General features: G+C 35.4%; 1 protein-coding gene across 1 annotated transcript; it reads left to right on the top strand.

Annotated features, from left to right (window-relative positions):
- Nucleotides 1-78,683: 78,683 nt before the first annotated feature.
- Nucleotides 78,684-143,206, top strand: COL3A1 (collagen type III alpha 1 chain). The gene is made up of 51 exons (XM_020993557.2): nucleotides 78,684-78,899; nucleotides 99,014-99,216; nucleotides 100,954-101,004; nucleotides 101,747-101,860; nucleotides 103,141-103,221; nucleotides 107,348-107,401; nucleotides 107,856-107,909; nucleotides 108,691-108,744; nucleotides 109,291-109,344; nucleotides 109,966-110,019; nucleotides 110,898-110,951; nucleotides 111,344-111,388; nucleotides 111,567-111,620; nucleotides 112,082-112,126; nucleotides 113,423-113,476; nucleotides 114,189-114,287; nucleotides 115,548-115,592; nucleotides 115,720-115,818; nucleotides 117,351-117,404; nucleotides 117,517-117,624; nucleotides 118,436-118,489; nucleotides 119,737-119,835; nucleotides 121,383-121,436; nucleotides 121,724-121,822; nucleotides 121,906-121,959; nucleotides 122,072-122,125; nucleotides 123,972-124,025; nucleotides 124,524-124,577; nucleotides 125,066-125,110; nucleotides 125,617-125,715; nucleotides 125,802-125,909; nucleotides 126,246-126,299; nucleotides 127,243-127,296; nucleotides 127,382-127,435; nucleotides 128,577-128,630; nucleotides 129,369-129,476; nucleotides 129,640-129,693; nucleotides 130,375-130,428; nucleotides 130,677-130,838; nucleotides 131,535-131,642; nucleotides 132,315-132,422; nucleotides 132,856-132,909; nucleotides 134,733-134,840; nucleotides 135,865-135,918; nucleotides 136,501-136,608; nucleotides 137,554-137,607; nucleotides 137,818-137,925; nucleotides 138,572-138,848; nucleotides 139,615-139,802; nucleotides 141,329-141,571; nucleotides 142,044-143,206. The coding sequence occupies exons 1-51, from the start codon at nucleotides 78,815-78,817 to the stop codon at nucleotides 142,188-142,190; spliced, it is 4,386 nt and encodes a 1,461-aa protein (XP_020849216.1). The 5' UTR covers nucleotides 78,684-78,814; the 3' UTR covers nucleotides 142,191-143,206.
- Nucleotides 143,207-144,179: the final 973 nt, after the last annotated feature.

Here is a 144,179-nt window from a genome sequence, read left to right as displayed (position 1 = left end):
TCCTCCTCATTAAGTTTAATAAATGACTCATAGTCTTCTTTTCTTACCCCTACTTTGTTTTGTAATCCCCTTCAAATATCCTGTCTTTCTTGTCTCTGAAGCTCTTCTACTCCCATAAGATCAACTATGCACAGAAAAGATCTTGCCTTCACAAGTACACCACACACACACACACACACACACACACACACACACACACACTGGAATTCTCCCCAGGTTCCAGAATTCTTAGATATCACTCCATTCTGTAGAATACTATTAAAACCTCATTTTTGGTTATAATCTGTCCTATTTACCCATCTACTTATCTTTGGGCCAATAGAACACAGACTGACTTGGGAGACCAATGGAAGGAACTGACAAACCAAAGGAGACAATCTTTCCTTCCTGGCTTTGCTTGTGGCCAGACCTGTAGTCAGTATTTTCCTTAGGAGGCATTCAGCACAATGGAAAGGGTGAGTTCAATTGTCATGGTCCTTTTTCTGTTCTTAGTGAGCCTTTCATTCTCAAATTAAATTTGCTACAATCTTTTGTCCTTATTATGTCCTAAGCATGTGGTATATAAAACAGTCTGACTCTTTGGAAAATTACTCAGCTAGGGAGGATGTCTTCCCAACTTTCAAAACCAAATGTGCTGAAAAAGAACTAATGTAAGAACATTCTTCGTATTAGTATCATTTGAATTGAAGAGACCATGTGTGGATCTGATTTCAGTAACAATATTATATTTTGTATAACATCCTGATCTCTTGTATTATTGGTATCATTCATTTTTTTGTTGTGATTGTGCCAGAAATGTTGACAGTAACATTTTCCTAATTTTTTTGCCCCTTCCTATATTGGATTGGTCATTTTCTGTGAGGTCCTTCTTTTCCCCTTCTCTGTATCGCCTTCATAAAATAGCTAACATTTGTAGAGCATTTTAAGCTTTTCAGAGTATTATATTGTGTGTGTATGTGTGTGTATACACATATATGTGTGTGTATATGTATGTATAATTTCATTTGATCCTGTGTACCTGTGTACCCAATGAAATAGGTACTATTATTATAACCATCTTACATATAAGTAAACTAAATCTCAGAGAAGTTAAGTGACTTGCAAAAGGTCACACTGCCATTAAGTGTCCAAGACAGGATTTGAACTCAGGTCTTACTCACAAATTCTAGTGTGCTATCCATTATGCAACTTAGCTATTCATCTCCCATTCTTTCCTCCTTTATTTCAATCTCTGATGATGAGATGGCCCCTTTCCTCATCAAGGTTAACTCTTATCCATGTGCCTTCGATCCCATCCCTTCCTATCTTATACATCAAATTATTCCCCACAAACTTTCAGTCTCTCCGTAGCTACCAATTCCTTTCCTGCTACCAACAAACAGGTCCAAATATCTTCCATCTTCAAAATACCTTCAATAACCTTGCTGTCCCTTCTAGTTATTATCCTGTCTATCTCCTCTACTTCTTAGCTAAGGAGAGGGAAAGGGACTAGACCTATTATTTTACTAGTACTGTGTGAAGAAGCTCCCTCTACCATTTCAGGTTGGCAGCTTCTTTGTAATTGACAATCTTAAAGCACAGAGCTTAAGTAACTTACCTAGGGTCATACAACCAATATGTAATAGAAGAAGGACTTGAGCTCATGTCTCTACGGTTTGATGCCAGCTCTCTATTATTTAGACTATATGGCTTCTTTTCTCAACTAAACCCCTGCTTAAAAGTTGTTATTTTCATTACCTCAACTTCTTCTTCTTTAATTCTTATCTTCTCCACATACGGTCCATAAAGATTTCAAAAAAGTTGTCTATACTCATGTCCCAATAAGGCAAGTAGTCTAGGTCTGCTTAAAAGAAAGAAAAGAAAAGAACTCACATAGTGGGCACTAGGAGAATTACTAGTGATCAGTATTCTAGGAATATACAATTCATATTTCTTATGATAGCTTCCATACTCATTACAGACATAGAAGAATATAATAGTTATCAGTACATAAGCATTCAATCTTCCATAAATTATCTCTATTAAACTGATATAACTCGTAAAGGAAAAATATCAGAAAAATGGCAGTCCAGTTACTGTCTAAAATTGTAATTTTTTAAATACAAATTTTCTTTCAGAAGGAGACTCCCTGATAGAAATTCTCTCCTGTGGTCCATGAAAATTCTTAGGAAAACCAAATATATCTAAGACGAGCCCACCAGGCTGACTCCCCATTTGAGCTATGTTTTCAACTCAATTCTCACAAGTTTGCTAGTTAGGTACCCAGAGCAGTAACTACTAATCTGAGATTGAAGGAGTGCATCTGTGTAGCACTGCCCTTCTAAAGCTACAGCTCAATAATCAGCCAGTAGATACAATAAAATTTTACCAAAGGTATTTTTAAAAATGTAATAGTAAAAATAGTGGCTATAAGACATCCTCCCTTCCCCTTGAAACCTGGGGTGTCCTCTTTCACCAAAACAAAGCACCTATGGGAACAGTGGGCGCAAACTTAAAGCACAACAAGGTGTAATGAGGCAATGTGAAACATATGTGGTCAAGACAGAGACCTTTCTTTCCTATGGAATCTTCATAAAGCTCTCCCTTGGGCATAATATGTCTTCTGGGCTGGTTGCTCATTTTGGCTTCCAGGGTCTTTTCTCTCATCTTTGACATTCAGTTATTAAAAAGAAAATAAAAGGAATTGTTAGGGTTGGATATCCCTTGATCTCAAACCTGACTTTCTTTTTTGCTGACATTTGAAACTCCTGACTTCAAATTACTACTTCTCTGTATCCTTGTATAGCTGAGGCATGTGTCTCTGCTCCCTCAACTATTTCTCACACTATTTGGGACTTATTCTCCACCTAGTGGATTTTGGAAGCTGGAGAATGAGCAAGGGGAATGGCAGAGATAAGTATTATCAGAATAGATTACATCTAGGAGCCTTTATGGTTCCTTTTATTTTCTCTCTCTTTTTTTCTTATTGGTTTATCTCAGTGAGTTTATCAATGTAGAAAGTTCCTCATGAAGAAAATTTCTCCACCAATACATATTTGCAACTGTTCTGCAAGTTATCATTTTAGAAGGATACTAGGGGGCACTGAGAACCTTGTGACTTGCTTTACACAGACAATATTTTCAGAAACAAGACTTGAGATGAGGTCTTCATGACTCAAAGTCTGGCTCTCTATCCACTAAACCGGAAGTGTCAAACACGTGACCCAAGGGCTGCATGCAGCCCACAACACTCCTAAATGTGGCCCAAACCAGATTAAAATGATTTTAATGCATTGATGCATTGATTAAAAAAAAGATATATATAAATAGGTGTCATTTTCTAGCTCAAGATGTGGCCTGCAAGAATCCTTATATATGGTTTTAGTGGCCTCCATTTCTAATTCTTTTGCCCTGCTTCATTACACTATCAATGTATTACAATATCCATTCAGTTTCATGGAAAAAATACTAGTTCTTTTATATAGTCCATTATGAGGTTTGTCTGTAATTGGTTAGCTCGGTCAGCTAGGTCATATTTTTTTTTTATGACGCCAGGGTCATAGGTTTGATTTCCCAATGTAGGCTAATTACTGAATTTTTATTCCATAGTACACAGACTGTACCTGCCAGATTGGCTGACAATAACACAAATGCTTAGTATTGGTCACAGGGGGAATGAGGCAAGAAAATATAAATGGGCCATTTCAAACTGATTGCCATGACTAGAAAAATAATTCTAAGACCATGCCCCATTAATGATGTGTCTGTCAACATTGCCATCACATTTTAAAAATCAGGACAGTATGAGGTTTAGAATTGCCAAATATTCAGATGAATGACCCTCAGAATGTAATATGCTACAATATGCTCAAATGACATCTTAATGTAACTGGATAATTCATTAAAATTTTTTGCATGTTATTTTGTAGGTAGACCTACATTTCACATAATAAAACAAAACCCTATCAACATACAAACATAGGTAATAGGCCAACTCTCAATACTCAACTCTGGTAGAGCCACAAAAGAAATGGTAAAGACATACAATTTCTAAAATCACATACTATACTATAAGTTCTTTGAGAACAGAGCCTGAATCTTATTCATCCTTGTATCTCCTCTAGTATTTAGCACAGATTTGAATATTAAGTGATTAAATACCTATTTAATAAATGAAGAAATGAATGAATTGCATTCATATATACTCTATAATTGTACTATATGATGCTACCAAATTGGATACCTTCAAGTAATTAGAGGTTTCCTAACCATCCAAGGGTTGTTCATCATATAGCCAAATAGCTTAACTCCCCTGGGCCCAAGCAATTGACAGGGTGGTACAACAGCTTTCTACTCCTTGAACTTACTTTGTATATAATTTTTATATACTTATCTCTGTCCTCGTATTCTTTTTCCCAATGGAATATGAGTTTATTGAAGGCAAAGGCTTGTTTCAGCTTTTGTCTCTGTGCCACCAGCATCCAGAAAAGAGCCTTAAATTTAGTAGATGCTTAATAAATGTGTATTGACTTAAACTGAATGGTAATTAAAACTCAAATTGTAGAGAGACTTGAATCCCAGGATCAGGATTTTATGCTTTATGTGGTTTTTATAAATTAAGAGCTGCAATTCTGTAGTGCATTAAGACTATGATGCAGGCAGCTGATGGCACAAGATGCAGTGGATGACCATGGCATCTTCAATGTCTGGCCAAGCTCTAAGCACTCCATAATGCCTACTTCAGCCATCTTCATGGCTGTTGTAATAAATTGTTCTTATTCACCCATTTCACTGGAGGAAGTCCTTACATGCTTGGGGTAGACATCCTCCTGGATTAGGGGATAGAGTGGAGGCAGAAAGACTAGTTTGGAGGGTATTATAGTAATTTTCAATAAGGGTCAGGACCTGATCAAAGATTGTTGTGATGGGAAAGATGCAGACAGATGCAAGATGTGTTGTGGGAGTGGAATTTGGCAAGCAATCAGATGTGGAGAAAGAGGAAAGAGTAAAACATTGAGTTTGTGAGTCTCAGTGACAAAGAAAAGAGGAGAGAGTAACAGACTGAGTTTGTCAGTCTTACTGACAAGGAGAAGGATGGTGGTGGAAGATATAGATAAATTAGGGAAAGTGGTAGGTTTGGGAGGAGAGATGGTCATTTTAGTTTTGGATATGTTGAGTTGGAAGGATACAGCTATTCAACAGGCAGTTGAAAACATAAGACTAATGATTTGAGAAGACATTTTGATGGGGAGAGATAATTTTGAAATTAACTACAGAAAGGTGATGTTTAAAGCCAAGAGAATAGTTAAGATTGCTTGGCGGTTGGGGGGAGAGAAAGGAAACATGCAGAGAGAAAAGAGAAAAAAAGATTTAGAATAAAACCTTGGTCAAATATCCACATTTAGAGAGTGGAAGAAAGAAGGGGAGCCAGCAAGGAATAGGGTGGGGTTTGGGGGGAAATTGAGACAGAATAGTCAGAGAAGTATGAGAATATAGTCTCAGAGAGGTCAAGGAAGAAGCATCGATCAACAGTGTTAATGCTGCAGAGTTTCAGCATTGAAGAACTAATGACTGTGGCCCAAGCCAAAGAAAAGCTGACAACAGCCCAGAGTATGAGAAATCACCCCTGAGGCCATAGAAGGACACATCACTGGCACTAGTCATGGGGAGCCAGTATGCCAGCTCCTGAGTGGTTATGGCTGAGCTGTGGAAAGTTAGAGAATGGAGAGTGAGAGAATGGAGCATTGCAGAATCTAGGTGCGCCTCTTGTGAATTTGGAAAGATGGCCTCTGAGTGTTGGGTCTTGGAACCACTTCTGAAAGAGTCTACTTGTCAGTTTGGGAGTATGAGTCAGTTTTTGTCAGTGACGCTGAGTGATTAATGGGAAGAGCAATAAGAAAAAAGTAAAAACATATGACAGCGAGTAAGAATTACTGCTGAGTTTGAGTGGGGGTGATTTCAGATGTCGAGCCCAGGAATTCATTTCACCCCATTGGGCACATGTGTAAAAAAAATGGATGGTGAGGCGGTGGAGGTCAAGCAGCACTCTCTGCTGAGACTTCAAACTCAGAGAGTATTTGTATATAGCAAGGATCTTGGCAGTCTTATGGAGTTTGATGACAATTAAGTTGTGAATAAATCTGATATTGGAGACATGAACTTCTTAGCCCCTGTAGTCTCTGGTCTCTGGAGGGAATGGAGATGACTCAAATAGGAGCCAAAAGAGTCACATCTACTATTTAAATTTTTTTGCACAAACAAAGTCAATGCAACCAAGATTAGAAGGGAAGCAGAAAGCTGGGAAACAATTTTTACAGCCAGTGTCTCTGATAAAGGCCTCATTTCTGAAATAAATAGAGACCTGAAACAAATTTATAAGAATACAAGTCATTCCCCAATTGACAAACAGCCAAAGGATACAAACAGGCAGTTTTCAGAGGAAGAAATGAAAACTATCTATAGTGATATGAAAAAATACTCTAAATCACCACTGATTAGAGAAATGCAAATTAAAAACAACTGTGAGGTACCACATCACACCTATCAGATTGGCTAACATGACAATACAGGAAAATGATAAATGTTGGAAAAGATATGGGAAAATCAGAACACTAATGCATTGTTGGCAGACTTGTGAATTGATACAACCATTCTGGAAAGCAATTTGGAACTATGCCTAAAGAGCAATCAAACTGTGCATACCGTTTGATCCATCAATATCACTACTAGGCCTGTATCCCAAAGAGATAATAAAAAAGGGAAAAGGACCCATATATACAAAAATATGTATAGCAACTCTCTTTTGTGGTGACCAAGAATTGGAAATTGAGGGTATGCCCATCAACTGGGGAATGGCTGAACAAGTCATATATAATAGTATATAAATGTAATGGAATGCTATTGTTCCATAAGAAATGATGACCAGGCAGGTTTAAGAAAAACCTGGAAAGACTTACATAAACTAATGCTGATTGAAATGAGCAGAACCAGGAGAACATTGTACACAGTAACAGCAACATTGTGTGATGACTAACTTTGATAGACTTAGCTCTTTTCAGCAATGCGAGATCTAAGACAATTCCAAAAGACCCAGGGTGGAAAATGCTTTCTACATCCAGAGAAAGACCTATGGAGTCTGAATGCAGATTGAAGCATACTATTTTCTCTTTTTTTAGTTGGTTTTTCTTTCTTTCTCATAGTTTTCCCCTTTTGTTCTGATTCTTCTTTCACAACATGACTAATGTAGAAATATATTTAATATGATTGTACATGCATAGCCCATATCAGATTGCATGTCATCTTGGAGTGTGGGGAAAGGAAGGAGGAGGAAAAATTAGAACTCAAAATCTTATAAAAAATAAACATTGAAAACTAAAAATAAATACATAAAATGCATTTTTAAAAAGAGTTCACATCTATTGTAGGAAGTATTTGTCATCCAATTATGGTGATGTCTTTGTCCCTAACAATGACAGCTTCTAAAAAGTCACTGAATTTGATGATCAGGAGGTAATTTTTGACTTCATAGAGACCAGTTTCAAAAGAATGGCAGGATCAGTAGCTGAATTACAAGAGGATGAGGAATGAGAATATGATGTGGAACTGGAGGCAGCATGAGTAGAGTGTAGACAATAGTTCAAACTATTTTTTTCCCTTAGCATCTAACTTCAATTTGCCCCACATAATCTTCAGGGTTTTTAAAAAAAATATCCATGACTGAAAAAAAATTCAAAATAGGAATGGGAAGTGATTAACCTAACACAAATGGAACATCCTTGAGAGTAGGTGCTTTCTTCTGCCTTTCTCCATATCCCCCATACTTAGCACAATACCTGGCACATGATAGATACTTGAATAAATGTTTATTGACTAACTGGGGACATGATAGTCATCCTTAAATACTTTAAGGGATATCACCTGGAAGAAAAGTTAGGCTTACTCTGTATAGCTTCAGAAGGCAAAATAAGGATCAGGGATAAAAGCTGCACTAGACAGACTTCAAATCAATACAAGGAAGAGTTTTCTAATGATTCAATAAGCCCAAATTGAATAGACATTTTTTTTTGTTGAGGTTTCAAAATGTCACTGTTCTTTAACAATCAGAATACATAGTACATCATAATTTTCAAATTGCTGTCACATATAACGCCTCATTTGATCAACACAACAACTTGGTGGGCTAAATGATGCAAATATAATTTTTCCCATTTTACAGAAGAGCAAACTGAGAGTGAGAGAGGCTAAGAGATTTCTTATGGTCCCACAGTATCATATAGTTTATAAGTGGCAAAGCCTGGCCTCAAAGTCAAGTCAGCTCTCTTTCCACTACATTACTATCTTCCCTTTAGAGGGGATCCTTAGGACCACAGTTCTTGAAGTTCCTAGTCTCAGCATCCCTTTTCATTCTTAAAAATTGTTGAGGATCCCAGAGATCTTTTTTTTTTAATGTGGGTTATTTATTTGATATTTACTATATCAGAAAGTAGAGCTGATAAATTTTAAAATGTTTATTAATTAATTTAAAATAATAACAAACCCATTACATATTAATGTAAATAATTTTTAATGAAAAAGAACTCCATTTTCCAAAGCAAAAAAAAATTAGAAGAGTGGTATTATTTTATACATTTTTGCAAATTGCTCAAATGTCTAACTTAATAGAAGATAGCTGGATTCTCATATATGCTTCTTCATTCAATCTATTGCAATATATTGGCTTGGTTGAAGTATATAAAGAAATCTAGCCTTGGAGATGTATAGTTGGAAAAAGGAGCGTTTTACTAGACATATAACATTTTAGTCTTATTTTGACCTTTTTATGACTTTAATGACTAATATTATTATAAACTTAGCATTATACTTTTGACCTTACTGACCTCCTGAAAAAGTCTTGAGTTCCTCAGGGGTCTGTGGACCACTCATTGAGAACCAATAGTGTAGAGGAATAAATGAATTCTAAGGTTTCTTCCAAACCAAAAAGTTTAAATAATTTTGTTTATTTGTGTCCAACTCTTCCTGGTCCCATTTGGGGTTTTTTTTGGCAAAGACACTCTTTGCCATTTCCTTCTCCAGCTCATTTTACAGTTGAGGAAACTGAGGTAAACAGAGTTAAATGACTTGCCCAGGGTCACACAGTTATAAATGTCTGAGGCCAGATTTGAACTTAGGAAGAGGAGTCTTCCTGACTCCAGGCCTGGCACTCTTAAATAATCTAAGAACTGCCCTTAAAGAATTCAAGAACTATTAAAGGAGGCTTCTACCCTGACAGGCATGTAGGTGTGGCTCAGTGTTGGGCTTGGAGTCAGGAAGATTCCTTTTCTGAGTTCAAATCTGGCCTCAGACACTTACTAACTGTGTGATCCTGGGCAAGTCACTTAATCCTGTGCTTTGGTTTCCTCATCTATTAAATGAGCTGGAGAAGGAAACAACAAACCACTCCAGTGTCTTTGCCAAGAAAACCCCAAATTTAGGGGCAGCTAGGTGGCACAGTGGATAGAGCACCGGCCCTGAAGTCAGGAGGACTTGAGTTTAAATCCGGCCTCAGACCAAACACTTGACACTTACTAGCTGTGTGACCCTGGGCAAGTCACTTAACCCCAATTGCCTAAAAACAAAACAAAACCCCAAATTTGGTTATTAAGTGTCTGAAATGACTAAAAAAAAACCCCAATTTTATTAAATATTAACAAAAACTTTACACGAAGGGCAAGCTGTTACACTAGTTATTAAAATGTTGTTTATACTAATGATAGCTACTGAAGGATGTTGTTTTTACAAATGCTTTTTGTAAGCTTTGTCATTCAAGCCATTAATCTTCATTGTTCTATTAAACATTTATTAGATGCCCATTGGGTGTCTTCAATTCATAAAATCCTTAGTTGAATATATACTGAAATATACTAAAGGCATTAAGTTGAGGAACCAATTTTCTGATAATATATTCAAATCAGAATCTGCTTAAGAAACTTTCCAATTTTCCTTTTTTATGCGTAATAGCACTAGTTTCACTAGAAGGAACAGTACTCAGATGCCTCAAAACATCTGTGATCTTATTGATATGGACATTGCCTTTAAAACTGCAGATCTTATAATCCATGTAAGTGTTTCCATATCAATAAGGAACGAGACACTTACTAGCTTTGTGACCTTGGGTAAATCATTTACTCTCCCAGCCTCAGTTATCTCATCTGTGAAATGAGAATGATAATGACCTATAAAGCACTTTGTAAACCTTACAATGCTGTATAAATATGAGCTGTTACTACTCTTCTCTTCTGTGACTCTTGTTCGTGTCCTCCCATGAGACTTCCAGAGGGATTCCTCTTAACTTGCCGATAGGCTGCCTTTAGATCTCTTGACATTTTGTGTGTATTGAAGCACTAATAGCCTGCGCATTTGATATCTCTCGTTCTCAATTATATGACCAGCCTACCTCCTTATTAAATTATATATCTCTTTGATGATATCTTCCCACACCCCATTTTTGTATGCAATTCTTCACTGGTAATATGTGCTGGAGCATGTTTATGCCTAGCATGCTCTTATCCATCATCCCTTGGATAAACCACAATTTTGCTTCTTCGAGGGTTGTGACATTCCTTGATTTGTAGACATAGCATCACTGGAAAATATATTGGTGCTAAAAAGATAAGCTTTTCTTTTAGAGAGATGTTTGGGGGTCATTAAGACTATTTAAGAATTTCCCAAACATGACTCTATTCACTCTCTTCTTTTACTCAACTATGGATCTAATTCATTGTTCCTGTGTTTGTCCCATCTGTCTGTCTATCTATCTATCTATCTATCTATCTATCTATCTATCTATCTATCTATCTATCTATCTACATATGTATGTATATGCAGATGTATCTATGTATATAAACAAAAGGAATTGTTTTTATCCACTTTTTATTCTGTATAGTTAAGCTGAACTCTTTTGAATGATATGATCATGAATCTCATATAAGAGACTACAGATTTTCAAAACTTGACGAAATGAGCTCAATGTAATCTATGAGGAGGAACATCTGAAGCACATCCACATCTATAGAAAATAACTCTTCCATTTGGACAAGGTGCTGGCTATCATCCTCGATCCTGGCGACAAATCCTTTGACAAGCATGTGATTCCCTATTTCGTGCCTTATTTGATATTAACCATCAGAACAAGTTGTATCCATCATTGCATTTTCCAAGGAAACATGAATTTTGCATATATATAGGAAATACCTCATTGGAGTAGTTTTTTTTTTAATAGTCAATAAATAGCAAGTCCAGTGGCATATTATATTCACTTAATCTTAGAATCATTTGTGTAAGGATGAGGTCTGCTTTAGAATATAATTTATTCTATAAATCTGTGTTCTTATGTCTTGATGAGTAAGTTATTTTCATAAAAGTTTTAGAGATGAGAAATGAGGCATATGCCCTAGCAGTTATTCATGTTTTTTTTAACTTGCCTTTTTTGTAAAATAAAGGTGCTTGTGATATTTTCCCCAAGGATTTGTTATCTTCCCTTCTTTCAAAATCTTGAAAATAATTAACTTCAAAATATTAATGCCTCTTGCACAGACTCATTTGGCTATCCTCAATCTTGCCCAGCTATTATTCCCGCCTATTTTCTTTAGAGACAGGTATTCTTAGTCATGAAGCTCATTAAGGACCAGAAAATTTGTATTCAAAAATGGTAGTTGCTATACCACTGATGGAGAAAATTATTTATTATTAAATTTTTGAGAAATCTTTTTTCATTTTATAGGTTCATCATTAAATGCTCTCAGGATGATATGGCTTAATAGTATCTTACTCCAAGCTTCCTGAAAATTCATGTTTCCTCTGCTCTGTTTATCTATTTTATGAGATGTCATGGCTTATAATATTCTACCTCTCTCCTCTGCAGAACAAGGATATAAATTATTCCTGAAAGAGGAAATTGTGTGGCAAATTTTTATATTCATTAAACTTCCTAAGGAATTGGTGATGGTCTGCGTTCATGTCTGTTTTTTTTTTCTACTTCCTATTTTTCCAGGATCATTTTTTTAAAGGATAGTTTATGTTGGAGTTGTTTTAATTTCATTTCATGTCTTGGACAGGTAGCATGGTATGATGGGAAAAAATTATCTGAAGCCATAAAACTCAGGTTCAAATTCAGCCTCTGACACTACCTGGGTGAACTTGAGTGAATCATTTCACCTCCTTGACCCTCAGGCTGCCTCTAGCTTTACAGTTACAGTGCAATGGCTGTCATTTTCATTCTTTCTTCTAACACTGTATTGATTTCTATCTCTGTTCTAACAAATTGATTGTCTGACTAGACAAAATTTGAAAATGTATCTTAAACTAGTAATTAGTAACCCCTTTTCTTTAACATGGAGTAAATTTGAAATTTTTTGCTGTAATTTGGTTCTCACCAGGTTCAACACTTCTTAATTCTCTTCATGAAGGAAGTGTTTATGATATACAAAGGCAAAGTTTCTGTGTAGTCATTGGACTCTTTTATTAATCCAGAACCATATTTTCCAAATGCCCCAAGCTCAATTTTACATTGAAGTCAGGTTCACCAATTATTGAAACATATTTTTATTTAATTTAGGTGTTATTAACTTTTTAAATAGAATTCCTCTACCTTTCCACCATCCTCTGTAACTGATATAGTCAAATCAACTGGAATTATCTTCACAGTTGTCTCTTGGCAAATGTTCATCATTAGTGCCATAATAGAAAGTGACCATATTCCCACGGAATGATATTGTGTATAGAAGAAAATCAAATCCTTATTTGCCACTCCAAGAATTTCTGAATCATCCTTCCATTTATCTTCAACCACCTTTGTCTCTGAGGTTCATTTATAGTGAAGATATTAAGATTGATATGAGTCCCTATATCTAATATAATGTCATTTTAGTAGGAAAATGTTTCTAACCCTTTACCCCCAGGCAAGTAGGCTAATTTTTCCAGAAAACATATTTGAGCCACCCTTAAGACCTGATTGGTTTGGGGGACTAATGGCTCAGGCTATTGATATCATTTCCTGGATACCCAAGCACAAAATATCCAGGAGGAGTCCAGGAACGTCCTGATGCTTGGCTGGTGGATCATGACAAGCAACTCAGGTGAGGGTGTTTGTTCAGTTAAATCAACTTGGGGTGCCCAAGTTATCTCATTTTTATTGAATATCCTGTAATTGCTAAGTAATTTTTTTTAAATTGTGGAATGACCTACTTCCAGGAGACTATCCCTAGGTCAGCGCCAACCCAAAATAATTGTCTTGTTCATCATTGAAATAGAATCTCATAGTTAGAGTACCAAAAGATAAGTGTATGTTTATAAACAGTCTAAAAACTGTGGGACTTAGTACTCTTTTCACCTTTTTTCCATTTTGCCATTATCACTGCAAAATGGAAGGGTGACACGTCGGACTGAGGGCCAATTTGTTATTGTTGTTGGTGTTGTTTTTGTTGTTGGTTTTTGATTCATCACCAAAGAATTTGCCACCTAATGGTCAATTTACTTATGATGAATCCCTCCCTATTTACATAATTTTATCCTTGGATAGCCGGCAATCTGTTACCCTGATCGTATCTTGAGCCTCACCCACATGGCTAGCATGAATTTTCTCTTTTGACATAGCATGTGAGAATGCAGGCTCAGCTTGCCACCAGGATTAGGTGGTGAAATGGGACTTTTGTGGAAGAGGAAGCAACAGTAAGACCCAAACACTTTTTAGGATTCACATTTTGTAGGGATGAAAAAATGTGATGATTCACATTGAGCACATATATCTTGGCTTAGTCTTATATAATTTTAATGTACATTTTGATGAATATCACCAGATACTATGTATTTTTAACCTGTTCTAATCACTGAACAGTTAGTACAATGTATTAAGGTGAATTGGTGATATGTAACATCATAAATCTGATCACTCAAATAGTCGTTCATTTTTTAGTAGTTTGTATAGCTACTTAATTTTTGCCTTAAAAATAGTTCTTATGTTCACAGAGGTACAAAACAAGACATTGTGTTCAGGAGAGTACTGGGTTGTTCCATTACTTTCACTGGCATAGACCTGAACTCATAGACCAAATTACTGTAGTCATTTATGAAAACAAATTTTCTCATCCGTTCCTCATCCTTATTTGTAGACATTCCAAATTTCAACACATATTTTGGCAGAAATATACATGATTGTCCTGCTTCTGCTTAAATGAATCCTAAGTGGAAGGATGTGCATTTATTTATTTATTTATTTATAACAAGTATTTATTTTTTAATTTTTTAAAATTTTATTAGTTTATTTTGATTTATCAATAATCACATCCATATGCTTTTGAGTTCAAAATTTTTCTCCCCCTTCCTCCCCACCACCCTCCCCAAGATGGTACACAATCTGATATAGGCTATACATTTACATTCCTATTAAACATATTTTCACATTAGTGGTGTTGTAAGTAAAATTCAAACCAATAGTAGGAACCATCAGAAAGAGGAAACAAAACTCAATAGAAGAGAAAAAAAAAGATAGCTATTCAACTTCCACAGTTCTTTCTTTGGATATGGATAGCATTTTTTGTCATGAGGCCTCTGGAGATGTCTTAGATCCTTGTATTGCTGGGAAGGGTTAAGTTTATCAATATTAGTCATCACACAATGTGGCTATTATTGTGTACAGCGTTCTCTTGGTTCTGCTCATTTCACTCAGCATCAGACCATGCAAGTCTTTCCAGGTTTTTCTGAGGTCAGCCTGTTCATCATTTCTTATAGCACAATAGTATTTCATTACATTCATATACCACAACTTGCTCAGCTATTTCCCAATTGATGGGCATCCTCTCAATTTCCAATTCTTTGCCACCACAAAAAGAGCTGCTATGAATATTTTTGTACATGTGGGTCCTTTTTCCATTTGCGTGATCTCTTTGGGATATGGCCCTAGAAGTACTATTGCTGGGTCAAAGGGTATGCACATTTTTACAGTCCTTTGGCCACAGTGGAAGGATGTGTATTTAGAAGACTTGCTGAGTAGACCACTGCTTTTCTTGAAATATATCTTACTTACTTACATATTTTTTGTTCAAAAGATATGTTATTTTACGAGTGTGATTCTTCTCTCCATTGGCATAGATTGTTGCTCCTTCATGGTCCCCACGAAGTATGGTCAAGCTTCTGGTGAAGAGCATTTTTCAGTTTAGTGAACCTTGTTTTCATATGTCAGAAAGAGAATCCATTACCAGACACAAAGAAAGTCTCAAACCCTTTCCATCTTGATAGGATGTTCCACAGCTTGTGTTTCACTGGGATGATGTCACAAATGCAGGGTTCTGTCTGTACCATGATAAAACGTAAGAGTTGAACTTCAGTAATTGAATAAAAAAGCATTTATTGAGTCTTTAGTATGTGATAAACAGTGAACTAAGCACTAGACCTATACTTAGAAAAGAAATTCCTTTTTCTCAAAGGAACCACATTCTAATGGGGGAAACCACATAGAAAGGAAGATGCAGTTTCAGGACAGGATGGAGATGGCAGATGGTCTCAGGAATCATTGGAAAAGGAGATGGAAATGTATCTTCTTTAGTCTCACTCCTATAGATAAAGCCACATCTATTTCTGACTGAAACATTTAATAGTGCCACAGACTTTAGTGGTGAGAAATTTCTTTTCTGGATCTTTAGTTTCTGTGGTCAGGAGCTGAAGCACTTGCAGAGGTAATAGGAATCCTCGGCAGTTAGGTGGCACAGAGAATAGATCCCTGGACTTGGAGTTGGGAACATTTGAGTTCAAATTCTACCTCAGACACTTATTAGCTATATTGACCTAGGCAAGTTAGTTTGCCTCTTAATCTCAGTTTCATTATGTTCAAAATGAGGATAATGATAACATTTACCTTACAAGGTTGTCGTGAGGAATGAAATAATATGTGTGAAGCATTTTGTAAATGTTAAAGCTCTATGTAGAAGATAACAATAATTATTACACATCCTTAAAACCAATGGGCTTGGTTGTCTTCTTGCAAGGCCTTGCACATGTTCTGGAAATGAAGAGAAGAGTTCTGTAGCTCCTTCACAGACTGTTTCCTTCGCTGAAATTTATTCTCGGCTAAGGAAGAGAATCATTCAATAACTTTACTTCCAGTTTATACCAGACTCACCAAAAAGCATCTTGTGCATATGTTCCTTTTGATTGTGCCATGGTATTGAAAATATTGCACACAGAGCTGTCAGCGTGGATGTCAGTTGCACAGATACATACATATAACTGAACTTATCTTAACATTTCTAGTCTAGTAAATGATTGAAAGAAACCACTGGGACTGAAGAACAATCGCAACCTGGGCTCATGACAGACAAGATCACAATGTTTCAACTCTGATGATGACTTTGTAGAAGAGTCTAAAATACCAATTTATATTATTTGACAATATTTTGTTTTTGAAACCTCAGTTGTGGAGGTTACCATCTACTTCAGGTAGAAGCTCCTTTATGGAGTGTCTCTGACTGTTATATACCTCACTTTATATTGATAATATTAGGAACAATGAACCATTATCTATGAGTCACCATCTATCAAGAAATCTATTATTTTAGCACGTTCATGGAAGACATCTGGATGGAGGAAAATCACTAAGGCTGCACTTTGTTTCAGCACTACCAAACCAAGTTTTTTAAAATATATTTTTAATATGTAAACAATTAACGGCAGTATCTTGTATTCTCTATACCTAGTAAGCTAGGTCCTGATTAGTGAGAATAAAAGTGACTTCAGTGGTTGAACGATAGTGAATTTAACTATTTGAAGTTATAATTATGTAAAATATAGTCATTGGTTCTAGCCAAATGAAAATAAGTAGTGTAAATTCAAAGTATAGGGAACTATAAGTGGGAACTTCTAGGGATTCATTATCTACACTAATAAGGACTTAGCTATGGAAGTAGAGTGGGACAAAAATTAACTTGATGACGGGAGATTTGGGTTCATATCCCAGCTTTGTCTCTTACTACTTGTGTAACCATGGGTAACTCATTAAACCTTTCTAGGCCTCAGTTTCTTCACTTGTAAAGTAAAGGGGTTGGGCTATATGTCATCAAATATCCCTTGCTGCCTTAAATCTACAGTTCTATGATCCTGGCACTGAAACAATGAGTTAATTATAAATATGTGGTCTGCTGCCGAATATTGTCTGCAGAACCTACCAGATCCCTTTTTACATATCCATTAAGAATACTCTCAATACTTCTATAAATCATTCTCATAAACTAACAAAAATTTATACAGATGAGAAAATAACTCTATGGATAGGTAGTTGTTTTATTCCCTGTTGGAGATAATAGTATATCCATTCTATTGTTATCTTCTTCTGTGTGTTATCCTGACATCCATCCTTTGAATGACTTCAAAATTATGTTACTACCAATATGGATTTTTTCTGTATTCATATGGTCAAGTCCAGCTCCTCTTCCTTATTACGTCTTCTTAGGGATTATTTCAACTTCTTCCCACCATACAACAAGTAACAGTCTAATACTAAAGAGTTAGACTCCAAAGTGTAATGACTTGATCATAATTGATGTTGAGAATAGGTCACCAATTACCACCAGTAAATCTGTTGAACTTTGGCTTAGTTTGTTGTTCTCTGTCCGGTTTCATCTCTAAATGCTCTTGAGATGATTTGCTTTAATTGGGTCACATAGGATACTTTCAGCAGGTCCTTTATCTCTTCCAATGCTTTCTACTGTTTTGTGAAGTAATACTCCTGGCATTTTTCTACTATCTTCCTCTGTGTTTTATAAACATTTACCTCTCAGCCTGGCAAGTAGACACAATTTGAAAACTGGGTTTTTTTTAATGACTTTTACATATTATCAGGAAATACATACATACATATATATGTGTATATATATATATATATATATACACATATATATATATACGTGTGTGTACATATGCATACTATATAGGTAGATATTAGACTTACTTATCTGTAAGAAATATATACTTTATTTGTTAAAAAGTTAAGTTTTTCTAATAAATCATGATGATCAGAGGCAATATCTTTACTTTTATTCATTTGACGTGTGTCAGCAACAATACATTTCTTGATGAAAAGCTGCAGCTACTGTAGCTGCACACCACATATTATCATCTTCTGGGCAGCTAGGTGGCACAATGGATAGAGCACCAGTCCTGAAGTCAGGAGTACCTGGGTTTGAATCTGATCTCAGACCAAGCTTGACACTTACTAGCTGTGTGACCCTGGGCAAGTCACTTAACCCCAATTGCCTTTTAAAAAAAAAGGAGAGACATATATTACCATCTTCTTCTTTCTAAATTGATGTTGATTTGACTTTTGTCTAACTGGTCCTTGGCCAAGCAGCACACTGACAGCTTATTGAAAAATGATTCCATTGTCAAAAGTCTATTTGTAGAAAATATACTGATTTCAAATTATCCAGTTTGGAATTTCTTTAAGGGAAAGATGATTATGAATTCAGTCTCCCTACCTGAAGATCTTCATTCATAAATTTTGAATATATTTCTGTGTCCTTAGTGCATTATGAAAAAAAGGGACCTTCTAGACCATGATAGGCAGCTTGGTAATCATGGGAAAAGCATTGAAATGGGAACACAGTTGGAAATAAGGCTGGGCAAAAGTAGTCTGTCATCTAGTACAGGTCATGCAAAGGAGCACAAAAAGGAGCATGTACACAAATACATTTTTCAAAGCCAGAAACTTACTTTCTTTATGGCATATAGGTATTTATTTTCTGATAACTCAAAATGGATATGTGGTAGTAAAAGTCCAAGACCTCCGGTGGCCACAAGGTATTCAATTTTTAAAAGGGGTCAATTTCAAACCCTACTAACATACATGAACACCATATTTTACTTCTACTTGAAAAGCAAGAAATCAAGTTTCCTGTAACAAGCCATGTGACCCTAAACAAATCATATATCAATTGTCAAACAAAGCATATATCAAATGCCTCAGCTCCTCCAACTATAAAATGAAGGTATGAGATAAAATCATTTCTAAGATCTTTCCCATTTTTAATAGCTTCTGACTGGGGAGACACTGGTATCCCCAAACTTTCCTAAAACTTAGACCTTCGCATGCAAAATAACATTCATTACAGATGCTGTTGAATGAGAAGACCATGCTGGCCATCACGATTCTTTGTCATAGACTTAAGGGCCCTATTAAACACGAAAAATAAATGAAGAGTCCTTTGGCTTTCCTGAAGGGTTTTCCCTGGCTAAAATCTTCTGAAGTTGAGTCCAGATACCAAAGTTCCTGGCCATTGCCCACATAAACATCTCCAACAGTGCTGGAAACTTCACTATGTAGAGTCAGAATCCATGGAACAAGGCTGACACTGACAGAAAAATGATTTCACAGATTGTAGTCAGCAGGAAGGATTCTCACAGCTGCCACTCCCACAGGGGAGGTGAGCACATACACCCTTAAAGGCATGTGAGCCTTATTTTTTACTCAAAATTAGTATATGGTATAATATTAAGTCTATTGATGAAAATCTAATTCTGACATTTATTTAATCTCATGAGGTTTCTTCCCTCCTTTCCCATAATTTTAGGTGTGTGTATGTATGTGTGTATGTATACACACATACATATACACATATACATATACACATACATGCATCATGTATGCCCCTCTTTCAATATTATGTATTGATAATAGTCTTTATCATTGTTTTTCTGATTGTATCTTTCATATGCAGTTGAATATTACTTGTGTCTTTTCTAAGGCATGGAGAGCACCCCTTGCAATGCTAATATAAGGAATAAAGAAGCCTAGTATAGCTAAAGAGCATTAGATGAGGTATTAGGTTCTATCTTGCTCTGTCACTTAATAGTTGATTCTCCTTGAGCTTTTCTTCTTTGGCCCTCTCCTCATTTTTATTTTTATCTTTTCAAATAGTATTTTTTCAATTACATGTAAAGACAATTCTTAATATTAATTTTTAAAATATTTTAAGTTCCTAATTTTCCTCTCTCCTTCCCTTCCCTTATTTCTCCCTAAAACAGTAACCAATTTGATTGCTTATGCACATGGAATCATGTGAAACATCTTTCCATATTAGTCATGTTTCCTCATTTTTAAAGTAAGGGATTGCATCACCTGATCCATAATTTCCCTTCCATGCCCAGCACCAATCTTCCGCATAGAGAATTTATGGAAAGTCATAGATAAAAACTGCAGAGGATTTGAGATTGCATAGGATATGATATCCTACTTACAATATGAGTTGCAATCTGCACTTGTGAAGAGAGTACACAAATAAAATCATTGATCTATTGAGGCTTTAATATATGAATTCTTGTAGACATATGTGCTCTGCAGACCAAGTCACAGTAACGTGCAGCAACTGATGAAAAAAAGATCTAGGATGTGCACCTTGTCACCAAAGTAACGGAAGGAAATAGTTCAAATATCATTACTCTCCATGCAATGAAAAGTGTTCTGAATTTGGAATCAAAGGATCTAGGTTCAAATCCTACCTCTGACACCTGTGTGACTTGGAACAAATTTTTAGCCTGGCTAGACCTTGGTTTCCACATCTTTAAAATGAGGAGATTTCACCACATGGGAATGTGGTTTCAGTAAAGATTGGAGCAGGAAAGGTAGATTTGAGAATCATCAGCATAAAGAAGGTAATTAAATACATGGGATCAAATGAAGTAGTATAAAGGGAGAAAAGAAGAGGCTCTCGGACATAGCCCTGAGCCTACAGTTAGAAGATGCAGTCTGGAGGAGGAGCCAGTGGAGGAGACAGAAAAGGAGAAGTCAGACAGGTAGAAGGAAAACCAAGGAGAAAGTGGTGCCCTAAAAACCTAGAGAGAACATCACAAATCCTCAAATCATTGAAACTGTGTGTTAGAAAACATTTAATAGCTGTGTAATCTTGGGCATCTCATCTAATTTCTCTGGACCTAAGTTTTATCATTAGTAAAGTAAGAATAATAACTCAGACTTGTAGTACCTCAGGGAATTATTAAGAGAAAAGTGGGTTACAAAGCAAGAAGTACTTTAAAATTTGTGTTATGATTACTTTCAACATATTTTAAGTGTTAGTGGTCCCATATCACTCCTAAATTACTTGTTAGGGCAGTCACAGGATTTTAAATTGGAAAGTGGAAGGCACCTAGATTACCTCACTCATTTTACAGATTGAAGCCCAGTGAAATTAAATAACTTACTCAAGATCACAGAGGATATATGTATTCAAATCACAGTTTGAACTCAGGTGAAATTTTATCTTTCTTGGTCTTTTGACTAAAATGTTTGAGATTAATACAATCTATATATCTTTCATTTTTTTTAATCTTTCAGTGGAATTATTCTTTATTCTCATGGGTAAGAGAAGGTAATATAATAAAACTGACAATTCTGTCTAAATTAATTTACTTATTCAGTGCTATGCCAATCAAACTACCAAAAATTATTTTAAAGGGCTAGACAAAAGAATAACAAAATTCATCTGGAAGAACAAAAGATCAAGAATATCAAGGGAATTGATGAAAAAAAAGTGCAAAAGAAGGTGGCCTACCTATACCAAATCTAAAACTCCATTACAAAGCAGCAATCACCAAAACAATTGGTACTGACTAAGAAATAGGGCGGTGGATCAGTGGAATAGATTAGGTACACAAGACACAGTAATAAATGACTACAATAATCTACTGTTTGATAAACTTGAAGATTCCAGCTTCTGGGATAAGAACTTACTACTTGACTAAAACTTCTGTTAAAACTGGAAAATAGTATGGCAGAAACTAGGCATAGACCAACATCTCACACATATGACAAGATATATATATGTGTGTGTGTGTGTGTGTGTGTGTGTGTGTGTGTGTGTGTATGTATGTGTGTGTGTGTGTGTGTGTGTGTATATATACATATATATATATATATATATATATATATATATATATATATATATATATATATATATATATATATCTCCTGTATAACAAGATAAGGGTACAATAAGGGTACAATAAATGGTGATACCATAAGCAAATTAGGAAAGCAAGGAATAGCTTGCCCGTAAAATCTATGGAGAAGGAAAAAGAAATGCAAAATTGATCATTTTGATTACATTAAATTAAAAAGTTTTGTACAAACAGAATGTTTGCACCCAAAATTAGAAGGAAAGCAAAAAGCTGGGAAACAATTTTTACAGTAAATGTTTCTGATAAAGGCCTCATTTCTCAAACATATAGAGAACTGAGTCAAATTTATAAGAATACAAGTCATTCCCCAAATGATAAAAGGACAAAGGATACAGACAAGCAGTTTTCAGATGAAATTAAAGCTATCTACAGTCATATGAAAAATGCTTTAAATCACTATTGATTAGAGAAATGCCCATTAAAACAACTCTGAGGTACCACCTCACACCTATATGATTGGCTAATATGACAGAAGAGATGTTGGAAAAGATGTGGGAAAATTGGGACACTAATGCATTGTTGGTAGAGTTGTGAATAGATCCAACCATTTTGGAGAGCAATTTGGAACTATGCCCAAAGGGCTATAAAACTATGCATACCCTTTGACCCAGCAATACAACTGATAGGTCTGTATCCAAAAGATATATTAAAAAAAGTGGAAAAGGACCTATTTGTACAAAAATATTTATGGCAGCTCTTTTTGTGTTGGCTAAGGACTGGAAATCAAAGAGATGTCCCTCAATTGGAGAATGGCTGAACAAGTTGTGGTATGTGAGTATGATGGAATACTATTGTACTATAAGAAATGATCATCAGGCAGATTTCAGAAAAAACCTGGAAAGATTTACATGAATGGATGCTGAGTGAAGTGAGCAGAACCAAGGGAACATTGTAGACACTAACAACAACATTGTGCAATGATCAATTACAACTGACTTAGCTCTACCCAGAACTACAATAAGCCAACACAATTCCAAAAGACTCATGATGAAAATGCTATCCACATGCAGAGAAAAAACTATGGAGTTTAAATGCAGATTGAAGAATACTGTTTCCACTCTTTTTGGTTTGGTTTTTATTGTGTGTGTGTGTGTGTCTTTTCCCTTTTGTTCTGTTTCTTCTTTCACAGTCTGACTAATGTGGAAATATTTTTACATGATTGCACATGTGTATCAGATGGCTTGCTGTCTTGGGAGGGGGGATGGGAGGGAAAGATAGAGAAAAGGTTTGGAACTCAAAATCTTATAAAAAATGAATTTTGAAAATTAAAAGTAACAAAAAAAACCACAAAAAGGATAATCAACAACGTATTGAGAAGATAGCATACACATTACTATGGTCAAAGAACTGTGAAATGCTTGATATAAAATATTTCATTTGAACCTCCTAATAACCCTGTGAAGAGGTAATGCTACAAATAATAACTAATATTTACATAGTGTTATTATGTGTTAAGCACTGTGGTACACATATCACCATTTTACAGAAGGTAACTAAGGCTTAGAGTGATTAAGTTAATTGACCATGTCTAAACAGCTAGTTAGTGAGAGGTGAAAACTGACCCCAAATCTACATGACTCCAAGTCCAGTTGCTGCCCCTCTATTTCATCTGTCACCTTTGTGCAACTGACTTTCAAATTTACTTCTCCACCTACCTCTCGGACATTTCCACTTGGATATCACTTCAGTGCTTCATATTTAGCTTGTCCCACATTGAACTTATGTTTCCTTATAAATCTGTCTTTCTTTCTTCAGTAAAAAAAGAAATTATTCTTGATTTCTACAAATTTTAGTGATAAAATTTCAATTAATGATTTGAGAAGATAGTACATTTGATTATCTTCTAATTAGGCCTTGTGAATTAAGTAATCACTTACATTATTTCAGTAGCTACACAAAAATATTCCAAGTGAATCAAGTGCTCAGTAGGTACTGAGTTCTTTGAGTCTCTTTTCTGAGGGTGCCAAAGACCCTTTTCATTTCAAATAGAACTGAGACCTCCAAGAATTATCTTCTTGAATTTTGAGGGCAACTCTAGTCCATTTCTCAAAGCTTAAGGAGTTCTGAATCTAATTTATGGAAAACAGATGAGGCTGTTTTATGTTAAAAGATCTCCAGAAACCATTCCAGAGCCCACGCTGATGACTTTTTCAAGTGCTGAATAAATCTCACTACTGGTGAATTCATCTTCCTTCTAAAGTCTTCAAAATATGGGACAGGTAGTTCTTAACTTACAAACACTCAGTTTTTATAAAATTAGCTGACATTGACTCTGACCTTTTCATATCCCCCATTCCACACCAGATTCCTCCTTGCTGTTGCCATAGAAAATACTTGTTATGAGAAGACTAGAAAAAGAGAATGATCTTAGGTATGAACAGTTCAGGAGAGCTGACTTGATAATCTTGGGCTAAGCTGGTCTGCTAGTGTGGTGGGCCTTCTGGCCCAACATACTTCTTGTATATTGCCTAATTTTTCTACCTTATTTTGTAATGATGCCTGAATTTCATGAATTAGAAATTAGTTTGGGGTAACAAGCATCTTCTTTTAAAAGTGCAAATACTTCTTGAAGGATAAAGAAAGTAGAGATGGCTTTCACAAAGGAAATGAAAGTATTAATGAATCAGACAGAGGATTGATTTTTGGTCATGGGGTACTTTTAGGGAGAGGCTTAGGTATTGGTGGTATGTTAATACTGTTTGTGAAGGGGTACGGGGTGTTAATGGCATTATGATGGCAGTTGGCAATGGAAGAGGGATGGTAGCTAGGTGATATAATAGATAGAGCTACGATTTAAAGTCAGGAAGAGGGGGTCAAATCCTGACTCAGCTACCAATTAGCTCTGTAAGTCCTAGACAAGTTACTTAATTGTTCTGTGCCTCAGTTTCCTCATCCATAAAATGGAGATAATAGAGCACCTACTTTGCATTGTTAGTGTGAGAATCAATTGATTTAACATATGGCAGCATAAGTTAAATGCTTTATGAACATTTAAAGCACTACATAAATGCTAGTTATTCTGAAAGAAATAGAAATGGGGCAAAGGTGCCAAAGGCAAATTGCTGACAAAATTTGACCTAGACTTGTCCTTAGACTCAGGAAAGAGGTAAGAAAAACTTGTGGTCTACCTCCACCTCCGTCTCTTCCTTCTCCTTCCTACTACACTGTAGGGCACTATTCTCCTCCAGCCTAGATTTTGGGTGAGTCCTATTAATACTGCAGCTCTACTCCATTATGATTAAATGGGCATTGGTATGGAAATCTAATCATGTATAGACTTATTGCCATTCAAAATGCACTTCAAGTTGCAAACAATCAAATACAAACCAGTTTCTCGAATACAACCCATTCATAAGTTGGGAGACTTCCTATTTTGTACTTCACTTTGTTTTTATTGACACATTGAGGTTTTAAAACCCAGAAGAGTTATAAGGTCAACTCTTTCAGTTTTTCATTCTACCAAATAAGTGGAAAAGGTGAGAAAGTACTTTGGGGAGTACTGGAATATATCGAGCTCAGGGAAATTTTTTTCATTTCCCCACCATAGTGGAAACCTCTTGGCTGTTCTCCAGAGAAAAACTTGGCAGCCTCTGGGAACTGTGATAAGTACATCCAGCTCACTTTCCTCATGTTGCCTTCTTAAAATTAGTTCTCTTTTGGCTATGTTTACCTTTTATATATGACTGCATTTGGAAGGGGCTCGGTGTTTTCCTGTATTTATTTGTACTGTTGGGATTCTTTACATATAGCCTTTTTAGTGGAAGCACTTAGTATAATTGCTTAATATTCCTAGAAAGGAAGTTTTAATAGAACCCACTTCTAAGAGCTGGTTTATGCTGTGATTAGAAAGAATAGATGGCAATGTGCCTTATGTTTTAATTTTAAAAAAACACAGGTTACAAGAAAAAAAGATTTATAAGCTTCTACTTTTCTGCTGTTTTTTGAAGAAAATGAATACATAATTGAGTATTAAAATATCTATAAATACATGGAAAGAAAATTTGGTTACAAAAAGATCAGACTCACAGTAGTTAGGACTGAGACTTGGTTTCATTTTTTGTTAAATGAAGAGATTGGGCTAAATAATTTCAATGGGCCCTTTTAGTTCTAACATTCCATGATTCTATGATGAACAAGTAGTATGGAAAGTGACCACACAATTTCAGAAAAGAACAGTTAGAGCATCATAGAATGATTGATTTGAAATGTCTCTTAGAGATCATCTAGTCTAGCCTCCATACTTTATAGATCTGCAAAGTGAAAACCAGAGAGGTTAAATAATTTGCCTAAGGTCACACAGGTGGCTCAAGGAGTGCCCAGAAATAGAACTCAGGCCTCTTGACTCAATTGTTCCAGACCACTGTGTCAGGGTAATCCACCTTGCATCAGGAAAAATAGATCACTCAGAGCTATAGGCTTTAAATAAACAATCCTTTTATTAAAATCACATTCCAATTAAGTGACTTGCCCAAATTCACACAAGTAGTAAATGAAAGTACCAGAACTTGAAATGAGGTTCTCTGATATCAAATATAGAGGGTCCCTCCCCTCCCCAATCAGACATATGTAGCTTTTCTGAATTTCTCTTATTCATTGTTTATATGGTTCAATACTATTCTATTACATACATATACCATTATTTGTTGAACAGCACTCCAATTGATGGGAACTATTTTTTGCATGGGCAGCCAGGAGGCACAGTGGATAGAGTGCAGGGTCTAGAGTCAAAAAGACCTGAGTTCAAACCCAGATACTTACAAGCTGTATGACCCTGAGCAAGTTACTTAACCATATTTGCCTCAGTTTCCTCATCTGCAAAATGATCTGGAGAAGGAAATGGCAACCATTGCAATATCTTTGCCAAGAAAACCCCCAAAGGGGTCACAAAGGATCAGACACATGTAAATAACAAATTTTTTTGATTATTTTTAGTACCATAAAAAGTGCTTCTATAGTCATTACTCTCAATAGATATAGAGGTACTGATAAATGGATTGATAAATAGATAGATGATGACATAGAGCTAAAGATAGAAATATATAGTCGATGGATATGAATATATAAATCAAAATATTCAGAGAATTACTGATTCCTGAAAAATCTCTATAGTGTAAGAATGACCTCTGATTGGTAGTCATCCCCATCCATTTATGCAAATATTTATGAAACATCTATGGGTATAAGAGTGGACGGAGGACCAGTTTCAGAGTCTGGAAGACTTGGATTCAAGTCCTACTTCGTGGCATGTATACTCTACTGGAGGTGCAACGATAGACAAGTTATTCAACCTCAAGGTGTCCTGGACAACTCTCTAAATTTCAGATGAGTAATAAAATATATGTCAGTGGAGGTAGAATGAGTTCCTAGAAACTCAATAGTTAAGTCAGACCAAAACAAGACAAACAAACAAAACAAATAAATCCCTAAATGTAAGGATGAGGAATGGCCTATTGCTAGGTCATGACCTATAGTTTGACCACTAATTGACATTCCTATTTACCGGTGGTTCCAATGGATCAAATACCGGTCTAGTCAACTTCATTTAGTCAAGGGAGGAAAGACTATCCTGAGCATAATCAGCTCAGCAAATTTCCACTAATCTGTGTATGCAACATTAGCCCATTTTCCTAGGACAATGTTTTTTTGATTGGTGGAAGAGGGAGAGACTTCAAAATCTGGGCCATCTGATGATTGAATCCTCTTAAATTCCCATTCCCATTCAGTCTCTGTGAATTTGCCCGACAGCAACAAATATAAAGGCAGAGACCCAGAGCTCTAGGCTCTCAGTAAGGATATGTGTCTCACCAGAGATCTAGTTCCCCTCCATCTGAAGGACTGGGGAGCCACACACTTATACTTATACATCTGTGAGTAACAGACTTGGGATTGTTTCAGCTCTTGTGTTCCTTCTCTGTACATCACTTGTGATGTCCTTACAGTAAAGCACTATGCTAGGCCCTCTACTTGGGGGATAAGATGAAATTCAAGACCTGCTCCTTGTCCTCCAGGACTTTACAATCTAGTCAAGGAGTTAAGATGTAAATACAAGGAAAGTAAACTAACAAAATGAACTAGTATGATAAGCAGTATATACATAACAAATCAGAGACATTGGGGGGGGAGATAAAATCTTAGAGTGGTCAGAAAGGCCCACCAAGTATTAAGTATTAAACATTTTAATATTTTTAGTACTTACCTTCTCACTCCCTCAATGCCTCTCCTGTCTAACTGGAGAGTTGCAGGATGGAGGCATCAAGTCCTCCCAAAGCTTTCCTTTAAAGAGGGCTCTGAATGTTTCAGAACTCTGTTTTCTATCACTACCTCTGCTTGGTTTGAGCTCCATGAACATCATACCCCTTTGCTGGGTACTCCTGTTTTGGCTTTCCCCCTATGTTTTCAGCTTCCTTTTGTGCAATCCTCCCACCCATTAAATTAGAAGCTCCTTGAAGGGAAGGACTGTCTTTCTTTTACTTACTTGTATCTTGGGCACTTAGCACATAGTAGGTACTTAATAAATGTTTGTTGAATGGGAAAAAAAGAGAAAGGACCACCAAGGAAGTGGGTCTGAGCTGGTTTGTCCTTAAAGGATAATAGAACGTGATTAGGAAGGACTATGTGGATGACGAGAGGGGCAGAGATGAGAGCCTACATGCTCAGGTGTCAAGGAAATGATTTTTTTTTGGATGGGAAAGTAGAAAGGTTATAAGTAAACTAGCCTTACTGTTCCTGCTGAGGAACAATATAAGATAGATTGGTAAGAGAAGGTAGGAGCCACACCATCTTAAGAAAAAACAATGTAAGTAAATCTAAAAGATACCAATTGGAAGACCTTATGAATATCAGGCAATAAGCCTAAAATAAAATTTTTTATATTCCTTTTATTTCCTCTTACATTTGAAGATTATAACTTTATATTTCTTTTCAGTAGAATCCTGTGTCTGTGAGAGAACTCTGAGTGACTTTGCTGAAAACAGATGTTCGTGCTCTCTTATTTTAAGAGACAGTTTGGAGAGGAGATGGTGCTATGGCAAAGGTGGGTGGACCCAATAAGAATTTTGTAAGTTAAATAGAATTTTTGAAGGACTAATGATTTGGGGAAAGCCATTTGCAAGGCAGATAGGACTACTTTTGAGAAATAAATTTGCTTTGCAAATAAGGTTTAATCCTGCCAAGTTTTGGACATCCAAAGTGATATTCAGTATGAAATTCATTTCAAAGAGTATGGTTTATAACTTTCAGTTGTCCCTTTCCCCTAGTTTCCACAGTTGATCATTCAGAAACCCACCACCAGCTGGAATTATTGGATACTGTAGTTGGCAGGGCATTTTTCTTTCTTTCTGGCATTCCTGTTTGATGTCTTATGGTAGTTCCATGTCAATTTATTCCTCTCCAAACCAACAATTTATGACAATTCTAACCAAAAGAGCTGATTGTTGCAAAAAAATGACTAGCAATTTTACAGTGATGTTTGACTTTGATTCTTGAATGTATTGCTGTGCTTATTAAACTTGTAGTAGACATGGAGGGGGAGAAAGGGAACTGCAATTTTCTCTTCTGAATTTGTGCTCAACTACAAATACTCTATTGAATTTAGCCTTCATTCCTTGATCAGGTTCATGTCCTCAGATGAAGATTTTTTTTTTAGCTAACCTGTATCATCATACCTGGATTCTCTGGCATTAGGCACCATCCTGACTTGGTTCCCGACAGACATTTTTATAATTTTGGTCCCAAATTAAAATGCATTAACTGATTACAAGTAAGACTTCTTTTAGGTCTGGAAGGGGAAATTGTTTCATGGAAACAGAAGTCAACAGATCTTATTTTATCACCAATTTGTTCCATAACTTTGGATAAGACATTTAAAGGGCCAGTATCTTTCTTTTCTCAATTATAAGATATAAATAGCAATGGCCACCTATCTGGCCATGGTGTTGCAAAGACAAACGAAAGCTTTAAAAAAAATTATATAATATCACCACCACCAAAAATGAAGATGAGTTTAAGTTTAAAATATAACTACCTGTCAGACCTTGGGAAGCCACTTAAACTCTCTAGGCCTCAGTTTCCTCATCTGTAAAATGAATAGGTTGGAAGAGATGACCTCTGAAGTCCTTCTCAATTCTAGGTCTATAATCCTAAAATGTAATTGCTGTTCCTCTAATGAAAAGGTCTCTAAATATTCGAAACTTTAAAATGTTATTAATGAGGTAAACTAGATCTACAGCTCAGTTAAAGTTGATAGCTTTCCATAAATTTACGAAAGCTGTCGTGTGGGTTCATTCTGCATGTTTTTCCTGCCCATAGTTTTGTGTTTGAGCTTTGAATGAACCAAAAAACTCAAAGTAAATCTAAAATGAAAACACTGGTTGTACATAGTTTCATTATGTGTCCTTCTGAAATCATTTTAGTTTCTTGTAGTTTCCACAAGGGTTCCTGTCTCTTTACATGTCTTACATGTTCTTCCTTTTGCCCACATGTCTCCTTGGAGGTCTGACCATCTTCTCACACTGACATCTAGACTAATTTCACTTTCAGCATAGCATAATGTTTGAATTTTGAGAAATGTGAGCTCCATAGTGGATTGAAAATAAGCAATGTGGTTTTGGAATTATACCCGCCTGAAGAATGATATCTGATTGGGTTTTCTAATGATACTATGGAATGTTTGGCATATATGCATGTTGCCTTTTGAATCTCACCTGAAATGTTCTTGTTTAGGATTTAAAACTAGAAGAGAGCTTAGAGATCATCTGATTCAATGTTCTCACTTTTCAGATTAGTCAGTGAGTCAATCATAAATATTATTTCTTGTGTGCTTACTATATGCCAAGCACTGTGTTAAGCAATGGGAATACAAATACCAAGTAGAAAGATGAGTCCCTGCAATCAAAGAGCTTACATTTTGATGTGGAAAGACAACAACACATAGAGAGGAAACTGAAAAGGTGTTGGGGTAGAGAATGGAGTAGTGGAGAGGAGATAGAATGCATCCATGCTTGGCCTGGAAATCTTTAAATGGAGGCTCTGGATGGAGTGTTCAATCAGAGGAAGAGGACTTCCGATGTGCAGATTCCAAGACTTCAGTGAGGCTTCAGGATGGAGACCTAGGACATGGTAGAAGAAGGTCTGAGTGAAGTCTGTAGAGGAAATCAGTGTAATAAGACCCAGAAATGTGAAAACTTTGTTGAAATTCACAAACATAGCAAGTAGCAGAGAAAGAATGAAAACCCATCTCCTGATTTTATGTCTCTCAACTTCAAATCCAGTTTTCTTTCTGTTTTAACATAGCTACTTCTTACTAAAACTTCATGCACCAACATAGGAAACTAGGCAAATGAGGGCATTAGGCTATTGCTCCTACAATGAAAAGTTTAAAAACCCAAGGAAAATTTGGCAGTTTTGCTCCCTTTACACATGCCAAATTCCAAATTGTGTGTGGGTCTGTATGTTTTTGTGCATTTGTGTATACACAATTGTACACGTATATGTTTATGCATATATACACGTGTGTACATTATGTATACTCACATAGATACAAATCCATATCAATATCCATCTTTATACATGTATGCACATGTGGGATAGTGGGTAGAGAAAAAGCCTCAAGAAATTAGGTACATCTGGATTCAAATCCCAGCTCTGACACATACTGGTTGTATGATCCTGGGCAAATCACTTAATCTCTCAGTGTCCTTTATAACTCTCTCAGATAGGAAGTTGCATAAAACTAAAAGCTATTATCTTCATCGATAGAGGGCATCACTGGGGATCTCTATTAGATGATTATCACATATCCAGGCACAAAATATGTATTTTTGCTATCACAGAGTATTTGGCCTGTGTATGTATGTATATATGTTTATTGTTGGTCCCTGACCAATCTTTTTTGAAATTCAAAGGTGAATCTGGTTGGGACTTTCAGTCAAAAGCCTAAGCAAAAATTAATGAACCAGTACAAACTGGTAGCAGAAATGGCATTTCTAAAAAGAACAAGAAAAACAACAACAAAACCTGGGGATACATTGTAAGGCCTCCTGGAAGAGGAACTAGGTTTTGAAGAAAGGGTAGAGACTAGATAGGTGGAACTGGGTGCAAAGGAATGTTTCTAAAAGGAGAGAAAGAAAATGGTATGAAGGAAAACACAGGAGGGATGAATCATAGGACATGTTTGGGGAATGATAAATAGGCCTATTTTTCTGAAGCATAGGGTATTCTAAGGGAACGATATGGGAGATAAAACTGAAATTTCTTATTGAAGCCCAATGATGAATGTCCTTGAAAAACAGTTCAAGGCGCTTCAACTCTCCTTGTGTAAAAGATGCCTGAGGCTCTGGTAGATTCTCTGTCCATTCAATCCCAGCATACATTCCCTAACTGTACAACATATATAGCATATATTCTGTTAACCGTGAGTTGAAGAAGAATCTCTGACTACCTGTCGAGTGGAAACTGGGGTGCATTTGAAGGATACCGCCCAGCAAAAGTGAGACACTGGCTTTGGTTTGACTCTTTTTCTGCCTGGCTGCTTTCTGGTGAGAAAGACAGTGCTGTAAGGGAAACACCCTAGGGCCTTGCCTATCCAAAGCTGACATGTGGCCTGTGGATATGGGCCCCTGTCCTTGGCCTCTTCTTTGTTTTTTCTGTCTGGCTCTTAGGTGAAGGAGTATTGGAAACAGCTATGACCTTGTAAGATTGGAAAGATCAGAAGGATGAACCACTGAACCACGAGAAGCTGGGAACGCAGAACCCATGGCAGGTTTTGCAGTTAGCCATAAAGGCTCTGAGGAATGACTGAAAAGACCTCCAAATAGCAATAAGGCCCTGACTAGGGACCCAAAGGAGGTAGACCACCAGTAATTGAGACACTGACTCCATTTCTCCAACACCTGTGACACATTTGGAAGTGAACTTGATGGGATCAATGTTATGCCTGTGTGTACTCTCCCTAAGGACCTAGTTGGTACAGGGGCGAAATAAATATTCCTTTATAAAATCCAAGCAATTTTAATTGGTTAACTGGATTTAGGCACTAATTGCTGGTGGTAAAAGTAGAGAGGACACACTGGAACGGGTGTTGAATCTGAAAGCATTAGAGAAAAATGCTCCCAACCCCTCAGATACCCCCTTGAAACTGGTAGGGGGAAGAGGAGAGATGTAGCTGGTATTTCTTTGGTAGAGTGAATCCAGAGTATTGCTACATTTGTAAGATACAATATTCTATTATGAGCTGTTCCAATGAATGCTTGTGTGTTTTAAAATTTTATTGTTTCCTTTTATTTCTTCTCTGCAGTGATTTTCTTTTAAACTACCCCTTACCCCTACTGAAACCTTATTTGTAAAAACAAAGGCAAAACCTTTAAACAAAACCATTCAATATAGCAACTGCATCTATCTGGGCATTTATCCCACATTCCACAGCTATAGTCTCCCACCTCTCTCCTGGGAGGAGGGAAGTGTGCTTCAGTTTTAATTTTCCAGGACCTGAGACCATTATAGTACATCGAAGTTCAACTGCCTTTTCATGTCAACAAAAGGAATTTTGTTGGGGGTACATGCAGAGAATTTGATAAGGACTCTGGATAAAATTTAATGGATGAATTAAGTAAAATAATAAAGTGACAAAAAATAAAATGAACACAGGGATGAAAAACTAGATGAGCACTGTGATTCTTTCAGGAGTATGTTCCCAGGATCAGGCAATTTGCTGATTGCTTTTTTCCATGACTCTGATGAGATTCAGATGGACACTTAATGTTCATCACCCTGGATTTGGTAAGTAAAAGGGGATTGCTGAGACGGGCTTCTCTCCTCCCCCATTGCCCTTGTTGAAACTGTCTGGGAAGACAAAAGTATACAGACAGAGAATTCAGCATCTTGGCTTTTCCACTCAAGCACACAACGGTGCCAGAAACCACTTTATTTAATGTAGGCAGTGAGGTTCCACCCACAGCTTCCATCCCGTCTAAATGTTCTGATCCAGTCGGTTCATGAATAATCTTTTCCTGTGGCCTGCTGCCAGTTGTTTGATTATTACATTTTCCTCTGTAACTTTGAACTTAAATTACTCTTCTCTACACTGTGTGAGTGTTTCAGAAGTTTTTCTGAAAAGTTAACTCCTTCTGCACATCTTTTTGCCTCCCACAAAGGGATGTAGAATGAGAGTCCACTACAACCACTACTACTACTACTACTACTACTACTACTACTACTACTACTACAACTATTACCATCACTACTACTAGTACTACTACTACTACTACCACTACTACTAACCACTACTACCACTACTACTATTACTACTACTACTAGAGAATAATTCATTAGAACTAGAGAAGTGGAATTGAATCTATACACCATCTTGGCACAAGAGAGGGAGAAGCAGGGAAGATGCCTGAGGTTATATTTTATTTCTTTCACCCCAGGCTTCAGCCTGGCCTACCATAACTATTTCCTGTAGAAAGAAAGGTTGACAGCAACTCACTCTGGCATTCATTAAGGTAGCCAGAGACTTGGCAGCTACATGAGGTAGTACCTCTAACCCAAGGCTGGTTTCTTCCTTGCTGACTTCTAGGATGCTCCTTCCACAATGATTCTCTATCTCCTTTCATCTTTAATAGTGCTTGCATGGAAGGCATCATTTTTCTTCCTACTCACCCTATCAGATAGGCTAGGATGAGAAAAAAAGTTGATATTTATAGCTATTAAAACCAAGTTGCTCAAGCAGACTTTCCAAGGAAGCAAATGTCTAATGAGGAATATTAGGACAGTCATCAGGGACTTTAGAAGTTAGGAAAAATCATCAAGTTAATTGAAAGCAGATGAACTTTTTTAAAATCTCCACAGAAAAGTGTATTATAAAATAAGCATAATCTTTTATACTACCTACATCAACAGATTTTTTTCTTGTAATGGGGAAATTCTAAGTTTTGAAACCCAACTATATTAGGAAAGTAGCTATTTAGACTTGGGATATATGCATATTATCCACTATTTTTGATGCACAGAGAAGCACTGATTACTTGGTCTGTGTCTCCTATTATGAAACTTCAGTTCACCAGATTAGAGATGTTTTCTAACTTGGAAGCTAAATTTTAAAGTAAGTATTCCAAGTCTGTCAAAAGATATTTATATTAAAAATAAACTTTTTTCATAGACTGTGAGCTCGTCGCCTTATTATATTAATTCCTAATGGCATACAACATTTCTAGCTCCTGGATAAATTCTTCCAGCTCATTGGAGCATAGGTGCCATGTGAGCTTACTATTAGGCTTAGTCAGAGCCTGTCATACCCTGTAGCAGGAGAGATTTGACTCAAGACCCTAGAGCTAGAGTGACCAAAGATGTGAATATTTCAATAAAAACTCACTTTTTGTAAACATATATATATATGTATATATATAATATACATATATACCATATTGCATATATAATATATGCATATATAGTTTTCTATGGCCTAGGTTCATATAATGTCTCAAAAACATATATAGTATGTAAAAAATAAATTAAGAAGATTTTACTACAAGGAAATTTTAACAGACATGAATAGCACATTTCCTTTCCTGTAGAAAGCGTGTGCTAACCAAGTTATGACTTTCAATTAATTATTCCATTTCTTCAAAAGTGCTCTGATCTCATCAATGTGGGCATTCCTTTCTGCAATGAAGCTCCAATCTCTCCATGTCTGCCATTGGAGTACAAACCTGGGCCATGTCCTCCCACGAATTACCTACAAGAAGGCCCTCATTTTTTTTTTTTTGCATTACATTGCATGAGTGTCAGTGCAGCACGTTAGGCTATCCACTGATTGGTTGTTTCCTGATTTTTTTATGTGGTCAGCAACTTTTTTTTTTTCATTCAGGCATTTCTCTAATAATCTCATGACAAGTAACTCCTCCTCTATAAAAACCGTAGATTTAAATTAGTGTTAGATTTCTAGTGCATAGTCCATCAAAGCAGGATAGAGAGCAGTAGTCTTTGGGAAATTCTAAAAAGGTCCATATTACCCGAACTTGTTATTCAGTCATTCACTTGTGTTCAACTCTTCATGACCCCAAGGACCATCACACACCAATACTGTCTGTGAATTTTTCTTGGCAAAGATCCTGGAGTGGTTTGCCATTTCCTTCTTCAATGGATTAAGACAAGCAGAGGTTGAATGACTTGCCAGCAGTCACGTGGCTAGTGAGTATCTGAGGCCAGATTTGATTTCAGGTCTTGACTCCAGGCCCAGCACTTTATCCACTGAGCCGTCTAGCTAAACAGCAGTGTTTTAATACCTGTTTGAGATGGCAATATCAATACTTCTCAGTGGCCAAAGTTCTTTAGTATCTTTATAGCTCTTAAGTCATTAGTCATATGCTTCCACAGCCAATGTTCTTTTGTCTTCCTTGATCTTAGACAACACCTCAACAATTAACGTGCTGAAAGACATCATGGTGTAGTATAGGATAATAGATAGAGTGCTATACTTATAGTCAGGAAGATCTGAATTCAAATCCAACTTCTGCTGCTTATTACTAGTGTGACTCTGTGCAAATGTGACAACCTCTCTAACCTTAGTTCTCTCACCTGTAAAGTGAGACAGTTGAATTAGATAACCTCTACAAACCCTTTTGGCTCATGAACCAGTCAACAGTACTTAGGGTGCAGCAACTAGATGCTCTTGACTTCGTCTGCCAGTACCACTCTTTCTGGATTATAACCATTATTAGTTAAGTCACTGCTAGGGCACAGATTATTATATCTCCCATCTGATTTTTTTTTTTTAGTTTAATGAGACGTGATACTACTACTACTAACACCACTACCACCACCACCACCACCACCACCACCACTACTTCTACTACAACCATCACCACTGCTGCTACTTTTACTACTACCACTACTACCATCACTACTGCTACTACCACTACTTCTACTACTTCTACTACTACCATCACTACCTTTACTACCACTTCTATTATCACCACTACCACTACCACTACTACTTCTACTACTATCACCACTACCACCACCCCTATTACTACTACTACTATCACTGCTGTCAGTACCACTGCAACTACAACTACTACTACTACATCATCACTAACCACTACCACCTCAAACTTGTAAGTTAAGCAATGTATTATTTTTGTGATAAGTATCCAAATGAGTCATCATCAGCACTGAGTCTCAAAATAGTAATCTCTCTGTATTTCGTGAAAATTACCTATTTACCTGTCTCTAGCAATGCCTAATTTAGATGTGTTTATTTTTCTGTTGTTGCTTTAAATAGTGCCAATTGTTTCCTTGCGTTTTCTTTTTCTTGGTTAATATATTTCTTGGGAGTTAGATGAAGTGTCTTTAATGTGACATCAGCAAACTGGGCCTTTTGATAAATTGCGATGGTATAAGATATTTCAAGTCAAATCAATATTTAGTAAGCACCCTTCAGATATTAGATATGCACTAAATATTGTACAAACGTGCTAGATATTATACTAGCTATTGTATGCACTAGTTATATTGCTAGATATGGTACGTGCTAGATATTACACTAATCTCTGGGGATATAAAGAAAAGCAAAAACAATCCCTGCCATAAAGGAGTACACTAATCTAAAAAAATAATTAATTTGTGTGTATACATACACATTAAACACACCCCCATGCTTTCCCCCATACACACACACACACACACACACACACACACACACACACATACACACACATGCATGTATACATAATCTTAGAGGTAAGGAATTAGCATTCAAGGTGATTGAGTAAGGCTTCTTACAAAAGTTAAGATTTTAGCTGGCACTTGAAGAAAACCAGGGAAGCCAGGACACAGATAAAGAGGGAGAGAATTCCATGCATGCAAGATAGCCAATAAAAATGTCTAGAGTTAGAAGATTAAATATCTGTGTGAAGGACCACAAGGAGGCCAATTCCACTTGATTGAAGAGAACCTAGAGGGAAGTAAGGTGTAAAAAGATTGGAAAGGTAAGAAAGGGAAAGGTTATGAAAGGCTTTAAAAGACAGAAGATTTTACATTTGAACACAGAGGAAATAAGGAGCCACCAGAGTTGATTGAATAGTAGGGTGGTCTGGTCAGACCTGAACTTTAGGAAGGTCATTTTGTCAGATAAGTGGAGATGGCCTGGAGTGAGGAGAAACTTGAGGCCAGGAGACCAACCAGAAGTTTATTGCAACAGGTGTCCAGGGATAAAGGCCTACATCAAGGTGGTAGTAGCTTCAGAAGAGAGAAGGGGGTGAATACAAGTGATGTTATTAAGGTAGAATCCATTGTTCTTGGCACCAAATTGGATATGGGGGTGGGGTGAGAGAGAGTTGAGGGTGACACCTGAGTTGTAAACTTGGGTGACTGGGAAAATAGTGGGGCCCTGGAAAGCTATAGGAAAATTAGGGAAATGACTTTGGGGAGAAAGATAATTAGTTCCATTTTGGATATTTTAGAACTCATATGCCACTGGTTATTTTCCATATTTTAATGAGGGACTTACAAGATGAAATAAGTAGATACTGATATAAATACAAACACACATTTACATATATACATATATTATGTATATGTGTATACATACCTATGCCTGCATGCATGCATGCATGTGCATGAATTGACTAAGAATTAAAACTATTACCATTCATTATACCCTTTTTGGATTGAAGTCAGATTTTTCCAATGTATAAAATTTTTTTTTACATTTCTAATTGTTTCAAGTTATCAATATCTAACATCCAAAGCTAACCTAAAAATATGAGTAATTTACTCTAGGAAAATGCTATGAAATCAGAATATATATTTTTCAAAACTATTATTAAGTTATGAAATGACCAGTAGAAATTTATTTATTATTTTTTGGGGTTGTTTCTCATTTGTTTTTTTGCTACACAATGGGGTTAAGTGACTTGCCCAGGGTCACACAGCTAGTGTTATATGTCTGGGGCCGGATTTGAACTCATGTCCTCCTGACTCCAGGGCTGGTGCCCTATGCACTGCACCACTTAGTTGTTCCCAAAATTTATTTTAATGAATTACGAATTTAATGAATTTTTCTTGCCATAGCTAGTGGTCCAAAATATGCAGATTTTCTAATAATTCAGAAGAGGAATTTTACCTGTTAAAAACTCCACAAAACACAACATCAGGGCTAGAAGAGACCTCAGAGATCAGCTATCTATTCCTTCATTTTACAGATGAAGAAATTGAGGCCCATACAATTGTAGTAACTCTTCCTAGGTCACAAAGGGTAAACTGTTCCAGGGTCAGAATTTGAGCTCAGGTCTTTAACTTCAAATCCAGTGCTCTTTCCATCTACACTACTTTTGGGGTATTAATTATATATATATATATAATAATATATATATATATATATATTTGCATTTTCTAGCATATTTCTCAATGTTATGGCCTAGACCTGGGGGAGAATTTCATATATTTTTAAATTAATTTCTTTAAAGGTATGAATTAGTCTATAGTCGCTTGGCCTATTATCCAGAAGTTTTCAGTGATATGTATAAAAATACCTTTGTTTTTACACTTATATGCTATGTGCACATAGTTTTATAATTAATGAATTCCTCTAGATTTATATCGAGATACAATTACTTGATACTATAGTTTTATTTTTTATTTATTATGACTATAGTTGTACTCAAATCTTTGGTATGATTCAGACTGTTTGCAATATAATGGGTTTAGCTAGCTTTGCTTAGATACCAGAAGGAAGATTTATAAAAGCCTGAGAAAGCTCAAAGTTCTAAAACATACCATAATTTTTAAAATCACATTTTAACATCAATAATATACAGTGATATGTGTGCTTGTATAAAATATCTAGATTGGGTGGCAGGGGGTAGTCAGGTAGTTAAAAATACTATTGAGGAAGCATGGGAGAATTATGTCTTAATTTTCTTTCTTTGTTTTTGTTTTTATTGACCCCATAGTGACAAATTCTACTTAAGCAGCCCTTATATTAATTGAATTACTCACTTATTCATTCAGTAGCTACTGTGTAGTGATCATTATGCTCAATGTTGGAAGGAATACAAAGGTAATTAAGTTGGAGTGCCCTTAGGTTTCAAGTCTAGCAAAAAAAAACTGTAACACAAGCATGCTCAACTAAAGATACTCTGAAGTGAAGTGAAGATACATTTGAGTGAAGATACCCTAACTCATTATTGCAGAAGGCCAAGAATTTGAGATGTGCAGTTGATAAAGTGCTAGACCTAGAGTCAATAGGAACTGAGTTCAAATCTGGCTTCAGACACTTACTAGCTGTGTGACCCCAAGCAAACCACTTAACTGTAGAATGAGTTGTAGAAGGAAATGGCAAACCACTCCAGTATTTTTGCCAAGAAAAGTGGGTCATAAAGAGTCAGATATGACTAAATAATAACACTTATTGCACAATTGCTAAAGGATAAGGGAACCCTTTCTTACAATTTTCCAAGATGGCACAACACAAACACACTACCAATTTGTTATATTTATGTGTATCAGCAAAAATAATTGTACAAATCAATATATTGAGAACACAGAAGAGCTAGTAAATATTCAAATGAATCTGTGATCTCACTGATAGAGACATTCCCTTCAAGGTCAAAACAAAGACCTCTCTTTCCTCCTTCTACCTCATGTATGTCTTCTTCAGAGGTGTGTGAGAAAGCTACATATTAATTTCTAGAAAGAAACCTTTCTCAACTAATGGTCATTTATAAATGATCTGTGGGCATGACCAAGTTTCCTTGATTTATTCAAACATGATTCTTGTGCATCAAAGTTATTCATATTTAGTCTTAAGGCTTCTTATAGAATTGATTGACTGGGTATCATATCACTTACTTTAATTGAATCACCCCTCCCTGAAACATGTTTAAGTTTTTTTACATAAAAATAACTTTTGATTGTACCTATGCTTCATTTCTCATTGAATTCCAATCCTGAAGTCTTTTACTTATCTCTAGCCAAGGCGATTCCATTTAAAAAAAAAGATTTATATTTTCTATATGTGTCTTTAACTATATTTTCTATTCTTATTTCATGTGGTTTGTACTTCCCTGCTTTCTAGCAATAAAATATGAATTTGATACCAATCTGAAAAGCCCATGTTCTTTTTGCTACAGTATTCCCAATATTCCTTTGCCCTTCAAACTTACTCCCACTCTTTGGCCTTTCTTGCCTTTCCCCCACCCTACACCCCAGTTTGGCTTCCAGCCTTTACATTCCTTAGAAAACATTCTTGCCAAGGTCACTGATGACCAACCCCTGGCCTCATCTAGTGGTTATGTCTGGTTTTTTCCTATAATATTCTTTCAAGACTTTGTAGTCAGTTGATTTCTTCTTCCTTATACCCCTGACTTTTTTAGATTCTCTAATTCTCTCACATTTGGTTTCATTCTCATTTTAAAAAATCCTATAACATCTTTCAGTAGTCTAAATTTCTTCCTTAAAACCTATTATAGAATCTATAGTTTATATTCTTTAGTAACTTTCTAAACATTTAAAATAACTGCTCATGAGCTAGAAACTTTTTTGTTCCATTGTATGTTGCTTCCTCATGTTTTCCTTCAATGGCCTTTTCCTTGTATTCCCCTCATTTTTTTTGTTTTCTTTACCATAATCTTTCTCTCCTTGAACCCAGGAACTAAACTTCTCTACTAATCAACATATAGAAACTTAATATGTGTCTGTGTCTCTCTGCCAGTGGCTAACTCAATTTAGTTTCGTTAGTTCACCCAAATGTGCAAATACAATAAGAACACATTCAAAACTAACTGAAATGACAATATATTTTGAAAGGTATCTATTAGTCATGCTAATGTTCTGTGACTGTGACTGCTGTGGGTATTATTCATTTTGTTTAGTCTTCTCTGTCAAAATCTTCATGAAAATTAGTTTTCTTCCATTCATTGGCTCTGTCTTCTGCAGTTGGGTTAACTCAGGTCTTGATGTAGGTCAAGAGCTATTTGTATGTTGCTTGGTAAAATTGCTAAACTCATTGGTGTGTCACCATTTAACTCCCAATCTTCAAGTTGCTGATCAAAAGCCTTTACCAAAATGATATTAGCTTAGTAAATGGTTTAACTGGTTTAGATAAAAGAGAAGCTAAAAAAAAAGTAAGAAATGGCAAAAGTCCTTTTCAACTCCGTTTTTGGTGGAGCCTCACTTTTAATGGCTTCTGGTCCTTATGTTGAAACAAATAAAGTTTAGGCACTTACTCAAACTTTATAAGTAGGTATAGAAATGAGGTGTATATAAGTCACTCACAATTCCTGTGTGACTGAGCACTGAAATTCTCATCTGAGTGCTAGAATTCTCATTCATTGATTTAACATCATCAGGAAACTCGTTCCCATCCATCACTATCTGCAGTTCTCTTCATCACCTGCTGGGCAGGAAGCTGCTTGCTCGCTTCAACATTAACATTTACTGGCATCTGTGCTAGGGGAATGGGAAATTATTTTTCACCAGGTGCAGAGGCAGTCTACTGCATGAAGAGAAAGAAGGCTTTGCACCCTTGTCTACTAACCTTCACTTTGAATATTTCTTGTCCAGAGACATCAGAACACTTGGCATGATCTACAAGGAAGCCTCTAAGAGTCACATACTATGTAGGTTTAATGCTTCCTACAAGATGTAGTATGGGGGGGGGGGGAACCATACAAGTCCTCCAGGCGATGTCCATTATATAAGTATCTCAAGAAATCATACAACAGAAAATTGGCTATAACTTCATGGTAAAATGCTGTTTAAGAGCTGATGACCTGATTTTTTTTCAAAATTATAAGATAAAGAATGGAGGCACCAACATATCTGCTATCTGGAGCTTTAGAGAGTTATTTTTGTCAACCTAAAGCGAGTATCTTAGGGGCATTTTAGTTCTTTGACCTGACCTTACTTACATCCACCATAGAACAAAAATGACATGACAAGTTTAAGACTTACTACTTAGGGTAACATTCTGTGATTTGAGATGTTTAATTTCTCACAAAGTTGGGGTGGGAAATCCAATGCTAAGGTGCTTAGCTTAATCACAGAGATATGATGGGAGTAAAAGCTAGAAGACGAGTGTCAGGAAGCAAGGATGAGAATTTCTTTATTCATTATGACAAAAACTTTAAAATTTATAATAACAATGAAAATAAAATAGTTCTCTGTAATAGGTATTTTAACATCTTTTGTGGGGGTAAGGTGGTAGAGAAAGATTTTTCTTTCAACAAAGAGTTGAAGATGACAAATCCTATCTAGAAATATTTAAAAAGGTTCCACGTCAGCATATTCTACTTGAGTTGGAAGATACTATTTAGTTCATTAATGATACCAGATGTCATGCTAGCTAGCTGCATTATCTCATCATCTGAGGAAACTTGTTGCATGTGGCAGAATCAAGGGATATTTGGACTCTGAAGCTTTAATAGAGCTCAAAGAAATAGCCATGATATTTTGGCAAGAGTGGGGAAAAAAGTCAGGATATCTGGGTGTTGCCTGGGGTGCCTCAAAGCCTATGCTGTTTCCACCCTTTTTCTTCACCTTTGTTTCCAAACGGGTGTTTTCCCCAAATCCTGAGTGGAATTCCAAACAAAAGCCTTTTGATAAATGAGGTCTGCTTCCCACCCTGCCTTATCTTCAACACCCTGTCTAGCAACTCCTAGACTGATATTTGGAAACTCTTGGGTCTTCAAAAGCCAATCAGTGACGTGGTTAAAGAGCTATTAAGAAATCTTGGAATTCCAGAACTATACCCCCTAAGATTTAAAGAGGTAGATTTAAAGCACATGAAAGAAACTGCTACTTTGTACCATGGATGTAAATCTATGGTTTTAGTTATCACGAGATAAGGTTGTATTTAAAAATGCAAAGGCTTCCAAAAGTGATTTGCTTAAGCATTACTAAAGAAGATTAGTGAGTGGTTAGTATCAAGAGGACTAGCAGTGAGTGTCCTAAAAGGTAAGTGGAGCACTGAATTAGGTAGTTTGGCAGTATGTAACATATAAATAAAGAAGGAGAGCTCCTGACAGAGAAAGTGAGGACTTTTGGCTCAGAAGTGGTGAGAACACCAAAGTGCCAAACAGTTTCCCAAAGGGACTTTTAAAGGAGCAAGGTAAAAAGTCAGAGCGGGACCAGCACCAAAAACTGACCATGATTTGAATCAGGCTACTGAGATTAATTCATGGCTTTTTAATGCCTTTTTTCTTTAAGCTAAGGACTTGTTTGATCCCAAGGCCTGGGACTCTACTAAACCAGGAATTAGGACTAAGTAATTCTAGTTATAGGAGATAAGGGTGGTAGGAACAGAGGCAAAAAAGCTAGGATTAAAAATTAGTTAAATCCTAAAGGATGAGTATGATATGAGGAGATATAAGTATATTATAGGGAGAAGAAATAGCATAAGATTTTTTATGGTTAGGAATGAGAAATGTTTGAGGAATTGTGAAGATATTATTCTGGAAGGAATAAAGGGTTAATCTTCAGGATTAGTAGAAGGCAATATTTTATTTGTTAGATGTATCATTTATTGAAAGATAGCTAGCATTTATATATAGCATTGTGCCAGAAATTGAGCTAAGTACTTAAGAAAAATCTTGTTTGATCCTCACTACAAATCTGGGAGGTAGGTACTATTATAATCCACATTTTACAGTGAAGAAAACTGAGGCAAACAGGATAGTTGACTTGCCAAAGCTCACATAACTTGTAAATGTCAGAGGAACTCAGGTTTTCCAGACTCCAGGCTAAGTATTCTATCCATTGCACCACCTAGCTTCCTTAGATTAGAACACCGGGCTAATGAGCTTAGGTTTGATCTTATTCAGGATAGAAGTTTTCCAGCAGTGCAAAATGGCAATTAAAGGAGTATTTTAAGATGATAAACCTGGGACAGATTAGAAATCTTGTAAGCAGATGGAGGAACAATGTCCAGGTATGGCCAGGCGTATTTACAAGGATAACATAAAGCAAAAAAAAAACCAAGCAGACAAACATTTATTAAACACTTACTAAGTGCCACAGGCTGAGTGCTGGAGATAAAAATACAAAAAAGAAAGAAATGTAGTCCCTGCCTTCAAAGTGCTTGCATTCTAATGAGAGAAAACAATAGGCAAAAGAGAGCTGGAAAGTGGGGTGGGATGGGTCAAAGTCCAGAAAAAAAATCAAAGCTGATCCAGGAGGGAAAAGGATTGGCTGGCCTGGGCTTCTCTCCAAAATGAAGGTTTCACCAAAAGAAAAAAACTCACAAAACAAAGATCAAGACCTATGTAGCAAAAAAATGATCTGGGTTGTGAAGACTGCAGAAGATGGATTTTCCAAAGCATTGAGGCCCAAGGTGCTGAGGGATGGTGGCAAACTTCAAAAAGTCAGAAGCAGAGCCAAGAGGGAATGAAATATTGTCAAATGTTTTGCTGAAATCAAAGTGTACTAAGTCTATGGCTCTCCTTTGATCTTATCATCCTGCTTACCCTATTTAGAAAGGAAAGGAAGTTAGTGACTGACCTGTATCAAAGAATCTCAGAGTTTGAAAAGACATTAAAGACCATCTAACCCAACCTAGATCTGTTATGGGTGGCCAGTGGAGGTCTTCTCCATTTCAGAGGTCTGTGATTCTTTAGTTCGATGAAATAAATGCCTTCCGGAGTACTAAGCTTTTGAACCCCACAATCTATAAAAATGATGGCAAATGCAAAGTTATAAAATAATTTTTTAAGAAGTCATGATTCAATTGGCAACTTTATAAGTGCATCTCTCATATGACAATCATTTCTATTGTTGATCTTCTCTGATCATTCTTTGTTATCTGAGCACCAAACCCTCACATAATGAAAAACAATTTTCTGAAACATTGTTTTTGACTTTGAAGAGGTTGAAGAATAAGTAAAATCACCTTTAAGAAAGAGAAAGAATCAGAGAAGAAAATATATGGCTATATACAAGGTAGCCTAGGGAAGAATTTTCAAATTTAAAACCTGGGATTTGGGGATATGAGTTACTTCAGTGTGTCATTTCAGGACAGTTCATTGCCACATATTTGAATCTTGTTGGAGACAATACTTCTGTCCTTCCAGAATGGAATCAGATTGTCCGGGTTTATATCATAGGCAAACCCTGAGGGAAGGGAGAGCTGATTTTGTATTCCCTATTTTCTGCTTGGATGATTTAGCACTGACCTCAGCAGAATTTGGGATTGGCTTAACAGATTCTGAAGAAGAAAAATTAGAATAAAAGAAAATATATCTTAATTCTTGAATAATTTGGCTTTACGTGTTTCTGAATGAGTATATATTTTCAAAGACTGAACTTAAAAATAAATGTAGAAGAATCTGTTTTCTCTTCTGCTTTTTAATTCTTGTAATTTTTAATATTCCTCATATGAAAGCCAGTGTGGTATGGTGGAAAGAATGATAGTTTTTAATTTAGGGGACTTAGGTTCAGGTTCTGGCTTTGTTACTTACTGCCAGTATGACCTTGGTCAATTCATTCACTATCTCTCAGCCTCAATTTGATCATCTATAAAATATTGGCATTGGTCAGATATCCTATAAGGTTTCTTCCAACTCCAAGTTTATAATCCTATGCTAAAAAAAAAAAAGGAACCTCAGAAAAGATGACATATGTAATTTATCACTATGAAGGAATACTACTACTTTTCTTTTAAAAACATATCAGAACAATCATCTTGGAGGAGGAAAGGAAAGGAACAAATATTTATTAAATGCCTGCAATGTGCCAAGCACTTTACAATGTTATCCCGTTTGATCTGCACAATATCATGAGGTAGGTGCTGTAATTATCCCCCATTTCACAGTGGCCATTACTCAAAATAGTTGTATGGCTCTTCTTTTGGAATTACTTTGAAATTGAGTTTCCAAACCACTCTCTCCATTACTGTAATCAGTCCTATTACTTTACCTACTTTGTGACCCCCAAATGGAATTACCCAGTTCAGTTACTCACCTTACTCATTAGACTTGGCTGCAAATGAATGCTGTTTTGAAAAAATCATATCCTATTTCCAAAAGATAAAAAATTAAAGAGTTTGGCCAAGATCCCTTCCAATTCTGGAATTCCATTACATTTATGATTTCTAAGCCCTCTTTACACTCTTTAAAAGAAAACCAGCAAATTTTTCCACTATTGAGATTAATAAAAAGCAATTGCTACAGGCTCTAAAGGCAGTTCCTAAAGAGAAAAGGCTCCAAGTTTTTCAGCACTAGAAGCATCACTGCATTAAATTTATTGTTCCCATGGTGACTACTTGGAAGTGGACAGTATTAATTTAATGTATAAGTTCTGGTATGTTAATGGAAAAAATATGAGTCCCATTTCTCTATAGTTATCTTAATCACATTTATTTTTCCTAAAAGCATGTTTGCTAAAACTTTCTTGAAAACAATCAGTTCTGAAATGTTGTCTTATTTAGCAGAAAGATGATTTTAGGAGCCGATGAAGATGGTGTATGTTCAGGCGGGAGAGGAGAGAAGAAGTAGTAGGTCATTTGACAACTCATAATGCTAAACTTCTCCATACAAGTCATTACTCCAATGCCTCATCATGATAGGAAGGTAACAGTGGATTCCCAGAGGCTATTTCAGAGGAGCATAAGGTATGGAAAGCTCAACTGTGATGGAAAGGCTTCCAGAACAACCTCAAGGCCAGACTGTGTCTGCTGTCTAAGGACTAGTTATGATAGTAGCTAAGTACATAAAGGCTCATCACCAAGCACTTGGCAACTAGATGATGGATTCTATATCCATGGCATATCATGCTAAAAAAATAAAGTATCTCAGAAAAGACTTAATATGTATAACTGTATCACTGTAAAGTTACGTGACTATTTTCTTTTTAAACAAACATCAGTATGGAAATATCCACATGAATACTATTTTCTAAATAGTCACCTTGGAGGGAGAAAAGAAAGACAATAAATATCTATTAAATGTCTCCTATATGCCAAGTACATTACAAAGATTATCTAATTTGATCTTCACAACAGCATCATGAAGTAGGTGCTATCATTATCCATATTTTATAGTTAAAGAAACTGAGGCAAACACCTCAATATTCAATGCCTTACCAAGGGTCACACAGTTCTAAGTGTCTGAAGATGGGGACAGACTTTCTGCTGTCCAAGAACTAGCTATGGTAGTAGCCAAGCACAGAAAGGCTCATCACCAGCCACTCTACACTAGATGATGAATTCTATAGTCACATCACATCACACAAAAAAGGAAAATACAAAATTACCCTCAGTCCAATGTGGCCTCTTTACACTTCAGCAGTGCTGGGGCAAAATGGCAGGAAAGGGAGAAGGAATGAATAGAAATCTCAAAGTTTTTAGACTGTCCGTAAGATTTAAGTTTGCTTCTGGGACTCTACCTATGAGATTCTTGCCCAATCACCAAGCTGCTCTAACTCTACCCAAAGAAATGAATTATATTAATATTGACATTTAGGTTATAAATGAAATCAGAGACAAACATAAATTACAGCTAAGAGGAAGGAAAGTTGAAGGTTTCTCCTTGATGAAGCAAATAAGCGAGTGTGTTTTTCTTTCTTTTCTTTCTTTCTTTCTTTCTTTTCTTTCTTTCTTTCTTTTTTTTTCTTTCTTTCTTTTTTCTTTCTTTCTTTTTCTTTCTTTCTTTCTTTTTCTTTCTCTTTCTTTCTTTTTTTCTTTCTTTCTTTTTCTTTCTTTCTTTCTTTCTTTCTTTCTTTCTTTCTTTCTTTCTTTCTTTCTTTCTTTTTCTTTCTTTCTTTTCTTTCTTTTTCCTTCCTTCCTTCCTTCCTTTTCCTTCCTTCCTTCTTCCTTCCTTCCTTCTTTTTTCTTCTTTCTTTCTTTCTTTCTTTCTTTCTTCTTTCTTTTTTCTTTCTTTCTTTCTTTTTTCTTTCTTCTCTTCCTCTTTCTTTTTCCTTTCCTTCCTCCTTCTTCTTCTTTCTTTTCTTTTTTTTTTTTTGGTGAGGCAATTGGGGTTAAGTGATTTGCCCAGAGTCACATAGCTGGTGTTAGGTGTCTGAGACCAGATTTGAACTCAGGTCCTCCTAACTCCAAGGCCAGTGCTCTATCCACGGGAGAGAGAGAGAGAGAGAGAGAGAGAGAGAGAAGAGAGAGAGAGAGAGAGAGTGTGTGTGTGTGTGTGTGTGTGTGTGTGTGTGTGTGTGTGTATGTGTGTTTTAGGAGTCTAAAGGCACCAAGCTGTACAATCTTGTAGGATACTTGTTCATCTCACCTTACAATATTCATGACCATTCGCAAAATTTTATGGGTTTTTATGGATATGACAGAAGATTATGAGCTGTATTGCCCCATAAAACAATGAAATGTGGTAGAGGGACAAATGGATCTAGAAAACATATTTGGTGTTTGCTCACTAAGAAAGGTCATCTGATAAGAATTTAAGGATAAAAATAAAAGTACAATGAACAGATGAAAAATGGAAATACCTGTCATTTCCATGAAGCTTTTTTTTTTGCTGTCAATGATAATAGATATGAGAGTCTTCTATGTGTTGCACAACGAAGTAGAAATCCCATTAAAGAAAACAAAAACAGGAAGAACAGATGGACACAACTAAGATTAAATGGAAATAGAGACAACACAGTTTTGAAAACACTGAGGGACTGATGCTCAAAATATCTAAAAGAGGGAAAAATAGTGAATGTTTGGTGGGAGTTCAGAAGGTGTTATTACTGAAATAAGAAAACTGAAAGAACATTTAATGACTTCCAAACTTTATGTTTATTTTTCCACTTAAAAAAAATCTTTGTTAATCAATAATCAATCAACAAATACCTATGAAAATAATCTGCACAGCTATCCAGGGCAACCCTGATGAAAATATGATGAGACAATCAGGCTATTAAAGATGATTGTCAATTGCAAACACTATCTTTAGAGCTACACAACTCACTGGCAAGGCAAGGATTGCTATAGTTATTGTTTGTTGGATATTTTCTTAAATCGTTTGATTTTAAGAGAGTGAGAATGCTTGTAACAGGGAGATCAGGAAAGGCCCCAGAAAGGAATTGACCTGAGTCATACTTTAGAGAAAGCAAGGGATTCTAAGCAGCTTGGGTAAGGAAGGGAGTTCATTTCCAACAATGGAGGGCCATTTAAGTGAGGGAACAGGGGCTAGATATGGAATGTCAAGACTTTTTATTCCATATTTTTCAAATGACTAATGAAACCAATCTATGCAATATCATGTATGTCAAATTCTAGAATAAGTTTGAAATTGAATTAAGGAATCTCTTCCTCTAGAGACTTTTAGGAGGACATGTGATAAATGTGAAATGTTTTACTGAGTAACTCTCCTCCCTCAAGCCATATGCGAGTGCTTATCTATGCACACTAGCTGTTAGAAGCCAAGTTTGTTTTTTCCCCATTAGCTTTTATCTTTTGGATAATGATCCAGAAGAAATAGTTCAAATAAAATTTGCTTTGGGAAAATATTCATAAACTTGCCCCAGGCAAATTATTTGAATTTCCTTCAACTTCTTGGCAATATTTTTGTTGTTTGGACTAAAGGGAAAAAAAAAAACAAACAAGCAAACTCCAAATCCTTTCACAGATATGTTTTATTGCAAAGTGACTTATGCTAACAAAACCGTCATAGAATATAGACATGTGAAATTAGATTAATGTTAGGAGCTGTTATCTGTAGTAAACATGAGTTACCTCCAAATGTTAATACTCACATGCAGAAATACATTAAACTAGATTCTTATAGCATTGAAACTATTCCCTAGAAGTAAGTTAAGTACTTTTGGAAACTACACAGTCAATCTATTTCCTAATATGGTTTCTCTGCTGTTGAGAAGGCAGCCATAATAATATTTTGTCTTTCAATTTCAAAAAGGTTATTAAAGTGATGACAAGATAATACAGTGGTATCTCTAAAAAAAGGTGATCAGTTTAGTCTGTCTCTGCTACTCTACTTTTCTTTGTTTTTCTTCCCACCCTTCGATGTAAACAATTTGGGGGAATTTGGCTAACAAGTACAATTATAATCATGATTTTGGAGAGTCTCCAGTCTCCATGACCTATAGGGACTTTTTTAGAACCTCTGCTTGGACAAACACCGTAAGTTACTTACTGATGAGTAGGCTAAAGACATTTTTGTGTGATTTGTTTTAACTTTTGGTGAGAATCAAGAAGAAGCCTCATGAGACTCAGTTGTGATTTTGAGAATAGTATGCAAACTTTTTTCAGAAAAAGAAATTATTTTGGTGTCCTTGGATATTTTTATTGTAGATTCTATTTTTCCAATGATGTGTCATGCCACACCATTTCAATGACTAACCACATTTTCCTTCTGCTGTTTGCACAGCACACAACTTGTGATGGTCCTCCATTAATTGCTATACCAACTGGGGTGAATGTCAGTTGGTACTCCCAAGGTGCACCTCTTCTTTTGCTCATCTGCACGAAAATAAGGCAAGAAATAACACTTTGGTGCTTCTATTATTTGTGGGAATGGGAATAAGCTAAATTTTTTAAATGGTTTAAGAGACTAATTTTATTTGAATTTTAAATTTCAGTTTCCATTCTAACAAAGCTTCTTGTAAGATCTACTTATAAGTAGCACCTTTGGATTTTTTTTTCCCCTCTTTTTCTTTCCATTGTCTACCACATGATGTGAATTCAGAGATTAATGAAGGAGAAAAGGAATTAGGGCAATTCCTTTTCTACCTGGTAACTTCCTTCTTCCCTTTGTTCATCACTTCAAGTTTTGGGGATTTTTCCAAGCCTAATCCTAACCTGTTCAGCTATATGATTGGCATTTACCTCATTCTAACCAGTTCACGAAAACACAGGCTATTTGTCCCATCTTAGTCCTCCATGCTAGATGTGAATGACTTAGCTGATCACTGGACAACTGTTCATTCCCCTCTGAATTCTTGAGCTCCAACCTAGGATCGAGGCTCTAATGAACTGAGCAACTAGGTAATCAGCCCCTGAATAACTCTTTTAGAATGTCAACATATAGAATATAAGACCAGCATACATATTATGTTATAAATTGTTTATTTTTGAATTAACATAATTGACTTATTGAATCAATATAATAATGAGCTATGTCATAACTGGATTTTAGTGATTTTTAAAAATAATATTGTGTTTCCCCAATTACATTTAAAAACAGCTTTTAATATTGATTTTTTTTAAAGTTTTGAGTTCCTAATTCTATTGCTTCCCCCATTCCAAGACAGAAAGCCATCTGATACACACACACACACACACACACACACACACACACATGCAATTTTGTAAAACATTTCTATATTAGTGATTTTGTGGAAAAAACTCAAACAAAAAAGGAAGTGAAAAATGTTAAGCTTTTGTCTGTATTCAGACAGCATCAATTCTTTCTCTGGAGGCAGATAGCATTTTTTCATTACAAATCCTTGAGGACTGTAAATCATTCACAGTTGTTCATTGTACAGTATTGCTATTACTGTGTACAATGTTGTCCTGGTTCTGCTCACTTTATTCTTTTTTTTAAATATCATTGCTTTAAATTTTTTTTAAAATTTATTTGTATTAGTTTTCGACATTCATTTCCACAAGATTTTGAGTTCCAATTTACTCTCCATCTCATCCTTCCCCCACCCCAAGATGGTACGTATTCTGAATACCAAATCTACCCTCCCTTCTATCTCTCTCCCCCCCTTCTATTATCCCCTTCTCCTTCACTTTTTCTGTAGAACAGGATAGATTTCCATACTCCATTGCCTAGATATCTTATTTCCCAGTTGCATGTGAAAACATTTTTTTAACATTTGTTTTTAAAACTTTGGGTTCCAAATTTTCTCCCTTCTTCCCTCCCCACCCACCATCATTGAGAAGGCAAGCAACTTGATATAGGTTATACGTGTGTAGTCATGCAAAACACTTCCATAATAGTCATGTTGTAAAAAACTAAGTATATTTCCCTTAATCCTATCCTGTCTCCCCCATTTATTCTATTCTTTCTTTTGACCCTGTCCCTCCTCAGAAATGTTGGCTTCTGATTACCCCCTTTCCCAATCTGCCCTCCTCTCTATCATTCCCCTGTTCTCTTGTCTCCTTCTCCCCCTATTTTCCCATAGGATAAGATGTATTTCCATACCCAATTGAGTGTGTATGTTATTCCCTCCTTAAGCCAAATCTGATGAGAATAAGATTCACTCATTCCCTCTCATCTTCCCCTACTTTTCCCCTCCACTATAGAAGCCTTTTCTTGTCTGTTTTATGTGAAATAATTTACCCTATTCTACCTCTCCCTTTCTCCTTCTCTGAGTACAATCATCTCTCACCCCTTAATTTTATTCTCCAGATATTGCCCCTTCATCTTCAACTCACCCTGGGTCCTCTATCTATCTATCTATCTACATACTTACACACGTAGAATATTTTTTTCCCTCCAACTACCCTAATACTGACAAAGGTCTCATGAGTTATAAATATCATCTTTCCATGCAGGAATGTAAACAGTTCAAACTTAATAAGTCCCTTATGATTTCTTTTTCCTGTTTACCTCTTCATGTGCCACTTGAGTCTTGTTATTTGAAAGTCAAATTTTCTATTCAGTTCTGGTCTTTTCATCAGGAATGCTTGAAAGTCCTCTATTTCACTGAATATCCATTTTTTACCCTGAAGCATTATACTCAGCTTTGCTGGATAGATGATTCTTGGTTGTAATTCTATCTCCTTTGCCCTCCAGAATATTGTATTCCAAACCCTCTGCTTCCTTGATGTAGAAGCTGCTAAATCTTGTGTTATCCTGATTGTGTTTCCACAATACTGGAATTGTTTCTTTCTGGTGGCTTGCAATATTTTCTCCTTGACCTGGGAACTCTGGAATTTGGCTACAATATTCCTAGGAGTTTTCCTTTGGGGATCTCTTTCAGGAGGAGATTGGTGGATTCTTTCAATTTCTATTTTGCCCTCTGGTTCTAAAATATCAGGGCAGTTTTCCTTGATAATTTCTTGAAAGATGATGTCTAGGCTCTTTTTTTGATCATGGCTTTCAGATAGTTCAATAATTTTTAAATTCTCTCTCCTGGATCTATTTTCCAGGTCAGTTGTTTTTCCAGTGAGATATTTCATATTGTTTTCTATTTTTTCATTCTTTTGGTTTTGTTTTACCTAGTCTTGATCTCTCATAAAGTCACTAGCTTCTAATTGCTCCATTTTAATTTTTAAGGAAGTATTTTCTTCAGTAAGCTTTTGGACTTCCTTTTCCATTTGGCTAATTTTGCTTTTGTAGGCATTCTTCTCCTCATTGGCTTTTTGGACCTCTTTTGCCATTTGGGTTAGGCTATTTTTTAAGGTGTTATTTTCTTCAGTATTTTTTGGGTCTCCTTCAGCAAGCCATTGACTTGTTTTTCATGATTTTCTTGCATCACTCTCATTTCTCTTCCCAGTTTTTCCTTTACTTCTCTTATTTGCTTCTCTAAGTCTTTTTAAGCTCTTCCATGGCCTGGGACCAATTCATATTTTTCTTGGAGCCTTTGGATATAGTAGCTTTGACTTTGTTGTCTTCTCCTAGTTGTATGTTTTGATCTTCTTTGTCACCAAAGAAAGATTCTATGGTCTGACTTTTTTTTAATGAAGTTTACTCATGATCCCAGCCAAGTACTTGAGTTATAAACTCTTTGTTAAGGTAGAAGTCTGCTTCCAGTGTGGAGAATGTACTGTCCCAAGCTTTGGGGGTTTTGTGCAGCTATTTTCAGAGACACTTCTAGGGACCTATAAATTTTAAGTTTTTCCAAGGTGCTATGATCAACAGCAAGGTATTTACTCCTTTCCTGGCTTGTGCTCTGGCCTATGAGTAACCACAAGCACTCTTTTCCATCTTGGAACTATGAGGAGGATTTTTCTCTGCACCACCACTACAAGCTCCACCAAGTCAGCACTCCTCCTTGCCCCAGGACCACCACCCAAAACTGTGACCCAGATCCAAGCATAGGCAAAGCATATAATTCTGCACCAGCAAAGAGATCCCTGCAATCCACCTCTGATCAGCCACTCCATTCCCCTTCAGTCTGTGGGCCTGAAGCTCCAGAAACAGCCGCCACCCCAGAGCTGCGTGGTGGGACTAAGGGCTGGGACTTCTCTGTCACCACAGTCAGACTTTTCCTACTCATGGGTTGAGAAGTCTGGAAACTGCCACAACTGCCCATGATTCAATCCTCTGAGGGCAGAGCTGGAGCACCAGCTTTGCTGAGGCCTGTTTTGCCTGTGTGCCCATACCAAACTGTATTCCTCTCTTAGCCTGCCATGATAGAGCTTTCCAATCAACCATCCAGGTTGTCTTGGGCTGGAAATTTGTTTCACTGTATCTTTTTGTGGGTTCTGCTGCTTTAGAATTTGTTTAGAGCCATTTTCTACAGGTATTTAGAGGGGTTTGGAAAAAAGCTCAAGCAAGTCACTGCTTTTACTCTGCCATCTTGGCTCTGCCCCACTCCACCATCTTCCTGCTCACTTTATTCTATATCAGTTCATGTAAATCTTTCTAAGTTTTTCAGAAGTCATCCTGTTTGCCATTTCTCATAGTATTATAATATTCCTTTACAATCACATATCACAACTTGTTTAGACATTCCCCAATTGATGGACATCCTCTCAATTTCCAATTCTAAGCTGCCACAAGAAAAGTTACTATAAATATTTTTGTACACATAGGTTCTTTTCCCTTTTTATTTTATTGCTTTGGGATATAGACCTAGTAGTGGTATTGCTGGATCAAAGGGTAAAAAGGTAACTGGGGAAGGCAGGGGAACCACTAGATGTTGGAGCTGAATTTTCAAAAAAACTTAGGGATTCTAAGAGGCAAAGGTCAGGGGGAATGGTTTTTAGGCCCGTGACACAACTAATGAAAAGGTGTGGAGAATGATTAAGGCCAGTTTGATTGGACTTTAGGATGTACAAAGGGTGGTAGTGTAGGATAAGTCTAAAGGGGTTAGGGTCAGTCAGGCTGAAGAAGTTTCTAAATAGTGAAGGAAGTAGTTTACATTTGATACTAGAGCTAGTGAGGAGCTATTGGAGTTTGTTGAATAGGAGAGCAAAGTGTCCAGGAGTTTGATTATCATTCTTGATCACAGTGCCATGCTGTCGTGTATTAATACTGGCATTTGAACTGTGCAACTTAAGCAACTTAGATGGTGTCAAAATTTCCCAGTAAATTTGGCACCATATAATCAATTTGAATAATTCAGAGCAAGCAGATTTAGAATACCACATCTTTTGGTAAGGGTGAGCTTTTCAGTGTTTTGTTAGTTTGTGGACTGTTATGCTAGGCATTGGGAATGTGTGTGATGTACAATTCACATATCTTCATGAAGCCTGTAGTTTAGTTAAAGGAGGCCACAAATAGATAATTATAGTGCATAATAACAAATTAAATGCACATTGGAAAGTTGTAAAACAAAGTTCTGTGTGAGGTCCAAGGATCTGAGAATCAAGAAAAACTTCATGGAGGATAAACATTAAAGAATGGCTGGGATTAAAGAGACCAAGGGTTCTTAACATTTTTTTGTCATGGACCCCTTTGGCAGTCTGGTGAAGCCTCTGAAGCCATTATCATAATAATGTTTGTAAAAGCATCCCATAAAATATATAGAGTTACAAAGGATACCATTTATATTGCTATACGGTTCTCAAAATATTTTTTTAAGGTTACAAATCTTAAGTTATGAGTACCTTCAACAGACAAAGAAGAGGGAATATAATAATAAATAATGTTATTTCTTAATTTAAAATATTCTAACATAACAAACATAAAATAAAATGAAATTTTCCTTATACAAAGTAGAAAAGAAAAAAGATTGTATATAAAGTGATGAATTTTTATTATGTAATAATAATCTATATTACTTTTCCTTTAAAGTATAAAATAAATGCAATGTATAACTTTTGAAGTTGTCTTATTTGTCTGTGTTCCTGTTTGGGTTTCCTTCTGTTCTCACCTATCAATTTTTTTTAAAGGTTTTTATTTTTTTTTCTTTTCTTTTCTTGGCCAACTCTACCACCAGTCTGCAATACCACCAACAAAAAAATAGGTAAAAAAGAATAGTAAAACCCTCATAGCAAACATGCAAAATGAAGCAAAATATATTCCCACATTGGCCTCATCTGAAAACATATCTTATTATTGGACCTTAAGTTCATCATTTCTATCTAGAAGTGGGTAGTGAGTGTTTCATCAACAATCCTCTGAAATCGTGGTTGTTCTTTATATTGATCAGAAATGCAATAATATGTCTTCAATACGATCTTTCTCTCACACACACATACACACATACATGCACACTTTATTTTCAGTTCTCAATTAGAAATCTATAGAAAAATATTTAAACAAGTCAAAGAAAGAGAACTTAAACGCCCTTATTAAAAATGTGCTCTCAAGATAACACACTTTAATTCTTTCCTTTTTGATCACTATCCCCCAAATATACTTACGTGTTTATAAAATATATAAAAAACAATTTCCAGGCCACAGTTTTAGACCAAATTGTATTTAACTCTAATAGTAGTTTTTGTTGAGATCATTTGGAAAATCACCTGGGTTTCATTCAATTTTATAAAATGTATCACAACAGAAAGAGAGAAGTATCTATCATCACTATGTTATTTTTGTCCCTCAGTTGTCAGCAACATTCATGTTAAAACATCAAATTTTGCCGATTTCAACTTTTTTGCTAACCAGACCTAATGATGACTTTCTCTACTATGTGTTACCAACATTAGCAAATGCTAGCTTTTATTTATTTGTTTTATCTCATTTTTTAAATTACTGTAATATCTTGAAATTCTTGTTATAGAGAAACTTCCTGCAAAGAGTATCCTTCTTCTGTCAGAGATATGAAATATTTTATTAAATTATTTTTAAATGACAAGAATTAAAAAAAAAATTCCTTTTTTACCTAAAAATACTGAGTTTTAGTAATATGTGTATGTATGTAAGGGGGTGTGTGTGTGTGTGTGTGTGTGTGTGTGTGTGTGTGTGTGTGTGTGTGCTAAGAGATTCTTCCCAGGACTTCATCTTTTAAATTTTAAAATGCTTAGAAAAGAGCTTTAGAAACCTTTGTACACTACCTACATCTTGTACCCTGCAGGCAGGTGGGGAGGGATTCCTAGTGACGTGCAGAGTTTGGGTAGGATTTAGTGGAGGAAGGTCTAGAACTTGTAGGATAAGAAGGAGATAGATGGTCATGATGTACTGAGGGTCACCATGCTCTGGAGTCAGAGGATCGGGGTTCTAGTCCCATATTGATACTACTTCTGTGACCTTGGGCAAGTCACCTAACCTCCTTGGGCCTCTGTTTCTTCATTTATAAAATAAGGGAGTTAGATCAGGTGACCTCTGAATCTCCTTCCTCCCTTCCTTGGAGAGAGACCAGAAGTGAATTCTTGGGAATGTAGGTGACATCTGAGGGTGGGAGGGAAAGGAGAGAGTAAATCAGAGAGTAAAACAGATTACAACACTTGGTCCCATGGTTACAAAGAAACTTATCCCTGTGTGCTACTGGGAATTCACAGTGGTAGGGTAATTCTCCTACTGTAAGAATGAGCCACAGAGGGAAGATTTTGATGGGTTTCTGTAATGCTGCATGGATCTCATGATAGAAGTGGTTGGGTTCATACAAGTGGTGGCTGAAGTCAGCAACATCCCTATGCATCCATCAGATCAAAAATATCCATGAATAGCTGTAGTATCCAATGCCCATCCTATCTTCAAATCTCTCTTCCTTATCAGTGTGCATGGAGTAGATGAAGATTTCCAAGTACCCAATGACCATTTCACAAGAGCCACTGTCAATATTTAAAAACTGAGACATGGCCATGGGTGACTGGACTATAAATCCCAATAGCCTCTTTGGACATTCTTTAAATTTAGCTAAAAGTATAGAGTCATGGGCAACTCTAACCTGGTGTCATATGCCCCCCCACACACAGAGCAAGGAACCCCCTCAGGCAATAGCTGCTAGTGGGATGCTAGAAAGTTTAACTTGACATGATGCTTTTCTGATTTGGATTATTTAAACGTCACATTTTTATGGCTTGATGGCAATTCTTCTGGCTATATGGTGAATTGCATGGGGATATAGTCACTGGACTGGGCCTTGAAAATTACGCAGGATTTCATATGCTATTTAACATCTCATGTTACAAGCACTATAGTTCCAACCTAGTTCTTTTTATTTTGATTGGTAGCATTTCCCTCAGGAAACCAAAAAGCATTCTTCAATTGTCATCTTTCCTACACAAAGTAATTTTGTTAGAGAATTAGCACTACACGACTTTTGATAGATTACTTTTACACCTGGGCAAAAGTGCTGATGGGCACAGAGGCCAGCTTGATGGTGTGATTGAAGAGATATAGAAAGAGTGATCCAGAGAGTCAGATAGCCAGCGTTGGTATGCTACTGTTCCTTACTCTCTGCAATCTTTAGGCAAGTCATAGAGAGATACATGACAGGCACATTGACAGAAAGACAAACAAGAGACAGAGAGAAAGAGAGATGGAGAGATCGATTTGTTGGCTAATGAAGAAAGTATCGTTTTGATGAACTTTTAATCATGACACCAACTGTGGTACTTATGAATGTTTCTCATTTGTGCTCAAGTAGAGACAAACTTTGTTGCTGCTGTTTTTTAAAAGACTTCTCTAGGGCATTTCACAATTCATAATCATTTTGGCAAGAGCTAGCCCAAAGTTTCACTATTTTCTATTTCAAAAAAGAACAAATGAGGCAAATGAACACTGTAAATAAAGTGTAATGATAATATAATAACAAATAATAGCATAAATAAAGCAGATTAATAGTGTAAATAAATTGTAGAGGGCATGTTTAAACAGCTTAAAGATATAAATCCTTTGTGAAGGTGTCCATTTATAGGAAAATGATTGATATACTCATTGCAAATCATTATGACATACCCATTAGGGAAGTTCCCCCAAATCCCTTAAAACATACTGTGAACAGAGTGAAGATTAGTATTTTTACCTGAAATAAATAAAACTGTAATTCTTTAACTTTTTTTTTTAATAATTTCTAGCCAGGTCTTGATTCATAAGAAAAATGAACGTCCTGAAATGTTGCATTATTCAAATTCATAATGCATGTAGACTTTCCACTAAGCTGAAACCAATTAGCATATTTTACATAATTATAACTTCAAATAGTACAGATTCTTATACATGTGACGACTTCAGAGGATTCCTTATTTTTTACTAATGGAGACCTAGCTATATTCCTTTTAGACATTCACACTGTACTTTCTCCAAGGTGATAGATATGATAGAGTAAATGATTTAAGCATCATGCATGTATTTGCTTATACATGTGCACATATACACATATGTGCCCATTTTGTATGAACTCAGGATAAACAAAGAGATAATTCACATATCTATTGCAATGTTAGCTTCAACTCTTTGATGATAATGAGCTAATATCAAAAGACAGATAGGGACATTGGGTTTTTACATGGATCATTAGCCTTTTTTCCTTATCCTTTTTCCTTCTCCATCCTATTCTCAGCAGGGAAAATCTAGTTTTATTTTTTATGCCTTCAATTTCATCTGAGCTGAATTGCAGGGCATTTGACTTCTTATCACTCTGAAACTGAGAAGAGTTGGCATAAATATGCAAAATCAAAGGAAATTCACTGTTTAATTTCAAAATTATGGGCAAGGGCAAAGAAGGTCAACTCTGGAAGCCACTCTAATTTGACTATTAGATAAAAAACATTTACTAAACACCACTCTAAAGGAGTTTACATTCTAATGAGAGAGACAGCATGTAAGCAACTATGAACAAACAAGCAGTTATATGGGAGAAATTGAAGATAATCAGCAGTGGGAAAGCACTAGAATTAAGTCTTTCAGAATATAATTACAAATTGGTTGTATTGACACCCTAGAAAAAATGAAATTTGTTAAACTAAAAGTCCTTTGAACTGGAGTTAAAAAAAAAACCACAAGAAATGAGTTTCAGTCATACCTCAATTATTGTATGTGTCACCTTCAGTAAGTAAAATGATCCCTCTAAGTCTCTGTGCCTTCAATCTATAAAATATGAGGGTTGGACTACATGGCATTTAATGACTTTGACTGCAGATTTCTCATGATCTCATCTAATATGGAAGTTGAGTATTTTCTTTCAGAGATATCTTATAATTCCTTAGTTCATAAAATTTGAATGTGACACTACTCTTACATACTACTTGGTAGTCTGGCATCCTGTGCATTTGCCTGGCTAACTTTGTGGAAGGAGTCTGACTAAGGATATCATTCATATTACAAGATCAGGGATAGCTTTTCCTGCCTGAGATGTTCTCTAGGTTCCCTCTAAAAAAGAGGATTTTGAAAGAAAATTCTCCAAGACATTTTTAAGTGCCCTAAATAAGACGGAAAGGAGCTCACTATCTTACCATTGGAAACAGAATGTTCCCATGGTCTGAGAAGATAGCTAGAAATACTACTTCTAGAAAATTGTATTTTATGAAACACCATTTTTTAGTTACTTACCAAATGACTTCTTGACACTGAAATAACATTTTTGGAACAGACAATTGGAAATACCTTTGAGCGTGACATTATAACAGAGATCTCTCATTGATTATGTGGTCACATTTTTTAATCATTTGACAAAATACATTTAACTAGAAATTTACCCCTTGTAGTCTCAGTTGAGGCCAATTCAAACTTTCAAAATTGTAAAGTGTTTTCTCTTTGTTTTCTGGCATTCTCCATTAATTTGGAATATTGCTACATTTGTGGGCTTTTGGTTGTGCATTCAGAATTAATTTAACATTTTTAAAAATGCAGTATTTTAAAATATTTTAAGTTTATTCCAGGCCATTTCCCATATAGTTGCAGAAAAAAAGATAGTTAGAAAAAAAGAATTTTATCAGAATGATATGGACGAACTTTGAAACATGGGTATATCACCCCCAGAATACTTTGATGAGATTAGCACAGTTTTAAAAAGAGGAAAAATAGGTCATGATTTGGATGAAAAGAAAGGAGATTCTGAGAGCTTGGGAGGCCTTATTGAAGAAAGGCGAGACTTGGAAACTGGAGTGCTGTTAACAAGAAGCTTGCCATCAGGTCTCTGAGAACAGCACTCCTTAGATGAGGGGTGGGAAACCTGTGGCCTCAAGGCCACATGGGACCCTCTAGGTCTTCAAGTGCAGCCTTTTGACTGAATCCAAACTTCACAGAACAAATCCCCTTAATAAAAAGATTTATTCTGTAAAAGTTGGACTCAGCCAAAAGGCCGCACCCAAGGACCTAGAAGGCCACATGTGGCCTTGAGGCTGCAGGTTTCTCATCCCTGCCCTAGACTCTTATATTGAGATTGCAACTTTGAATGGTCCAGAACAGCTATTTGCAGTCTTTTGAGAATGATCATTAAATAATGAAGTTTGTGTTATTCTCCCCGATATTCTGTTTCAATTAGGTGCTTTTTTTTTTACATTCATGTATTTTCCAGTCTGATCTGATGTAGAAATTCATTGGAATTGCCCATTTAAGTAACTGGTTCCCAAGAACCAGGGAAGAGATTCCAAAGTTTCATGGGGGTGGTGTGTAGCATTATTCTACATTTATTTTAAAAATATGCAATGAAATTTTATTATGTTTATTATTATAATATAGTATTATTATGCTTATTACTGCAATCCTTAAAACACTAGATACTAACATTTAGTGTTGCAGTTGTTCTATAAATTAGAAGAAAAACGTTTTCTTTTTCTTTTCTTCTTTTTTTAGGCAATTGGGGTTAAGCGACTTGCCCAGGGTCACACAACTAGTGTCAAGGGTTCAGTCTGAGGGCAGATTTGAACTCAGTCAGGTCCTCTTGACTTCAGGGCCAGTGCTCTATCCACTGCACCACTTAGCTGCCCCAAAAATTATTTTCTTAATAATTCTGAATGCTTCTCTTTTTTTTCTCTCCTTCGAAATGACAACTATTCATGTCATTAGAAGTTTCGCTAAGTAGATCACATTTTGTCTTTTTCAAGGCAGGCGAAGAGTTCAATTAAAATCACAGAAGTGGCATGGCATAAGGGAAAGTATTTCAGATTTCAAATCAAGAGAGATCTGGCTTCAAATCTTGACTCCAAAAATTAATCAACATTTATTACTGTCTGGGTATGGACAAATCACTTTACCACTCTCTTTATTTGCAAAAAGGCAACCCAAAGCAATTACCCAATAGAGTTACCCCCCAATTACCCCAATAAAGGCAATGTCAGGTAGAACAAATGAGATAATGTTTATAAGGTGCTTTGTAAACCTTAAAGCACTATGAGCACCTTTTTGATGATTTTAGAGCTGAATATTGACACAGAATTTCATAGCTGGAAGAGAAAATTAATAAATGCAGTTATCAATACACAAAGTACAAAGTGTGAACCAAGGTGAACTAGAGATTCTAATACAAGAAGGAAAATTTTGCCTCAGGTGTAACTCACACTTTTGTGGGATGTAGGTCATGACTGCAATATGACTCTAGAAGAATATGCCTTATTCAGTAGAATCAAAAGAGCAAGGGAAGAACTATCATTGTGTATTAAAAAAATATTCACATGAGGAAATCCAAGGGAGGGAGCATGGTATGTGAAAGGCTGTCAGAGGGAATAAAGGATTACTTTTCAATTCATAATTTGTCATGTGGAAATTTCTTGTTGTAATGTATGTATTTTTAATGCTGCATTTTAAAAAATGCTAATGAAAAAGAAACAGTGAGGCTAAAATCAAAGAATGTTATTTAGGTAGCTACAAACAAGAATTTTTTTATAGATTTAAATTTTGAAAATAAACTTATTGAATGAAGTTGAAAGAAATAAATAGAAACGTTTTTAAAAAGTGATTAAAATATGTAGGAAACTGTAGGAAATAAACAACCAAAAATTATCACTAGTCTTCTCAAGAAAAAAAAGAAAAGATCTTCTCAAAGAGTTATGTTAGGTAATATGTTATTCAAATTGCTTTTCTTGCACATCTGGACTTTTCCCCAGAAACCTTTGGGGAGGGGCACTTCACTTAAGAAATCTTGTAGTGGGAAAGAATATCAGTATAACTGGTGACAGAGAATGCTGAGTGGCTACTAATGGATATTGAGCTGAGATGTTCTATGGGAGGGAAAAAGGAAGGAAGAAAGGAAAGAAGGAAAGAAAGAATGAAGGAAGGAGGAAGGGAAAGAAAGAAGTAGGGAAGGAAAAAAGGAAGAAATGGTGGAGGAGAAAAAAGATAAATGACCATAAATTTGTTAGTAAAATGGATTTTTGAATATATTAAGATATTTTAGTTTCTAATAAATTCATATGCATGTGATTCCTTTATAATGCTGTGTGACAGATAGTAACTTAAGGCACATTTGAAATTAGTACAAAAATATTATATTGTGGTTGCACAGTCATTTCAGTCATGTCTGACTCTTTGTGACCGCATATGAGGTCAAGGCCAAGAGTGGTTTGCTGCTTCCTTCTCCAGCTCATTTTACAGATGAAGAACTGAGGCAAACAGGGTTAAGTGACTTGCCCAGGATCTCACTCCCAGCTGGATTTGAACTCAGGTCTTCCTGACTCCAAGCCCTGAACTCTATCCACTGTACCAACTAGCTACCCCTAAAAAAAAAATACTATTAGGTTTATTTTTATAAGACAGCTAGGTGGTGCAATGAATAGAGCACTGGACTTAGAGTAGGAAAGTTCAAATATTGCCTCAGACATTTACTAGCTGAGTGACCCCTGAGCAAATCACTTAACATATTTTTGCCTTAGTTTCCTTATCTGCAAAATGAGGATAACAATAGCACCTACTTAACAGGGTTTGGGGAGGTTAAAATGAGATATGCTTTGCAAACCTTAAAGCTCTGCAAGAATGCTAGGAATGGTGATGATGATGATGATGATGATGATGATGATGATGATGATGATGACAGAAAAAAAGCACCTTTTTTGAGGTGTGTTTGTTTGCTGATCATATTAGACTAGCACAGCTTGGCCAGCTGGAAGCAACAAGAGGAAGTTCCAAAAGGCACATTTAGGATTGGTATAAGAGAAAACTTTTGAACAGTTAGAGATATACAAAAACGGAATGGGCTGCCTCAAGAAGTAATGAGCTAGCCTTCAGAGGAGTTCTTCAAATGAAGATTAAATGGCCATTGGTCAGGAGTCGTACAGAAGGGGTTATTTTTCAGGTACAGCTTGGACTAGACAGTATCGGAAATCTCTTCCAACTCAGATTCTATGACCTGGAATTTCTGGGACCTTAGAGAATATCCAGTCTACCCACCTTATATTAAATATAAGGAAATTGAGGCCCAAAGAGGAAAAAAATATTTGTCTTAGGGCACAGATAAATTTGTTAGTGCTCAAGCTGGACTAAAAGCTGGGTGTCCTAACTCCTACCAGGGGTGGGGAACCTGCAGCCTCAAGGCCATATGTGGCCCTCTAGGTCCTCAAGTGATACCCTTTCATTGAATCCAACGTTGGTGGGGCCAGCTGGATTCAGTCAAAGGACTGTATTTGAGGACCTAGAGGGCCACAGGTGGCCTTGAGGCCACAGGTTCCCCACCCCTGCATGATTATTTCCACTAGATTACACTATATATAAGACATTGACTTTAATCAGGGTTTATACTCTCCTACTCTTAACTAGGTGGTGTTTTTTTTTTCCTAATTCTCCTCCCTATCTTCATATATCTAACCTTTTGGGGAATTATGGAACAATAAGCTGGTACTAAAGCCACTGCTAGGCCCTTCTCCTGGAATAAAGGTGTTTAAATCCTACACTGGAAATTAAATAAGAGATAATGTAATATAATTGTTATCTTTGGATGACTTAAAAATGATCTTTTCTTCCTTCTCTTTCATCGTCTTCTTCCTCACTTGAGAACAGTTATAAACATGCTTTAAAAGCTATCAGTTTGCTTAAAGAGCTATTAATTTATTTTAAACTTCCCAAATATGGAACACTGTGCTAAGATCTGGTGCAGGAATACATTTGGATTAATATGGCCTTAATCAAATGTTCAATGAAGGCTTCCACAAGCGATGTCCAAACATAATTTTGCTTTTGATTTGATTTGAGTTTGATTAATTATTATCTCTCTACCCACAATTTTGTAAAATTACATATATTTGAGGAAATGTACATGATATATACCTATACATATATAAACACACACATAGATATGTGTACATATGTAAGAGAAAACAATGCGAAGAAAGGGCCTACCTTCCTTTTCACCAGAAACAGTTGCCGCCCACTCTCCACTTATAGGCAGATACATACAAGAACCCTGGAAGTTGCAGCATCCCCCGGAACACCAGGCCTGCTATCATTCCAGCCCTCATAGTCATCATCTGGGAAAGGAGTTCCTGTGGAGAAGGGGCCAGCTGGCCCCACCAACTACTAACAAACTGCTCCTGACAGGGTGAAATGAAAGAATTTCTACTCAAATCTTGAAATAGAACTAGGGATAAATTAAGGAGTGATTGAAAAGAGTTGACAATTAGAGATGAAGATGAAAAACTATATCCAGAAGCTGACTGTTTCTTTAATCATTCCCTCCACCAATGAAGATAGTCTTCTACAAATGCCCAGGCTTGAAGCCTGGATTATACAAAATATATTCAAAAGAAATACTTAAACTGTGAGCTCATTGAGAGCAGGAATTGTCTTTTGCCTTTCTTTGAATTCCTAGTGCTTAGCAAAGTGCCCAGAACATGGCAGGGGCTTAATAAATACTACTAGATTGATTGACAAAATGAATATGAGAAAGTTTTGAGGGAAGAGGGAGGGGGATCAGGACATTTTTTCACATAGAAGGTGAAGCTGGAGCTGTGTGTTTTACAGGTTGCTGTTGTTTGAAAAGCATTAAAACAAAAGGTCACTTGAAGTTACGAGTTTATTAACATAAATAGAAAGGTACCAATATTTCATGTTTAAGAGCTGAGAAAATGAAATGAACAGGAAGGAGACAGTTAACTAAAGCAAAGTTTGTTTTAGTATGTGTGGTTTTAAAGACAATGTGAAAGTTTATCAGCATGACTGTTATGACCAAAATGAGGGCTACTCAGGACACTTTCTCTCACTAAAGCACAGGAAAATCTGATTCTCTTACAAACCAAAAGCTTCTGGATTGAGCTGCACCCATTACCCAGAATTCTATTACATCTGAGAAATAGAATGGAAAACCTTTCATGTTCAGGAGGCTGTTTTCTATCACATCAGAGTAGTGACTAATCCCTAAGCATAGCTTAGACCATAAAATGGAGCTGAGCCCAAATTCATTTGCTTTCATTTATTTGAAGAAAGGAAGGGAAAGGAGGAAAGGAAAAAGCATTTCTATAGAGCCTACTATCTAGCAGGCACCGTGCTAATTTGCTTTACAAACATTATCTCATTTGATCCTTCCTTGAATCTTCTTCCCCCAACACCAGATGTACCAAATCTCTCCTTCTCTCTGACTGTCAGTCTCTTGCACTGGGGTACTCTGTTCAGGTCTACCCTCCCTAGATAATACTCCCTGGCCCCAAAATTATCTTTCCTTAACACCTCATCACAAAATTACAACTCATCTCACACAAGAATACTCAACTAAATAATAGTTAGAAGATATTCAGTCAATATAATTCATACTGACTTGTGAATGACTTGTGACCCAAGAACCTTCTAATTAACTCAGCTTTTATTCATTTGCATACTGGTATGTGCTCTTGTGATTTATGATTTATTTCTCCCTATCCCCACCCCCTTCCCCACACTATGACCATCCATAGAAATCTTATCTTTCAAAACTACTCAAATGCTTTGCTACCTCCTCAAAATCTTCCTGAATCATCCCATCCAAGAATGATAGCATGCGCGCGCACACACACACACACCATTTCACAGCACTCTGTACCTTTTTTAAAAATTATTTATTATTCTGATCATAAACACCAAAACACCCTATGAATTTCCATATATACAGCAGAATACAAAAATTAAATTAAAATAAAATTGAACATCTATTTTTACCACTTTTTTAAAAAAAGAATATTAAGGGGCAGCTAGACAGTGCAGTGGATAAAGCATCCACTCTGGAATCAGGAGGACCTGAGTTCAAATCCAGCCTCAGACACATGATGCATACTAGCTGTGTGACCCAAGGCAAGTCACTTAACCCCGATTGCCTCACCAGAAAAAAAAAAGAATATTAAAATTTCCACACAGTACTGTCCTGTTTGGCTGTGCTTCCTTCTGACCTTTGCATTCTCTCTGAGCAATTTTAAAATATGTTTCAGTAATCCTCTTTTTTTAAAAATTGGCATCACTATTACTCATCATAGGAACAACTAAGTGGCTCAGTTGATAGAGTGCAGGGCCTGAAGTCATCTTCCTGAATTCAAATCTAGCCTCAGACACTTACTTGCTCTGTGACCCTGAACAAGTCACTTAACCCTGTTTGCCTCAGTTTCTCATCTGTAAAGTGATCTGGGGAAGTAAATGGCAAACTATTCCAGTATTTTTGCCAAGAAAACCCTAAATGAGGTCACAAAGAGTCAGATATAACTGAAACAACTAAACAAAATTACTTATCTCTTTCTCTGTCCCCACTCCAAATTAAAAACAAAGTGGAAAAAAAAAAGACTTTCCAGTAAGTATAATCAAACAAAACAAATCCACGCAATAATCACGTGCAAAAATCATTAGTCTCTTTCCGCATCTTGAGTTCATCACCTCTGTCAGGAGGTAACATGCTTCATCATTGGTTCCTGCAGTCATTGTTAGATATTGTGTTAATCCGAGTTCTTAAGCCTTTCAGAGTTGTCTTCACAATGTTGTTGTAATTGGATAAAATGTTCTCTTAGTTCTGCTCACTCCATTCTGCATCAGTTCATATTTCCCAGAATTCTTTGAAATTGCCTATTTTATCATTTCTAACTATACAATAAGATTCCATTACAATTACATACCACAATTTGTTCAGCCATTTCCAAACCGCTATTGCCATCCTCTTAGATTCCAGTATTAATTTAATACCTTTGGGATCAGGAAGTTTGTTTTGTTGCATTTTTCCCTCCACTAATATTGTCCTTCCTTTTTTAAAAGTATTTTTAATTGATGTATTCTGTTTCTTATATCACCATAATACCCTGTATGTACCTCTCCCTCATCCTTCTTGACAGCCATCCCATATGACAAATACTAATTTTTTTTCTTTAGGAAGGGGAAAAAAAACATAGCTGACTGATACATTACAAAGTCTAAACACACATGTAATGTGAACATCTTTGGCTCTCCCACCTCCATGAAGGAATAGGTGGGAGATGTCTTCTCATATCTCTACATTTGATCTTTACAATTTTGTTACATTTACTTATGATTTTTTTGGTATGTTGTGTTCTTTCCATTTCCATTGTTGTAGTTGCTGTGTATATTGTTTTCTTACTTAAGTCTGCCTCAGTTCATATAGATCTTTCCATGGTTCTCTGTATTCATCACATGCATCATTTCTCACAGCACAATAAAATTCCATCACATTCATAAATTACAATTTGTTTAGCTGTTCCCCAACTGCTGCGCACCTACTTGGTTTCCAATTCTTAGCTATCCCAGAAAGTGCCACTACAAATATTTTTGAGCACATGGGGACTTTTTCTTATCTGTGGCTTCCTTCAGTTATGTCCAATAATGGAGTCTCTGCTTCGAAGGGTATAGACATTTTAGTTACTTTATTTGCATAATTCCAAATTGTTTTCCAAAAATGTTTTTTTCTTACCATTTCACAGCTCTACCAACAACATATTAGTGTACTTTATCTTCCCACAACTCCTCCAACATTTACTGTTCCCATTTTCTTGTCTTTTTTTCTATTCTTTTTTTTTTTCAATTTGCAAGGTATTAAGTAAAACCTCGTAGTTTTTTTTTTCTTATTTGCATTTCTCTTATTATTAGTGATTTGAGCAATTTTTATGTGGTTATGAATGAATTGCAGTTCTTTTGAGAATTGTTTGTTCATATCCTTTAACCATTTATCTTTTGGGGAATGGCTATTAATAAAAACGTGTGTGCACATATATACATACACAAATATATATATATATATATATATATATATATATATATATAATACATAAACACATATATTTATACACGAAGATAGAGAGAGACAGACAGACAGACGGAGGCAGAGAGAGACAGAGAGACAGAGTTTATATCTTGGATACCAAATCCTTATCAGAGAAATTTGATATAAAGATTTTTCCCCATTTTACCACTCACCTTCTTGCCCATCAGGGGTGGGAAACCTGCAGCTCAGAGGCCTCATGTGGGCTTCTAGGTCCTCAAGTGTAGCCTTTTGACTGAATCCAAACTTCACAGAACAAATCCCACCCCGTATGCATAAATGTTGTCTGTGCAGAAGCTTTTCTGTTTCAAGTAATCAGAGTTATCTATTTTATCTTTTGTAATTATCTCTATCTCTTGTTTGATTAAGAATACATCTCTTGCCCATAGCTGTAAGAGGTACATGATATGTTTCTCTTCTAATTTTTTAAAAAATTTATTCTCCCTTTAACTCAACTTTCTCCTTATTCCCACTTATTTCCCCATTGTGTTTGATGTATTTTTGTGTTTTAACTCTGTGTGGGGGAATCCTAAGCTCTCATTACCACCAAACACAGAGCCCTGCAGACTACATATATCTCTGGTTCATCTCTGATCACATTGGGTGGCTGTGGTTAATTTGCCTACACTGATTTTGTCTTTGCAAGAGACTGCCTTTTGAATTGCTCTTGAGGTGCTGTGAGGTACTATAAGACATTTTGGTATATTGGCAAAGGGAGAAGTCAATTATTATAGTTAATTACTAGATTTCTTGATCAGTATATGCCCTTATATTCCACATCTGTTTTTAGTTACTTTTCTTACCATTTCATTTGCCTTACCTCTCCTTTACTCATTCCTAGACTATAAGTTCCATAACAATAGAGATTATGGCCTATTCTTTGTATCCTAGCCTACTTTAGTGCCTTCTCTGGAAGAATACATAAGTGATGCCCATTAAAAATTGTGGAATTGAAACAAATGAGTAATAGCATTAACTTTTTTAGGGATATTTGATTTTTTAATAGAGACTTATTAAACCAAAGGAATTAATCAAGACCTGTGAATTTCTAGTGGAAATAATATTTTTGATTGGGTGAGAGAAGCCTTTCAAATTATACCACATAAGCAAATGCCTATTCTACCTTTACATGGGGACTCCGCCACCCTCCCAATCTTCTATTTGCACATGAGAGTATCCTTTTCTGGCAGATGCCCTATCCTTCTCTTATATTTAAAAATATGATTCACTCTTCCTTAGGAGGGGAAAATTTTTGGACAATTGAATTCAGCTCTCTGGGCCTCAGATTTATTGTATGTAAAATGAGGAGCTTGGACAAAGTAACATATATTGTCTTTCCCAGCAACAACATTCTTTGTTTCTATGGAATTTTTACCCAACTATGAAAACAAAACAAAACAAAAATATGAAAACACAGCCTGGAACCTCATTTTTGCAGCAGAATTCAGCAAAAAAAGGGTCCATCCTAGAGCCTATCACCTCTAAGATGGTCCCAAGGCATAATGAGAGTAACATTATGAAGTCACCAAGAAGTTTAAACTGAAAATATCTCAAAAAAGTAGAAAGATTATTTAGAATGATCCTTGATCTGAACTTGGAGCACAGACATGAGGAATTTTTCTCCTCAATTTGGTATATAGTAATAATGTAAGTTGCTCTATTGTGAATCGTAATTTTGATGTGTGCATAGTAGACTGATGACAATGTATGAGTGACTTGAATAATTAAGCAAAGGTTTTTGAAGTCATTTGTTGTTTTGGAAATGTAATATCTGTAAAGAACTAAGTATCACCTTAGTGGAGAAAAATATATATGGTGCAACAAGAAAAGAAATGAAGAAGTATTGCCATTCCCTGATGTTTAAGTGACCTAGATAATAGAGTTGCTCACTGCTGTTGTAGAGAGCACCACTGACATTCACTGGATTACTAAGTTAATCACAGCTATGTTATTTGTGCATTTATCCCAAGACTTTATTTTTTCCACTAGAGGGGAAATAATTTGAATTTTTGGTTGATAATCTACCTCTCCTATATCTTGGCTCCTCTTTATAGTAACTGACTTTGTTGCAAGAAAGTCAGCATAATCACTTCTTTGGTAAATGCAGGTGTTTTATTTGCACTAAAACTCCATAGGCATTCTAGAAAAGAAAGAGAAAAAAATGTTTTTGCATGCCCTGCAAAATATCAGCAAAGAAAGACTTCTAGAGAAATAAATATTATTGATTTATATTACATGATAGAAAGGATGAAAAACTAGCTGCTTTTCCATCATGGACATACATACACCATTCTCAGGTTAAGATTCCAAGTAGGATCCAAAAGGGGAGCAAGGTGAACAGGATGATCTTGAGGCATGACTCAGAAATAAGGAAACACAGGAGCTAATTGGAGACTGGAAATCAAGCAAAGTAGAACAGGACCATGGCAGGAATGTTATTCAAGTCAAGGAATTTGGTATTGGGCTCCATTACCTATATGATATAATTTAGAGCTTGGCATGGCCAGAGTACAAAATAATGTATAGCTGGTCACTATACTAGTGCATGTTTTTAGAAGATAGTTAGAAGTAGAGATGTGAGAAGGTATATTGGAGAGACAGGAAAGATTGAACCATGAGCTAGGATCTTTAAAAAAATGACAAGTGACTTGGAATAAAAGATTAAATAGGACATTCAAGGATGAAGAAAGACAACCTGGAATAACTGGGAAGTGACTTTTAAAAAGACATCATGTAGACAACTATCATGAAAATCTTAAAAAACGCTGAAATTGGTGTTTTTATCTCTCTCCATATAAAACATGTATACACATATAGCACATTACACACGTGAGCTTATACACATGTGTGTATATGCCACCTACATGGTCATTGTATGCACTGTGTGTACTGCATGTAGGCATATGTGTATGTATACATATGTGTACTATATTGTGTGCGATGCATATGTGTTATATGTATTCGTGCATGTATTGGTGTGTATGCATATACACATGTGTGTTTATAAGAGAGGTTTTTGAGAAACAGAATATTGGATAGAGAGTCAACCTTGAAGAATGAAAGATCAGTATTAAAGTCTGTCCTCTGTCAAATTCTGTCTGAGTCACCCTGGGCAAGTCATGTAATTTCTCAATGTTCTAGGCAACTCTCTAAGGCTGTAAATTGAAGTGAAGGAACTAACTGGAATTGGTAAAGGAAGTTGCCTCTTCTGGTAGTTTGTTATACCAGTGAAATTACATACAACACACATATACATATATGTGTATATGTATTCCAATATTCCAATGGAATTTTTATATCATGCATTTGAGTATTCTCTCAAAAAATGAAAAAAACCCTATATCAACCTATCCTCTCTCCCTCCCTCTGTCTCTGTCTCTGTCTCTGTCTCTGTCTCTCTCTCTCTCTCTCTCTCTCTCTCTCTCTTCTCTCTCTCTCTCTATATATATATATATATATATATATATATATATATATATATATATATATATATAATAAATCTTCATATCAAATTTCTCCAATAAGGATTTGGTATCCAAGATATAAACTCTATCTATCTTTGTGTATAAATATCTGTGTTTATGTATGTATATGTATATATGTATTAGAAATATATATATATATAAATTTTACATGCACGCACATATAATAATTAGTTCACAATTTTTAAGTCATGCACAAGTATGATCTTGCACATTAGCACAAAAAATTTGCTACAAATGCTAACCAATGAAGAATACAAGATGATTTGATCAACAAGTATTTACTTAGCATTTACTATACACCACTGAAGATACAACTAACTTCTAACAGAGAAGTGCATGCACATACATGTATGTGTATACATGCATGCATAGTGCATGTACATCTGTGCAGTTAGGAGAGAAATATTTATGTGTGACATATGAGGCAAAGCAAGAAATATATGTCTCCATAACATCTTTATATCATTATCTAAAAATGTTCCACAAATACAATCATTTTCCCATTGAGCATTTTGGAAATAATTTTAATTCTGGAGTTTGGTTTCTTTCATCTTTTATTGACCTATGTAGATATGAAATAAATACATTTCAATTTATATGAGCACCCTTGTTGTTAAATACTAGAGGGTGCTGTAAAGTATGGAATTAGGTTTTTTGGATAGTTTTATACACATTTTCCCTGAAGACTAGAAATGAAAGATTGTATTTCTTGATCCTGATTGGAGTCCATTACTTCTGATTATATAATTATGCAGCCCAGAGGAGGGAAATCCTTAAAAATCTTTGACATTTTGGTGGAAATAGAACAAGATCCCATTTGCCTCATTTATTACTTTGCCACTGTTCCATTTCTTAGAATTTGCTCCACTCATAAATTTATCATCATCATCATTATCATCAATATCATTAGTACTGCTATTATTGGTATGATAACTATTATTGTTATTAAATTCAGACCACCTTTTTTTATGTCTGTTAGGCTTCCCTTAGCCAGTGAATTCCTGATCCCAAGGTCAATGTTTATGGAAACACATGGATATTCATACCAAGAGCATAAGAGGAGTTCCATGATTGAGTTGATAGATGAATGAGGGTGAGACAGAAGCAGATAATACCAGCACAGCTCTTTCTGGATGTATACTCTCTAACCGTATAGGCCTAGACTGCACAGTATTAGGAGCTTTTGGTCATCCTGTTTCAGGAGTTTATATATGATCAGAAATGAAGTAGCACACACCCCTACACTGGGCTTAAAATTTATACCCAAGTAAGTCTGTGGTTCTAGTGACAATAAAGGCAATACTTTGGTTCTGTTGATAATTTCCAGAGATATATTATTAACCCCAGAATCAGAGAAATGTGATTTTCTCCACCATTTTCCTTTTCCTTATTATGGCAGGTTTACAAAAAGCTACTGAGAGCTATTTGAGCTTGTTTAACTATCAGCTCCATATTGGTTTAACCCAGATTCCTCATGGGAGCTCAGTGTGTTATTATAGTGTCCGTTAGGAGAAGGTAGAAAATTGCAACTATTGCTGTCTTTATTTTCCTCTGAGACATTCTTGTGCAGCTACCATATTTTGCATGAATAAGATTTAAATCTAAGCAAAATAGTCTTCTCTTCTTCCTACCCCGCCACCCATCCTTTAGAATTGTAGTAGAACTCCCCCCCACTGAGTACTCTTATTTCTGCTGTACTCCTAATGACACTAGACATCATATTCTCCAAAGACGAGGGCTTTAGGAGCAAATCAATAACTCCTCCAATTGTTGAAGTCATAGTTTTAACCTTTTTTCTACCTCTTAGACCACAAGGGCATCGGCAAGAAATTGGCTAAGCAAGAAGCAAAGTTTACATTATCTGATTCAATATTACATACATGAGAAACACAATTACTTTCTTTTTTTATTTAACTATGTGCTTTAATAATACTGCTACTTCATTTGAAACAATGACTTCTGGATTTTCCAACCTGTGAAAATACCTACCATATAATAATGAAATCTAACAGTGTGGAGGGTGGGGTTGGCAATCATGACTGTTGTAATCTATACCTGAAAGATTTATAGTATCATATAAGTAAGGTTTAAGTTAATTTTATCTTTTAAAGCATAGAAGTGACCTACAAAAGATTGGGATCCACCATTCAGAAAGGCATCTTCTAACAAATGGTTGTGGTTTAACAATCTGCCCTGCACATGTACAAATTATTCTTTACTGATGATGAATTATGACTTCCTTCATTTCCACATTTCTGCACTGATTGTTTTTAATTCTTGGTTCCAAGATGGAAGTTGTATGTATGACAAATTAGCATTATGGAGAGAAAACAAACCCTTCTGGCTATCTTAGTGGAAATATACATGTTGGCACCTTCTTAGCTGGGAGATATCAAATTACATAAGTCACATAGGAAAATTTAAAATGATTTATGGAACAAAGAAGTACAATTTATTCAGTCCATTTGTGAAGAATGGACTTACATGGAAGTCATGGTTTTACTGTCTCAAATCCTATAATATCAGAAATAGTGGGGTTTTATAAAGATCCAAACGCTGTTGAATGGATATCCTACCAGAGGAATAGTTTACTATCAGTTGAAATAATTTTTCTGAAACTAAATAGAACTAATTTTTAAATTGTGAAAGTTGGGTTGCCAAGGACCTATATTGGGCGCTTTGCTTCCAACTAATGTTCCTTTTTTTTTTCAATTTTTTTGTTGGCAGCCATAAGAAGAAAGTTATCTTTTCTGGCTCAGGAATCTGAGGAGTTTGGAAGGCAGACTTTACAGATTTCATAGGACTTAGAGATAGATGAGAATTTACAATCTAGTTGGAGAAGAAAACAAAACATAGATTCATGAAAGGACTTGAGAACAACAGAGCAACAATTTCAAAGCAAAATTACCATGATTGATAAATATTATGGATTTCATTCCAAACTTACAAGTAGGCTGTCATCCAAAAAGTTCATGTAAACATAGGTTGTTTGAAACTCAAAACAGTTGCCCATAGAAACAGTATTATCATGGTGGTTGGGTTCCCAGGCTTATCCACAGAAACCCATTCAAACAGGAATGTAGAAGAAATTGAAATATTATGCATGTGGCAAACAAAAATAATAAGAAACAATATTATTGTACTAGCAAGAGAAAAAAGAAACAATGCAACTAAGAAGAGTTATCTCATTTACATCAAATAGTGGTATTTAAAGAAAAGCAGATTTAATTAGAAAAGTATAAAGGAAGTAGAGGAGATTTTGGAGAGAGTCTAAAGGGCACCGCTGGGTACTTTTAAGGTCTGTAGAGTTTGATGGTATTGGTCCTTTTATGGCTACTTTCCCTTTAAAATGTAAAACATTTCATTTCCTAGATGTAGAGATATCACTGGCACTGTTCTTATTCTTATCGATCATGATTGGGGTGCATTTACCTTACTCAAGCAATTGAATGAGAATTTGAAGAAAAAAAGAAAAAGAAGAAGAGGGATAAAGAAAATGTATGTGAAAGAGATTGCCTGAGATGAAATAACTGAGAACTAACAGAACTGGGAGGATTAAAAGTGGGAAGGATTACATATATATATATATAGATTGTCTTCAGAGGGAAGAAAGGAGGTGATAGAAAAAGAGATTGTATGAGACAGATACCTAAGGAACACTCCAAATGATACATAAACATCTTGACTGCTATCCAAAGTAACTGGGGCGGAAGGGGGCGGATGGGTGATACAGAGAGTATTTGATTCATTTATGTGGAAGATTTGCATTCATAATTAAAGGAGTGGTAGCTCTGTGCTACAAATTCAATCCATAAGTGCTAAGGAGAAACAGAGTAACAAAGAATGAAAGTTTGTTTTGTTTTTTGGGGGTTTTTTGAGACCTGGATTTGGAGGAGTGGAAATTGTAGAATGGTGGAAATGTGCAAATACTTGTTAGAAAGTCATTCTTCAGACAAGGAATTTCTCATTAACTTGGTTAAACTGGAATAGATGAGGTAGGATGATGAGAGGTGATGCTGAAGAAATAATAGTTGAGAATTAGGGAGTTCATAGAACCCTTTAAAATTTCTAAAACAAGCCCAGTGGTCCTATAAATTGGGCCAGTGTTTATGTTTCAAATACATTCCAAGTTTTCCCCTTATAGTTCTGGAAATGGGTTGAAATGATGTGGTCTGGTATGTCACTATAGATCTGTGTTCTACATACTTTTGGAGCTTTTAAATTGGGAATGTTCATACCAATTCAGATAGTGAGAACCTGTTGAGACATTCTGTTACCATGCTATGTGATAAGTTATATTTCTCTTCCAATTTTTGACTAAAACAAGGAATGGAAGGGCTAAATTTCCTCTACAAAAGTCTTTTCTTTTAATGATATTTCTGGCTAGGGAAATCAGCAGACATGTTGGAAATCTCACAAGAAAATCAGTCTCTGCAAAGTCTCCACCATGGTTTGGCTGACAGGATAAGTTTGTGGAGGGTACAAAAAAATTAGATAAAGATCTAACTTTTCGGACACTATTTCAAGCTGATCCCAGATACTGAGCCTTTAGCTTGGTGTCTCATTGGAATTCAACTCTCAGCATTCAGGGTGGGTGGGTGGATTAGAGGAGGTGGGGAGAACAGGCTTTTAGTCTCCCTCAGCTTTCACTTTAATTGTTCAGTTTAGCTTGGGTGTATCCTGGCAAAATTCCAACATAAATAATCTCTTAATAGGATCAGGTGCAAAAATTACCTAGACCTAAGATCTGGGCAGTTCGAGTTCTCAGAGTCAACTAGTTCTTAACATCAAAAGGGGGGCTCTTAACATCCCAAGTTTTCCCTACAGAAAGCTCAGCAAGCCAGTCTGCTTCTTTCCATAGCCATATGTTTTAAACAAATATATGTGTGTGTATACACACATATGTCATGTAGCATAATGCATTGTATACCAACAGTTATAACTCCATTATATACCAACAACTCCAGATGTGCCTTTTATCTAGTTTTGGAGGCTGTTTTAGTCTATGAGAGCAAGAGAAATATTAATCATTTCTTTTACTGTTAAGGGGATGGGTGCTGCTCTCATATTTCAGAAAGGGGCTGGAAAGTAAGGGAAGCCAAAGTTTTTCCTATTTAAGGCCAAAGCAAAGGAATCTCAGTGGCTGTTTTATGAAGGGCCCGGTGCTGAAGGGCAGGGAGCAATTGATGGTGCTACTTTGAACTGATTTTTCTTTCCCCCCTTCTTTTTTGCACAAAGAGTCTCATGTCTAATATTTAGACATGATGAGCTTTGTGCAAATACTGACTTTGGTAATTTTTGCTGTATTTCACCCCTCAATTATTTTGGCACAACAACCACAAGAAGGTGAGTAATTCCCATTTCAAATAATTTTATGAGTTTTTTTCCCCTTCACAAGTGGGTATTCTAAAGGGAAGAAAATAGAATCTCCAAAGTTTCTATTTTCTTGGTTAACATCTGATTTTAAAATATCTAATCACCCATAATTGTGTTTTCTATATTCTGTTTTATAATGTTATTTGAGTGCTTAAAAATTTTCTGTATTTTGGTTTTTTATTAAGAAGAAAACACTCCTATACTAACTGGTTTTCACATTAAAGGCACTGGAATCTTTTAAAATCACTATTTTTAAAAAAATCTTGGATTGTTAACATCTTGGAATGCTTGCCTGGGCAATCTGGAAGTTGTTGGTTTCTCGTAATATTTCTGTGTTTCCAGCTGTTTTCTGGATTACTTCTTGAAACTGTACATTGGTCATTGTTTGGGAACTATTTCATCTTAAGGAAAACACTATAATTCATAATTATTGTTGAATATCCTTTTTTGCAAAACAGCATAAGGAACGTCTGTTCTCCCCCAGGTTCTTATTTTCATGCCCAGCAGAAAGGTAAATGATTTTAGCAGTCTTTAATGTATTTTCATTCTTCTTGCTTTAAGTCTGTTTTCAAAGTTTATTAAGATCTTTTTAAAACTATGTATTGTAAGATGCTTGCTTTTTTCTATCATAGTATACATTATAACTGCATTTGAATTAATAAGTAGATTATTTTCAGGATTACAGTTTCATCTTGAATATGCTGACTAGTCTGCAAACCAGGTAATATACTAACTTGTATCTTCAGGTTAGTTAAAATGCCAAGTTGTTGAATGAACATGATTTTCATCTTCCACAAATTTTCCCCAACAACCTTTAGGTCTCCCACTTTTTTGTGAATGTAATGCTTTTCTTTCACTTTTCTTAAAATCATGAGAATGTTGGATAAAAATAAGAAATTGGAACAGAAACACCATATAGATTCTTAACATACTAAATTAATGAAAAGAAAACAGTAAAATGATTGCATTTACCTAAAATTGTGACGATAAAATCTTTTGCTTTTTTGTTTTGCATTGTAGCTGCCCCAGTGTAATGTAAGAATCACTTTTTAATTAACCTTCAAATACCAATGTTGCCCTCACAGGCACAACATAAATGGAAGTCATCTCCTGGCCATTGCTAGAGAAGAAAAAAAAAAACTTCCCTCCTTTTCCCGCACCCCCTCCACAACTCCATATGCTAATAATTGACTCCCTAAAGTCCCAGCACCCGTTAGTAGGATTCTTCTTCAGGCTAATCAAATTCCTATACCCTCCCTCCAATACATTATCTTCTTCCCTCTTCTCAGCTGCTAAGCAGTCCTAACAACCACCAAACAAAACTCCCTTTTCATTGAAAGTGCTACAAAAAAACAAAACAAAACATGTTTTATTCATCTCATTATTTCATCTCTTAAATAATACTGCATAAAGGTAGTAACTCTTAAAAACATGGAGCAAAAGTTGTGGTTACCTGTGTCCTTTTAACTCACCTTTAGGTTATTTGTCTTCACCAATTAGCTTTAATGGGGGATAATGAGTATTTTCTGATATTTTCACTCCCACTCTGGCCAGCTACCTATTTTATTTTTCTCCATATATCTAGTGTATATACTCCATGGGAAGGGTAGTGCAAAAGAAGAAAAAAAGATTTCAAATGGTCCCAATTACTAGTGTTGTTGATACAACTAAGTGTAAGTAGAGGGGGTTGGGAAGGAGGGAAGAGTCTTCTGATCCTCTCCCAACAAATACACAGGCAGATACTAATACATCACAAACACATACACACACACACACACACACACACACACAGACACACCCCATCTCCATGAAAGGCAAAAGAATAATGAACAATATGATCTAAAGGAGTATACCTTACTTTCTGAAGAGTTTCAAATGCTTTTCCCCCAATTTTTTGCCAGTAGTCAAACTTTGGCAAGGTTGACAGGAAGCTGGGAATGAATATACAGCTCATTGAGAATAGGCAGATGTAGCCTGGGGCTATGTGTTTTTTAGGTTGGCTGTCATAACCAGAGAGACTGAGCAAAATACAGGCTAACTCTCAACCTTTCTGCTCTGTTCAGCACAGTTTTCTAGAGAACAAAAATATTTTCCTCATCCTCACAAATTCATATTCTTTAAATGTAAAAGCAGCATTTAATTTATGAACTTTTTTTTTTCCCACAGTGGAGCGATGAAGTCTGTTAAATTTCCTATAGTTCAACTCTCACCATTTCTAACAGAATGAAGTGCCATCTAGTGGTTAACAGAGGTTTTCCTTCAGACAGGACAAGCAGACAGGACAAGGTCCAGTGAATTAATATTAATATAGCCTTTGCCAACTTGAAAGTGACATGACTATGATGAATATTTCAGAATGGTTTTGAAAAACATAAAGGCTCTGAATAGGAAATATTCATTATATTCCTAATGAAAACATATAAACTCCTTAAAATATTTTGCCACCTTTCAGTGACATGACAGTAATAGTCCAACTTTAATTTGAAATTCACCTGGATGCTGTACTGATTCAAAATAATATCTGGCATTATGACTACTTTCCCAAAAATTTATAATGTTATTTGTTACTTGATATTAATACTAAACCAAACATATGTCTAGTTCCACCATTTAAATTTGTGTATATGTGTGTGATGCATACTAATGCTCAAAATACCAATGTCCATTTTCTATTTCTCTAGCTATTCTCATTAAACAACTCAATTGCTTAATAGAACATGCATAGTGATTATGAATAATCAGTTCAGAATCAACATATCTGGATCAATTTTAAATTTATTTAACATGCCAATACTTTATAGCAATAAGGGAAATGTAGCTCCAAAAGAAAGCGAGATATATTGATACTTTTTATAGTATATAAAACTACCTCAGTAGCATCTCATTTTTCTGGTTTCCAGTAAAATGTAAGCTCCTTCATATTAGAAGCCTTTATTGTCTTTGTATCTAGCACAGTATTTTATATATCAAAGGTGCTAATAAATTTTTGCTAAGGTGAATTAATTGAAAGTATACCTGTTCTCATACATTCTTTTCTTTGGTCTTATTTTGGGAGAGAGGTCTTCAAAGGAAATGTCCTCACGCCCACTCATCCTCACCTTCCTAAACTCATATACATACACATAAAAAGACTTGCCCAGTCCTAACAACTTTTCAATTTGACTTCATTATTCAGAAAGACATTTTCATCTACTTGCTTGACTAAAAAAGATTAAACTTGGTAAGAATAAAAAATAACATCTATAAATATGGTAGGTATAAGTTTACCAATACCTACTTGACAGATTTTCAGCTTTTCCCCATAAAAATAACAACAATGATATCTAGAATTTATCTAGTACATTTATAATTTCCTAAACACTTTTATATATTATTTCATTTGCCCCCTCAACAGCCTTATGAGGTAAGTGCTATTATCATCCCCATTTTACAGATGAGGAAAGTGAGGCTGAAAGAGTGTCAGTTATTTGCCTGTGGTCACACAGCTACTAAGTGGCAGAGGCAGGATTCAAACTCAGGTCTTCTTGTCCCTAATCCTCTACTCTATCCATCATGCTATCAGCAATCCAATGAGCTAAATTGCAATTACCATACTTGTAGTCCTCTTGTTTAGTTGTGGATTAGTGGGCTGTTAGTCCCACTGAGAATTCATACATCAACAACCATTTGTTACGCTTCACACCATCACTCTGTTAGGTAATGGGGACATAAAGACAAAAAGAAAACAGTCCTTGCCCTCCAGTAACTTACATTTTATCAATGTAAGTAATACATATATATATATATATATTAATTATTCACACACACACACACACACACACACACTCACTACAGATATGTAGTAATTCTGGGGTTTGATGAGGTACCAGCAGCTAGAGGAATTTTTTAAAGCCATATACCATACTAGTGGCTTTGGGAGGGGAAAATTGCATCCTTCATTGCTTAATGATTTGACCCATAATTCATCACCTATGGATTTTTATGAAAAGAAATGAAGTGGGTGGTAAAATTCTATGAGCACAATTCAATATTCATTGCTCTATTTATAATAATTATGATTATATTTTGAATCACTTACTCAGAATAGAAAATATTTAAAGATTTAAAAAAAAACTAATGGAATATTGACCCGAATATACTCTTTGTATATGTCATGCATTAAAATAAGTATGCCAATACAGGGCTGAATGAAATGGAGAGATCTGAATGACTGGCTTATAAATTTGAGACAGTCCACATAGCCAATCCAGATGATTCAGGCAATGTTCATGTCATGTTGCCTGAGTACTCCGAATTGGCTCTCTAAATGGTTTCAGATTTGCTGAATAATCGTTCAACCTTTCCTTTAGTTTTGGCTGGATAGATCTAGCTTGTTTTGACTTTTAAGAAAATCTGGAAATTACTGCATAGCAGAGATTGAGAATTGTATAGATTTGAGCCAGGATTGCTATTCAAGATGGTAATCTTAAAATATTTAACTTCATCAAATGAATAATGAGGCACAAAATCATATCTAATATGGTGGTGTTTCCTTGAATTTCGTGACTATGATGGTAATTACATGCATATGTATGTTAGATTAAGCTAGACCTTTGAGAAGGGAAACACACTCATTTAACAAATGAGGAAACTAGGAGTTGGAAGGATTAAGTGACTTGTCCAAGGCTACTTTGGCCATTTGTACCAGAATCAGGACTAGAGTTCATGTCTTGAGTCCTAATCTAGTGTTTTCTGTTTATCAAGCATGGAAATCAGAATCCTGGCAATTGTTTGCTTTTTTATTTCATTAATATAAAATAGTTCAAATGAATTTTTATTTCTGTATCTTTTTTTTATCATTATAATAAAGGATTATTTTACCCTTGTCTAGTGTGATGACCTCGGCCATCAATATTGTACTTGGCTAGAGAGAGAAACATAGAAAACAAAGTTTGTTTTTATCCATGGGAAAATCTATAATCTTTGGCTAAATTCAATCCAATTCAATAATCAAAAAATATTAAAAGTATAAGACTACGCTAGGCTCTAAACCAAACAAAAAGTTTAGAAAGGATAGTACCTCTTATCTTGAAGCTTTTACAGTCTAGGAGAGGGACATGACACAACCCAGAGTCTCATTCATTATTGTTGGTCAGCAAATCATTCCACCAAATCAGACTGAACAGGCATATACCACAACTCACAGAATTGAGAGTTAACAAGGTTGTCAATCTTTTCCTGATAAGGCCATGTGAGATTTTCCATGCTACCTGTCTTTTCCCTATTGTGATATACTTTTTGATCATGGAGCATCATGTACACTATCAAGCTTATATAATTTTTTCATGACATTTTTTCAAGCTCTGCTTGCTATTATTCTGTATCTCTTTGGGGTGATAGGCTTAAATATCAAAACTGTCTAAATTCCAGTCTTGTTAGCTTCCATAAAAAAGTTTTTATTCCTATAACATTGGGCCCCACTTATAGCAAATTGTGAAATATAAATTAATGCAATAACTTCTTTAAATCACTAGGATTTCCCCTTTGTAACCCCTTTTTAATTATCATTATCCAAGTAACCAGGAAGCTCTTATATACTTCCAAAAGATTCTAATTTACAAAAACAATTTATCTTTTTTAACAAGTGAGTCTATTACCTACCCCAAATTTGCTCTATACAGTCCATATATTGCATATTCTAGGTGCAGACTTAATGGAAAAGAGGAAGGCAATAGTGGCATAAGCCTCAACTGTAGCAGATCTCTAATCTGGATCTGCGCTATGCTGAAAACTTTGTCTAGTCCATCTCTCTCAGCTGGTACTACCTAATGACATGGAAACCCTGAAGTGATTAAAGCACAAAATTTATTGCTTAAGACTTAAGCAAAAAACAAAAAGGAAAATATCATTGAATGTTCTAGATTTAACTAAGGTTTGTCAAGTTTCCATTTGTACAATGACTGTTGGAATGCTCTGTAGTGCAATGTTTCTTGTTAAACAGTGTTCCTTGGGAGAAGACTGCATTTCCTTTTATTGTTTTTCATGCTTTAAAAAAGGTTTGGCTGTAGGGGAAAAAATCTGGAGTTTTCAAAGCCAGAAACCTTACATGTTTCATGTCAAGATGACAATGGAAAACACGAGAGAGCCATTCATGCACAAGTCTTTTGTTAACTATAGTTTCAGGAGTTGCATTAGCCTTTGGGATTTCTGTCTCTACTTAGTGAAAGCACAGCAGAAATGAATTCCTTTTAGATTACCTAATAAGCCCCTTCCATTTCCCAGTATTGCTGGAAAGATCTGTATCCACACAAGTATTCTTTTTTGCTAAACTCTTATTTAAAAAACAAACCTAATTCAGTCTATGAAGGAGAGGAGTAGAGTACAAAAAGTCAAAAGGGGTGGCAGCAAAATATCTAACATCAATTAAGCATCTATCATGTGCCAGGGATCATGTTTGCTGCTAGGCATACCAACTTGGAAACTACTAAAGGAGATGTTCACTCTGAGCTCCAGTTCTGACTCATAACTATTTCACTCTAAATTATCCATAACTTTTTAGCCCTTTTATTTTCTTTAGTTTTGTTTTGGGGAGAAATAGGCAGATTTCTTAAGTCAGGCATAGCTATAAGAAGCAGTCATTTTGGGTTAAATACTCCTGCAGGAAAATCAGACCTTAGTAGGAAAATGTTAGCTTTTAAATCATCACTCAGTAATTACATTTTAAGGGAAATAAGTATGTTTTAGAAAGGGACACTCTATTTAACATTATTTAGCAATTATTCTACAGACAATTTTTTGAGACAATGTTTAACTAGAAACAAAAGACTTCACTGTTTGAATTTGAATTCTTCATCTCAGAGTATGACATGGTGTATGCTGGAGCTCTCTGACACTATTATAATCCTGCTGGTGGTCTGGATGTCATCAGGGTGGCCATCTAGATAACATTACTCTCTTTCATTGGGTCAGAAAAAAAATAAACAGTGGAATTCAACTCCAGCTGTGGGTTTTCATGTTGGGGCTTGAAAGGGAAGATAGGTTGCTTTGCACTATTATCTCTTCCAAATCTGCCTTTGCAGAATGTTGCTGGTTCTATCCTTTCATGCTTAGCAGCCATAATAGGGGAGTCAGGAAGGGTGTCTGTAGCTTTGGATTTGAATCTTATTAGGACTGTCCAGCCCTCTCCATGGCAAACTTACCAACACTAGAAGAAGAAATCACTGAAAAGGGGAATTGAAATTCTTACAAACTTTGTAGTAGAGAAATGTGAGTTTATGGATAACAGATGTAGTTGAGTTTGAGGGATGTGTTTGCCAACTGTGGTACTACTTTTAAAATACTTATTTCTTTATCATCTCTATCACTTTTGAATTAATAATGACATAACAAAATAGATGTTATTTCTGTTTGTTAATCATGGCAAAGGCCTGTTCAAAGTTCTGTAGATACTTTTCTTAATTAAAAAACTAGTTAACTTCAAGGAAATCCCTAAAATACAGGCACATAGATCACAGATGTGGGAGGAAGAAAGAAGGAGAAAAAGGAATAAATATCCACTGAATACCATTTTGTTCAGGTAACTGCATTTTAAATTGAAATGTTCAGTTAATAAAATTTTACAGATAATTTTTTGAAGTCACCTTAGCCACTATGCTGTAGTTATTTAGCACCATTTTTGGAAAGCTACATTGGAAAATTCAATTCAATCCAACAATCATTTGTTAAGTGCCTACTATGTGCAAGCACTATGTATATGTGTGCATCACAAATATTAAAATTAAAAAGATTCTTTTTTGAAAATCTAAATGATAACATTTAAGCATTCATCCATGCAACAGACATTGGTTATATGTGACATGACACATTCTCTGTATAGTAGAACACCTGCGCCTCAATGGCAGAGGCTGTTTTTTTTGTCCTCAGTGCCTAGTTCAATGCCCATAGTAAGCACTAAATAACTGTGTGTTGAATTGAATTTTACTGAATTTTAAAACCAAAGCTAGATTTTACTACCATAAAATATTTCCTCTGATAATTTTTAGGGCTTCAAAGTAATAATATAGCACTAAAAGATATGCATTTCCTGTTTGATAGCATTAAGATAATTGCTTTAAGCATGAATTCTGTGAAATAGGCAGTGAACTAATTAATAAATGAAAAGAGAAAAAAACCAAGTTTAACACACCAATTTCATGTATTATCTGATGCCTTTGGGCATTTATATTCAAATTAGAGTGTGTTAGTGCTTCTTTATTTTCCTTCCGGCCAGAGTCATATATTTATTCAAGATGAAAGAGTTCTATGAAGATAAAATTACAATTTAATTTATCCTGTAAGACAAAATAATTTAGTAGTATCAAATTTTAAAATGAAGTTTATGAGAAACTGAGGGCATAAGTTATGATTATTTTCTTCCACACAATGTCATTATGTTACTTTTAAGCCAAACTTGCAAATGAGACTCCATTGATAGCTTTTACTAGAAAAAGTAACAAGAAGAAAAACTTGTATTACACATACTGTTAGACTTAGGCACATTAGTATGGGCTCTTTGAAACAGGAATAAATTATTTTAAGAAAATATTTTGAAAATTTGAAAAACAGACTATATGGAAAGAAGAGAGAGAGAAGAGAAAGAGGAAAAGGAGGAGAAAATGTTGAAATCTTTCTAAAACAGGCTATTAGGGAACAAACTGAGCTCATTTAAAAAAACCAGACCCCAGAAACAAGAGAATTTATTCCAATTTCTCATTTGTGTGACCACAAATAAATTGATTTCAGTCCTGTTCTTTTTAGTGAGAAACAGTAAGACCAAATGGCACAAAAGATTGCAATTTGAAAGTCATTTTAAATAGGAACATATTGAATGCATCTTAGTTAAATAACAATAATGTTAGTAATAAAATACACTACCACCTTTTCAAACTGGTAGAGGCAGAATTTATTTGTTTTTGTTTTTATTTTGTCAACAAATATTTTGGTTTGCTATATGTTACTTTAGCCCCAATCTTCAAACTTGTGTGATTCTAGGAATCTCAAAATCCAAAATGAACAACTCAGTATGGTTATGATTTCATTGCTGTTTTCCCATCTGCCACACCTGAAGAAACCTCCCTCCACTTGTGGTTGACTGAATGTAATGCTTCATTTCAGTAGAGTCCATGACAACATTCCATTAGAATACCTTTGCTGTCTTTCATCTCTCACAACCTCCTGCCATTGCCTCTCCACTACGGCCAAGCCAGTTGGTTTCATGACTCCCACACTCTAGTGCTTAACTGATCCTCTTCTGACCACAAACACTTCTTACTGGATCTCTTGGAAAAGGGCTAGTTCTGTGCATAAAGGAAGCAGGCAACCACTTATCTGGTGTGATTTGAGGAGCATCTAAAACTGATCTGACCAAAGCTGTTCCTCCCACTGGTCTGCCACAGAGACTAAAAACCCCATATTAACAACACTACTTTTGTTATCGGGTAGCTAAGTGGATAGAGTGTCTGGCCTGTAGTGAGGAAGATTCATCTTCCTGAGTTCAAATTTGACCACAGACACTTACTAACTGTGTGACCCTGTGTTAACCCTGTTTGCCTCAGTTTCCTCATCTGTAAAATGAGCTGGAGAAGGAAATGGCAAACCAACTCTAGTCTCTTTGTCAAGAAAATCCCAAATGAAGTCAGACTCCAAGAACAACAAAACTTTTATTGTAGACTTTTTTCAGGCCTTCGTATTTTAAGTGGGCTAAAATAATACATTACCTAAGAAGAATAACATTTATCCAGTTAATACACTAGCAGGAACTGGTTTGTCTGATTAAACTCATTAGCACACTTTGTTATCTTATTCCCCTTGTTGAATGTGACATGGAACAGAGATTCTGGTAGGAGAAAATTTTCAGAGCAAAGATTAATTCAGTTGACATGGATTGGAGAATTCCAGAAAGAGATCTTAGACTCAAGATGTAAGGCTCTTGTTGGTGTGGGATGGGGTGAGTGTGTGAGTGGGTGGGAGGCGGATGTCAGGATCTGAGGAAGAAAAACAGAGATCCCTAGAGCACAGGACCCTGCCAGCCAGTTCCTGGAGAAGCCTGTCTGTTGAGGAAGAAAAGAAGGAAGGGCTAAGCAAAGAAGTTCTCTTAGGATACAGCTTCCTGTATGTACTAAATGCAGTTGTTTCTACCTGTTGAAATTAAGTTGGTGACCTCTATAATTCTTTGCCCTAGAGCAAAACACCATCCACCTCGCCTTAGTTATAGCTCTGATCATTGGGAAAATATCCCTATTTGAAATAGGCAATATTGCCAACTTTAAGTTTTCTATAGTAAATAGATTTTTTTAGATTCAAGGAGCTCATCGTTTTCAGATCTGTTTACAAGTATGATGCAATACTCTATACCTAATCCATTCCATGACTGTAGTTCGTTCTCATTTAACTATGTATGATATGAGGGTATTTAATTAGATTTTCATCCTTTCCTTTCTCTCCTCAATTTTCTTTTCATTCCTCCCTCTCTTTTTTCCTTCTTGCCTATCTTTTCTTTCTCTCTCTCTCTCACCCTTTCTGTCTTATCCATCTTTCCCCATTTCTTTTCTCCCTTTGTTTTTTTCCTTCCTTCCTTTATTTTTTCTTTTTCATTCTTTCTTTCCTTCCTTGCTCATTTTTTAAATTAAAACAACTATTTTCCTTGATGATACTATGTATTTTATTTCATGGATTTAAAAAATATTTTTTTCTGGGGCAGCTAGGTGGCACAGTGGATAGAGCTTGGGGTCTATCCCAAGGGTCCATGATATACTCAAAAGGTTAAGAACCCGTGGTATAAAGAATGTTTTGTTTACATTGTAAAACTGTTTATAGTGAGAAGGAATTGGAGCAGCAGATGGAAATATGGTCTTAAAGTCAGAAAGATCAGAGCTCAAGTCCAGCCTCTGACACATATTGGCTATGTGACCATATGAGCAAGTCATAAGCAACTTAATTTATTTGTGCCTCAAGGCAACTCTATAGGACTCTACATTCCAAATGAATTACTCTTCCATATTGTGAAATTTCTTGGGAATTACACCAGAGCTTTCATCAATTTGCACCCTAGCACCCTATTTTTTTATTAAATACAAGAAAGTTCAGATTGGAGATCTGCCTCTATATTTCTTAATGAATCCCTTTTCAAAGATACATTTGAACACTATCATTCTTCTTTCTCACGTTATATAATGGATGATACTTTAACAGTTCATGGTTTCAGATAATATCTAATTATTAGAAGCTGAGAACATTTGAGATCCTGGCTTAGAGAACCAATGAGCTCATTGCAATGTTCAATTTGTTTCCATTACTTGAGGAGGGGAGGAAGGTTTCTTTTCCCTTCTTTCTTTCTTTTCTTTTTTTAATAAACATAGTCATCATTATAACCGTCACCATTTGCTCTGAGGTAGGCCATTTGGCACTCTGCTTTCTTGTTCACTAAGTTCAAAGGAATGCTCCTTTAAAAGCTGAGACAGTATTTCTTTCCAATGTTCTCATATATCTGTTTCAAAACATAGAGAAGGAATTAGAATAGTTTTTCTCTAAAATAAACAGACTCTTTCTTGACTGTTTAAAATGTTAATAAATCAATCCTGTTTTATTTTACTAACAATAAATGCAGCTAAGAAATGTTAAGAAGAAAAAAGAAAGAACTGTTGAATTCCTAAGTTCAAGAAGGGTATTCTTATGCATTAAGACTGAATCTATTCACACCATATAAAGAAGGAAACTGAGGCCATTGTCTAGAGCATTCCTGGACTCCAAAAATATCACATTTTTCCCTCTGACCTATAAAATAGAGACCAAAATGCTTTGCTTTGAAAAGTATGGCCCAAGATAAAATACTTTCAAAGACTTATGTCCACACTTCCTCCCTTTCACATTAGGCATTTCCTCTCCTCTTGGTGCTCTTAAAAAGCTGACCTCTCACAAACTGGCCAGCTTGAAAGCCTCATGGCTGAGAATTCTGCTGTTGGGGACTACCCACTCCCAGGGGCCAAGCATCTGGTGCCATCTTGCCCCAGACCATTGCATTTCCTTACCATGGCATCAATGTAATTACAGCAATGGGTTGTGGGCAAATAGACATCTAAAGTAATTCATGAGCAGTGAAGGTCCAGAAGTACCACAACTTGATAGTGGTACTTGAAAATGGGTTCCCACCTTTTTTTCACTTTTCAAGGAAAAGGCATTGAAATTTTGAATGAATTACCTAAATTTCCATTCTGTTTTGTGTGTAGAGGCTAAATTCTACCAGTCTTTTCTCTATGTGCATATAACATATGAATTTCTATGTATTTATAGCATGCATGTGTGTTTGTATATCTTAACACATATATTTATATATATATATATATATATATACACATATATATGCAAATACATATTTACATAATATACATGTCACCACGGCCAAATAATTTCAACAAATTTGTTACATAGTAGACAGCCTAGTAGTGATCTTGGATTGCAGACATATTGTCATTTGCATCATACTACAAGCTTTTTCAACCTGGTAACCCTAGCCAGAATTTACATTTTGCTATCATAGCCATTGAGAAGCCAGGAACAATTTCACAATAGTGTGAGGCATTGGAGTATAGATATGAAGGAGGCATATGAGAAGAATATGGATTCCTTAAAACAAAAAATAACCAACACTATTCATTTCAAATCAGCTTTCCTATAGAGTTCCCTTAAATCATTGTTCCTTTTTCAGACAGACTTTGTTCAGGTACTGGTTATACTTCTTAACCTTCCTTTCAACTCTTAATCACATCTGTGATTCTGTGACCTGTGTTGAAATATCCTATGTTAAAAATAATCTTGTCTATTGATGATTGGACTTAGAAAAAATGAAAGTTGGTTTTTAGGTCCTTTCCTCAGCTTCATATTTTTAAGAGCAGCAAGGAGCCATAGGTTTTATTCTCCATGCCTCATAAATGTCTCATGTTAAGATGATAGTTACAGAACTGGTAAGTACAAAGGAGTATTGTGTGATTTTTACCTTGTGTCCTCCGAACACTTGCTCATAGTTTCACTATCACTCCATTAGAGGACAGAGGATCTGAAGAGATATATGAAGCTCCATTGCTAGGGATAGAGTCTAGAAGGGTTAGCCCATAAGACAACTCCAAATGTGCCATATGGTAGCACGCTATGCAGGTAGGCACGTCCTGTGCTCTTCTCAGGTTATTTTCCGTCAGCAGACATCTCAAAGCTCTGAGCATTAAGGAAATAGAAAGAATCTCAGTGTTTCACAAAATATACAAAAGCACTGAACAGAACACCCCTTGTAGTTTACAAAATCATTTGCAGATGTTCAGAAATGTATTATGTATTTTCACAATTACTGGCAAGCCATCTCCGTAATCATGAAAGAACTAAAATTGTATTTTACCACAGTCCACAACTAGTGCTTTAAGAATTGGGTACAGCTTTCACCCTGGCAAATACTAAGACTATTCATTCTTGATATTTAAGGATATCTTGGTGGTAATAATATGTATTATAAGGATACCAAGAACAAGGCCTTGGTTGCAGAAAATATTCCATCACTTCAAGCCACAAGTAGATGAAAGCGAGTCAGCTTTTTCCACCATCTTGTTATTTTTACCTACAATTTGCCAATGGTTGAAAATAGATCAACATACTAGAGCAATGTAGAGCTTTCTCTAAAGCCGTATGTGTAACACATGATCAGTTATATTGCATGTTGAACTACTGGAACACTTCTGAACACAGAGCAAGGATAGGTATGCAAAACAAAATTAGCTCAGTTGAAGTTTTCCCAGGAAAACCTAGTGAGCATATTCATGCTGCCAAGAACAGTACAATTTTCCCTTTCCTTTCTCAAACTAAGATAATAAAGCCCAGAACAGAGCTGGATACAAATACATCTTGTTTAATACCCCCACCTACTGTTCAAGTAGAGGATAGAAGACTAGGCTGGTGAAAAACATTTTCATCCTGGGATTTTCATTGGTAAATGAACTGATGTGTGCCAATTGCCTGGCTGACTGATAGGCATCCTTAGAGCTATTAAAGTGAAAACACTAGCCAAAACTATCCTTTTTTTTCTCAGTAGAGGATGTTAAATCTAAGCTGGAGTCTGTATAACAAGAACTGAGGAAATAAAGCTCTCACTGAAGATAAAGAAGGTGTAGAAGGCCTGAGTTTGTCCTAAAATGAAATAGGGTCATTCAATCAAGAAGCATTTATTAAGTTTTTACTATGTACCAGGCACTTCTCAGGAACTGCTTTTGAGGTTTAACATTTAAATCAAAAAAAAAAAAAGAGGTATGAGACCATCTTTAAGTATCTTAAGAATTTACTTGTTATAGAAATAATCTAGACCCAGAATAGACTTTAATTTGACAAGAAGCTTTTTTAGAAGGTAAGAAATTGCGAATGTTTTAAATAACACAGCAAAGAAATGCGTCAACCTTCTGTATTAGCTGTAGCATTTTCAGTAAACTCCATTGCATTAAACTTTTAATGAAACTGAAAGGAGTCTCATTCTCATAAAACAACATTCGATCCAGAGATGATCAAGAAGCAACCAAGAGATTGTGGGAGGTAGAGTAAAATATTTGAAGTACTGAGTAGAGAAAATGGTCTACCAATAGTAAATTGAGTTATTTGGGATAGAAAACAGTAGAAAACATTTTCCCCCCAACAAGGCCAACAAGAAAAAAGAAAAAGGTATCACAGAATAAGCTAACATCCCACATGCAGTAGAGACGAGAGAAAAATAGCAATAGATCCAATCTGTAGCATACAGGAGGAAATATCTAGACATGGCAAATGACCACATGTGAAAATCTTAATGGTCAAGAAATGCCTTAGTATATAATATTTGGTGATAAGCAAATAAAACACTTGTGTTGTCTATAATAGTAGGGAACTGGGCATAAAGTTGGGGGGAAATGACATGCTTTACTTTTAGGAGACATGGCAAGAGTGATTACATACAATATTTTTGTTTTGATTGTTATGGGATCAAAAACATCTTTCTACTAGCCATATGGGCCTGCGTTCCCAAGTCAATAAACATTCTCAAGAGTGTCCACTCAATGCAAGGGACTGTGCTAGGAGGTAGGATTACCAAATACACACACACACACACACACACACACACACACACACACACACACAGATTTCTTGCCTTCAGGGACTTTATGCACTACCAGAATTCTCTCACTTTAATGGGTTTCTCTACGTTAAAACTCTCTATCAATACTGTTACCTAAGACAGGCTTATCACCCTTTGTTTGGGCCATATCATTATCCTTCTTTAAGAACTTAGAATAGCTTTGACATCATCTGATAGGGGAAAAATGTCCATGCTTTACTATCTTGCTTATATTTGTTTCGGTGGCTTTAGTTTGTTTTCCCAGTTCTTTGGCTTACTTCTTATTGGTTGGGCAGCTTCATTCATTCATTCATTCATTCATTCATTCATTCAAGATAGAGATTCTAACCTCCAGAGCCTTACAATCTGCTTGAGTTTACCCAATCTTTTTTTCTCCATGTAGCCATTCCCAAGCTTATTCTTCCCAAGTTATACAGGCTGTACTGTGTATCTATAATGTCTTCCTTCGTCCACTTTTCCAAATTTCTTCTCGTGCATCATTCAAACAGATCCTGAAATCCCCCCTATTCCATGAAACTTGTCTCAGCCTAACTGGATGAAAAATAGTTGTTTTCACTGGATACCAATCTATACGTTTCATTGCCTGTAGATGATGACATGGGATATATATTACTAATTTATGTATTTTTTCAATACTTATGAACATGTACCTATTTTCTTTATATATTATCATCAATGTCTTTTGTCTTAGATTGCAAACATTCTTAAGGCAATGCACATGTCAATTTTATACAGTGGCTACCACAGTGCTACAAATGTTCAGACACTTTAAAATAGTTAAAGATGATTCTATTCTCTCAGAAAATTTATTCTAAGTGCATGTGATTCTCTTATTTAGATAAATATCTATTTGTATATGTTAAAATTCAGATACAAGGTGATGATTAAAATCATTAGAAAAAATGTAGGAAAAATACTGACAAATCAGGTTAAGAAACACTATTCACCATTAGAATGCCTGACATACAGCTCAGAATTTGATCATGTGTACACTTTGAAAATTGTAACTAAAAAATGGGGGAAAATAACTAGGATTCAGCACTAGAAACATAGATGGCTTAGATTACTTAAGCAAGAGGGCAAAGTAAATGGGTCAGTTTGGACAGCAAGACATGATTACATAAGGACATGGGAAAGGGAAAAAGAAAATTCTGCTGGAAGGTTAAGACAACTCTTCTGGCTAAAGAAGAAGACAATTTATGCAAATCTCAAGCCAAGATAAATAGTCAAGTTAGCCTCCGCTTGTGAAATATATGTGTAATACAAAATGCTTAAAGCCAAAATATCATTGTAATATGACCATTGGCTTAGAAGACAGAGAAGTTATGTCATAGAAACATCAAGTTAGCTTAGATAACTTAGAGATAATCTGTTCTGGCCCCATCATTTTCCAGATGAGGAAACCAAGGCCCACATAGGGGAAATGAGGCTCCAAGGTTACAAAGACAATTTTGATATGTTAGGTTTCCTGTTTCCAAATACAATATATTTTCCATTATAACACATTATTCAAACAACTGTTAGTGACAACTTTTTTCTCCAGATACTAACTTCCTTCAAGTTATAAATGTAAATTTCTCTGCTATCTATAAAATGTATACAGTTGTGAAAAATAATTTCTCATTTCCACAGTGTGGAAAAAGCAATGTATTAAAATCAATGATCCTGGATTCAAATCCCAACTCTGCTACTTATTGCTTGTATGACCTTAGGCAAGTCACTTATTTGACCCATTTCTTCATATGAAAAATGAGGAATTTAGACTAAATAATTTCTAAGGCTCTTCCCCACCCTAACATTTTATCAATTTGATTTTTATATCTTAATACCTAAAAAAACCTTCAAAGTTGTCAAAAAGAGAAAAGATATTGGTTAAGTTACAAAAAGATACAACATTCCCAATAAATGTGTTTGTGTATACTTTCATGTCAACATTTTACAGATTTTTTTCCTTTCTGCCTCTTTAAATCAATTTTAGCTATTTCTTCATATTTCCATTTTGAACCCAGAAATGCTAGAAGCATTAGAAAGCTTGATATTTAGTTTGAAGAGGAAATGCATTTCTGATGCATATCAAATTGTCAATTGGATTTCTTCATTGAGAATCTTTCCTTATAAGTGGTTTTCAGAATGAGCACAGATAGTGCCAAGAGAATCAGAGGGAAATATTCATCTCTCATCCTCATTTCACATAGGATTCTGGTTGCTGATAGTCTGAAGATTCTCTTTTGAAGGAGGCCACTTTTGGTGAAGTTTGTATTGTCTGTGCCCCCATTGAGGGTGTGGAAGGCCCTGAGTTACCTTATTTAATGTTCAGAATGGGGCCAGTGAAAGACAATGGACTGGGTATGGTTAATTGGGTTCAGATATGGGAGAAAAATGAGAAAGAGGAGCAGAAACTCAAAACAATGGCTTTATGTTTGCATTTTTTAATGGAACAATTGTAGGTGCTAAGAATGGAACTTTTTGTTTTTCTTTGTTTTGTTTTTAGTGGAGAGGCATAATAGAATATTAGAACACCACGACGAGAAGGAAGTTCATAGATTTTTTTTTTAAAACTAGTTCTCATTTTACAAGGGGAAATTAAGGCCCAATATGTTGAGTGACTTGGCCAAGTGAATGACTAAAATAAAATGAAAGTGTAGGTACCTGAATTTACATCCAGTGTGCATTCCCCTAGACCATCATGCCAGGTTTCAAGTTTTTACTGCTTACTTCACTTAGTTTCATTAACTGATTACTTTAAAAAATATCATTAGATTAAAAAAATGTAACAGAGGTTATTATTTCCAGAGAAACAATGCTATATGTGGATAGTCAAATGAAAGCATTGCAGGGCTTCTGGGCATTGTGGTAAGATTTGAATATATTATTGCAATTATTTCAAAATGAAGTTGGTCTACAGTGGTAGACAGATTTACATTTGGGTTTGGGGGTGGTCAGTCATCAGCTAGCATTTATTAAGTACTTACTATATGCTAGATACTGTGCTAAGTATATATAGTGTATGAATATAAATGTATGTACTTATGTGTAAAGTGCATTTGTATATATATATATGTAAAGTTATATTTCTCAAAGAAATTAGTGAGCTTTTAAAACATTTAAAACATTATAGAGCACATGTTTAATATTTGAAGTTAAAGTTGAGCAATAACAGGTTGACACAAAATATTGACACCTGGTGTTTGTTTGTTGTTAACTAGGTCCAAACTACCTTTTTCTTTCAATTTTATAAAGAGATTACATTGTATTTTAAATATTTTAAAACCTACTATATAGAAACCATCAATTGAGCAATGGCTGAAGAAAATGTGACACATGAATGTAATGAAATAATGCTCTTCTGTGAGAAATGAGAATATGAAGAATTGAGAAAATAAGATTTATATGAATTGATGCAAAATGAAGAGAATGAACAAAACACTATAACTAATGATTATGACAATGTAATTGGAAATGACAAGAAAAAGTTCTCAGCTGCTATACATTTTAATGAACATTTTTCATCCCAGAGAATAAGAAAACGCATCACCTCTTTTTTGCAGTAGAGAGAGACTACAGCTATATAATTGCATATGCTATCAGACTCAACTGAACTTTTGATTAGCTTGACTTTTCCCCCCCTATATTCCTAATTATAAGTGCTGCTTTCTGTTTATCAGAGAGGGAAGGGATACATTTGGAAATAAAGGTAATATAAAAACAAGAACCCTACTATATTATATAGGAATACTTTGATAAGAAAAAATACTTGGAAGAACCTACCAACAGTTAGAGATTTTTTTTTAGAGAACATTGCAGACTATAACTAATTAGCTCAATTAGTTCAGATGATGCCACTTAAGATTTCTTTGTCCCCAACTCTTTAAGAGTTGGATTGTACCCTTAGTCCTGACCTAACTTAGCCAAGTGGCCTAAAAAAGAGAAGATAGATGGAGCAGTGCAAATTATTCACCATTACTGGAACAATATTTTAAAAGATGCTTAGGTTGCATCATTCTTGAGTATGAAGGACACCATGTCACAGAATTGCAAAGAATTATGAAATCGAATTTCACTGCTTTTCTAGAATTTCTTAGGAAGAATAAGAAGTTAAGGAATGTTTTAATGTGTGTCTACATTAAAAGCAAAAAAAGGTAAAATGAGGGCATTTCCAAAGTTTTAAATAAAATTTTCATGAGGAAGTAAGAAATGTTGGAAAAAATAATTACTAAAATTATAAAATACTTAAATTGTGTAGCTTGCCATTAAAGTATGATTTCATTAGTTTGTTGATTTCTTATAAGCATTAGATGTCTAGAATATGACAGTTTTCTTAACAAATCTTTGTATTATAGGGAATAAGGATGAAAACTGATCATTTTCAAAGTTTGAATCATAATTTAACTATTTCAGTTTCCTCCATCCCCAGTGGTATCATATAAACATCCTTTGACTATGGAAGGTTTTGTGTTAAAAGCACTTCTTTATTTTTTATTATAGTAATATTCTCCATGAGATGGCACCACATTCAGAATGTTGCATTTATTCAGAGCTGTATTCTCTGTGTTTGTTGAAGACGCATGTGGGGGGGCACTTTAGAATTTCCACTGAATATGGAAAATGTATTTGAATGGTCTTGGGCTGAATGAAAAAATCAGTTTCTTCCTTCAAAAGAACATGCAATTCAAATGTAATACAGTGAAACATATATTGAGAAGACCATCCACAGTTATTTGTTCTTTGTATAAATTTCTGGATACTTTTTTCTCTGTTCCAATTTATAAGCATATATTGATATAAGCAAACTTATCCTTTAGGCAAATTTGGTGATTAGAAATAAGTTTATCTTGGTAAGCTATCAAGTACATTCATAGGAGCCCAGAAAATATCATATTTGAAGGAAGCAGAAAGCTATAAAGGTCATATCTCATTTCTTTTCCAGCTATTGATACAGGATGTACCTATCTTGGCCAATCGTACGCAGATAGAGATGTTTGGAAACCAGAACCATGCCAAATATGTGTGTGTGACTCAGGATCTGTTCTCTGCGATGACATAATATGTGATGAACAGGAGTTGGACTGTCCCAGCCCAGAGATTCCATTTGGAGAATGCTGTCCAGTTTGTCCACAGCCTCCATCATCTGTGAGTTTAAAGAACACCTCAAATGGTGCAATATTCATGTTGAAATAGATAAATTTGTTGTATCTGCCTGGGTAAATGACAGATGCTATTATATTTCTTAGCCACAGAATCATCATTTTTCACTAAATGCCTTTATTTTATTGTGTTATTCATCAATAGTTGAATAGAAATAGATTTCAAGAGTCTACAATTTTATCATTATAAGTATTTTCTCTACTAACGAAAATTATAACTTTTATATAGCTTACTCTATGGTCTTAAAGAGTTGCTATGGCAGAAAAATGGATCACTGTTCAAGGCTGGTCCATTGATAGCAGACATGCAGTCCACCACCAGGCTATCCTTTTAAATATAAATTTCATTTCAAAATGTATCTTTCTTCATAATTAAGTTAAATACAATTGGGACCTAGTCAATGTCTCTTTCTAAGATTATTGTTCAGTCATTTCAGTCATGCCCAATGTTTCATGACTCCCTGGATCTCTGTCCATGTGGTTTTCTTGGCAAAGATGCTGTAGTGATTTGTCGCTTCCTTTCCAATGACAGAGATTAAGTGACTTGCCCAGGGTCACATAGCTAGGAAGTTTCTGAGGCTAGATCTGAACTCAGATCTTCCTGACTTTCTACAATGCTTGCTTTAAAAATGTGATGCTATATTTATCAATAAGCATTCCTTTTACTCACTAGTATTTATTTCACAATGAGTTTGGTTCTAGAATGTTCTATATCCCTCTACATTCACAAATTAATAAACTGTTGATATATATAGTTTCTTATAATCCCAGTGAAATAAACAAAACAAAGGGGAACAAACTATCAGCTGCTATAAAGAGAAGGCTATGAAAATCTTCCTAGGCTGAAGATTTTTAGACATTTATTGAATATCAGACAAAAATTACCAGTTAGAGAAAAAAAGAATAAAATAACATTGAAAAGAAATAGAATTATACTTAGTGTGCATTCAAATGAAAAATTAAAGATGGAAAAATGGATCTACTCTTATCTCTAGTCCAACGTCAAAATGACCCAAAGCAATTGAGTTGATCCAAAATAATCTTTAGTAAAATACTGTTTCCTTACCTTTATATTTCACATGTGCTTTGAACTCTATCATTTTATACTGATAATTATCATCACCATTATTACTATCAACAATCCAGGTCTGTGACTTCATCCATATAGGTACCTCCTCAAGTGGAAACTTGATCCCATAGATGATTTCAAGGGAGGCAGTCTATCCATTATATATAGGACACATTTCAAAATTAATTCTATTGAGCACTTTTTTTTTTCCAAATAGGTAATCAGAGCTCTGAGTAATCTAAGCTCTGCTTCTGAGTAGTTTAAAAGTTAGCTGCAGTAAAGTGAAGGGAAGTAGGTTTTTGTAATAGCCACTAGCTCAGATAAAATAATTTTAATCCATTGTCATAAAAAATCACTCATCAAATTTTTTAGAGTTCTGTGATATTTAGAAAGGAAAGGAATTTTGTATTTTCAAGAAACTATAAGGGAAAATACTTTTCTTTCATAGAGATTGAGATGAGATGAAACATATCTATCAAATCTCATTAACATCTCTAAGAAACTGTGAAACAGAGCAACATTTCCAACAACAGGAATTAAACCCAGTTTTTAGTAGTATTTGTTTTATTGGTACATTTCTTATGTATTGCTTCTATGTATCACAAGAAAATGGCATCTATATCTTTCTTATCTTGTTTCTCTCTTTCTCCCTAGACTCCCCGTCCTCCTAATGGTCATATACCATCAGGCCCCAAGGGAGATCCTGTAAGTAAAAGATCTTCAGTGAAAGGAAATGAATCTGATGAGAGGTTTCCAATATATATCTATCTTTACTATGGCCTTTCCTAGTTGTGATAATTTCCTCATTCATACATTCTTTCATTGCCTCCTGTTTGGATGCTAGGTACTGTGATAAAATTGCTGCAATAATATCTTTAAATTTACATTTCAATTTTGATATCCCTAAAACCTCATGTAATTTCCACACCTCATGTGTCACTATGAAAATGAGAATTAAAAGCTCACAAACTGGCCACTAGCCATAAGCGTTTAGAGTTTTGAATCTAGAATTCAGAGACTCCTTGGGAACTTGTGGATAGTTTTCGTGTTCTGTGAATTTTAAAAATATTTTGATAACTGCATTTAAATTTAATTGGATAATTTTGTAAGCATTTGTATTTGATTTTTCCATTTAAACATATTATTCTGAGAAGGAATATATATGTTTCAGCAGATTGTCAAAGGAGCCTATGATACACCCCAAAAGTACAGTACCTCTGATCTGGAAAAATATTGAACTAACCACAAGTTTGCATAATGTTTAGTGCCATTAGTCAAGTGACAATTTCTCTAATAGATAAAATGCCATTTATTCCCAAGAGGTTGTTTTTCTCATACAAGACCTTGAATTAAACTCCCCAACATGTTATTTATTTCAAATCATTAGGACTTTGTTATTGCATTATTGAATGCATCCCCATTTTAATTATTTCTTTTTCTTTTCTAGGGCCCACCTGGTATTCCTGGGAGAAATGGTGATCCTGGGATCCCTGGACAACCAGGTACCCCTGGTCCTCCTGGCCCCCCTGGAATCTGTGAATCATGTCCACCTATTAACCAGGTAAAATGTTTAAAAAATATCTAAATATTCCTTTAATCTAGTTAATCCTTCATTTCATCAAGATCATTCTCTAACCATCTGTAAGAGCTGAAAATTGACTTAAAGATTCCGTGAGATCTCCTGAAGATATTCGTATCTCTTCTACTATTCTAACTGTCTCATCTTTCACCATGTCTAATCAAAACAAATATCTCATACTACAGTTTCATCCTTCTTGTGCTATCCTCAGTGGAGATGAAGAACATCTGCTCACCATCCTCTTACTACTCAACTGAAAAAATGTCAATATTGTGACCCTTCATTATCTAACTGCTTTAGCTTTTCCTTAGAATACTGCTGCAACCAAATTTACTTTTAGAATCTCTATACACCCACTCTCCAACCCTCTTTTAACAGACATTTAATCAAAAAACAAAAAGGGGGAGAATTGTGCCCATTGCCTGTATAATCCCAGGGATTTGGGGACCAAGTGAAGCTCAGTTCCTTATCTATCAGGTATTAGAACTTTTGAACAGGCCTGGCCAGTGCCTAAACCTGCTTCCCACTACTTTCATATTATTTTCCATTAAAAAGGGCCCTTTCTTTCTAGATAATGGCTCTTACTACACTTTCAGAAGAGATATTGATGATGGTGACTTGGATAGCAGTCCACATCTTTCTTGTTTTAATACCATCCATCTAACATTAAATTCTTGACTGTATTTCAAATTTCATGCAAAACAATAACCCTCCAGTGTTCTAGTTTATGAAATAAAAGACATCTTACTAATCCTCCCTTTATCCAGGGCCAAAAATATAATAAACCTAAAAGAAGCCAAAGTTTTATCTATTTTCTAGAAATGTTTTTAGTGGAATTTATATATGTAGGTCAAGAGCAAGTATAAACATAACCATTCAGATATTGACGTCAAGCATGGCTTCTGCCCCTAACTAATATGTGACTAATATGTGATAAAATACTCAAGCTGAGTATTTTATTTCTTTGTTAGTTAGGTTTTAGTTTCATCTTCGGTAAAATTAGGGGATAAAATTAACTGGTCTTCCAGATATAGGTTATGACAGATTATGACTATAGGGAATGGAAAACAAACCAGATGATTGTGTGATACAATCCTATTTAACTTTAGAGATTGACTACATGGCTCTGGCTTAAAAGAGCAGAAAAATACCCTCTTCTAACCACATAGAATTGTCAAACCATTTGTTAAAAGATCGACTGTGGCATACAAATGAAGTTTTGATTTAATTCAATCACATTTGCTTCACTTTTTCTGTTCCAGAATTTCTCTCCTCAGTTTGAATCCTATGATGTCAAGGCTGGTGGTGGTGGTGTTGGAGCAGCAGGCATGCCAGGGCTACCTGTATGTACAACCTTTTATCTGTTTATTTTCCAGAATATTAACATTTTTTTCCTTCTAGATGATTATGTTTTAAAGGTTTGCTCTTCTAAGAAATAGGTATTTTTTATTGTTGAATGATCATCTTGGAACTGTCCAAAATTGGCTATTCCCCACTGAGGATGTGCAAGAAAGAGATGGTGTTGGTTTCTATCATGTTTTTCCTGGAATAACCTCTCTATTCTACCCTTCTCCCATCATCATTTTTCCTCCTCATTAACTTGTTTCTTTGTATGTCTCATTTTTTCCATCCATTTTCATGCTTATACATCCTTTATTTCTTCTCTTTCTTGCTTAACATAATTCATTGTTCCCTTCTTTGATCTTTATCAATTCATTTTACAGTCAAAAGGCTGGGTTTGAAGTCAGAAAATATGTTCAAATACCTGCTACGCCACTGACACTCCATGTGACCTTAGACAAATCATTTAACTTTCATGGGCATCAATGTTCCCACCTATAAAATAATGCTTGGACTCGATGACCTCTAAGGTCCATTGTATCTCTAGATCTATGAGTTTATGAGGTTTCCTTGTCTGTTTCTACTACTTTAATAACTATATCATATTTTAAAGTCATTAATACTTAATAGCTCATTCTAGTTTACAGCAAATCCTTTAATTTGAGCTAGCTATACATTTCTTTCCAAAAATACAAGGTTCCTTGCCCCATGTTTCTTTATTGTTAGCTTTTAGACTTCATTTTAGTGATGAGAATTATGACACTAATATTATTATCAATTATATTATGCATAATTTATATAATTATACATATTGTATGTTATAATTACTAATAAAGAAAATGACATCTATCATTTATATAGAGCACTGGACCTGCAGTCAGGAAGACCTGAGTTCAAATGTGGCCTCAGACAATTACTAGCTGTGTGGCTCTGAGCAAGTCACTTAACCTTGTTTGCTTCAGGTTCCTTAACTATAACATGAGCTGGAGGAGGAAATGGAAAACCACTGTAGTATCTTTGCCAAGGAAACTCCAAATAGGTATCACAAAGAGTCATATACACTGAAACGACCCAACAACAACAAATTAAATCTTGTAATGTATTTTATGGATATTATCTCATTTTATTCTCACAACAATCCTGGGAAGTAGTCATTATTATCCCTATTTTACAGATGAGAAAACTGAGGCTATGAAAGGTTAAGTGACTTGCCCAGTGTCACACTTAGTAGGCATCTGAAGTGAGATTTGAACTCGTTTTCCTTCCTGACTCCAGGATCAGTGTGCTATTCACTTAGCTAAATAGCTGACATTCTCTCTCCACTACATCAGAAGGCAATCAACCCAAATAGGAGTCTATGTGAGCTGTTACTAAGTCAAAGCTCCATCATTGAAATGGAAAGGGCACAGAGACGGCAGAAAGCCTATCCACAGTGGGTTTCAGTGCAATGTAAAGTGTATATATCCATATACTAAAACTCAGCTTGGCACTGCTACTGAATATGTTGGTATTTAAGAATAATACAGCTCATGTCCCTATAGCTCAGCTCCGAAAATGTCTTAACTTTCAGACATGGCCACAGCAGAATTTTTTTTCTTTACAAGCCAAGGTCATGAGAGTGAAAATAAAAATTCCTTAAAGCAAATGAGGAAATCTGTATCCCAAATGTTGAGGGCTCTTAAACTTTGAATGCCATTAGAAACTTATTTTTAGAGGTGAAATGAAAGGGGGATATGTGATTCACATTCAGATATTAAGAGGGAAGAGTACTGGTACTTTTAAAAATGCACACAGAAACTTACATGCATATTTAATGGACACATGGATACTCATTCTGCCCAATTACATAATAATCCATGCATACTTTCTTACCTTTGTGCTTCTTATCCAAGTCTTCCCATAAATTGACCTAACTATGGGACTTTTCTCATTCTCCAGGCAGAATATGTCCCGCAATGTGTCAACTTATTTTCAAGACTGCCAATAGGAAAGAGGATTTAAAAAAAAAAAAAAGAAAAAATTAGGAGATGGGATAATACTTTAATTTTTAGAGAAGCTAAATTAAATATATTTGTAGCAATACAGAGAAATTTCAAGAGAAATTTCTGCATATAATAAAGATAACAAAGAAGAAAACATTCCTCTTTTGAATATCTTTGATTTGGACAAGTTTTGCTTTGAAGCAAAGAATTTACATTCTTCATGGCTTACTAATGCTCAGTTCCAACATTGTATTCTATCATATTGCTTCTATTATTAAGTCAGTAAAATGTGACTCATTCCTATAGGTTAAGTGATATTCTAATAACTTCTATACTTCAAAGGTTTGCTTTTCACAAAGCATACATTAGGGCTTTAGGCCCAATTGTAAGCTTTTAAATATCCATTAAATGTCTTTGCATATGGTGAGTTCAACCCCAGCCAGTACAACTTCATCCAGTCCTTTGTTCCTTTTTTCTTAACTCTTAGTTGACCAGATACTGGTATTCTGAAAAGTAACCTCTCTATTGCATTCAATTTTCATTCCTCTATCTTTCAGCCAAACCAAACTAAAAACATCATTTATTGACAGTCCAGAGAAGATGCTAACAAGAAAACCAATGTTATTTCTAACCTCTTTTTGAATTTTTAGTAACATCATTGGAAAATAACATGTTTTGTTCAACTCATAGACACTACATGGATGCAACCAGAACTAGCTCAATTTCTGATAAATTCAAAATCATATATGATCCTACAAGATTTATCTTAACTAGCATTGATGTCTTTCATATAGCCATCTTATGAGTTGATCTCACCTTTCATATGTGTTGTCTCCCATGTTAGAATGTAAGCTCCTTGAGGGCAGAGATTTTCTTACTTTTCACTTAGCTTAATAAATGCTTTTTTTTCATGCATTCATCCTTTCTTTTTCTTTCTTTCTTTCTTTCTTTCTTTCTTTCTTTCTTTCTTTCTTTCTTTCTTTCTTTTTCATAATAATCTCCATTTTTACCTGGATATGTGGTTGATTTTCTGAACTGGATCAGAAGATCCTCCCAGCAAAGTTCAGGAACCCCAGTAGGAGCTACTCTAACAAAGGAAACAGTGAATTTCTGGTCATTTGTTTCTGAACTTTTTCCTCCTGACCAACCTGTTATCTGTTATCAGAGTTATCAGGAGGACCTGAGTTCAGATCTGACCTCAGACACTTGACACTTACTAGGCAAGTCACTTAATCCCAATCTCCTCACCAGAAAGCAAAAAAAAAATATTTTTTATATTACATGGAATATCAATAGCAAACTATTTTGAAGTTAGCCTAAATTAAAGAAAACCTAATTGTCAAAAGTAAGCTGCAAATCCCATATGGCGAATTAAATCTCATGCATACTAGTCAATCAGTCAATTAGCATTTAAGAGCCTACTATGTGCCAGGCACTGTGCTAAGCTTTGGAAATTACAAAAAAGTACGGAACTCTAAACCAAAAAATAAACAAAAAGTCAGCCATAAGTGGATATGGTTGATGCCTTACTATTTTCTTTACTGCAGCAACTAAATGATATGGGCCTTTCCATCTGACTTATGGCTAAAACCCCTATATCTGTTGTCTCTCCTTATTATTGAGAGTAGGAACTGTGTTGATCTTTTAGCATCTCTTGCACTTAGAATAGCGCTTTGGATTTAGTAAATATTTAATGAATGCTTTTTTGTACATTCATTTATTTAAAAAAAATTCTCAAAATTTTAAAGATGTCTTAAGTCACTAGAGTAGAAAAAAAACACTGGTTCTAGAGTGAAAAGACCTAGGTTCAACGTCTATGGTTCTCTGAGGTCCACTGCTAACGGACATTCTTACCCCAGTAAATATAGACACCTTTATGATGCAGGTGACCCTTCATCCAATCCCCTTGTTCATGTCCTTTCTTTTGAGCATCCTTCCTCTATGACCATGGTCCAATCATTTAACCACTCTGGGCCTCAGTTCCCTTATCTGAAAAACTTGGAAGATGGACAGGAGTGCTTCTTGGTTGTTTCCAGCTCTATATCTAGGACCCTTCTATAATTTGTCACCAGTTATTTCCCTAATCTGTGAGTTCAATGCTATTTATGTCTTCAAATAATAATTGCTGTTCAACTAAATATTCTAGGGCCCCCCCGGACCTCCTGGTCCCCCTGGCGCAATTGGTCATCCTGGTTCCCCTGTAAGTAATACAGTTGATGTTTTCTTGTGACTATAGATTGCATGATTCAGAATTGTAATCACTTCCTGTTTTTCTTTTGCCTTTTCCAACATAATAAGGTTATGTGTGTATTATTAGTAAGCAACATTTAATTCCTTTCCACTAATGATGATTAGCTGCACAGAAAAAGAGTCATTATGGACGTTCTATTGTCATATTATATAATTTCAAATTCAAATATTTTAAATCTCAGTTTAGAGGAACTGGTTTAACCTGCTTTCCACATCAACTCTTTCTCCTCTTATTTCATAAAAGAAAAAAAGGAAAAGCAATTTCATTATAATCATGTTATATGCATTGAAATAAGATTTGCTGCCTGCATCAAGGAATCTGAATTATCATTAACTCTCTGTGTAAATTTAGCAAATGGAAAAAATGAATTTTAAAATCATGTGTATTCTCTGCTATGCATTAGGGTTCTCCTGGATACCAAGGTCCCCCTGGTGAGCCTGGCCAAGCTGGTCCCTCAGTAAGTACTGTTTGGCTATTTACCCAATTAACTAAAACAATTAGAGAATAGTTCACTACAAGATATTACCTTTATTCTCTTCTGTTTTAATCAATATATTTAGATTTTCTCAAGATAGTACTTAAACATAAATAGTTCTCTAATTTGTTATCAGTAGCTGGGCTTATCTTACATCTGATAACTTCTTGTAATTATTTGAATAGTTTTGGGTTTTTTTTTATTTGAAAGGGCTATTTAATCCAAGTGACTCTCAGATTAACTCATCCTAGCCCAAATAATTTTCTAAGGCATACTGCCAATAGAGATTCTTTCCCTAGTAAATGCAAGCCCCTTTGTGATGCTGACTATCCTCCCAATTTTCTCACCTGGTATGCTTTATGTTTTGACATTTTTTGCCTTATTTCAATACAAGCAGAAGGAATCTGCATTTTTCTAAAAGTAGAAGTAGACCTTTTTGACTCTCAACAGTCTGGTGAGAATCATCCACAAGATGTATTTTGGTGGCTCAAAGAACTTTAATTTGCCCCTGGAAATTACTTCCAGGTTCATCATATCAGTTTCCTTTTTTTGTCAGGACCATTAGATATAATATAAGACAAATGAGTTCCTCTTTTTTTTTGGAAGTAAAGTAAATATTAAAATTCTTTCTGGAGGAAAGTGTTTCCTCAGGGAATCAGTACTGTATTTATCAACACCAAGATTAGCTTGGTTATATCTTCCCCCAAAAATTATAAGTACCTTTTATCATTCTATGATGTTCATTCTTCTTTCCTAATTTCAGGGACCCCCAGGACCATCTGGTGCTATGGGTCCAGTAGGACCAGCAGGAAAAGATGTAAGTTACTAAAGGTTGAATATAAGAAGAATAAAAGACTAATTTTATTAATATATTAACTCTGAGTTTATATTATGTCAGCATTACAGAAGGCAGATAAGTAAACTCTGAGGTATCTTTAAAAATTATTGTTTGACACCTTAACTATACTTTTTTTAGAATATTTGTTAAAGCAAATTGATCTAGTAAGTATACAGAGATAATTCCATACAAAAATATACAAAGCAACATAATCATAGCCTTTATCTCCCCTACCCCAGAATTATCACGAGGATCAAATGATATAATGTTTGTAAGGCTCTTTGCAAACATTAAGGTGCTATATAAATGCTGGCTACTATTATTATTGTAAATTGTTGTTTGCGTCCTAACTGTGTCACACCTCAATCACTCTTGCTCTTCATCAATCCCAAGTCTGGATCTATGAAATTTCTCATAGCATAATAGGAGATGTTCCAAATACTAGAAGATTCCCGTTCCCTTAACGTAGCCATTATTGAGGGCTACCGAACAAATATGGCCACATGCTCTTCATTTCTTCCTTAGGGTGAATCTGGAAGACCTGGTCGACCTGGAGAACGTGGCTTGCCTGGAGCGCCGGTAAATACCAGTCATCTAAAAACAGAGCCCATAGTTAAGGAGGGATGGGTCATTAGCTTCTCTCTCTCTCTCTCTCTCTCTCTCTCTCTCTCTCTCTCTCTCTCTCTCTCTCTCTCTCTCTCTCAATTTGGAAGGGCTTTCAATATTAGATTGTGGCTGTGATTGAAGGTTACAAATCCTAAAAGTTCCCAAACTGCAAAGGACCTCAGCAAATCTCTAGTCTAACCCATACACAAAAGGAATCCCAATTATATCACGCCCAGAAACTGGTCATCTAGATTCTTCTTGAAAACCTCTAGGTGAGGAGATCTCACTAGCTTTTGAGGCAGACCCACTTCTAGTTAGCTCTACGTTGTTTGGAAGTTTTTTCTGACATTTAGCCTAAACTTATATCTTGTAGTTTCCTCTCCTTGCTTTTGGTTCTGCCCTATGGAACCAAATGGCAAAAAGCCTAATTCCTCCTCTGCATGACAGAACTTTCCCCATAGGGTCTTCTTTTCTCCAGTTTAGACAGGCCCAGTGCCTTAAACTAATCCTCACATGACTCAACACCCTTTACCATCCAGGTGGCCCTCCTCTGGAAACTCTCCAGCTTATAAAGATTTTATTCTTTTGTTTTAGGGTGTCAAAGGTCCTGCAGGCATGCCTGGATTCCCTGGTATGAAAGGACATCGAGTAAGTTGAATTTATTTCTAAGCTGTCTATAAGTATGCTGCTGTTTGAATGTTCTAACAATGAATTTGGGTAAACTGAAGAAAATGGTACACAAGTAGATTCCATTACCTAGTTGCTAATAGGGGGTCATTATAACAAGCCTAATGTGCTATAAAATGTATCAAAAGGTAAAACTTTGTGGGAATATTTTAACAACAAAATGATTGTACAAAATATATTGTAGTATGGCACAGTCTCCTATAGACATAAAAGTCTTTTTTCTAAAAATCATTGTTTAAATTAAACAAAGTCATTGTTTGGCATAATTATTTTCCTACTACCATTAACTGCAAAATAAAAATTACGAAATAGCATTAATAACATTATTATCACTATTAATAATAAGTAATAATAGGACCAATATTAATAATAACGCTATTAGCACTATTATTGCTACTATCATGGTGTAGTAAATGGAGAGCTGACCACAAAGCTTGAATGACCTGGATTCAAGTCCTATCTTTGACACAGATTAGTTATGTGACCCTGGGCAAGGCACTCATCCTTTCAGGGCTCCAGGAAAATTGAAGACATTAAATGCAGACAGGGTGTTAATATGAATTTGTATAGAGAGTTTTCTCATTGGAGAAATGCCAGTGAAACCACAGGCCCACTCCGTATTCTTATTAACGACATTACCTACTAAATTATTTAGTAATATTATACTAAAATACCACTAACAAAATAAAAACTGACTTATAAAAGTGTGAGCAATTCAAAGGAAAATCAGCACTGATTGCAATTTGGAGCCAGCAACATAACACTCACTTTAAGATTGAGTAGTTTCAATTGATTTAGATAAAAATGTATCAACTTAGTATTGTTTATGCTACTTTTAGGGCTTTGATGGACGGAATGGAGAAAAAGGTGAACAAGGTGCACCTGGATTGAAGGTATGTAATTCACTATAAATGTAAATTTTTTATTTTCATTTTTTAAAATTGAATTTGGGAACTTATATTGGCATCTTTAGTTATCAATATTTAAACAAATTTTTTATTTCAAAAGCTAAACAACAGTGGGCAAAATGAAGCAACATATTAATATTTATCACAAAGCTAATGTTTTTATATGCCTTGCTTTTAAATAAATAAGAATGCTAATTATACTTGCTGTTCACCTTTATTTTTTCCTTCTAATGAGGACTTATTAATGAGTGAAATAAAGTGTCAGTGGAGATTTTGTAATAGAAAGTCTGCCCTGAGCAGAGTTTTCCTTTTAGTGAGATACCAAAATAGTTGACAAAAGGCTAAAAATTCAATGTTCTTTTTTCCCTAAAAAATAGGGTGAAAATGGTCTTCCTGGAGACAATGGATCCCCTGGCCCAATGGTAATTTTTTTTCTGCATCACTTAATTTCTAGTACTTCAATCACTCTGATCCTAGCTATACTCTATAAAAAATAATTTTCTTATCTATAAGTTTATTTAATTTCAAGTTAATAATTATTAAAAAGTTGACACCATATACTTCATTTTCCTAAGAAGACAATTACCATATTTTCCCTAGGGTCCAAGAGGTCTTCCTGGGGAAAGAGGACGACCTGGACTTCCTGGAAGTGCAGTAAGTACTTAGACATGTGCTGTCTGAAATTCAACCCACAGAAATCATTCCAATAATAATAGTCTGGGCATATTTCTTATAAAAATCAATAGAAAAATTTAATCCTATGGAAAAATACAATCTTATGGAAAATTTTTACAAAGATATTCATTGAAAATTTGATTAGGATAATGAACCAGAGAATACTTCATCATTAGTATCTGTGTTTAAAATCAATATTTTCTATAATGTACTTATTTTATAAATGATTCTGGCCTAAAATTGATAATTTCATAAAATCAATTATGCATAGGAACTGGAAACCCGTTTTGAAGAGCATCATATGTTAGTAATTTTACCATACACATTTGAATTGATGAGAAGGTTATATTCAACATTTTTTTCTACTTGTGACTAGGTTTGGTTCTTTTTTTTAATTTTGAATGCCATGTTTTGAGACAAATCTTGTCACCTTTTTTTAGGGGTCTCGTGGTAATGATGGAGCTCCTGGAGCATCTGGCCAACCGGTAAGAAGTAATTTTTATATTAAATATTGCTCTTAGGCATTCTGGGTCAATTATTTCCCAACTCAAACAAGAGAGGCTGATGAAATTTCTAAATTTCTTACAATGAAAGTCTTTGTCAACCTCGATTCATTGGCTTCTGGTATTTTATAGGTCAAGGGCTAATAGAATGGAGAGTACAGGACCCCAGAGTGAACAGAGCATGATATTGAAATAAATAAGGATTCAGGGTCCTAAATTTTTATAGATTTTGATAAAGAAGGACTTTGAGTAGTAATATTTTGTGGTTTTAAGAAAAATTGCTAGGAATTAGCAATTGATTTAAGGAATCAGAAATGACTCTAAATCTAGCTAGTCATCAATGCCTTTCATTTCATTTTCAACAATATCACCATAATTTTCTTTGTAAAAAAGTCTTTCATTAGGATAGAATAGGGTATGAGAATGAAGATTAGATTTGGAGGCAATAGACCAGCATCCAGTTCCAGAGTCTTTCACTTACTATTACTATGACCTTGGACAAGTGACTTATCCTCTCTTTGAGTCAGATTCTTTTGTGATTCTGTGATCTAGAAAATGGAGAGAAGAATATCTTAACTACATACCTAGGAAAGTCAATCTGACAATTCATATCAAATGCATAGTTCTCTGAAAGACAATATAATTTTATATATCAGTTATAGTTATGATATTAAATTCAACATTTATCAATAAACTAACAACACATCTTCAAACATTTCATTGACTGTTTTGTTAAGTATTCTTTATTTTCTGGAAAATGAAAGGCAAAGGTAATATTATTTTCTTTGTCCCATATATTACAACAATTTTTATTCCTTGAAGCAGAATTTTAAACACAATGTTAAAAAGAACATTTTAATTATATATGAGTGAGTTAAATTAAATGAGGAGGATTGCGTATAATTTGGGTACTTTGAAACTAATATGTGCCAATTTCTAAGAACATCTAACTAAACTTGTCCCAAGGCAAGGGTCTTGCTAGACCCCAGACTTCTTAGACTGGAAGCATTATGTTAAAGAGACAATTTCCCATACTCCAATATTTATATCCATCTTCTGAATTAAAGTAATATCATAATATTGAACTGGGAAAATGTTATGACATCATACCATTCTAAATGCCTCAATCACGTAATCCTAATATGTCAGTTTACTAGATACAGTGTCTGGAACATGTTTTATATTTTTGGTAATGTAGAACTATATTTTGAAATGCTTGAAAGTTATTGCTAATTTGCTTGTATTTTACCTCTCATCAAATCCTGTTTTCCATTTCAGGGCCCTCCTGGTCCCCCTGGAACAGCAGGATTTCCTGGTTCTCCTGGTGCTAAGGTACTTTCATATATATATATTTCTAAGGAAGCAAATAAGACTGAATGGAGCCAGGATAGTTATTTTAAGAAAATGGCTTTCTTTAATTGTTGCATATCAAATTGTATGGAAATTTTTCATATTCAATATATTCTATGTTCAACAACTAAATAAGGGCAGGGGTGCTCCAAAATAAATCTTTCATATAGGAAAAGTGTTATTTGCTGAAACAAAATTATTTTGGGGCATTCAGTGATTTAAAAAATTATTTCCTACTTCTTTTCTATTATAGAACTTTGCCTTTATTTTAGGGTTTTACTAAATGTCTGTAGTTTGATATTACAATCCTAAGAAGGATTCTTCAGGCTTTCCTTAGTTCTTATTTCTTAATACTGTGATGCCTTCTTTCTGTTTCCTAAATCCCTCTGGGCAGCTATCTTCAATGCAGTTCCCCTATTCATTTTATGTGTTAAATATTTAGTGTAGACTTCTATGGAAATTATTTAATTTCCTCTTCTGTAAAAGGAAGGCTTGGATAATTTAGAATGTTTCCGATTCTAACATTGCATGATTCTATCCATCCTATGAACTAGTGATATACCATTTAGTGGGAAAAATAACTTTTATTATGTGTTTAATAAATACTCATTGACTTAACATGAAATAGTTTGTAAATTATTCAGAAATAGCAGTTGGACCTAGTTAATGACACCAGGTATGCTTCTCTTCCTAGGGAGAAAATGGGCCTGCAGGCTCCCCTGGTTCAAATGGCGCCCCTGGACAAAGAGGAGAACCTGGGCCTCAAGGCCATGCTGGTGCTCAAGGTCCTCCAGTAAGTACCATATAATATAGTATAGTTGATGTTTGAATGCATTTTTATCATGGCACAAGAAAGTATATGTTGTACATTTCAAGAAGCTAAAACTGTTATTTTCATGGATATCAGAAAACTATACACACATGGGTGCATATGGGGCTACATTATCATATTATTGCAAGCTACTTTAAGTTATGGCAAACTTGGGCCCCCTCTGGGAAGACTTCATTAATGAAAAATTTAGCTCAAGTATTTCTACGCCATAATATCTGATGATCATACCTATCATCAAAAATGCATGTGACTGCTGATAAAACTGATGGCATTTCAATTTATTTTAATTGATGGGAAACCTATGAACTATATAATTTGGTGTCAAATACAGCACCACTCTTGAGTATAACCCCAAACCAGGTTTTGTATGTAATGTAATTCATGTAATTACATGTAATGTAAAATGCAATTCAGAAATGTTTAATAGAATAAATAAAAATACAGTAGAACATAGTTAATGTTAACATGTGGTTTTCTAAATCAATATGTAGCCTGCAGGAATCCTTGTATAAGGTTTAGTGGTCCTCATTTTAACTTGAGTTTGACATCACTGATTTATATGACTAATGGTAAATGGAAAGTTAGTAATTATGAGGTGAATTTGGTAGTCTATAAAAAATAAATGGACTACTCAGAATGATTTAGATTAAAACTTTACATGATGTTTAAGAATCCAGGTATTTAGAGAATATAAAATCAATATATTGCAATGCAGAGAGGACAACTTTGGCATCAAGAAGACAGTTTGGAAAATTGCCAATGATTAGGCATGACCATGAGAAAATTACTTAATCTCTAAGTGCCCCAGACAGCTCTCTGAGACTAAAGATGAATTGCTTATCTGCATTTGGAAGGAGTTTCTATGTCAGGATTCAGTGCCCTGATAACACTAATGAACAGGTCTAGCATACTTCCCCACCTATATCCTCTAAAAGAGTAAAATCTGTTTTTCTTCTATTATATCCATATAACTATTTTAACCTGGTCCACATTAGTGAATATTTGCTGCAGCTGTAATAACTAATGATTTGAATTAGCTCGGGGAGTGGGAGTGGAATCTATTTATTTCTTTAGAAAAAAAGTATTTTTATGGATAAAAGTATTTTTAAAATAGTTCGTGTAGAAAATTGTTCTTTATTATTAATATTTTTGCTTTTCTTTCCTTCCTTCTTTTCTTCCTTCCTTTCTCTTTCTTTCTTTTGTTCCTTTCTTTTTAATCAGGGTCCTCCTGGAAGCAATGGCAGCCCTGGTGGTAAAGGTGAAATGGTAAGTCTTTTCCCAAATATCACCTACTTTTGCTTAGGGACAAATTTGTTGATGGTGGGATTGGTCAGACATTAAACAAAAAAGACTTCTGAATTGACTAATGTTGGTTTTCTTTGGTCATACGCAGGGTCCTGGTGGCATGCCTGGACCTCCCGGATTAAGTGGGGCCCGGGGTCCTCCAGGAGCTGCAGGTACGCCTGGCACTGCTGGACAGAGAGGTCCTGCGGTAAGTTTGCTTAACTCTTTCTTTAGTTCAGTCTTTTCATTGTGTCTGACTTTTTGTGACCCCTGGACTTTTCTATGAAGTTTTCTTGGCAAATGTACTGGAGTAGATTGCCATTTCCTTCTCCAGTGTATTCCCATTTTGCAGATGAGGAACTGAGGCAAATAAGGGTTAAGTGATTTGCCCAAGGTCACACAATTAGTAAGTGACTGGGGTCACATTTGAACTCAGATCTTCCTGACTCTATGCCCAACGTTCTATCTACCATCCCACTTAGCTGCCCCAACTCTTCTTTACTTCTCAGCAAATTCAGGTTTGATCTCATCATTTAAATTTTTTTTCAAATGAACTCTTTTTGGCCTTGCTCATTTTTCTAGGTTTTAAAGACTAAAACTGATCTAACTAAAAGTGATGAAAGTCCATCATTTCATTTATAGGCACCAGTAATTTCACTGGTAAAGGAAATTCTCTGGATGGCAGGTTGGCTCCTCTAGAACTTACAATATTGAAGAGTTGTTTAAAGTGGTGAGAACTTGAAGTGACTTGCTGAGGGTCACACAGTGAGTTTGTGTTAGAGATAGAGCTTGAATACCTATCTTCCCGGTTCCACAGTCAGCTCTTCCTCCACCACACTGAGCTCCTTAATTTTATTTATATTCCTGGGAAAATGAGATTTTAAGAATTTTGTAAAAAACCAAAAAGTAGAGAAAAAATGGCACTACATTGCATTATTTTGCTTATGGCAAGCTAAACTTATAATAGAAAGCTAAAAACAAATATGAGACAAAGAACCCTGATTTTGTAGAAACAGTATGTTATAGCAGATCCAGAGGATATGTCTTTAAAATCATCTAAATGATGACCAAGGCTTTTCTTCACCTCAGTTTCCTCATATTTAAATTGAGGTAAAAGCTACCTGTAGTACCTACCTCACAGAGTTGTGATGAGGCTCAAAATAATTGATGTATATAAAGTGCTGGAGAACATCAGTTATTAACTTAGGAAATGCTACAATTTTATGTGTAGTTTTCCCCCTAAAATATCCCCTAAAATGTTTAGATATTAAGCTTTATACCATATTCTTTCATATCATTAAAAAAAATCTTCATAATTGTTACAGCTTCCTAAATGGCAACACTGTGGTCAAATTCAAGACTTAATATCAGGCACCATGGTGTGTAGTGAGAAAAACTGGGTTCAGATTCCAGCTGTTACACTTCTAACCTGTATGTCTTTGGTTAGGTCACTTAATCTGCATAGACCTCAGATTCTCAATCTGAGTGATTATTTTCTTTCGTATATGAAATATTCAGGAAGATGATCATATATTAGGAAAGCTTATGTTATGTGTTGTTTCTGCAGTACTAGTGATAAATTTATTGCTTTGTCCTTACTCTAGATGTCCTAGCCAAGGAGGAAGAAATCACAAAAAAAAGAAGAGAATTGTTCAAACAAATCTTCAAATCAAGTCACTACTTTTATTAATTCTCTAGGCCTTTAATTAGTTACTTTTTGTTTGTTTTTTCTTGCTGTAGGGTGAACCTGGTAAAAATGGTGCCAAGGGAGATCCAGGTGCAAGAGGTGAACGTGTAAGTATTTCCCTCAACAAATATGGATATTTCTTTTAAAGAGGTTGCACGTTTTAAGAACTGACTAGCGCTATGAAGTCAAGTCATTTTCTCTTATTGGATCTTTTTTTAGGGTGAAGCTGGTATTCCAGGTCAACCAGGGGCTAAAGGTGAAGATGGCAAAAATGGTAACCCAGGAGAACCAGGTGCAAATGGAATCCCAGGAGCTCCAGGAGAAAGGGTAGGTTCCAGCACACAATCATTTTTTTTAAATGATTGCATTCACTATTATGAAATTATTGATTTTTAGCTCATCGGTGAACTATTAATTTTCCTATGCTGAGTGTCCAACCTTAAACAGGGCTTTGAAGCACAACAGAAGAGTGAAAACACAGGATAATAAACAGGGTTGATTATAAGCATATGGTATGGCATGTATATGGAAATGCCATCAATTCATACATATTTTTTTCTCTTAATTAGGAACCTTACAGAAGCTATTGCAAGACTCCTTACTTTCTATTTAACTAGGTTAAATGATTTATCTGCCCTATACAGGCAGGCATAGATGGATTTTTATATAAATGGAATGAGAGATTTTTCATCTGAGAGTGTACTGTAAAAATAGTCAACCAAACATTTTGAGTCCCTGATGAAGAGGAAATAGTTTGCTTAAGACCAAACCTAGGGACCAAAATCAATACCTTAATAATCTCAGTGGGGAAATTTAATATTGGAGCCTAAATGAAATGAAACATTAAAATGAAGTATCATTCCCAGTCTTTCTTAGTCACTCTTCATTTTCAATGATGCTTCAAAAATAATCTGCTCTGGAGAGAAAATAATATATGCCTTCAATTCTTATGCCAATTGCAGTACAATCTTAGTATATAATTCTCAGGGCTAATGCCTTTCTATAATGTTGTCATTTAGACATGTACAGAAGACAAATGCCAGCATTTATTTACGTCTTAGATTTTGGCTGCGTTTCCACTTCCAATATTTTGGTAACTTTCCCTTTCATATGAAATATTGCCCTTACTACTTTTCAGGGAGCCCCTGGATTCCGAGGTGCTGCAGGAAGCCCTGGCACTCCAGGTGAAAAGGTAGGGGTATATGTGTGTGTGTGTGTGTGTGTGTTGTGTGTGTGTGTGTGTGTGTGTGTGTGTGAGACTCCTTTGTCATTCTATGAGATTCCTAAGAATAATGTTTTTACATACATAGATACACAGTACTAAAAAAGAAATCAATTATATTGGTTTCAATTATATTGAAATAAAGTTGTCAGAATGCTGTTTTAAAAAAAGTTTGTGGACCCCATTTAATAAACCCTGACCTATAGCCCACCTCAGAAAATCAGGAAGGTCTCTCCCTAGCAAGCCTCAGGAAAATGACTCTGTGTACTGATCTATTACCAGGGAATCATACTAAGTGGAAAAAGCAAGGGTGATAAAACAGGCAAAGCCAAAAAGAAAAAAAGAAAAGAAAAAGAAATTTCCTCAGATCTTCTGTAATTCTGTTCTACTGACTTAATAATGATGACCACCAAGTACAAGATTACTGCTAAGGATATTTCCAATTTCCTTCAATACCTCTTATACCTAGGCCGTATTTTCCTAATTGATGAGGAGGTCAGTTATGATAGAATCAAAAGCCTAAGGGTGATGGGCACTACCATCCTTCTAGTGATTCCATTTCCCAAACTCAAAATCATCCTCAACTCTTAACTCTACCTCTTCCCAAACCAATAAATTGTCAAGTTTCATCAATTCTACCTTCTTAGCAACTCTGAAATCCTTTCCCTTCAGCATGTATTTAGTACCTATTATTCTCATCAACCTATACAAGGCACTGGAGACACAAAAAGTGTAAAATATCTCATTGTCTGCCCTCACAAAGAGATTGAATAATTTATGAGATCATCATGTTTTCTTAGAAAAACAGGGGTGATTCCTTTACAACTTCCCACAGAGAGTGTTCAAATCCAACTGGACCACTGCATTAAATGTTGCTCTTGTGGGTCATTGGTTAAACTTGGGAATCTTCCTGTTAAATAGAGATTTAGTTGCCTTAGTGTTTGTGGTAATGAAGCAGGACTTTGTGTCCTTTAAAAAAGGTTCACTACCCTAGTAAATGTGAATCATTTCTGTAGGATAGCATTGCCAATTTTGCAATGTAAGTTAATAAATACATTCTTGCAAGAAATTTTTGTACAGCAACTTCATGAACTTACCCATGGCTTATAGGAAAATGAGCATATTTCCAGCATATTTTAAATATTGATGACTTGGGAGTCAATCTTTGTTACTAATTTTATTTATTTATCTTAATCTCATGCTATTTAATCAATAAGGGGCCTGCTGGTGAGCGTGGTGGTCCAGGTCCTCCAGGCCCTAGAGGACCCTCTGGTGAAGCTGGACGTGATGGGAATCCTGGAAATCCAGGACAAAGGGTAGGGTGAAAAGTTTTATTTGAATGTGGATGTAATGAAGACATTTGTAGAAAACTGAAATGTTCAACCAAAGCAGGCCTTTTTAAAGTTCAAGAAACCTGGAAATTTTAAAACTATGTTTTTAAATGAGAATTTGCCAAACTTATTACTTCCAGGTTGACACAACCTCTGAATTCTGGAGGTGCAATCAGCTACTGTGGGCATCACAATACACTTAAAAGTTAACTAAAGTATGTTTCTATGCTCACTTCAACCACTCAAGCATAATTGTGCTCTCATCATTCATTCCTCTGTTACAAAATACAAAGCAGGAGTCTATAGTTAGGATTTCTGTTCACGAATCAAACATGAAACTAGTTATATGACCTTAGGAAGGGCATTCGAATTCTATCTCAAATTTCTCATATTGGACTAATTAATCACATTTATTCCAAAGGTGATATAAGAGGATAGGATTTTTCATCATATTTTATTTTTTCAATTAACAAGCATTTATCTTCTTTCTTACTCCTCCAATTAAAAAAAAAAGATAGAAAAAGTGATTGTAACAATTATACTCAGTCAAGAAAAACAGGTTCCCACATTCTCCCATCCAAAAACGTATGTCTTATTCTGCATCTTGAATCCATCACTTGTCTCTCAGAAGATGCAGAGTTCCCCATCAGTCCTCTTGAATCATGGCTGGTTATTTTATGTCTCAGAGATCTCGAGTCATTCAAATTTTTTTGTCTTACAGTATTATTGTTGTATAAACTATTATACTGGCTTGTCACTTCCTTCACTGTGAATCAGTTCATATAGGTCTTTCCAAGTTTTTCTGAATATATCCCTTTTGGAAATGATCTTTTTCAAAGCACTACAACAGTATGCTGTGATTGTTGTGTTGTAGTGGTAATGTTTACCCCAGTTCTTTGAGATACAGTGGGTCAGTGAAAGATTTTTCAGCAGATTTGCTATTACAATTACAGTAAACTTTCAAGATCTCTTTAAGAAACTGTGACACATTTGATAGCAAACAAAGGGCAATAGTTTCTCCAGGGATTGTCCTATCCTGACAGCTGGAGGTAACATTGCTCCTTACCTAACTTATATCTCCATTTTTGTCTATCTAGAAACATTAGTTTTCTAATATGGAAAAAAGAAAAATAAAACCAAATATATGTAGTGAGTCTAATTTCCAAGCTCATGTGTGAATAAAGAGGAATTAAGTAATTTTCCCTGGAGATTTTCAAAAACAGGATCACTCTCTATCTCTCTAGGAGGATTTAAATGAAATCCTGTCTAGACTCTGCCAAATTCTTTTTGGGGTTGAATTAGATGACATCTAAATTTTCATCTAATAAGTCTTCCTAGAAAACAGTCATCAACATAATTATGTATAGCTCTGTCATCAATATGCACTGTATAGACATATAAAATATGTGTATGAATATTGAGTTCACTACAAATACCTGTCATGGTTAACATATGACCATTCATGCTTGAATGCTGTACTTTAGAAACTGGTGTTTGGCAATCATGTAATTTACCGATCTCATCAAATTCAGGGTTTACCAGGAAGTCCAGGAGGCCCAGGCTCTGATGGCAAACCAGGCCCACCAGTATGTATATTTCATAAATCTCATTCTATACCCTTAGTGCCTGAAATGTGTTATGTCTATATGTGAATATATATATTAGAGTGCAGCCAAAGTGTGCATTTGTTTGTACTAACTCATAATGAGTTTAGTGACCATTGATATGAAAATAATCACTGTGACCAAAGAAATAGAAACCTAGAAACATTGCTTAATTCTTTCTATAGTTAAGCACCTAATAACCCTATTATCATAACCCCTGTTTTTACTTTGTTCTCCAGATATTCACCTTTTTTTACTTCTGTCATTAGGGCAGTCAAGGAGAATCTGGTCGAGCTGGTCCCCCTGGTCCGTCTGGTCCCCGAGGTCAACCAGGAGTCATGGGTTTCCCTGGTCCTAAAGGCAATGATGTGAGTCAGTTATCTGACTGGCACTTTTATCATAGGATTGAAAGCAGTTAATCAGTAAAGACTGACCTCTTCTTCTTCTTTAGGGTCCACCTGGAAAGAATGGAGAACGAGGTAACCCCGGAGGTCCTGGTCCCCAAGTATGTTGAATTTATCATATTTAACTGTATTTATATAATCATATACTTTTTTGTTCTCTAACAAGTTCTACCAGTTAGATCTGCCATTCTAATCATCTCCTTTATTTCACAGGGTATTGCTGGAAAGAATGGTGAGGCTGGACCTCCAGGTCCTCCAGGATCTGCTGTAAGTTTATTTATATATCTAAAAAGGGGAAGGAGAATTTGCTAAAAGGGACTCAATAGCCTTCATTATTATTATCTTGTGATAAGAAAATCTAGGAATCATATAAACTCTAACACTTTATGAAATCTAGGAATCATATAAATTAATACTTTACAACTATAGTTATACAAAACAATTTTGAAATTTGTATATTAAATAAATATCATTAATAAAATGTCAGTTTCATTAACAAAGTTGAATAAATAACTAGTATGTGTCCTCATATCCCATAAAATGCATGTGTCTCTCTAACTCTATTATATACATATTAAATATGTGTTCAGAGAGATGGAGACAGAGTTTGGGCCTATGCTTTAATTAGGGGGAGAAATTCTTTATCCAAAATCTACTTCCATTGATGCATATAATCTAACATTTATAAGCTTAGTGAATTGCTAAGACCACTCAGAAGTTAAGTGATTGGCTCTGATCATGTATGCCTTGGAGTATGCATTGGAAGCAGGCCTTGAATCCAGGTCTTCATGACTCTAAGGCTGTGCCTCTATCCACTACTCCATGCTGCCTCTCCAAATACAAAATGAGCATACTCAATAGGATATACTGTGGCCTCCCCTTTGGCGGTCACTAATTAATAGATGTTGCCATTTAATTGAATATAAATGGACAGTATGACTAATTTCACCTATTAAATGTTACATAATTCTTCCTTATTATAAGGTTCCTTATTGTAGTCATTACTTTTGGATTCAAATATAAGTAGGTTTGCATAGAAAATATTAGATAATTTCCATTAGTTGTTAATGACTGTACCTCAGGTTTTTCACTCCTCACATTAGGGTACCTCAGGATACCCAGTAAGAAAAATTGGTACAGGAAAAAGTTACATTAAAGGCATCTATACCAATCCCTGGCTTTTTTTAATAACTAAAATCTATTCAAGTACTGCTTTTGGTCAGGAGGAGAAAGAGAAAGAACAATGCAAAGTTAGAAACACGGAAATCTCATATTTCATCTTTTCACCCAGCACTTAGTCCAGTGCTTGGAGCATAGTAAGCTATAAAATGCTTACTCACTGACAATATAGTTGGATCACAATTGCAGACATTTCTGTTGTGCTTTAAAACCTTTTCTTTTTTGGAGGGAGGGAGGTGGTAAAATAAGCCAGTTAATGGAATCAAATGATCATAGTCCAGAATAGCAACAACAAGGATTTATTAAATGCCAGAAGTATGCCAAACACTTGGGATGCAAAGGAGGACAAAATCATCATCTCCGCTTTCCAGATTATGTTCTAATGCTTATGATGATTAGATTCCATATACCAGGTGGCTAAAGTATCCTGAAATTATACACTATCTCTTTATCATATTAAATGAATTAATTATGGCATGATATAGATTATTTATCATTTTTACATGTAATTAAGGAAAGAGAATAATGATAATATTTAGGTTGTGATATTGAAGGGGAAAAGTCATTTTGTTTTTATTAGCCTCATTGAGGGAGTGGACTGGGTCATCTGTAAAATCCCTTACAACCCTAAAAGTCCTATGAGTAGAAATCATGGAGGAAATATTAACAATTATTTAATTAATCTATACTCTCCCATATACTAACTGCATGATTTGGGTCATTTAAAATCTCTGAGGTTACAGAGTTGAAAATCACACAGTTGATGCATTGTTCTTTTAGTATCAAAGTGGAACTGTGAAATAATTTTTACAGCTTGAATACATTTTATTTAAAGGAAAGCTTACACTTGTGTCAATGATGCTATATCACTAAAGTAAACTAAAGATCAGACAATTCATTCTGAGTCATAGAGGAGCTAATTTTTTCTTCACAGGGTCCACCTGGTGAAAGAGGAGAACCTGGAGCAGCTGGACCACAGGGCTTCCAAGTATGTACCTTTTACTTATTTGTCCTTGGACATCTGTTTCTAGGAGACTATGTGCTATTTCCTTCATGCTGTGCTTGCTTGAGTTCATTAAAAATGGACTATACTATTAGTTGTTACAGCATGATTATATATGATAAAATAGCAAGTAATATTATGGAAAATATTTATATTTACATGTATATAATGTGCATAAATATATTATGAGTAATTATATTTTTCTAGAAATCATACATGAACAATAGTAATCATGTATCTGATCAATGTTTTAATAATTTTTAAGAAGCAAAATAACTGACTGAATTTGCTAGATGAAGAAATATCTTAATTTCCATTTGTGAATATCCTGGCACAGATTTCTTTTCCTAAAATAATGATCATTGCCATTATTTTGTTGAGTTGGTATCAGCAAATTTTAATATCTGAAAAATAGCTTGTAGTACTAGGACAATTTTTAAAAATATAAATGTAAAGAATTATCACAACTATCATTCTTTTTAGGGCTTGCCTGGGGCTAATGGCCCTCCTGGAGAAAACGGAAAGCCTGGTGATGCTGTAAGTGGCATTTCCTTTTCTAAAAGCAATGAGCATAAGAAAATTGTTTCATTAGTTCTTCAGTAATACATGTTGTAGGTTTAAAATTCAATTTTGAATTTTTGTGGTGTAATAAAAGATGAAAAACCAATGGATTAAAATAAATGGAAAACATTTCTACATGATAGTAATTAAGAATTTGAGTGAAAAGAAGAAATAGGGAAAGGAAGAAAAACTAAATTCCTACAATCAGATTTTAGTAAAATGTATCATTCCTGCTCATCTCATTTAAGTATATATTTTGGGAAGACTTTATAACACAGCTGACTAAAATAGGAATTCTGATATCCCATGGATCAGAAGTCATACTTACACAAATCCAAAATCTGATGTCACATAATCTATAAGGTGGATGTTTATTAAATCCCTCAAAACTTACATTATTAATGGGCTATATTGGTTAACCTGTTCTTGAAGAGAGAGGTAAATGTTGTTTTCTTTTTAACTAGGGTCCAAAAGGTGAAGCTGGTGCACCTGGAACTCCAGGAGGCAAGGTAAATACTTTAACTTATTAAAGATAAGTTAAACTGAACCGAGCAGTGAAAATTTGTTTTCAGGAACATGAATAGAAATTTGCTAATTTGCTAGAAAACAGTAGAAACAACATGACAAATGATTTCTTTAATGTTCATACTTTTAAGTAATATAAACATAGTCCTGCTATGTTACATTTGTTTAGCAGGAAAATAAATTTCCAGCCCCCCCCCAAAAAAAGTACTATTAAACATATGTTGGGCTCTATATCATGGAATCAGCTGATTGGGTTCCATTCGTTATTTAAAATTTTTGGGCTGTCTGTCTAGTTTCTGTACAGTTGCCCAACTTAGCTATGGAGTGGACAGAACTGGTCTTGGTCATTAAGACTGTAGAAGAACGTTAATGCAACGTTCCTCTTTAAAGGAATACAACTTAACAGTTACCTTTTTAAAGTCCTCTAAGTGTTTATTATTATCATTATCAAATGAGTTTTACCTTAAAAATGACACAAATCATCTTATAGGGTGATGCTGGTCCACCTGGTGAACGTGGTGCTCCAGGAACCCCAGGAACCCCAGGAGCAAGAGGTGGAGCTGGTCCCCCTGGTCCTGAAGGTGGAAAAGTAAGAAGCCAACTTTCATAGTTCCCTAACAGCATTTCAATAAATGTATTGCACACTATTTAATTGATTTGTGGTTCTGTCATTAGGGTCCTGCTGGTCCACCTGGTCCTCCTGGCAACTCAGGACCACCTGGTCTACAGGGTATGCCTGGAGAAAGAGGAGGTGTTGGGCTTCCAGGAACCAAAGGTGACAAGGTATCCACTTCTTTTCTTTTATTCATTTATTGACAGGACTTTCTTGGGAAAAAGGAAAGTGACCACACATCACACACATACATGCATAATCCATATATATAGCCATATGTGTGTATGTGTATGTGTACCTTGTTAAATTTGAATTACATTTGCATGCTTAACCAATAGCAATACCAGAAAAAATCTTAGAAAATCAGTAGAGGAAAAAAAATTAGGAACAAAAAAGGAGGGGCCAATAAATTAAGAAATGTTAAAATGTATCAATTTGATATTACAATTGGATTATTATCATTTTGAATTTATACATAATAATTCTTTGGGGCTCATGTTTGATAGGGTGAACCAGGTGGCAAAGGAGGTGATGGACCCCCTGGGAAAGATGGCTCAAGAGTGAGTATTAAATACTTGACCCAGGTACAATGGAAGTAAAATAGATTTTATCAATATGGACTACTGAATTACCCACATGATAATTTTATTTTTTATTCCAAATATCATAATGTTTAAATGTTAAGCAATTGAATCAGGGGACACACCCTCACTCCACTTTTATAAATCTAAATAATAGTTAAGAAAACCAAATTAATTACTGTCTTGACATACAGCTATATTAGCCCCCCCCCATGTACTTTCTCATGTACACTACATAACTCAAGAATGGTCAAGTTAAAATGTAAACATAATGATTTCTTTCAGTGCATATTAAAATTTAAGATAAAAATCTTGTTCATTTAAAGGAAATTACAATTAAAACCCTGAGATCACAGGGTTTTGAACTTAATTATTTTCCAATAGCTTATTTAGCTTTTGCAGAATTTTTGATAATAACCCTGGGAATTGGACTATAAAATAGAAGTTGTTTAATATGCAAAAACCTAAGCATTGATCTATAGATGTTTCTGACAGATCAAAATAATGTCTTTCAAATTTAGAGGGTCAAATTATAAAAATCTTCAAATTATAAAAATTTATAATGAATATACTCTTGAAATTTGTAACAAATGATTTTTTTTTACTATATGGAAGAGACCATGATCAACTGTACTATGTTTTTCTTTATAATCCTTCAAATAAAGAAAAAATTTGAGCAGTTGCACAGAACACATTTAGCAGTCATCATTCAATAATGACAGAATCTAATATTTTCTGTATTTATAATTAGATTTCTTCATGCCCCTCATTTGTTCAAGTAAATTAAATAGGCATATATTAAGCACTATACCAGGCCCAAATAAACATAAAATTTATATCAATCATTGCCCTTGCCCTCATGGAACTTTTTGCCTCCTTTTAATAAAGTTCAATATCGAAATGCTTTTCCTGTTTTCTTTAGGGTCCAGCAGGTCCCATTGGACCACCTGGTCCAGCTGGTCAGCCTGGAGATAAGGTAACAAATAGTTCAGACACACAAAAACAAATTCTAATATTTTACATTGAAGCCACTGATAACTATGGCATTCTTTTGTTTTCAGGGTGAAAGTGGTCCAGCGGGGGCTCCAGGTCTTGCTGGTCCTCGTGGTGGGCCTGTAAGTTCTACTAAGTATTTATTGATATACCCTTCATGTTTTTATCAATGTTTACAATTCAGAAACTTAAGTCATAAGGAAATCAGCAAAGAAAAAAAAAATAACAGCTAAGAAGGAGTGGCCAACAGACTAAGAAACATTCAACCCAGTTCTGATTTTCTATTTCTGTAGAGTGGAATAATTGAACATGTACCATTTCCCAAGATGTCAATTCCAGAAGCATTCACTTGCAATTTTTTCAGATACAGTAATGATCCTCTAATTCTGTGCCATTACCATGTGTCCTTTGAAGGGCTTGGAAATGGGATACAAATCAGATAAGAAATCGATTTTTAGCTATAGGGATAGCAGTCTACCTAGAAGTTCACTTTTAGAGAAGTCTCATTTTTCCTTGGAATATATAGTCAGATCTCTTTTTATCAAAATGCTTGGGAAATATATATTCTAAGAATGCAAGAGAAATGTTCAATTATTATGTCTAAAGTCCATATAATAGACTTTTAGAATTTTTCCCCCTTTCATGACTAGGTAAACATTTTCCTCTACATAAGGAAATGGTCTTAGATGCAATTTTAGAAAGCAAATGAATTGGATGAAAAAGATGGAGATATCATTTGCTATATGCCATAACTTTCAAATAGCAATATAAATTCTCCAAATGAGAATTTCTTCAAACCCAGTTAGCATAGTCTATTTTTTTTTTGTTTACAAAAACTAGGTGATCTCTCTAAGGCCCCTCTAATTCTAAATTTGATTCTATAGTTGATTCTATACTCTTAATTGGTCCAGCTATAAAATATTCAATTGTATTCTAAATCACAAATTATTGGAAGTTATATCAATAAAAAGACTTAAAACCTGCAAATGACAAAAATCAGAATTAGTATTAATTCATGAAATGTGATGATAAATGAAAAGAAAAAATAAGAAAGCTAATTCTGCCCAAAATGTTTATCAAGTTAAGGAAAGTCATACCTGAGAGTGTCAAAGACAGAACTTTTCCTGTGAAATAAAATTATTGCATATTCTATACTACATTTTCTGTCTGAAGAAGTAGAAGATATTATCTTAAGAAAAAAAGTTTGGCCTTTTATGAATGGAATATTTTTGTTGCGTCAAACAATTATATTTTATGTTACAGGGTGAAAGAGGTGAACATGGACCCCCTGGGCCTGCTGGCTTCCCTGGTGCTCCTGTAAGTGTAAAAGTATATTGCTAACTCTTTTCCATAGACTGGACAGCTTATTTTCTGAGAAATATTGGTTCTAGATTAGTAGTTAGGGAATGGATTCTATTTACTAGCTACGAGAACTTGAGAGTTATTTAAATCTTCTCTGTTGCCTCATCTGTAAAATAAAGGAGTTAGAATGAATGATCTCTAAGGTACATAACAACTCTAATATTCAATAATTTTAACACTGATTGCTGATAGCTAGTTCATTTCATCATACTGAATTGTTCTATAGTTCAATAACTTCATCTATAAAATTGGGATAATAACAACTGCCCCACCTGCCTCACAAAGTAATTGTGAGAATACCTCAGAAAATATAGGTGAAACACTCCAAAAACATATTGTATGCCTATATAAAGGTTTTAAAATATAAAACAAAAAGTCTACTCCTATTCCATACCTTTTTATAATGAATAGAATAATGCATATTTTTTAAATTGTGCAACTATTGTTTTCATTCCCATTATTCTATGGAGGGATTGTTTTATCCAATAAAATTAGCAGTCCAGTTTGTTCCATTTCGTTATCTCCTGTCATGGAAAAGTAGGGTTTTCTTTGTTTGATTTTATCCTGACAAAGTCCAGGAAGAAGATTTTTCTTCCTATTTCACTGAGTATATATACTTAGGAGAATTAAGATAATTTAATCCATATGTGCATTTTGACATGTGAATTTATGGTTTGCTGTTTTGGGATGTAGGGCCAAAATGGTGAACCTGGTGCTAAAGGAGACAGAGGTGCTCCAGGAGAAAAAGGTGAAGGAGGTCCCCCAGGTCTGGCAGGGCCCCAAGGAGGCCCCGGCCCAGCTGTAAGTATTCCTTTTTCCTTTCCCTAGTCTTTTAAAACAAAGAATGCATGTCAATAGAAATTTATAATTTTACTATGAAATAGCATATTTTAAAATGTTAAACATAATTTTTTTCAAACTATAGTTGAAGGCAAGGCTTAATAATGATTTTCATTTCACATAGGGTCCACCAGGTCCCCAGGGAGTCAAAGGTGATCGTGGCAATCCTGGTGGTCCTGTGAGTATTTTTCTCTTTTATTCTATTTCTGCTCTATGTAACTTCCATTACAATTCATTGATTAGCACTGGTTAGCACAGAAGCAAATGTAAAAGCTAACTAATGCTGCATGGCATCTTTAGTTAGCCATGGTTGTCTTGTAGCCACTAGTAACAGAGCAAAAGAGTTAGAAGATCTGGGTTCTTCCTCTGCTTCTGCCATTCATATGATGGCGAAGCACTTGATTTCTCAATTTTTCTGTCTTTGAGAAAGGGGTAATAGAAATTAGTCCACAAGATTTCATGTGAAATCTTTACTGTATTATAAGTACTTAAAATAAATACTTTGTGAATCCTACCCCTGCACAAAATTGATTGTTCCCATACAGAAACCATTAATCCTCGAAAGATACAGGTGAAGGATTGCAAAGTATCTCCCTAAGCAGGGTAGCATATGTATTGTAAAATCACAAAAAAAAAAAGTTCCCATGTAATTAATCATATTTATAAGTGACCGAGAATGACACAAAGATATTTTGAAAGATTCTGTTGCCTAGGAAGTTAGGTCCCATTATCAGGATCCTAGCCGTCTATATCATACACTCTAGACAGTTTGGGTTTTGGGTTTTTTGTTTTGTTTTGTTTTGTTTTGCTTACTAGAACAAGTATTTCAAGGGTAATCAAAATGATTATAATTTCCCAGGGTACTGCTGGTTTTCCTGGTGCTCGTGGTCTTCCTGGTCCTCCTGGAAATAATGTAAGTTGTATCTGGATGTTTTCATGCCACTTATTCTGGTAGGAGCAACACCAGTACTGATCTAGTGACCTAAACACAACTTCCTCACAAACAAGGAAGGACAAGAATAGCTTTTTTTTTCCTTTTTTTACTACTACAGTCTATTTGTTTTAACTTTTACTTTATTAAGGAGAGAAAGGAAGCAAGATTGCAGTTTTTTTTTTTATAATGCTCAATTATAAGTATCTATTTTTAACTTTTCTCCAAAGGGTAACCCAGGTCCTCCTGGCAGCAATGGTGCTCCAGGCAAGGATGGACCCCCTGGACCAGCTGGTGGTAGTGGTTCTCCTGGAAGTCCAGGAAGTCCGGGTCCAAAAGGTGAAGCTGGACCACCAGGTGAAAAGGGACCCTCTGGCCCACCAGGAACGCCAGTGAGTAACTACATTTTATTAGTCACTTATTATTATTATTATTATTATTATTATTATTATTATTATTATTATTTGTTTTGTTGTTGTCATTGTTATTGTGGTTTGTCCTTGTTCTCAAAGAGGACAGTGAGATCAGGAAGGTGATGCTGTGACTTGTAAATGAATTGGATTTAAGTGAGGGAGGGCTGCGCAAAGTCACCAGCCTCACTTTCTCCTCTGGAGCCATTCTCACTTATTATATGAGACCTTGGAATCACATATCCAAAATTTTTAAAATCCTTAATCAATTTAATCTTTCCAATTTCTTCTCTTTCAACTCCATTATATTTTTAATAATGATTTCAACTACTCAAATTTGCCCTTCAATTATATATTTTGAAATTTCATCCCTCTACTACTTTATTTAGAACTTTTTTATTTATATGTACTTAGGAAGAGAATTATAGTTTTACATAGTAAGTAGAATTAAGTGACTTCAAATTTTCAGATTAACAAAACTCAACTTGTAAAATGCAACATTTTTTCACTTTTAGAACTTTAGTACTCTAAGGTGCTTCATTTTCTTCCCAGGTATTTATATGGTAATGAGTCTTCTTGGTCCTTTACAACTAAGGGCAAGGGTTGCTTAAATAAAGGAAATGTGAATTAAGTAATTGTAACATTTAGATAACATATTTTTGTTCTCTTTCTCAACAGGGAAGTCCAGGTCCATCAGGTATTACAGGTATCGCTGGGGCACGAGGTCTTGCAGGACCACCGGGCATGCCAGGAGGTCGGGGAGGACCTGGCCCACAAGGACCCAAAGTGAGTGTAGATTCATGGGTTGCTTAATTGTTTCTCGGTACCTTGAGCATCTTTTGGCACTCACTTTTTAAAATTAGATTTATTTTTAGTAAGCAAAATATTTAGCTTCAATATATACCTTCATTTTTAACATAGCCAAGCTTATTTTCTCAATTTGGCCAATTGAATTCAATTTGTCCTGTGGGGTGTGGGAAGAGGGAAACTGACTCACTCCTAGAGCTTTCCTTCCAGTAAAGAAGTAGCTCAGAAGGAAGAATATCTAAGAAATTTACATATGCGGGGATCTCATGAATCTTTATAAAAGGCAATTACCAAGTTATCTAGAACTGTTCAAATGGCAACATTTGACGGCTGTCAGTTACACAAAAGCAGCAGGATTACATAGGTCCTCTTGGCTCCTAGCTCATTTATATCAGAAATTAGTTTTTTTTTCTTTTTGCAAAAATATCTTGGGCAGAATGTGCCCTGGGTTTGAATATGCCACATCTGGCCTATATGCTGTATAATAGTTACCCTAGTTCTAGAATCACTTTCAACTGAGAAGAGAGAGGAAGAAAAAGTAACAAGAAGCAAGATGGGCCCTGCCTCTGGGTATCAGGCTCCTGTCTGGTGCCTCATTTTTACAAGGGTAAGGATGGAATAAAAATTAGTTTGTTATTTCTCTCCACATAGGGTGAAGATGGCAAACCAGGACCCAGCGGTCAAAATGGAGAACGCGGTCCTCAGGGTCCGCAAGGTTTACCTGGTTTAAGTGGGATGCCTGGGGAACCTGGCAGAGACGTAAGTCAATCCTTTAGCAGAGTTTCCATGGGCCTCAATTAATCTGTTTTTCAACAGCAGCCAATTTGGCCTTTATGGATATACTTCAGTTGAGATTTCCAGTAATCTAGATAAAGTCATATGACTACATTGTCTTTTCTTTCTTCCTTTCTTTCTTTCTTTCTTTCTTTCTTATTTAATGAAAGCAGTCTTCTGTGGTACAATTTGATTTGGGCTTCATGACCTACAGTCATGATCATTCATTTAAAAAGGGATCATTCAAAAAATAACAATAAATATTAGAGGGGCATAGGGTTACAAGGATTCCTAGGAGACAGGGGAGGGGCTAAAATGCTTACTTGTCTTATTTTATCTCTTAAGCTCTGTGGTAGCAACTTTGTTAGTATATTGATAGGTTCAAGTAGTTTTAATTCTCTTGGTCTTTCCTCATTAGGGAAATCCTGGATCAGATGGGCAGCCAGGCCGAGATGGTGCTCCTGGTGGCAAGGTACAATTTAAAGGATCACTGGTCTCCTCAAAAGGACTGTTCCTCCTTTTCCCCAATCTCTGAGAAAGAGATGGCTCTTCTCATTATGACCAACCCTTCTATATCTGTACTTGATCCCATCCCTTTTCATCTTCGCATCATCCATCATTCTGTTTTCTCTTTCTAATCCTCAGCTTCTCTGTCATAACTGATTCCTTCCCTACTCCCTACAAACATGTCCAAATGTCCCCATTCTTAAAAAAATCCTCACTAGGTCCTACCATGCCCTCAAGTTATTATCCTTTGCTACTATTAGCGTTTGAATAACATTTGAAATGCTGTGATTTTTTCATTAATGAAGATAGTAAAACAAATTTATGAATCATGCAAAAAAATATACATATATATATATATATGTATCTTCTACTTTTCTTAGCCAAATTCCTTGAAAATACTTCCAATATTACCTTCTTTCACTTCCTTCACCCTCATTTTCTCCTCAATCCTTCCAAATATGACTTTTGACTTCATTAGTCAGTTGAAACCTTCTCTCTAATTTTACCAGTGATCTCTTAATTTCCAAATCTGATGATCTTTTCCCCAGTTCTAATCCTTCTCCTCCAATCTGCTCCAATAGATACTCTCTCCTGCATTCTCTCTAGTCTCTGCATTTTTGGAATACTGCTCTCTCCAGGCACAAATTCCATACCTCTTTCCATTCTTTCTCCATATCCTTAATGACTTAACCTTTGCCTCATGATTCCTTTGTGAAGGTGGTTCTCAAGACTATATCCTGGACTCTCTTCTCTTCTCACTTTATACTCTTTCGGCAACCTCACTGGCTTCCATGGGTTTATAATATCTGTGTAAATAACAACCAGATCCACGTATCCAACCTTAATTAAACCTCAACAGTACCATATCATCATTTAGTACCACATCACCAGTTTCCTATTTGACATTTCAAAATGATGTCCTGAGGATATCTCAAATTCGAATGTTAACAGTCAAAAACTGAATTCATTATTTTCCTTCAAAACCCTCCTGACTCCCAAACTTCTTCATTTCTGTCAACAGCACCACTCTCCTACTTTCTTGGGTTCATACTTCCAATATTATCCTGGAATCCTCCACCTACTTTACCCCACATATCAAATCAGTTGTCAAATCTTGCCTTTTGTACCTCTGTATCTCTTGCATCTGATCTCTTTTCTCCATTTCTGCAGCTATCACTTTAATTTAGGCTCTCATCACCTCTTGCCTAGAGTACTGCAACTGTTTTCTTTCCTCCAAGTCTCATACCACTCCAATCCACCCTACACAGTCTTGACAAAATTATTTATATTAAGTGTAAATCTGACCATGCCACTCTGCTATTCAAGCAATTCCAGCAGCTTCCTATTGCCTCTAAAATAAAATATTAACTCCTGTGTTTAGCTTTCAAAGCCAAACAGAACACAGGGAACACAGTTTCCTGTGCCTGAAATGTATTCTCTCTTGACCTCTGCTTCATAGAGCCCCTAACATCTTTTAAGATACACTCAAGCAATGCCTTCTAAATTAATTTTGTCCTGATTCCTCCAACTGGTAATGCCCTCTCTCCCAAACTACTTTGCATTTAACTACTTGTTATATATTTATATTCATTCACTTTATATTTATAGTGTACATATTTATATATGTACTTGTTATTCCTCCCTTATAATGAATACTCATTATGAGTAGAGATTGTTTCATGCTTTGTACTTGAATCCCCAGTGTCTAGCCAATGGATGGATGGTTGGAAGGTTAATTCAATGCAGGCCATATTACATTTACTCCACACTTCATGAATTTATTTACAGGGTGACCGTGGTGAAGGTGGTCCTCCTGGATCTCCTGGGTCTCCTGGACATCCTGGCCCTCCTGGCCCCACCGGTCCAGCTGGAAAAAGTGGAGATAGAGGAGAAGCTGTAAGTTCAAATAGGATCAGCCTTATTTTGTGTGATACAGAGAAAGAGAGATACATATATACGTGTGTGTGTGTGTGTGTGTGTGTGTGTGTGTGTGTGTGTGTATCAGTAGATGGAAGAATCTCAGATTCTGGAATTTCTTCACTTATTCACCAAGTAGAGGAAGGGATATGTCTTTTTAAAATCAAAATCTCACTTTTGCAGTAGAGAAATGATCACTTCAAGCCAGAAATTTCTGACAGAAGGTCATGAGGAATTATTATCAAAATATGAAATTACATAGTAATGATACCAAAGAATAGAAAACTGTGTTTTTAGTAAATTAAAAGGTGGATTAATGAAGTTGTGTTTTTTTTTTCTGTAAGTCTAGCTTAATTCATCCTCTAATATTATGGGTATTATTATCCTCATTTTTTAGATGAGGAAACTGAGGTTTAAATATTTTAAGTGACTTTCTCATGGTCACACAACTAGAGTCAGAGTAAAGATTTGAATCCAGATCTTCTGACTCTGTCCAGAACTCTACCGACTAAATAATAAATGGTCATTTCAAATAGATATTTGAAACTTTGTAAGAAGTTATGTCAAAGTTAAAAGCCATCCCATTAGCATTTTTCTTTTGGTCTAGAACTATGATTTTGTGTATTTAGGTGATTTCCTGGTGTGGAAGATTCATCCAGGGATACCTATCAGGAACTCTACTGTTAGAGAGTTGCCTCTCACACTGAAGGGGCCCATGGTCCTGCAGCTAGTATATATCAATATACTTAACTTGAGGTCTTCCTGACTCACTGACAAGAATATATTGATGTTATTCAGCAATTCAAAGTGGAACTTTGATTACCAACATTGAACCTAGGCTAAAGTAGAAAAGGCAATACAATTATTCTTATCTGGTATGGGAATAGTTTCAGAAGTTCTTAAAATGAAGTTTATTTGAACACATTTGAAAGCACTAAAATAAGAGTTTTGAATCTCAGCATTTAAAAATAATGTTATGAACTAACCTATCTGTTAAATTTAGGGTCCTTCTGGTCCTGGTGGTCCTCCGGGTCCTGCTGGTGCTCGAGGTGCTCCCGTAAGTGATATCTTTACATCTGGAAGCAACAGAAAACTTTATTATCTGACATCGTCAGGGAATTGAAAATTTCTAGATGACAGTCACAGTACAATCCACAAAAGGATTTCCAATGTTAAATTAATTAGAAAAACAACACCAATAATGACTGTGTCAGTGCCTTCAATTGTTGCAATTACACAGGTATTTATGAAAGGTTTGATATATATTGGAGCCTGAGGATATGAACCCCCAAGTGAAGAAAATTTCCTATCCTTAAGAAATCTACCTTCTAAAGGGTGCCTTGACATAGTTGATATTCATATTTTTTCAAATGGTCATTAAATTATCCCAATGGAAATATGGGAAATGGAAAAAATGAATAAAATATATTTACATTGGGAATGATACAGAATATAATTAATTTTTTCTTTGATAATTCAGAAGGTAACTCAGGATCTCAGAGCACCCCAGAATTATCATTTAAGCTTCAATTATGGTTATTCTATCACAGTGAAGAAGTGTGAGCCCATTTTAATACAGAAATTTATTAATTATTGTAAATGCAAGCCTATAATGTTATTTCCCAATGTATTTTTACAGGGTGCTCAAGGTCCACGTGGTGACAAAGGTGAACCTGGTGAACGAGGCAGTAATGGCATCAAAGGACATCGTGGTTTCCCCGGGACACCTGGTCCACCAGGTTCCTCAGTAAGTATTTAAACTTTTTTTATGGTCTCTTTGTTAGTTAAAACAAGGCCGCTAAGAGTGCAAATTTTTTGTAAAGAAGCTCAGTAGCTAGTCTTATCCTGATCTTATAATGTGTTTCATTCTTTACTCCCATAGAGTTAAAGGTCTCCATATTTATTCATCCATCTTAAAAACTACCATGTGATTCATTCTCCATTTGAACTTATCACATGAACAAGTTATTATTGCAGAGAAAAGGAAAAATGCCTGAATAATAATTCAGCTTTTTTTATTGTATCACGTCCAATGAGATGTAACCACCTATTTTAAATAGTATAACTATTAATTCATTTCAGTACATGAGGCTGTAGTACAGGAGTTAGAGGAAAGGAAAATAAGGTATATTTTGTGTTGTTTTTCATATAGTTGGTTTAACCTCCTCATTTAATTAGGTAAATAAATTCACAGGATTTATGTCAAATTGATATTCTAATTAAGAAAGTAGGTTTTTTAAAAAAATTATATGTCTTTGTTATGGAAAGACATCTTTTACATTTATATCCCCAGTGCCTGGGCTACAATAAGTGCAAAATAAATGGTTGTTGACTTGGTTGACCTTGACTATGATATTAATTAGCAAATATGCAAACACATATTTCAGGATTAATAAAGAAAACTCTAGGAAATAACTTCTGGGGCTTTCACTTTTCTTTTTAAAAGTAAAGAACATTATGCGTAAGAAGAAAGTACGCATTTTCAATAAAGAGATGACTAAATTATCAGCTTCTCCAGGTAGATGTTAGAGTTATTCTATTTTAGAGTTAGCTCGACTAAATAGAGAAAAAGAGATGAAGCTTAATGGATCACTTTAAGTTATCATGACCATGACACTTAATCTTATGATTAATGGCTTTTGGAACTTTTGAAAATTTCTTAATTAATGTTCAAACTACCCTACCTTTTCAGGGTGCACCTGGTCACCAAGGTGCTGTTGGCAGTCCAGGACCTGCAGGACCCCGGGTAAGTAATATTGAGAGATGACAACATGTTGAAAATTTTATAAGGCTATTTGAAAATGAAGAAAATTACTCAGTTGATGAGATTTCAGTGAGATGACATAAATCCATTTGAAAAGAGGTTTCTCATGATTAATTTTGTCTATTACCATTTTCTTATCTATTGTATGTATTTCTTTGGTTTTGATAATTGTTTTTTTTTTATCTTGTTTAGGGCCCTGTTGGACCCCATGGACCCCCTGGCAAAGATGGAGCAAGTGGACATGCAGGCCCCATTGGTCCTCCAGGCCCCCGAGGGAACAGAGGAGAAAGAGGGTCAGAGGTAAGGAGACAATTATTTACATTTAAATTGTTATTTTTCCTTTCACTCAGTATCAGAAACATGAAGTTTAATCTGTATTTTTAGGATACCAAAAAAATTTTGTTTAAATCAGAAAAAAATATTTCTTCTTTATAGCTTAAATTATAAGATTGAGATTATAGATACCACCATGACTTTAGGAAATATATATTGACTTTCCACAACAGTACTAAAACAAATGGTTGAATATTTTTTAAAAAGCCATCCAGTTGTTTTGTCAAAATAACAATCATATAATTTTTTAAAAATTAAAGTTTTAAGTCATTACCCTATCAGAATCATTGAATTTAGAACTGGAAGGCACCTCAGAAACCGTATAGTCTCATTCTTTCTTTTTAATATATAAGTAAACTGAGGCTCAGAGTAATTAAGTTTCTTAAAGTAACTTTCTTAAGTTGCTAAAGTAACATTGTAGTATCTAAGTAGTAGAGCCAGGATTTTAACCCGGTTCTATGGGTTCAAATTTGAAACCAGTTTCCTTTCCACTGACATGCCTCTCCATTTTTTAAGTTATATTCTCCAAGGAATCTTATGAACTCTTTCCATATAGCTTTTCCAAGAAAATAATTAACATTTAATCATTGTCCACACTTTCCTCATTTCTTAGGGCTCTCCTGGTCATCCTGGAAACCCAGGTCCTCCTGGCCCACCTGGTGCCCCTGGTCCCTGCTGTGGTGGTGGTGCTGCTGCTTCCTATGGACCTTCACAAGAAAAAGCTGCCCCATATTATGGAGATGAGCCCTCAGTCAACACTGAAGAGATTTTGTCCTCACTTAAATCAATGAATGGACAGATAGAAAGCATCATTAGTCCTGATGGATCAAGAAAAAATCCTGCACGTAATTGCCGTGACCTGAAATTATGCCATCCTGAACTCAAGAGTGGTATGTGTATTGGAATGGAAATTGCTTCCATTGCAAGGGTAAATTTAGCAAATGCGAGAAATGGCATGCTTTATCCCTCCATGATGTGGATCATTTTTTTTCTAAGAAATCAAAAAGTGAAACAAAGATACTATAGAAGCAGTACTTAAAGGAATTAAATAGAAATTAATCTGAATTGGCTTGAAATAATACTCTTCCAAACTACTTTATGGAAGGGAAACATTAAATTATTAGTAATTCCCAAATAGTTAAGATAGCTATGAAAAACACCTGTTCTAATCACCTTGGTGTTGACATCAGAATTAGACAACAGAAAGTACAGATAGTATTAAAACCATGTAAAGGTATCAGGATATTTGTTTTCTGTGAATCTGACACTTTTCTTATAGACTCATAGCAATTTAGTGTTAAAAGGAACCTTAGAAATTGAATTAGAGTCTATCTCCCTATTTAATGCAGGAGTTCACTCTATGGGTGTCCTTGACAGGTGAACTGTCAGCCTCTCACGATACTTATATTGACAAGGAAACACACTATTCTAGCTTTGTACTTAGTTAATAGAAAACTAAGTTTTCTTCCAGATCTTATACTATAAAACATCAGTCCAAGGAATATACAATCAAATATTCTCATATGAAGCTCAGATTCCATTCTCATGTGGCCAATCTCAAGAATGTATTGCTATATTTAAAAGAAAAAAACTTAGATGAAATAATGAGTTTTCCAAATGAACTCTTAACCATTGACCTATGTTGTGTATCTTCAGGACAATACTGGGTTGATCCTAACCAAGGCTGCAAGATGGATGCTATCCAAGTGTACTGTAACATGGAAACTGGTGAAACATGTATAGATGCCAGCCCCATGAATGTTCCACGGAAGAACTGGTGGACAGAATTCAAAAGTGAAAAGAAACACATTTGGTTTGGAGAGTCCATGAATGGTGGTTTCCAGGTAAGGAGAGAAATGTTTTTATTAGCCTCCCAGTAAGATAAACTAAATTTATCTGATTATCTACTGCTATCCCTCTCCACTTCCCTTTTCTTCAGTTTGACAAATATTTCTCAAGTATGTCCAAAGCAAAGCTATTTAGCAATTTTAATAATAATAGTAAAAGTTAAAATTTGTATCATACTTACTATATACCAGGCACTGTGCTAAGTGCTTTACAATTATTCTCTTCTTTGATCCAACAGCCCTGGTAAGTAGGTACTATTATTATCCCCATTTTACAGACCCCCAAACTGAGGCAAACATGAGTTGAGTGATTTGCCCAGGGTCACACAGCTAGTAAGGGTCTGAGACTGAACTCCATTCCAGGCACTATACCACCTACCTACCTCTAGGGAAAGGGGAAGTGGTAGTGTCTGGACCTGTAATTTCTTAACATAGGGATTTCTCAGTGAGTAAACTCCCTCTATCAGTGCAGATCCATAAATTATAGGATTTAGAGTGTCATCTGGAGTGATGCTTGCCCAGAACCACACAGTCTGGCCTAGAGTATAAGCGGTTGGGTTTGAATGTATGTCATGAGATATTACCCTCTATCCTCTATACCATGCTTTCTCTTATGTTAATGGAATGAGTATTCTAAATGATGAAATAGTACTGAGGAGTTTTCATTTAGCTACATGTTTATCAGGGGTAAAAGAAAACTTAAGAAATATGTTAACTGAATCATTCATTCTTATGATAGAAACATATCTATTAAATTTTCTGATACATATTTTTACTTTGAGAATACATGTTATGTTAAAATAAAATACAAATTCAATTCCCAATTACTATTTTATGTGAATTATTTTGGTGTGGAAATTTCCTCTACTATTCTTGCCAGCATGTCCTCTGTATTTCATGTATTTAGAGTGCAGTCTTTTGACACTAAGAGCTTTTGGCATGACTTAAGTATTCCTGACTCCAAGACTGGTCCTACACCATGAATCCTACCACTACACTCCCATAAATAGATATGAAATAGAGAGAGAGAGAAAGGGAAAGAGATAGAGAGAGAGAGACAGAGACAGAGAGAGAGGAGAAGAAGAAGAAGAAGAAGAAGAAGAAGAAGAAGAAGAAGAAGAAGAAGAAGAAGAAGAAGAAGAAGAAGAAGAAGAAGAAGAAGAAGAAGAAGAAGAAGAAGGAGGAGGAGGGGGGGGGGGGGGGGAGGGAGGGGAACAAGAGAAGAGAAAGACAGAGACAGAGACAGAGATAGAGAGACAATGAGACAGAGACAGAGAGAGACAGAGAGGAAGAAGAAAGAGGAGGAGGGAGGGAGGGAGAGGGAGCAAGAGAAGAGAGAGAGAGAGAGAGAGAGAGAGAGAGAGAGAGAGAGAGATTACTCTCCATAGGTAACATTTCTTTCACTTCTTCCACTGTGACTGGCCTGCTAGTAAATATAACCTCAAAATTCAACCTCAAAAACTAGAACTAAAGTTTTGAACTCTTGGCTAATTTTTTTTCTTTCTTTTTTTTTTCTGCCACAGTTTAGCTATGGTAATCCCGAGCTTCCTGAAGATATTCTCGAGGTTCAGATGGCATTCTTGAGACTTCTTTCCAGCCGTGCTTCACAGAACATCACTTATCATTGCAAGAACAGCATCGCTTATATGGATCAAGCCAGTGGAAATGTAAAGAAAGCTCTGAAGTTGATGGGTTCCAATGATGGTGAATTCAAGGCTGAAGGAAATAGTAAATTCACATACACAGTTCTGAAAGATGGTTGCAGTGTAAGTGAACAATTTAAATATTCTTTGTTTAGTGTTTAAAATTCTGCCCTAGATGAGTGCTTAATTTACAGGGCAGCCTGCATACACAGAATGTCTCTACCCTTTCCTGTTATCCCCCAACTCATTCATGAATGGAAGGAGAAGTGTTCTCCACATGTAAAATATATCCCACAGAAATATGCAGTAAGCAAAGCTACCAGTCCTTCATGGTCATGACAGTAAGTTCTGCATCTCTGGAAGAATTCAGAACCATGCCCTCTAAAATCAGGTAACCTTGAGTGGGCTCAAGCATTCCATTTTATATTATAATTTTTTAACAAAGAAAACTCAAGGCTTCTCATGTGGCAGGTCCCAAGTAGACTAGTAAAATGCCATGAGAACCATTTCTCCATATCTAAGCAACTTATGAAATACTGTTGGTTTTCATGTCATTAATTCTCTCCTTTCCTCTCTTTTGCTCTTTTTTCCGCAGAAACACACTGGGGAATGGGGTCAAACGGTCTTTGAATATCGAACACGCAAGGCTGTGAGACTGCCCATCATTGATATTGCTCCCTTCGATATTGGTGGTCCTGATCAAGAATTTGGTGTGGACATTGGCCCTGTTTGCTTCTTGTAAACTAAGGAATTTGTTTTCTCTGAAAGCCCAGCAAACAAATCCACACTCCAACTGTGTGCCTCTTGTTCTAATCTTGTCAACCAATACAGGTGAACAACTGTATTCCAGTTATTTATTTCCAAAATTTCTGGAAAAAAAAAAGATGATTTGACAGAAAGGGATCATTTTTGTTTTGCTAGTACACCAAATACAATTCAAATGCTTTTGGCTCTATTTTTTTTTACCAATTCCATCTTCAAAATGTCTCAGTGGTGCTATAATAAACTTCAACAGTCTTACAACAATTCTGTGTTCCAGTCTTTGAATGCTGCCCCAATTGCAAGGCACTGAATACCCCATGCATGAACAATTTATCCTCCTTTCTGAGATGGTAAAAAGAAAAAGCTAGAAAAGACTTCCCTGTTTCAACTACCTCATCTTGGACAGAAACTGGGATGAATTAGCTGTCTCATAAAAAAAAAAAACCAAATGAACAAATGAAAACTCTACGTGCATTTGACAGATTTATAAATTCAATTTGTTCATTTCATACAACTGGTAAAGTTCTGTGCCAATGGGTAGTGGACAAAGTACAGGTTAGTGTAAGGATTGAGCAGCAGCCCCTTTTTTTTATAAAAGCTACTCATTTTCTTAATGGATTTGAATCTATTTTTTCAAAGGTGCTTCTACACTTTCTTGTCGTTGCTGGTCAAGACCACTAAAACTTGGGAAGGCAAATATGATGGTGCTAATCTATTTTCACTTTAAAAACTGCAGGTCAGGATTGTTGTTGACTTGCACTAAAAAAGCCTAGATTTACATTTGTCAGTGTTTCCTGTTGAAGATTGTTCTTGAGGACTTCCTCCCTTCATTGTGTATATTTCAAGAAATAGCCTGGATGGTGAGGCTACTTTGGTCCCATTAACACAGTAAGCATGTTGAAGGATAACCATCTTTGTAAGCTTGCATGCAGTTGTTGGTCTTTTGCTCACAGAGACACATAATAAAATCTCCTAATAAAATTTCTCATGGTGAAATTTTTCCCTCTTTTTTGTCCCTTGCCATATCTTTAACTAACATAAATCTACATAAGGGGTTTTCTTCATGTGAATCCATAATTTTTCTGGAAATTTTTAGATTAGAATTATCAATCTGGAAAGGTAACTGGGTTCAGAGACTCTCAAGCGGGGGTGGGGGGAATTAAAGAAGGAATAATGCCCAAAGGAGAATCTTCCAAAATTGTAGAACATAATATACTCCCTGTATCTTAGGAGTAATAATACTCAGCACATTCCATCATAAGTTTCAAGATTTAGAGGATAAAGGGACCTTAGGCATCCCATCATCCAAATCCCCCATTTTATAGCTAAGGAAATTGAAGCTTTTAAGGTAAAATGATGTTTCCAAGGCCACAAAGCTAGAAAGTAGCATAGCTGGGATTCGAACTCAGATTTTCTTACTCAAAATCCAGCATTTTTTCTACTATACTTCTTTATATTGTAGATAACCATAATAAAACTATTTTAACTAGGTTCCTATGTAGAAGAATCTACCCTTACTTATTTGTCTTTCCCTGATATACCAAAATCTTAACATAAATTATTTTATGTAGCAGAGATGTTTCTGTTGCAAGCAAGGGTGTTTTTGGGTTTGCTTTTTCAATGTCTGGAATACTGTAAATAATATAATGTCAGATTCCAAAGCCTTCTCAGTGGTGGGTAATAATGGAATGGAAAAGAATACTGAAACTGATCAGATTGGGGGATATCATAGGATCAGGAATTTGTGAATAAGTGAAGGTTATTGTGCCTATTTAGGGAGTCTGTTTTTCCAACTCCCTCTCTTAAAAGTGATATTAAATCGAAAGACCACATTGCTAGTCTTTTGGGAGCTGAACTCCAAGAGTAGGCAGTACCTCTATGACAATATGGCATCACTTCTTATTTCCAACATTTCTGTTTCCACTCCCTTCCTAGGAGCATCTAGTGGATCTCTGGGAGCAGTGACTCA

The sequence above is a fragment of the Phascolarctos cinereus genome, unplaced genomic scaffold, assembly GCF_003287225.1.
Source record: "Phascolarctos cinereus isolate Bilbo 61053 unplaced genomic scaffold, phaCin_HiC Scaffold_726;HRSCAF=1367, whole genome shotgun sequence".
In the NCBI taxonomy this organism is placed as follows: domain Eukaryota; kingdom Metazoa; phylum Chordata; class Mammalia; order Diprotodontia; family Phascolarctidae; genus Phascolarctos; species Phascolarctos cinereus.
This window is presented reverse-complemented; position numbering and strand designations above follow the sequence as displayed.

What these genes read in the sequence shown, in the direction of transcription:
- COL3A1 (XM_020993557.2), top strand. Translation starts at nt 78,815, where the DNA reads ATGATGAGCTTTGTGCAAATACTGACTTTGGTAATTTTTGCTGTATTT. An exon ending in CAGGCCCCAAGGGAGATCCT is followed by an intron (nt 101,005 to 101,746) that starts GTAAGTAAAAGA and finishes TTTCTTTTCTAG; the next exon opens with GGCCCACCTGGTATTCCTGG. An exon ending in CTGGTTCTCCTGGTGCTAAG is followed by an intron (nt 113,477 to 114,188) that starts GTACTTTCATAT and finishes TTCTCTTCCTAG; the next exon opens with GGAGAAAATGGGCCTGCAGG.